The sequence below is a fragment of the Aotus nancymaae genome, unplaced genomic scaffold, assembly GCF_030222135.1.
Source record: "Aotus nancymaae isolate 86718 unplaced genomic scaffold, 86718_ANA_hifiasm-v0.15.2.pri h1tg000158l, whole genome shotgun sequence".
NCBI classification, from domain to species: domain Eukaryota; kingdom Metazoa; phylum Chordata; class Mammalia; order Primates; family Aotidae; genus Aotus; species Aotus nancymaae.
The window spans coordinates 1,516,419-1,647,938 of NW_026988573.1; the positions used below are offsets into that span (position 1 = coordinate 1,516,419).

At 55.8% G+C, this 131,520-nt stretch overlaps 2 protein-coding genes across 7 annotated transcripts; one reads left to right on the top strand and one right to left on the bottom strand.

Annotated features, from left to right (window-relative positions):
• Positions 1-15,262: 15,262 nt before the first annotated feature.
• On the top strand, positions 15,263-38,445 carry DBH (dopamine beta-hydroxylase). Its single transcript, XM_012445133.2, has 12 exons — positions 15,263-15,619; positions 18,454-18,600; positions 20,664-20,921; positions 21,826-22,002; positions 22,611-22,713; positions 26,237-26,403; positions 29,835-29,978; positions 30,442-30,480; positions 31,126-31,185; positions 35,614-35,741; positions 36,151-36,313; positions 37,465-38,445. Exons 1-12 carry the CDS (start codon positions 15,272-15,274, stop codon positions 37,594-37,596), a joined length of 1,866 nt encoding a protein of 621 aa, XP_012300556.2. The 5' UTR covers positions 15,263-15,271; the 3' UTR covers positions 37,597-38,445.
• Positions 38,446-42,230: 3,785 nt separating this feature from the next.
• Positions 42,231-120,193, bottom strand: SARDH (sarcosine dehydrogenase). 6 transcript variants are annotated; one of them, XM_064371764.1, is made up of 22 exons: positions 119,145-120,193; positions 115,660-115,709; positions 114,165-114,525; positions 112,806-112,984; positions 111,762-111,941; positions 110,839-110,962; positions 110,540-110,640; positions 100,128-100,232; positions 98,486-98,615; positions 94,301-94,387; positions 93,928-94,018; positions 89,304-89,445; positions 84,792-84,875; positions 82,785-82,898; positions 75,874-76,012; positions 73,927-74,040; positions 67,205-67,352; positions 62,145-62,238; positions 48,592-48,754; positions 47,693-47,861; positions 45,361-45,496; positions 42,231-42,679 (listed from the first exon to the last, which is right to left on the bottom strand). In XM_064371764.1, the coding sequence occupies exons 3-22, from the start codon at positions 114,514-114,516 to the stop codon at positions 42,554-42,556; spliced, it is 2,778 nt and encodes a 925-aa protein (XP_064227834.1). In that variant the 5' UTR covers positions 114,517-114,525; positions 115,660-115,709; positions 119,145-120,193; the 3' UTR covers positions 42,231-42,553. The 6 variants fall into 6 exon arrangements, with proteins under 6 accessions (XP_064227834.1, XP_012300673.3, XP_064227836.1 ...); XM_012445250.3 differs by lacking the exon at positions 119,145-120,193 and adding an exon at positions 116,459-116,543; XM_064371766.1 differs by lacking the exon at positions 119,145-120,193 and adding an exon at positions 116,255-116,279.
• Positions 120,194-131,520: the final 11,327 nt, after the last annotated feature.

Here is a 131,520-nt window from a genome sequence, read left to right on the forward strand (position 1 = left end):
TGACAAGCGTGGAGATGATGGACATGTCCAGGATGTAACAGAGAAGGACAGTGCAAGATTTCATCACGCCACTCAGAACGACACACAGTCTAAAACTTATGAATTGTTTATTTCTAGAATTTTCCATGTAATGTTTTTGGACCCCTGTTGACATCCAGTAACTGAAACCTCAGAAAGTGAAACTGTGGATAAGGGAGTCTACCATGAGAGTAACAAAATTAGACTTAACTCTACGTTTTAAAGGTTTTTTGTTTTGTTTTGTTCTATTTTTTTTTTCTCTCCCTTATTTCCTCTGTCCCTGGGCTTCCTCTTCCTTGGGTTAAGATTTTTGTTTTCTTAGAATATACCCTTGAGTAATTCTCTCAGAAAGGAAGATAGTGATAAAATTGCGAAGCCCTTGCATGTTTGAATGTTTCCTTTTGCTCTCAAGCTAGACTGCTGGGTTTGGAATGGCAGATTCCACAGCATTTCCTCTCACAACTTTGCATGAGGGATCCGTGGTCTCCTGTCACCTGATGCCACTGCTAAGAAGGCTGACATGGGTCTACTTCCTCCTCCTCCGTAGGGACCCTCTCTGCTCGCCTCACTCCCGCTTTAGCCATCGAGGCTCTTGCTCTCTCACTCTCTGGAAGCATCAGAGTCCTCTCCCTGTCTTCAGTTAACAGGAAACAGCCGCACTGTGTCTGTTGTGGGCCTGTTTGCATTTGCTCTGTGCAGCACCTGGTGGGTTCATTGACTGAAGACCAATGTCTTTCTGCAGCTCTGGGATGTCTGGCCGGTTTCTTTCTTCCTCTTGGCTGCTCCATGCTTTGAAGATGTCCACTCTCCAGGCAGGGGCAACCGAAGCTTCCCCAGATCTCCCACCTTTTCCCTCTCATTTCCTCCACTTTGCCCTTTAAGCTGAGTTCCTCGAGCAGCGCCTGCCTGATCTTCCTGCTTACTAATTTGCTCCTCATCTGTCTCTTTCTGCTTTTCAGCCCGTCTATTTTAAATTTCCACGATATCTAATTAGTTCTTTTATATAAAAGCCCATTCTTGCTTCATGAATAGATAACCCCTCTCATCTCTCTAAGGATAGTAATTATACTTATTTTTAAAAGTCTTCTTCTGTTGACTCAATCAATGCTGCTTCCCTGGGCATCAGAGTTTCTGTTTCTGAGATGATGTCTCTCTTTTGTGGGGTTATTTTTCCTACACGCCTGGACCTGTGGGCAGCGTGCCTATGTCTGTCTGTACTTACGAGCCCCTGTTTGTCTGCCACTGCTGTATCTGCTCCCGTGCCTCTGATGGAAGATGGGGCAGAATATGCAACCAGCTGAGCAGCAGGGAGTCACTCTCCTTGGGTTGCGAGTCCCTGTCTTTCATCGAGGTCTGTAGCCCTCTGGTCACTGCCCTGCTATGGTGACCACTCTGCTCAGCCTAAGGGCTCAGAGGCTCCCTGCTGCCCATCGTGGCAGGAAGGAGCAGATGTTCAAGTTGCTGATCCCAACGCAACAACTCAACCTATCACCCTGACTGTCGTCCACCCGCCCCGGCCGCAGGCCGCCTCTGCTGCCATCTTAGAACACCTTCTGGGGTGTGGTTTCCTCCAACGTTGTTTCTCTGCATTTTCCTGTGATTGTACATAAGTCTGATCCACTAAAAAGCCTTTTAGTGGATCTTGTTTTTTTACAATCAATCTTTTTATGATTTTTTTCTTTTAAAAATCTTTTTCTGACACTGTGAGATTTTGATGGGGGTTGGGGATTTGCTTTGTTTGCCATTTGACTGAAGCCCAAGAATATCATTGAACACACCCTGAAGGGCATTCACCTGGATGCCCAAGGGACCCTTCTTCAGGACAGGTGAGGCACTGGCAGGTCCTCTGGATGGAGCAGCCACCACCAAGATGCAGCATTGTTTCATTTGAAAGAGGCTTTTGGGTTGAGACTAAAACTTGGATCTGCTTGACATTCTGAGACCACACAACACAAGATACTCATGATGCTTGATACGGTTTGGCTCTGTGGCTCCACCCAAATCTCATCTCGAATCGTAATCCCCATAATCTCCGTGTGTTTGAGGGCGGGACTTGGTGGGAAGTGACTGGATCATGGGGGCAGTTCCTCCGTACTGTTCTTGTGATGGTGAGCGAGTTCTCATGAGATCTGATGGTTTTATAAGGGGCTCTTTCCGCTTCACTTTTTCACTGTCTCTCACCTGCCAGCATGTAAGATGTGCCTTTGCCTCACTCTTGCTTCCCAGTGTGATTGTGAGTTTCCCGAGGCCTCTCCAGCCATGTGAAACTGTGAGTCAACTAAACGTCTTTCTTTTAAAGTCACCCAGTCTCAGGTATGTCTTTATAGAAGCGTGAGAGTGGACTGATACAATGCTTAGGCTGCAAACATAGTAGACCACTCCCGGGCCTTTCTCTGAGCTGGGATGTGACATTTTCTCTCTGACTGGAGCCTGCAGTTTGCCCAGAGCTCCCCTTCTGCTCCTCAAAATGCTGGCCCTGTAGCTCCTATCTGTACAAATGTGGGAAAGGCTGGTTGATGTTTTGGTTAGGCTGGGCATGGTGGTTCACACCTGTCATCCCAGTGCTTTGGGAGGCTGAGGTGGGAGGAGCTGGGAGTTTGAGATCAGCCTGAGAAACATAGTGAGACCCCATCTCTACAAAAAATTTTGGAAAATTAGCCAGGCACAGTGGCTCACATCTGTCATCCCAGCTACTCGGGAGGCAGAGGCAGTAGGATTGCTTGAGCCCAGGAGGTTGAGGCTGCAGTGAGCTATGATTGCACCATTGCACTCCAGCCTGGACAATGGAGAAATACTTTCTTTTTGTTTCAATGAATCAATCAGTCAACGGACTCCCTCCTATTCCATATTAATGTAATGTTAATGGCAACAGATGATTTATGTCAAAGGGGTGACAACATCAACCAGACTAGACAAAGAGATTGGCACTAGGGATTCTGCAAGAGGTGACTATCTACAAGAACCTGGAATGGAACAAGAACCCTTAGCAATGCCCAGAGTGACCGTATTAGTCTGTTCTCACTACCTGGGACTGGGCAGTTTATAAATAATAGCGGTTTAATTGACTCACAGTTCCATAGGCTGTACAAGAGGCATGGGTGGGGAGGCCTTGGGAAACTTACAATTATGGTGGAAGGTGAATGGGAAGCAGGAACATATTCATATGGCAACAAGAGAGAGAAAGTAAAGGGGGTTAGTGCTACACACTTTTAAACAACCAGATCTCAGGAGAACTCACTATCATGAGAACAGCAAGGGGGAAATCCACCCCTATGATTCAATCACCTCCCACCAGGTCCCTCCACCAACACTGAGGATTATAATTCAACATGAGATTTGAGTGGGAGCATAGAGCAAAACCATCTAGTTCCACCGCTGGTCCCTGTCCAAAGTCTCATGTCCTTCTCACATTTCAAAGCCAATCACGCCTTCCTAACAGTCCCCCAAAGTCTTAACTCATTCCAGCATTAACTCAAAAGTTCAAGTCCAAAGTCTCATCTGAGACAAGGCAAGTCCCTCTTCCTATGAGCCTGTAAAATAAAAAAAACAAGCTAGTTACATCCATGATACAAGGGGGTACAGGCATTGGATAAATTCTCCCATTCCAAAGGAGAGAAATTGGCCAAAACAAAGGGGCTACAGGCCCCGATCAAGTCCAAAACCTAGCATGTCAGTCATTAAATCTTAAGGCTCCAAAATAATCTCCTCTGGCTCCATGTCTCACATCCAGGCAACACTGATGCAAGGAGTGGGTTCTCAAGGCTTTGGACAGTTCCATACCTGTGGTTCTGCAGGGCAAAGCCCCCGCAGCTGCTTTCACAGACTGGCATTGAGTGCCTGCAGCTTTTCCAGGTGCACGGTGCAAGCTGTCAGTGGATCTACCATTCTGGGGTCTGGAGAATGGTGGCCCTCCTCTCACAGCTCCACTAGGCAATACCCTGGTGGGAACACTGTGTGGGGCCTTCAACCCCACATTTCCCCTCCGTGCTGCCCTAGTAGAGCACCTCCATGAGGGCTCCACTTTTGCAGCAGACTTCTGCCTGGACATCCAGACATTTTCCTACATCCTCTGAAATCTAGGCAAAGATTTTTGCCTCTGAAATCTAGGCAAAGACATTTCCATACATCCTCTGAAATCTAGCCTTAATTCTTGCCTTCTGTGCACCCACAGGCCTAACACCACATGGAAGCCACCAAGACTTGGGGCTTGCACCCTCTGAAGCAATGGCCAAGCTATACCTTGACCCCTTTTGGCCACAGCTGGAGCTGGAGTAGCTAGGATGCAGGGCACCATGTCCAGAGGCTGCACAGAGCAGCAAGGCCCTGGGCCTGACCCACTGTGTTTCCCTCCTAGGCCTCCAGGCCCGTGATGGGAAGGGCTGCCTCCAGGCCCGTGATGGGAAGGGCTGCCTCCAGGCCCGTGATGGGAAGGGCTGCCTCAAAGGTCTCTGAAATGCCCTGGAGGCATTTTCCCCATAGTCTTGGCTATTAACATTTGGTTTCTCTTATGCAAATTTCTCCAACCTTGAATTCCTCCCCAGAAAATGGATTTTGCTTTTCTACCACATAGTTAGGCTGCAAATTTCCCAAACTTCTATGCTTTGCTTTCCTTTTAAATGTAAGCTCCAATTTCAGACCATCTCTTTGTGAATACATATAAGCACATGCTGTTAGAAGCAGCCAAGTTATGTCTTGGATGCTCTGCTGCTTAGAAATTTCTTCCACCAGATACACTAAATCGTCTCTTTCAAGTTTAAAGTTCAACAGAATTTTAGAGCAGGGGCACAGTGCCACCAGTCTCTTTGCTAAAGCATAGCAAGAGTGACCTTTACTCTAGTTCTCAATAAGTTCCTCATCTCCATTTGAGACCGCATCAGTCCGGCCATCTCTGTCCATATCGATATCATCAATATTTTGGTCAAAACCATTCAACAAGTCTCTAGGAAGTTCTAAACTTTCCCTCCTCTTCTTGCCTTCTTCTGAGCCCTCCAAGCTGTTTCAACTTCTTGCCCATTACCCAGTTCCAAAGTCACTTCCGCATTTTTAGATATCTTTATGGCAATGCTCCACTTCTCTGGTACCAATTTTTTATATTAGTTCATTCTCTCACTGCTATAAAGAACTACCTGAGACTGGGTAATTTATAAAGAAAAGAGGTTTAATTGACTCACAGTTCTGTAGGCTGTACAGAAAGCATGGTTGGGAAGGCCTCAGGAAAGTTACAATCATGGTGGAAGGTGAAAGGGAGGCAAGCATATCTTCACATGGTGGCAGCAGAGGGAGAGAGGAGGGAAGTGCTACACACTGTTAAACAACCAGATCTTATGAGAACTCACTCACTATCACAAGGACAGTGTAGTAGTCTGCTTCCACGCTGCTAACAAAGACATACCCAAGACTGGGTAATTTATCAAAAAAAAAAAGAGGTTTAATGGACTCAGAGTTCCACTTAGCTGGGGAGGCCTCAGAATCATGGCAGAAGGCGAAGGGGGAGCAAAGTCACATCTTACATGGCGGCAGGCAAGGGAGCGTGTGAAGGGGAACTCCCTTTGATAAAACCACCAGATCTCACAAGACTTATTCATTATCATGAGACAGCAGAGGAAAGACATGCCCCCATGATTCAATTACCTCCCACCGGTCCCTTCCCCAATACTGGGAATTATAATTCAACATGAGATTCGGGTAGGGACACAGACTCAGACCGTATCAGTGACCTTGGCCGTCTCACCATGCTGAGACACTTCAATCCCAGACCTGCTCTCCTGGGACCAAACAGGCCTTTGGAAATGCCAGCCCTTCCAAGACAGCCTGTCGCTCCAGATATTGACCAGTGCCACCCAGAAAGACATCCTCATCAGCACTGCAGCTCATGCCACCTCCTCACCTCCTACGTGACACAGACCATCTCTGTCCTGGTCATTTCAATTCGCCCTTTCCCCAGGGCCTTATGGGGCCAAGTCTCTCCATAACTTGATCAGCAGAGGGAAAATTGGATCAGGGTGTGCAGATCGCTGCCCGCTTCTTACTTTGTGAATGTCAGAGGCCCCCAGGCACAGAGACCTGCTCATTTCCAAAGTCTCGTCTTTGAAAAGCAGATGGCAAGGCTTAGGCTTGATTGAATTTGTGTTTATGTATGTGATGCATTCGATTGTAGCTGGAGGGAGCCTGCCTCATCCAATAGCTAATTTGGCCCATCAACAGGGTTTGAACCTACTCACCTGTTAGAAACTATTTGTTCCACAGCGGCAGTTGTGCCTTTGTTTGGTGGATAACAGCCAGCATCTGAGCAGCCCCCTTGACCAAGGCCGTTTGAACCTGGGGGTTGATTTTAATTAGGGAGCCCGATGCTTCTGGCTGCACAGCCCCAGCTCTAGGGACTGATCCTAAAGAACCGTGGATACAAGTGCATGGAGTTTGGCAGACAAGAGCGAGAGTCACACCACGGTCACTCATAGTTTAAGAAGCAAACAACCCACATATTTATCAACAAGGAGCTGGATAAATCAATCAGAGACCATGCACAGAGTAGGACACTTGAGAGCTGTCAAAGGGGGAGGCAGCTCTGAGCATGTGTACTCGAGACATATCCAACCTGCATGTGGAAAACACCAGGGGCAGGACTGTGTGTGCAAATGGTGATGGCTCCTCAAAATTAAAAGTAGAATTCTCACAGGGTGCATCCACGCCATTCTGGGGACACTCTCAAAGGAACTGACAGCACGATTCAAAGAGGCATCTGCACACCCACCAGCATGATTCACAACAGCTAAAAGATGGAAGCAACCCAACCGTCCATCTCCTGATGATGAACAAACGTAGCGTGGTCATTCATGCAACGGACTCCTCTCTAGCCTTAAAAGGCAAGGAAGCGCTGACACACGCTGCAACCCGGATGAACCTTGAGGGCAGTACGCTCAGTGAAACAGACCAGGCACAAAGGACGAATCCTGTATGATGCTATGTGTATGTGGTCTCAGAGTCATCAAAATCCTAGAGAAAGAAAGTAGAAGGGCAGGTGCCTGGGCTGGGGGAGGGGGATTAAGGAGCTGTTGGTTTCATGGGGACAGAACTTCAGTTTGGCAAGATGAGGTGTTCTGGAGACGGACGGTGCTGATGATTGCACAGCAATAGGAATGCACTTGACACCACTGAACCGTACACTTACAGTGGTCAAGACGGGACATTTTACATGATGTGATAAATAAATGATAAACAAGTAAAAATTTTCAGATAATGAAAAGCTGTTCTGAAAGATGACGTATCAGCTGTTAACGGTAGTCATGTTTGAGGAAGCGATCGTGCGCTGCGTTTTTCAGGCACGTCTGGATGTTTATAACCCCTTCTGGGATCAGTGACCCCTTGGTTTCGGCACAGAGCTTCAGGGCCAGTGGGTGCCTCTGGTCCAGTAGCCAGGAAGGCTTTCCGTGGTGCTCTGGGCACCTCTGTGACCTGCCCTGAGCCCAGCCCTCATGCTGATCCCACTGCAGCCACCCTGCTGGGTGCCCCCAGCCCTGGACATCTCGAGCCACGGGATGCCCCATGCATTCACACTGTCACAGCGCCCTACACTTCCGAGCAGATGAGGGGTGTGGTGCCACCTCTGCCTCCTCAGGCAGGACATGCTTTTTGTTTGCTTGTTGAGAGACAGGGTCATGCTCCATCATTCGGGCTGAAGTGGAGTGGAGCAGTCATGGCTCACTGCAGCCTCGAACTCCCGGGCTCAAGCGATCCTCCTGCCTCAGCCTCCTGAGCAGCTGGGACTAGAGTCTCGGCCCACAATGCCTGGCTAATAGAGCTTACCACCATGGAGGGAGCCCTTACTAAGCGCAGATGGTCCAGCCCTGGCCTGCACTGACTCGGGGAGCCCCCAGCCCCAGCACATGTGCGTGTGGTTCTGTCACTGTCCCCATCAGCCCAGGAAAGGAGGTACAGAGGTGGAGGAATATGCACCTCCCTCTGCCTTTGTCATGATTACTTCTCTGGGGCAAGGACCACGTCCCTCCCAGTGACACTCACCCAAACGTCAAGGGACAGCGCTCCCAAGCCTGAGCCTCCACATTGCCTGCCCCTGGGCGGGATCTCCGATGCCCCCCTCGGCCCTACATGGAGGCGGGTGGAAGCCCTGCTGAGCCTGCGAGGCGCTGCCCTTCAGCGTCTCTGGGATCAGGGTTCCAAGAACACCTGGCCCCGAAACGGGCATGGGGGGGTGGGACGAGGGCTGACTGACTGCTCAGACCTTGGAGCCCAAGTCCCATTCTCAGCTGAGGCCCAGGGAGTCAGGGCAGGTCCGGGGGTCCTGGGCTGGGTGGCACCGGCCTTAGCTGCACAGGGCCTGTCCGTGTCCCATGTGGTGTGGCAGTCCCACGCTCCAGGGGCTGGTGGTGAAGTGCCCATGAGACCTGACTGGGGGTCTGAGGGCGGGTCGCTGGCATTGCAGCCTTTGCCAGGCAGCTCACTCGACCCCTGCCCGTCCACTCCAACGCTGCCACAGCCCCCAACTTGAGAGTCAGCAGAGCCTGCATGGAACTGCCCAGGCCAGCCCTCCTCTCCAGACTCCACGGATGCCAGCTGCCACGCCTTTCTAGGCTTGCCACTCTGCAGCCACCACCTATGACCACGGAGCCCTGGCCAGTACTTGTCTCTAGGCCTCGGCATCCTGAGTTGTAAAATGGTGACAGTCAGGGCCTCCGTGGGACCTGGAAGGGCTGGGCGCTCTCACTCACGAGAACACGCGGTACCTGCATCCTCGTCTAGGGAAGAGGCAGGTGGGCTGCGGATGTGGTACCTATGAGCCTGTGGACACAGAGGGCATCTCGGGACTCGGGAGCACAAATCACAGCCTGGTGACAGCTGTCCCACACGGGGCTCCTGCTGCACACTGGCACGGTGAAAAGGGCATCACCCCTCAATCCTCACCACAGCCCCCATCTTCTGGGCCCGCCCAAGGCAACAGGTACCCCACAACTTCCTGCGTCTCTGCCCCCCGCTCCCTGGGGTGGGCTTGGCTGTGGGAGTGGGCCTGGCCCACCAGTGGGCAGCTCCCATGCTGGGCTCTGATGTCCCAGGAGCGTCCTTCTCTCAGTGAGGGGCAGGGGTGGGAAGGTGAGAGCCCCGGCTTCTTCACCCTTCGATGTGACAGTTTTGGGGTGTTCCGTGGTCTCTCCAGGGTCCCCTTGGGACTGAGTCCCCACTGCCCTTGGTGGAAACTGATCGTGAAGGTATGGTTCGCGAGTGTTCTCGCTCCCCTGCCCACCCCTCTCTGCACGCTCTGAGCTCCCCTTCCACACAACCTGCTCACATCCAGACCCTTGCCTCAGCGTCTGTACTTAGGGTACAGGACAAAAAAAGGGAACGCAGCCTCCGACCTAAAGGAGCTGAGCTGCTGCACTCGGGGGTCCCGCCAGAGCGTAATGGTGCCAGCGGAGGCCAGGAGAGGAGGCCGCTCGCCCTGTGCTCGCATTTCCTGTGGCCACTTAACAAATGACCAAACACTCTGCAGCTTAAAACTACGTGATCTTTTTATTTTACGGTTCCAGAGATCAGAAGCTCTAAAATCAAGGTGTCTGCAGGGCTGGCTCCTTCCGGGGGCTCTGGGGGGAATCTGTTTCCACCTTTTCCAGCTTCCAGAGGCCTCCACATCCCTTGGCTCACAGTCCCTGCTTCGTCTTGGAAGCAGCCTCCTCTCCTTGGACCCCACCTTTGCATCTTCTTCTCCCTTTCATACATAGCACCTTTGAGATGACATGGGGTCCACCCGGTCCATCCAGGCCCACCTCCCACCTCCCACCTCCCACCTCCCACCTCCAGGTCTTAACCTAATGACACTGAAAGTCCCTTCCCCAGGCAGCCTACCCGACTCGCAGGGATTTGGACGTGGCCATTGGGAGGCATCCCTCTGTCTACCGCACCATGTGCCGGAGGCTTGGCGAGATTCCGGGGAGGAAGGTGGATTCCCACGCTCTCCCAGAGCCCCGCGGGCCAGAGCCCTGCCTGTCAGACCCTGGGATGTCGGTGGGTGCAGCAGCCCCCGAGATGGATGCAGCTGAGGGCAAGCGGGGCTGTCTCTCAATCCCTCACTGTGTCGGTCCATTCTGGGTCAACAGTAGGTCAGCCTGTGGATCTCCGAGGTGACTGAGCTCACCGACAGACGAGCTGCAGCCTCAGGAAGCGGAGGCACGGCTGGTGGGAGCCAGCGGGGGGCAAGACCAGCAGCCCTGAGTGCTGAGGCCGGCCGTGCAGGGCCCAGCCTCTGCAGCCAGAGGTCGGCGCCAGGGCCGGTCCCGGGCAAGATGGCCATTAACAGATGAGGAAAGAAGGCTTGGGGTCATGGGGACTGTCCTGGTGGGTCACAGGGCCGGCAGGTTTCAGGGCCTCTCCGTCCATCTGGTGCCCACAGCTACCCTGTGGCTTGGGAGTGGTCTGGAGCTACTGCCTGAGGACCCACGACCGTCCTGGCAGTGTGGTGCCTTCAGAAAAGCCACAAATGCGAAAATCAGGCACTTGCACCTCCCCCTGAGCTGCTCAGAGAGAGGAGCAGTCACGCATCCTCAGAGAAAAGAAGCAGGACCCAGAAGTGGCTTCCCTGCAAGATGCCTCAGGGCCCTGCACGCCTCAGCCCCCAGATTGAGACCAACTTACTGGAGGTGGGTGGGGGCGTGTGTGTGTGTGTTTGCATGCGTGCGTGCGTAAAACTGTGAGTGTGTGAGCATGAGCCCAGAGCTGGGGGTGCAGGCCATGCTGGTGTGAGGGTCCGCCTCCCTGTCATCCCTCTCACTGACCCCTGTGTACAGAGGAGAGATGGAGGCCAGGGAGGCTGTGCCCTGCCCATGCCAATCGCCTGCCAGTGACAGAGTGGAGGCCTTGCTCCCAGTAGGGCTGCTCTGGGCACACAGGGGTGGCCTGACAGGCCTGGAAGCCCCGGCCCTGGAGCCAGCCAGGGACTCCCGGGTTCCACTCCCCTGAGAGCTTCTATGGGCACATCACTGGGGCCCACAATACAGACCCCTTCTGAGATCAGTGACCCCTTGGTTTCGGCACAGAGCTTCAGGGTCAGTGGGTGCCTCTTGTCCAGTAGCCAGGAAGGCTTTCCGTGGTGCTCTGGGCACCTCTGTGACCCGCCCCGAGCCCAGCCCTCATGCTGATCCCACTGCAGCCACCTGCTGGGTGCCACCAGCCCTGGACATCTCGAGTCATGGGATGCCCCGTGCATTCACACTGTCACAGCGCCCTACACTTCTGAGCAGACGAGGGGTATGGTGCCACCTCTGCCTCCTCAGGCAGGACATGCTTTTTGTTTGCTTGTTGAGAGACAGGGTCATGCTCCGTCATTCGGGCTGAAGTGGAGTGGAGCAGTCATGGCTCACTGCAGCCTCGAACTCCCAGGCTCAAGCGATCCTCCTGCCTCAGCCTCCTGAGCAGCTGGGACTACAGCCTTGCACCACCAAGCCTGACTAATTTGTTTTTATTTTTATTTTAGTAGAGACTGGTTCATGCTATGTTGCCCAGGTTGGTCTCGAACTCCTGGGTTCAAGCCATCCCCCCGGCTCTGCCTCCCAAAGTACTGGGATTATAAGTATGAGCCACCGGGTCCAGCCCAGAATGTGCTTCTTAACCTTCATACCACAGCCCCTATGCTCAGGACGAGTAGGGACGTAGGCCAGCAGCCCCATGTTCCCCAAGGGGACAGTGCCGCCCTAGAATGGCCTCCGTGGTGGACAGAGTCACCATCTCCCCACAACTCCCAATCCGTCCCATCACAAGCCGGGCCTAGGCACCGCCATCAGCTTGATAGTTTAATTTTTCCAGCCAACAGGAGGTCCCTAAGAGCCTGAGCCACAGGTGAAGGATAGTGCTGTCCCGTGGCCAGTCCCCGTTGTCGCTGGGGAGTGGCCTGGCCTGTTCACCCACCCAGCTCCAGTCTGCGCCCCAGTCGCTCCACTCAGGGCTCTCACTGCCCCAGGTGAGGACGTGAGCCAGCCTCACGTGGGAGCCAGCCTCACGTGGCAGGGGCGATGGGGAATTACAGCCTGCAAAGCCAATGGCATCAGAGAGATGCGGGAAAGCAAAGGGCTTATTAAAATGCTGAAATTGGTTCTAAATGAGGTCAGCCGTCGATGCGCCTTGGAGGGAAGCCAGGCGCTGAGTAGCAGGAATGTGGCTTATTTCCTGACACGGTGGCCGTGACACCCTGGGCCGCCCCAGCCTCCCCCACCCCCACCCACGCCTCTGGAGGGCAAGGTGTACCCAGACACCAGAGCAGGGCCAGCCAGGGTGGGAGTAGGGAGGAAGGCCCCCTTAAGGCATCACAGGGAGGCCTGTGCCCACCCGAGAGAGCACCTGGCAGGCAGGTGTCACCTCCCAGGAGGGTGAGGGCAGGAGGAGAGCTGACTGCTGCTTCCTTACCCTGGGGTCGGATTGCTCCCTTTTTAAAATCCATTAATGAAAGGAAGGGCACGGCCACAGGCCATCCGATTGGATCCGCTCCCTCCCGCCCGGCCCCAGCCTCCGCAGATTTTCTCTGTGGTTGCATTTCTCATCAGAGCGTCCCTTCCTCCTGACTCCAGTGGAATTTTTCTGACCTTGGCTGCCAATGTGTACAGCCCCCTCCAGCTCAGGGCATCCTCTTTGGGGTCCCTGACCCGGGCACTGACCTGTCCTGTGCCGCTGGGGGCTGCATGAGCTCAGGCGCCTGGCCTCTCTGAGGCTGCCTCTCCTGTGTCTGAGACAGGGATGATCGCACACCCAGCCACCCAATGCTGGCCAGGATGGAGCGGGCAAAGCAGGGCAAGCCCTGGTGCAGCCTGACTTGTGTCTCCTGCTCCTCCCTCGGGCTTGGTCATCATTATTTCAGAATCAGCTGAATCATTTCTGTCAAATGCGAGAGGAAAGCTGGTTTTGAGTTGGATAAAGAAAATATCTTTTGATTCCTGTTAAAAATAAACATGCGTGCATAACACTGCTGTGGACGAGACCGCACCTGCTGTCCCCGCCTGGAGCTCCCAGTGGCTGTGGGTCTCTCGCGTATCCAGGAGAGGAGCGAGGCTGGGAGGTGCGGTGAGCCGCTTGAAGGCTGGCAGCTTCGGGGGCTCTGGCTCCCAGGCCTCACTGCCTCTTACTCCCCAGAACCACTGGGTTGAAGGAAGCTGGAGGGATCAATTGTCCTTGTCATCCAACTTCCTCCATCTGCAGATGGGGAGGAGGCGCTGGGCTGGAAAGTGCTTCTCTGAGGACACCAGCTGCGTATTCAGGAGGGCGGAGCAGGATGTGACCCCAGAGCCCTGCAGGAGCAGGAGGAGCGCCTGGGGCCTCACTACTCCAGAGGGGAGAGAGGCATCCTCTCCCCACATCTCAGGCCCCAGCTGGTACTCGCTTAGCCTGTTGTCTAGCTGGAGCCACCTGGGTGGCCAGCAGGCCACTGGGAGGACTCACCCCTGAGCTGGGTGTGCTGTGGAGCCCCCGACCCCTACCTCCGCCTCTGCTGGCTTGTCATCCTGTGCCGGAAACACAGTGCCTGCTCACCCTCGAGGCTCTTCATGTCGCTGGCTGGCTGTGGCCGTCCCCGATCCCAGGAGTGAATGTCCAGAATGCGCTGTTGTCTCAATGCCAGACACCTGCTTATGTGGCACAGGAGAAGAGGTTTCGGAAATAATCTGAGTCATGGAGGGAAGTGGCACGTCCTGAAGGGAAAGCCAGGCCTTCAGAGGCTGAGACCCTTCCTGGGGCTCGGCAGAGAACTCCCAAGAGTGTCTTTCCCCTGCCCGGGGCCAGTTTCACGCCAGTGCACACTCTACTGCAGAGGTGCTCATGCACTGGTCCTCACCTGCCCGGGCTGCGGATGGGGGTGAACGGTGCCCCTCTGGGTGCAGTCAGCGGGGAGGGGCTTGTGGCCTGCACTTGCTTTGCAGGATGGCCTGGCCACTGTGGGGCAGAGAGGCACCGCCTGCCAGGGCCAGGGGAAGGCTGGCAATTTCTCAAAATTTCATGCTCATGCAAAGGCACAGTCATTCCTTTCCACGGCACAGAGCTCAGAGCTGAACCGGCCTCCGGACCTGCCGTCATGGATATTTGAGGGCTGAAATGTCAATGTCAGCCTATGACATTAATGTGCCCCTAAGGCTAGACTCTGGGTTTCTCTAAAGAGAGGAGAAACAAGAGGAGAAAAAAGGAAGGGAGGGAGGGAGGAGGGAAGGGAGGAGGCTTCTGGTTCAGCTGGAGAGGTCTGTCAACCCAGCCTGGCGGGGTGGAGCTGGGAGGATCAAACAGAATGTCCTAGAGGCGGCCAGTCGGCTGCAGGAGAGGACAGGAGGGAGTGGTGCCGCAGTGAGACTGGCCCTCGGGCCCATGGGTGGATGATGGCAAAGGTCCTGTGGCAGGTGTGGGAGAAGCAGTGCTGGGGCCAGCTGCCCTGAGAGGGTTCAGATTCAGAACAGATCTGCTCTGGGCAAGAAGAGGCTGTGGGTTTGGGAGCTTCAGAGACAGGGGAGCAGGCCCGTCACTCACCCTCTTTTCCTTCAAGGCAGTCACCCCCAGCAGCGCACCCAGAAGCCTGCCTATCCCCTGTGCACCTCCAGTTCCATCTGTCCCCAGCGATGCACCCCACGCCCATGTCCCCCGCCCCCTGCAATGCTCTCACGCCTTCTGGAGCAGCCGTGGTGCCAGCTGGAGACTGTGGGAAAATTGAGAGGAGACAAAAGTGGGAACAGCAGGCCGTGGAGAGTGTCTAAACACAGGGACTATTTGGAGATTGTCTTATTTTGGGTTTGAAATGGGCCCACCCGCTAGTATTGTACAAACGGCTCTGCTCGCTGGGCCAGGCCCGCAGTGGCTACAGGCCCATCCTTCACTGTCAGCCTGGAGCAGCCCCTTGGACCTCAGCCTGCTGGTCAGTGGGTGGAGGTGGCACAGACACCACCCCACTGGGGACTGGACCAGACGGCCAGGGAGGCAGTCAGCCGGCATCTGAAAGGCTTCTTGGCTGCAGGGGGGATCTGCTTTTGGGACATCTCTTCAGGGCCATCTCAGAAGGGACAGCATCTGCCTGTCTGCTTCAACTCCCGCTGACAACGTCCATGTATCATTAGTGCTAATTAGCGGAGGGCAGCAGGCAGAGTGCTTGGCCTGGGGCGCAGGCTTGTGGGAGGGACAATTGAATTCCCCACCAGACAAATGTGATTACCCTTGCTTCCTGGACCCACCCCATGCAGGACTGGGGCATAAATGGCCAAGTGGGACCGGAGAGCTCACCCTAGCCATGCAGGCCCCTGGCCGTTGCTGTCACTGGGCCAGCCTGCCCGGCCCCAGCGTGCGGGAGGTGGCCTCCATGTATGGCACAGCAGTGGCCGTCTTCCTGGTCATCCTGGTGGCCGCACTGCAGGGCTCTGCTCCCACCGAGAGCCGCCTGCCCTATCACATTCCCCTGGACCCCGAGGGGTCCCTGGAGCTCTCATGGAACGTCAGCTATGCCCAGGAGGCCATTGACTTCCAGCTCCTGGTGCGGCGGCTCGAGGCTGGGGTCCTGTTTGGGATGTCTGACCGTGGCAAGCCTGAGAACGCGGACCTGGTGGTGCTCTGGACCGACGGGGACACTGCCTATTTTGCGGTAAGTCTCTCCTCCCTGCTAGATCTCCAGAACTTTCCCGACCTGGCACCCCAGCTGGCCGTCTTTCTACACTCACCCTTCTTAGCCCAGAAAGTTTTCTGCCACCACTCAGTGTTTGAGTTGACTCTACTCTGAGCCAAGTCTGCACCCGAGTTTGGGCATCATGGCGATGTCAATTTGAGGATAAAATAGGAAAGACATGCTTTCCACGGTCCCTGACTGCCCACCCCAGATCACGGGACCCATCAATCCCAGGGAATGGAACTACATACAGAGGACGCACACACCACACAGACTCCTGCCACTCTGCCACTCCACACCCTACACGTGCGTGAGCACAGATCCCACGACCTCTGGTCCTATAAACAATGCCCAGTACAACATCCCCAGAGCACACATGCCCACCGATGCGAGCCAGGTGGTGGCTCATGGCCGGGCACAGCGTGACGCCTGAGCACCCATGGGATGCAGCCCGACCCACTGTGCTTGCACCCATGGACCCACTGAGCAGGGCAGACAGCCCGCCCCCACCCACAGGCGCGGAGCAAAGCCCACAGGGCTCAGCTGGAACTGTTGGGATGGGCTCTGACTCCCTTCCTTCCAAATTTACCTCTACTCTTGTCACACAGGGTGGAGAAAGGGGAAAAGTTTCCCTTCAAACTGGAGAGGACTTTAGGCCCTTCCACAAGCTGCAGGGGGTCCCCGAAGTGGGCGAGCCCACTGCCTACCATGTGTCCCGCTCCCTCCTTCCTTCCAATATGGGACTGGCCACCAGGGCCTCTTTGTGGATGAAACCCAACTCTCCCCACAGAAACAGACGATGGAGGGCCAACAGAGTTCTATTTCCCAAGTCAGGAGGCGCTTGCTTTATCTGTGAGCGCAGAGCTGGGGCCAGTGGAGCAGAGTCTGTGTGGGGCGACCGGCCCCAGCTCTGTGCCTTGGTGTCACCATGGGGTGGTAGGGCGGACAGTCCCTCTCTGCCTTTTTGGGTTTTGTGAGTTTATGAGGGCAGACAGTGGCTGCTATTTCTGGAGCTGAGCTTGTCCCTCCAATCCCCACGACTCAGCTGGGAGGCACTTGCCCATGGCTTGGAGCCACCCAGGTAGGGTGGGTGGAGCTGCCTGGGAAGGGCCCTGCTCTGACCCACGGGGTTGCATGGATTCCCATGCACAAAGACACTCTGTGGCTCAGGGCCAGCTGGGAAAGACCTGGGACAGCCCTGGTTCTGAGCCGTCAGCCGTCTGGAGGAGCAGCTGAGCCCCTTCGCTGGCAGTCTGGGTCCTTCGTTACTCTGCCCGAGGCACCCTGAATACAGGAGTATTTGCTCCTCTCTGGGGCAGCGTCCCCCTGCCTGCCTTGCCCGGCTGCTAGGGAAGCCAGAGGAAGCCAGGTGACTGCCTTTCCGTGCCCTGGCAAGGTTAATTTGCACAACAAATTCCTATGAAAACAAATGTCAGCCTTGTTATTCCTCCCTAAGCAATATGTTCAACTAATACCTGCTTGATTTCCAGCTGAAATATCACAGGCAAACTTTCTGCCTCTGTTGAAAACGAGTCTCTCGGCAAACCGGCAGTGTCCCCGGCAGGGCTACGTTGCATGGCTTTTTTCTCTAGGGAAAATTTGGCAACATCTTTTGCAGATTTCTTTTTTCTCAAGGAAATGAAGAGATGTTTTAGCCCTGAATGTAAGATTAAAGAAACACAACCCAAAGTCCTTACCGCCAAGGGCCCGTGGGATGCTTCAGTGTGAAGAGCAGCCTGTTCGTCTGGGAAGACTCTTCCCTGTCTCTCAGTGGGTCTCCCTGGTGGTCTTCTCCTCTGTGACCTGGCCTGGGGCCACCATGTCCCTGCCCCTTAGGGCCCAGTGCAAGGGGAGCAGATGGGGGCGGGGAGGGCAGAGGACGCCGATCCAGATCCCAGGAAGCATCCTGCGAGAATGCAGCAGGTTCGATTCCTCCCTGGGCCTCAGTTTACATTCTCCAAGCAGGGCTGGGGCTAGGGTGAGGGGAGCAGTGCCTAAGCACAGAGTTTAAAGTGGTGCTTTGGGCTGGGTGTGGTGGCTCACGCCTGTAATTCCAGCACTTTAGGAGGGCTAGGCAGGAGGATCGCTTGAGGCCAGGAATTCAAGACCAGCCTGGGCAACATAGCGAGACCGAGACCCTATCTCTACAAACAAAAATTACACACACACACATAAAGTACTAAAGCAGTGCTTGTTCGCAGGGTTGTGCCAGTGCAGGGTGGGCACCTGGGAGCAACCCCCACCTTACTGTGGCGCCCTGGTTTCTCTCTCCCTTCCAGTTCATGTCCCACCCTGTCCCCGACTCTCCCCTTTCTGAGGCTCGACACCCCTCCCACCTGCCTGATTGAGAGCAGCTGGCCTGAGTCCCTCGTTCCCAGTCCTGGTGAGGCCTTGGGAGCCTCGGGCACCTTCTTAAGGAGCTCAGTGTCCCGATCCCCAGGCCTGGGAACCCCCATGGCTCACAGAGCCTGTGACAGGCTGGTAAGCGAGAGCCCTGGTTCCTGGCTACAGAGGAGGGGAGCACCGTTGGGGCTCAACGCCACTGTCTCCAGGCAGAAAGGGACATAGAAGTTGCGAGTGGAGCCCCAACCCCAGGACACAGGGACTGAGGCCCGGACTCCCTAGCTCTGCGGGCAATGGACGCGGAGCTCTGCTGGCGAACGCCGAGCTCTGCCAGGGGACGCGGACCTCTGCCGGGGAACACCGAGCTCTGCCGGGGAACACCGAGCTCTGCCGGGGGACGCCCTCTTCGACCCTGTGGATCCGCCCGGCTTGGCTCCTGCATGCCTGAAGCCCAGTGCTTGTCTCTGCAGGATGCCTGGAGTGACCAGAATGGGCAGATCCACCTGGATCCCCAGCAGGACTACCAGCTGCTGCAGGTGCAGAGGACTCCGGAAGGCCTGGTCCTGCTTTTCAAGAGGCCCTTTGGCACCTGCGACCCCAAGGATTACCTCATTGAGGTAGGGGTGGCCCCGAGCACCCAGGAGAGCGTGGGCTGCGTGAGCATGCCACCTGCACCAATATCACAGTACCTTTCCTGTCCTGATAAGTCGGGCCTGGGCCTGGCCAGCTACGACAGAGAAAGCCTAGGAGGGTGGCCCAGAGGCAGTGGCGGGGCTGGGGCGCTCAGGATGGCATTTCCGGATGCGGGGCTTGTGCTGGAGCCTCTCCCTTTGGGTTAGACCTTGCTCCTGGGTGTCTCTCTCCTCCTGGTCCCTTCAACGTCAGGTGGGATTCACAACCCAGGAGACCTGGCTTTCCAACCCGGCTCTGTCGCCAGCTTGCTGTGAGGCTTGGGGTGGGTCCCTGCCTCCTCTGGACCTCACTTTGCCCATCTGTAAAATGGGGATGTGAGTCCTGACCAACTCTGTCTGGGAGCTCATGGCCACAAAACCTTGAAAAAACCCTGGGCTCCTCATGCTGCTTTAAGAGTCCCCGCACCTGTTAGGAAAAGCAACCTACCTTCCCCTTGAAGACGAAACCCTTTTAACTCTAGTTCACCTTGACTCCTTTTGTCTTGTGTAAGTAATGCTTTGGCATGGCAGTGGCAGGGGCTGGCAGTTAGGGCCAGGTCTTAATCCGTGCAGGGGGGCTGAGTGACCACACAGGAGGCCAGTGTCATTGAAAGATTTATTGCATTTCCCGGAAGGAGGGGCACCTGTGCCATGCAGGACCACCGGGGAGCCCTGAGTTTGGTCAGGAGGCAGACACAGGAGCCAGGGCAGAGCCCAGCCCTGAGGCTTTCTTGGGGGTTCCATGGGAAAGGCCAGGCAGGGCAGGCAAGCAACTTCATTTAGACAATTCTAGTGGGCTCTGGGTGGCCGCGGTGGTCTCTAGTTGCCTGGTTCCTGGCCCTAGGGTGATTTAGGGCCGGGGCAATATTGGCCTGGGGTGTGAGTCAGGTGGAGGGGGTGGCTAGGGATACGGGCTTGGGATGCGCTGAAGGGCTGGGAATATGATTCTCAAGCACACGTGAATGGTGGAGGGCAGGGCAGGTGCAGAAAACTCTGGCCATCTCTTTGACCCTACAACTAATTAATAGATGCCAAATAGACAAATATTGAATCTAAGAAAACAAAATGGCTGGCTGTTTGCCAGGTGAGGAAACAGAAGCCCAGAGAGGGGTGGAGCGGATGTCCCCGGGGGCCAGAGCTGGCGCCGGAGGAGGTTCTTCCGGTAGGTTGTTGCTTCCCGGTGTAGAGGCAAGGGTGAGCAGAGAACCCTCTAGAACCTCACAGGGGAGGCCAGTGCCTGTGTGTGCTCAGCCCAGAGGCTCCAGGCCAGGTATACGGGCCTCTGCTGGAGCTCTGGGCATCCTCTGCACTGGGCGGCTCACCAGCTTCCCACAAACTCAAAAAGCAAATTAGCCACCCACATAGGTCTGCACCCACGGTGCCCAGAGAGCTGCGAAAGGCACTTTCCACACCCGATCCCCGTGTCCACTCCCGATAGCCTGTAATGAAGCCAGCCCCAGCGTCCTGCCTCCTGAGTCTGCCCATGACCTTCAACACCACGTAGACCCGCGGAGCCTTCTCTGGCTGCTTGGTCCCCTCCTGCCGGGCTGGTGGTGACTATGTAACAGCGCGACTCCACAGCTCAGTGTGGCTGTCAGCAAACCCCGGGATATTTCCTTCCTCTTGAAGAGGGCACTGACTCCTCAGGCTGGGCTGCTGATCTGACCAATGACCCCCAAACCCAGTCCCCAGTGACCTTGGGGTTGGTGGAGGGAACCAATGTCCTGGCCGCACTAGCTCACAGCGAGCCCAGTAGTCACTGGTTGAATGTGGAATGTGTTTAGAAAGACAAAAGTATATGATGGCCCATAAAACTGGGGATCCTGGGGCTTGGTCAGCCGGGGACTTAGTCCCAGCTGGGCCCATGCCAGCCTCAAGGGTCCCTTATTCACAGACACCAGAGCGAGGTATATCATTTGGCAGGTGTGGGTGGACAGGGACATGGCATCCTGGAGCCCAATTCTGGGGGCTCTGAGTGGGTGACCCACTGAGCCCCATCTCGGCTGCAGGACGGCACCATCCACTTGGTATATGGGATCCTGGAGAAGCCGTTCCAGTCGCTGGAGGCCATCAACGCCTCAGGCCTGCGGATGGGGCTGCAGAGGGTGCAGCTCCTGAAGCCCGACATCCCCAACCCGAAATTGCCCTCAGACACGTACACCATGGAGATCCACGCCCCCAACATCCGCATCCCCAGCCGGGAGACCACGTACTGGTGCCATGTCAAAGAGCTCCCCAAGGGCTTCTCCCGGCACCACATCATCATGGTACGTGCGGGTCCAGGGCCTGGGTCCTCACCCAGCTCTGCCTCCCTGACACCCCCGCTCCCCGCCTCCCCTCCCCCTGCCTGGGTTGTCCCTCACCCTGGAGAGCTGTCCACGGTCCTGGTTGGACCAGAGGGCCTGTTATCACCAGCAGGTTTCAGGCACCTGCCTGAAGTCCTGCAGGAGCTGTGAGTGGCCTCTCTTCCCTGTCACCCTGCTCACTCCCCACCCTGAAGGGGCCTCTGAGCTCCCACTTCCCTGCCTGGACCAAAGCAACCAAGATCTTGGCTTGTGCATCTTTCCTTGGGACTGCAACTGCTGTCTGTCTGTCAGGCCACCTCCCCCTTCATGAAAAAGCAGCTCCAGTCAGAACTCACTTGCTCTAGAACACCCCCTCTTCCCCGAGGAAGACAGAATAGCAAAGGCAATAGCTGTCGAGTGTCCACTATGCTGCTAGCCCTGGGGGAGGGGCACGGTGAGCCCTCCTTCATCACAATAGCCCCCAGTTTCCAGCAGAGGAAGCAAAGCCCAGAGAGGTTATGTGAGCACCCAGAGTCACACAGTAGGAAAGGGCATGGCCTTGAAGGTATGCTCAGGGCCCAGGCTCCAACCTCGGGGCTACCCCGCCTCTCACTGGGGCTGCAGGAGCTGGCCAGCCATGGCCCCATATGAATGAGGACAGCTGCGTCTTGCCCCTGCCTTGGCAGGAAATGGCCTGTATGAACCTCATTTCCTTAACCCTGGAGGGCTTCTGGGCTGGTGGCTCCACCCTCACGGCCCTGAGCCCCAGAAGTGCCCCTGGAATTGCCCTGATCATCCCTCCCATTTTATAGATGGGCAGACGGAGGCCTGGGGAGGGGAGGGCAGGGGGCTAGTTCCCCGGGCTCAGGGGGCTGCCTCCTCGCAGTACGAGCCCATCGTCACCGAGGGCAACGAGGCACTCGTGCACCACATGGAGGTCTTCCAGTGCCCCCCCGAGATGGACAGCGTTCCCTACTTCAGCGGGCCCTGTGACTCTGAGACAAAGCCCGACAACCTCAACTATTGCCGCCGCGTGCTGGCCGCCTGGGCCCTGGGCGCCAAGGTGCGTGTCCCGCGACCCTAGGGTGGCGTCTCCTGCCTGGGCCTCTGGCGTCCCCCCAGCCCTGTTCCCCCAGCTTCACTGTCTTGGAGGCCCCAAGAAAGAGCTCCTAAGGGGACCCACGAGGCCACCAGAAGGGCCAGCCCTGAGGTGGCCTCCTCGCCTCTGTGAAGCCTGAAATTCCACCTGCTTCCAGCCTTTGTTATTTTCTATAGAAACGAGAGCGCCCCAGGAGTGCATGCCCCCAGTGGGTCCTGGAGTCAGGGTTTTGTGCACAGAGTGGTCACAGGGCTGGCTGGTGGTCGGGCCAGTGTTGAGGCCTCCACAGGCTGACACTGGGGATCTCGCCAGCCACCCATCTAGAGAAGGGGTTTCAGGGAAAGGCTCAGCCCTAGGCACCAGCTCCTCTCCCTGACTCCCTGACCCGCGTCTCATAGGCTGTCCCTTGGGGAGCGTAAATAGCTGCCTGTAGGAGGAAGCGTCCCTCTAATCCTGCTGCGCCCTCCACCACCCCTGCAGCTCAGGCCCCAACAGCTGGCTGGGTTTGCCCCCGTTCCCACCTGCGACCCTCTCAGGACACACCCATCTGTCTGACACCCTGCTCCACACAGGCATTTTACTACCCAGAGGAAGCTGGCCTTGCCTTCGGGGGCCCTGGGTCCTCCAGATATCTCCGCCTGGAAGTTCACTACCACAACCCGCTGGTGAAAGAAGGTAGGGGGCTCTGCCGCCATCCTCCCCTCAGAAGCCCCCAGGGAGAAAATCCCACCCTTTGTGTGCCCTGCATGGCGCCTCTGCTGTCCGGCTGTTCTTGGCACGTGGCCCTCGTGTCGGCCTCGTCTGCTCTCCATTGTCCATGGCTGTAGGGGGCTCCCAGGGACAGGGCCTTGTGGGGCTCACTCCTCATGGCGTCACCAGGGCCCAGCAGTGGCCCCACACCTCCCTCCTCGTCCCTATAATACTGGCTGCCATCAGCGCACCACTGCTCGTCTCGGGGACGCCCCACATAGGAAAGGACAATGGGAATTTTCATAAGGGAAGCTGCCAGATGCCAAGCTCCAGATAGAGGCAGTGGTGTGCGCATAGACAGGGAGTGGGTAAAACAGGGCACGTCTGGAGACACGGGACGTCCAGCCTGGCCGCAGACCAGGCACAGGAAGGGGAGCTGGGGCAGCAGCTGTTGGGTCACCCAGACCTGAGGGAGGAGGGAGCAGGGTCAGCCTTTAGCATGGCAAGGCCAGGCGACACTGTCTCAGAAACTGAAAATACTTCCCTCTCTCTGTTGCACCAGCATCTTCCACCATACATAGATACACACACACACGCACACACACACGCACACGTGCACACACGCATGCGCGCGCACACATGCACGCGCGCGCACACACACACGCACACGCGCACACACACGCTCTCTCTCTCTGAATGGCACTTACTTCCATTTGTACAAAGTGCAGAAGCGGCCTAAGAGGTAAGTGCTAGGCTGTGACTCCCCACCTCGGGGATGCCAGGGGGCGGGGTGGTGGTGACCTCACCCTCTGCCTGTTCTCCCACCTCCCACAGCTGCTGTGAAGCTGGGAGAGGCTCACGCGCAGAACTTGCTGTGTGTTGGCACGGGGCTGTGCCCGGCCAACAGTTGTGTGTGGTTTTTCCCTGGCAGCAAAAGTAATACCTTCCGCCGCCGTCGGGGTTCTCTCTACATGCACAGGGATGGGTGTCAGTCAGCTTGGGCCTTAGCACGATACAGGGTTTATTGCTCATTTAAGCCCTGAAAGCAAATGGATTTTTGAAAACTCCCTAAGCGTCAGGGAAGTCTGTCTGTTCATGATTATCTGGTTGTATTTATGGATCCTTTGCCAAATATAAGGACGCTCCTGTCACTTCACCAATCTCGAGACGGGCTGCTTTTCTATAAATATCAAAATCCCACAATTATTTCATGATTTAATCCCCATCTGAAGTTTAACCAATTGCAACACCCTTTTTATTATTATCCTCTGATGCAATCAGCCCGGAGATATAGGAGCCGTTTGAGTTTGGATGGTGCAGGGGCGTCCAGGGAAGAAGGCAGAGGCAAGAGGAGGTGCTTTGGCCTCACCTTAGGGGAAGCAAGCAGGGAGGTGGCTGGGCCCTGACGATGCCCTGAGCCCGGCCCACAGCCCTGGTTTGAATCCCAGCTTGGCCGCTTCCCAGCCCTGTGATCCCGAGCGGAGTCTTCGGTTCAGGCTCCGTCCTCGGTTCCCTCATCTGTGAAATGGGACTGATGATCCTTACTGTGCGAAACTCTTAGGAAAGGGATAGGTTACGTCTAGACAATTTCTGGCACCCAGGGAAGATGTTGGTATCTGCACCACCCTCTTATTTGTTTGATCAGAAAGGGCAATGCATGGACTACACTGCTGGAGAGCAAAAAAGCAGGAAGAAGATGGAACCATTCCCCAGCCCCCAGCTCCCAGCTCCCAGCTCCCGGTTTTGAAGCGAGCACTGGTCACTGGCTGCATGTCTTTCCTGACTGCTTTCCCGGCCCATTAATTTTTTTCTTGTGACCAGAACTTTATATCTGTTTTTTTTCCTCACTTCATCTTCATCAGAAGCCTTGTCCCTGTGAATTAAAACCCGTTGTCAGTTTCACACTCCTTGCCACCTGACGTCCCTTTGCTATACATAACCCAGGGGGCGGAGCCTCCTGCTGCACAGCCCCTCCTGACCATCCCGCCATGTCCACCATGCATCTAGGGGCATGGGGCTATGGCCAGGCCTTCAGATCCCCCCTACCCCTGTCCATGAGCTCAGCCTGTACTCAGAACCTGGCTGCTGACTCACCGGGCACGGAGTTTCAGGAACGGCAGGGCTCTCTGGAGGATGCCTGGTTTGAGGATGTTCCAGTGGGTGCCAGCATCCCTGAACCTCTGTTTTTTGTTTTTTGTTCTGAGACGAAGTCTCGCTCTGTCACCCAGACTGGAGTGTGGTGGCTCAGTCTCGGCTTACTACAATCTCTGCCTCCCAGGTTTAAGCAACTCTCCTGCCTCAGCCTCCCAAGTAGCTGGGATTATGGGCTTATGCTACCATGCCCAGCTAATTTTTGCATTTTTAGTAGGGACAGCGTTTTGTCTTGTTTGGCCAGGCTGGTCTCAAACTCTCTACCTCAGGTGATCTGCCTGCCTCGGCCTCCCAAAGTGCTAGGATTACACGTGTGAACTACCGTGTCCAGCCTCCTGGACCTCTGACCATCAGTTTTATGTGACTGCTGGGAGGCCTGCCCAGGAGCTTCAGGGACTCTCCAGTTAGCAAATCACAAGAAGAAGCAACAGGTGTAGCTAAACCACAATCAAGAGATACACAATCTCCGTGATAGGAAGCAGCAGCACGTTTTCCTCTGGAAGAGACCCTTGACTGCGGGCTGAGGCCCAGAGAGGGACAGCAAGTCATCTGAGAGCACACAGCACACTGTTTACCAAGCGGGACCTGGGGCCATGCATGGTCGGGAGCCGGACCTGCAACGCTGGCCCTCCTCCTGGGGCCACATTCTCGCTCACATTGTTCCTGAGACGTCAGCTGGGTAGGTGGATTCCTTGGGTCTGCAGGACAGAAATCAAAGTAGTGAAAGTGGGGGCTGAAGGGAAGATGTGCTCCTTGAAAGCTTCTTGTTAACCTCAACACAGAGATACACTCACACCTGCCAAGCTTTGATGCGGGGCCAGGGCTCTTCTGCGCCATCAGCAGACGGGAGTTCCATGCCCTCTTCTTCCCGCAGACCACACCCGGCAGGTGGTCACCGTCCTGCAGGCTGATTTCCAGCTAAGGCTCCTTTGAACGTGGAATAAGAACATCAAAGCACTTAGGAAACGATCTGAGCACAGAACGCAAGTTGTTCAGGAGTTCCCCAGTGTATCAGTAGCGTCTCACCCACACCTGATTCCGTGGCCAGCTTTAAGTGGCTCCCCTTGATCACATCTCTCCACAGCTTTCAACTAGTTTTCAGAGAAACAACAGCGCTTTCTTCTCAGGGAGTGTAGCCTGTTTGTGTTAATTGATCTTGCTCGCTGCCTGGCATCCACAGGTGTGGGAACAAAGGCAGCCGGCTCTTGGTCTGCCTAGCTGGTGGGAGCGGACCGGGGGGTGACCGGCCCTGCCTCCTGGCTGAGGGCGGCTGGGGTCATACGGATAATCTGTCAGCAGTGGGAGGTGAGAGGGCCTCCACTCCCCGCTCACCTCCATCCATCCCACCTTCTCCCAGGACAGCACGACTCCTCAGGCATCCGCCTGTACTACACCCCCACGCTGCGGCGCTTCGACGCCGGGATCATGGAGCTGGGGCTGGTGTACACGCCAGTGATGGCCATTCCGCCGCAGGAGACTGACTTCGTCCTCACTGGCTACTGCACGGACAATTGCACCCAGCTGGTGAGTGGGACTGGGCCCGGCACAGCACTCTCCCTCCTCCCTCGTCCCCCAGTGGAGGCCTGGCAGGTGGTGGCCCAAGAAGGCTGGCAGGCGCAGCGTTGGCTCCCCTGACCCTGAATCCCCCTGTGGTCCTCCCTCTCTTCTGTATGCAAGGGAGCCTTCTTGCTGAGAGGCCACGTGTGTGTGTGCACCTCCCGCTCCAGCAATAACCATGGCTCCCACTAGTCCACACCCACGTGCCAGGCTTCCACGCGCTGCATTTTAAAATATGCCATCGTTATGTAAGCAATACACACATGCACTTGCCACTCAAAAGCACACGCGCTGCAGCTAAAGAGAACGCTCTCCTCACCCGCTGCCGCTTCTCCCCGAGATAGCCACTTGTCGGCTCTTTGTGTCCTTCCAGACCTTTCTCCTGTGTATTTCAGGAAGCCCTTGCAGGTGCTGGAAACCTTTTGTGGTTTTTTTAGAGTCGTACTGAATAGTTTATGAATTTTTCAACAAATGGAGTCATTCGTCCTGTGATTTGCCTTTTTATTGCTGCATAGTATTCCACAGGATGGGGTTTTCACCATGTACCTGAACAGGGCAGGACTAGGTGAGGCAGTGAGGCGCCGGCTACAGGACCTCAGGGAGTGCCCATCCTCAGGGCTGTGCACGCTGCGTGGAGGCACAGGTTGGCGCTTAGGCTCTGGCGCCGACAGCAGGGCCTTGGCTTCTGGAGGGGTCCGGCAGTGGCTACTAAAATCTCCTCCTGTGCTTCCCCTGTCTCGGTCGGAGCCTGTGCTGAACCGTCTCCCTGTCAATCAGTGTCTAGGCTGTTGTCAACTTTTCACCAGTAGAAAGAAGCTTCCCGAAAATCCATGCAGGAAACCGTTTTCTCATGTAGATTTCTAGACGTGAAATTGCTGCTCAGAGACATGAGTGTTCCTTTGACTAAATCTTGCCAAATGCCCCTCAGAAAGCCCATCTGCTGCCTCCTCCCACACACAGGATGAGAGGGTCCCCGGTTTTACTGACCGGGTAAGTGCCAGACTTACCGACCCACTGGATCAATAATCATTGTAAATATTTTCTCAGTCATTTGGGAGGAAGACATGTCAGTGCTGTTTAACTCGAATTTTCTGTGCATGGACTTGAGGATCTTCTCATCTGCCTCTTGACCGTTTGCTCCTCTTTTGTGTTCATTCCTGTGCTCGCTTTTTCCAGCAGGTGGTTTGTTTTTCTTACTATTGGTTTCTAGGAGTTTTTCGTACGTGATGGATGCTATGTCCTAGTTTGCGTGTGTGTTACAAACATTTCTTCCTGTGTGGTAGCTTTACTTCTCATAAAGACCTAGAAGGTAAGTGTTGACGTGCCCATTTCACAGATGAGGAGGCTGAGGCTTGCTGGGATCACACTGCCAGCAGTCGTGCAGAGTGGAGATTCAGATACCAGCCTGTCTGACTTTGAAAGCTGTGTCCACGGCAGCAGATTGCGTCGTAATGAGGTTTATAGTGGATTTTCCTTCCCAGTAAATGAGTCGATTAGGACTTTTTCTTCTTGTGGGGAAGTCCCCAGACCATCCCAGTCTTCCAAGCAAAGGTTCCTTAAGGCTGATGGGAGACGGAGCTCTTGGCTGGCACGGGACGCATGGTCTCCCGCAGGAAATCAGTTCTCTTTGTCCGAGACTGGGGTGAGAAATCTTAAACCATGCTCGGCAGTGGACACTCTCTCCCACTTCCCGAAAGCCCCCACTGGTGAAGCGTAGGCCCATGTAAAAGGCTCCGTGGCCAGGGCTCACGGGGAAGAGCGGCCTCAGGCTGGCAGCACCCACTGCCCCTTGCAAGGCCTTGGGGCCTTTGACCCCACTGACCGCTGCCCGTGAGAACGCCTCTGTCCAGCCCCAGGAACGCAGAGCCGCCTCCCTTTGCCAGAGTCCTTTACTGCCTTACATGACAGAATGAGTGTTCAGTCTTGTCTCTCCTTTAGCAGATAACAGAGGGGCACAAATTCTGCAGCCAAAATCCGGCGTAGGCTGGATATCCCAGTGAAATAGACAGGCCAAAAAGAGTGCTACTTTGGACCAGAGTGCCCAGAAGAGCGTAGTCCTCCCTTCACCTGGCCGCGCCTGGCATCTCTAGGCCAGGGTCAGCCTCTGGGCAGCTTCCAGGCCTGGCACACCATGGCCCCTCAAGCCATTGCAAGGGACACAAAGCTATCAGTGACGGCGAGGTCAGGGGTGGCTGCTGCTTGGGAGGGAGAGGGAAGGAGCGAAAGCGATGGCAGATGAGTAGTAAGAGGCCTGGCCATCCTTGACCTTCAGGGATGGGGCTGATGGGACCTTGAGCTCTGGGACCTGCCGAAGGCACAAACGAGCTGGGCAGAGCCTGGCAGTGGGTGGGCAAGGAGACAACTCACTCACAAAGAAAATGCTCGATTTCAGGAAACACTTTCTGTTTGTTTGTTTTTGAGACAGAGTTTTGCTTGTGTTGTCCAGGCTGGAGCGTAGTGTTGCGACCTCCGCCTCCTGGGTTCAAGGGATTCTCCAGTCTCAGCCTCCTGAGTAGCTGAGATTACACGCACTGCCACCACACCTGGCTAATTTTTGTATTTTTAGTAGAGAAGGAGTTTCACCATGCTGGCCAGGCTGGTCTCAAACTCCTGACCTCAAGTGATCCGCCTGCCTCGGCCTCCCAAAGTGCTGGGATTACAGGCATGAGCCACCACGCCTGGCCATGGAAACGCATTTTCTATCTAAAAAAAGTTAGCATTAGGTTAGAGAAAACTTTTGCTTTCTGGAAGATTCTCTCATGCCCCAGTGATGGCTGGCGAGAGACCTCTTGGTGTGAAGGCCGCCGTCTTTTCTGTGAGGCCGGCCTGCAGCCTCAGAGCGCCCAGCTGCAGCACCTGTGGTCACATCCGTCTTGGTCCTGGACCACCACCTTCCAGTTGCAGCTGTAGCTCCCAGCTGTAGCAGGGATGATGCTGAGCACAGGGAGAACGTAGCCTTGGCTGCCTTGAACTGAAAGGAGGCCACACTGCGGGGCAGCTGAAAGGCCTGCCCGGCCCAGCACGTAGGGCACTGCCAGGTAAGGCCTACCGCCTCTTCTTGGCCCCCGGATGGCAAGGCCTTGAGCACAGAGGCCACGCGCTGCTCAGATTGGTGGCTTTGCCACTCCCTGTCCGCGGGGGACTCACCTTAAAGGTCTGTTGACTGAGTGAAGCTGGACCCGTCAGGCTTCGGGGGCTCAGGAGAGGACCAAGGACTCAGAAAGACAGTCTCTCCCAAGCGGGACTGGGGGCTGCTTCCTTGGGAGCTGGGGGCTGTTGCAGCCAAGTAACAGTACCCAGGGGACCGATCCCTGCCAGGTCTGGCCACGGACGGGAGGGTCCCCTCGGGGGTCGGGCCCAGATGCTGCAGCCCCCCAACCCCCACCCCCACCCTACAGGCACTGCCCCCCTCGGGGATCCACATTTTCGCCTCTCAGCTCCACACACACCTGGCCGGGAGAAAAGTGGTCACGGTGCTGGTCCGGGACGGCCGAGAGTGGGAGATCGTGAACCAGGACAACCACTACAGCCCTCACTTCCAGGTAGGGACCTGTGCCCCACTCCCGACCCATATCCCCAGCCCTGCCCCCAAGCCGCCTGCTGGCCCTACTGCCACTGATGCCATAGGGACAGCCCCAGGCTGGCCTCTTTCTCCTGGGCCAGGCCCCCCATGTGGCCTGTGCTCCCCGCTTGGGTGTCTGATTGTAAGGAGGGCCTCTGGGATGGGGGTCTGGCACACGGCAGATGGTGGTGGGATTCAGGAGACCCAGGCAGCCCTCTGGTCACATCGGTCTCGGTCTTAGATAACCACCGTCTAGTTTGCATCTAATGCCCTCCCGGGCCAGAAGCCGTAGCCAGCCCTGGCTTCCACTGTAGAGGCTGGGGCAAAAGGGACAACCCCAGAGGTCGGGGGAGGCCTGAGGGAGGATGCGGTGGGAGGTTGGGTCCAGTCTGCAGCTCTCTGAGGTCTCCTGTCCCCCCACCGCTCGGCTCCGCCTACCCCAGGAGATCCGCATGCTGAAGAAGATCGTGTCGGTCCATCGGGTGAGTGCCCAGCAGGAAGGCCGTTCCCATCACTGACACCAGCTGGGGTGACTGGGAGGGCTGGGGTTGCCTCCAGAAGGAGAGGGACAGAGAAAGTGAGGCGGGGAGGGGAGAGATGCCCAGGGCAGGGGGAGGGTTCCTGTGGGTGGCTCAGGGCTGGGCTGCCTGATGGGGAGACTCACAGAGTTCAAAGAGGGACATGGGAAGGGAGGGACCAGACAGGACACTCCCAGGGGACACGTGTCCTCAGCCCAATCGGCTGAACCACAAACCTGAGAGTGTCTGGGAGGAGATGAGGGCGCTGAGGCCGGCATTGGAGCCCTGATCCCACAGAAGGGAAAGCCCAGGCCTTCGTGGGGACTTGCCCAAGTCCCCTGAGATGTATCCTGCCCCAGCAGCCTGCATGCCCACTGGCCTGGGCCCTACGTGACCCACTGGGCCACAGGAGCTGATGGTATATAACTTCCTGGGGACACTCAGCCTGTGACCCTCACACATGAACCTGCTGCACTCCTCATAGTGGACAACAGCAGCCGTACCCCAGAGGTGCCCTGGCACACACAGTGGCGTGGTCCCATGGGGACAGGGCCTCGAGCACCTGCCAACAGGCGGCAGGTGCTAATGGTCATGTTGGCTTTTCCCCAGGGAGATGTGCTTATCACGTCCTGCACGTACAACACGGAAGACCGGGAGCAGGCCACCGTGGTGAGTCACCCCCACTTCCCTCTGCACCTGTCCAGGGAGTGTTTAGCCTGGGCCATCTGAGGAAGGAGGACAGGTCTGATTCCTCACCTAGGGCATGGGCTGCCAGAGGGCAGGGCTGTCCCCTCATCCCCTCAATAAGCCGATTGTCCTCGGCGCCCACTCCCTGAACCCACAGTGGCGGCATCACCAGAAGCCTGGGATAAATGTAGCTCCTGGGTGCCGCCCCAGGCCCACTGAGTCAGAGATATGGGCAGTGGCACGGAGCCACCATGTTTTAACAAGCTCCCAGCTGATGTTGACCCCAGCTCATGATTAAGAACCACTCACACCGAGAAGCATTTCTTAGCACGGGGGCTGGTGTGGGGAGAAGCCGCAGGACAAGAGGTTGACCTTTGCCCCGTGGAGCTCAAGGTGCACCAGGGAGACAGGCCTGGAGCATCTGCTGCTAACGACAAGCCAAGTTACAAAAACACTTTAAAAACCAGGTTGTGGAGCCATAGGTGCAGGGGCCTGGGAGGGCCTCATCAGAGATGTGTTTGTCCATGGAGCCCAGAGGAGAGGGGAGGAGGTGGAGGAAGGCTCCGTGCAGGGGCAGCGTGCAGGAAGCCCCAGAGGGCAGAGAACATTCTCAGGATGGAAAGGAGGGGAAGGGACGGTGGAGACATGGGTAGGCATCAGGCGGGGTGAGCGTCACTGAGGATGATAGTCCTGGGAGAAGCTGCACTGGGGACATGTGCTTTCAAGGCTGGGTATCCAGGCAGCACCAGGACACGGGCAGCCACAGGATGCATCACCCCACAGGCTGCTTCTGGGAGTGACAGGGGATGCTGGTCACAATTACCTGGGTCCCAGGCACAAGCCAGGACCTCCCTGCCACTGGATCTGTGCCAGCTGTCTCCATAACAATGGTGGTCTCCAGTGGTCATCCTGTGAATTGTGTGGCTCAGAGTGGAGCAGACCTGGTCACACCTGCCCTGACACCCCTGAGTGCCAGGAACTCGGGTGGATGTCACAGCCCTGTTCTTTGTGTTTTAATCCAATGTGGATTCACCTGATGTTTACTGAGCCCGGACTGCCAGTCTCATTTATGTTTTTCTTTTTTTTGGGACAGAGTCTCGCTCTGTTGCCCAGGCTGGAGTGCAGTGGCGTGATCTCAGTTCCCTGCAACCTCTGACTCCTGAGTTCAAGCAATTCTCCTGCCTCAGCCTCCTAAGTAGCTGGGATTACAGGCACCCATCACCATGTGTGGCTAATTTTCGTATTTTTAGTAGAGATGGGGTTTCACCGTATTGGCCAGGCTGGTCTCAAACTCCTGACCTTGTGATCTACCCACCTCAGCCTGCCAAAGTGCTGGGATTACAGGCATGAGCCACCGCACCCGGCCACATTTATGTTTCTTAAACAGCCTGACTGAGATGTAATTCACAGGCTGTAGCATTCGCTCATTTAAAGCATGCAATTCTATGATTTTTTGTATGTTCACAGATACAGGCAGCCCATCCCCATGGTCAATTTTAGAACATTTTCATTACCCCCAAAGGAAAGCCCATATCCATGAAGCAGTCGGTCCTCATTCCCCTCCCCCCTCAGCCTGGCAACTGATCTATTTTCTGTCTCTGTGGATCCTCCTGTTCTGGACACTTCACGTGAATAGAATCACACAATACGTGGCCTTTCGTGTCTGGCTTTTTCCATAGTGTGATGACTTGGAGGTTTCTCCACATTGTAGCGGGGCTCAGTGCCTCATTCCTTTTCATGGATGAGTAACAGCCCATTGTACGGATGGACCACGTTTTGTGTATCCATTCATTCATTGATGGACATCTGAATTGTCTCCACCTCTCATTTAGTTTTCACACCAGTCTCCAAGGTAGGAGTGTTTGTATTTTCTTTTTCTTTCTTTCTGAGTCTCACTCTGTCAGCCAGGCTGGAGTGCAGTGGCACGATCTCGGCTCACTGCAATCTCTGCCTCCCAGGTTCAAGCGATTCTCCTACCTCAGCCTCCCGAGTAGCTGGGATTATAGGCATGTACCACCACACTCAGCTAATTTTTATATATATATTTTTTTGAGACGGAGTCTTGCTCTGTCGCCCAGGCTGGAGTGCAGTGGCACAATCTCAGCTCACTGTAACCCTCCCAGGTTCAAGCGATTCTCCTGTCTCAGCCTCCTGAGTAACTGGAATTACCAGCATGTGACACCACACCCAGCTAATTTTCATATTTTAAGTAGAGACAGGGTTTCACCATGTTGACCAGGCTGGTCTCGAACTCCCGACCTCAAGTGATCCACCTGCCTCAGTTTCCCAAAGTGGTGGGATTACAGGCATGAGCCACGGCACCCAGCCAGTTTGTATTTTCACAGGTGAGACAAGAAGGCTCAGAGAGGGCAGGCATTTGACCAGGGTCACACAGCTAATAGATGGCTGAGCTGGGATCTGACCCAGGGCCATGTGCCTCACAGCTTCTGCCACACACTTCCTGTCTCCCTCGGATTTCAGGTGACAACTGCCCTGGGTCCCTGATCACAAAGTCAGGGTCGGGGGGCAGGAGAGCTTTGCCAGCCCTTTATTCTCTCTAGAGGAGGCGCTCAGGAGATCACGGCAGTGGCTGATGTCAGGTGCTTGCCACGGCCCAGCACTGCTCCAATAACTCATCCTAACCACACCCAGCCTTGCTGGGACCTCTGAGCATATCCCACCAGGAGACCCAGTGAGATCCAGCCACACAGTGAACTGGAGGCGGGGCTGGTATGGGTGGAGGTGCCAACCCCGACCGTGCCGCCTCTCGGCTGAGCACCTGTGCTGTGCTGAGCTTGCAGACAGCAGGCTCTGCAGGTGGAGCACCCCAGGCGGGACCGCAGCACCGGCCCCATTCTGCAGGCGCAGGCCCAGGGCCATGGATGGGAGGTCTCCAGCGAGGAGACTTCCTGTTCCCTGCCCAATCTGGCTTTGCGGCAGCAGAATTGATGCCATGTCCCAGAGCGTCCGGGGCTGCCAGGCCTGGTGAGCACCACTGACGTCTCAGATGCCCTTTCTTCAGGTCGAGGCCCTCAGTGCCGGTGTCCCAGTGGGCGGGCAGTTCTGTGGCTTCCCTGGCCCGTGCCCTCCTCGGCAGTGGCTACATCACAGCAGCAGGCGGGATCAAAGGGGAGGGCAGCTCTCCAGGCGGATCTGAGCTTCTCATGCTCTGACAACCCCTCGCCTGCTGATCCAAGAGACAGCGGCCTTTGAAATTCCATTTCCTTCCCCAGGTGAGAGAGGAGGACAGATCCTGCACAGGGTCGGACCCAGTTCCCTTTTGATGTCGGCAGCGGCAGAGGGCGGGGAGGGACGGGAACTCACACAGGACGGCTATCGCCCCGATCTGACGCGGGCAGGATGGATGATAAAAGCCAGGAAAGGAGGAATCCGGCCCAGAGAACAACGCAGGCAGAAACCCTCCTGGCCAACAGGTGCCGGGTTTGGTCTCTGGACAGAACTGCCCCGTGCTCTTTGTCTACACAGGAGGAGTGGCGGCAGCTGGTTTAAGCGCCACGCTGAGCTTTTCCCAGTCCTGTTCTGCCATAGAGCAGCGATGGCCTTTCTTCCTCACTGGCCACATGAAATCCCCAGGCCCACAGCTGCTTCACGAAGAGCAGGGAGCCTGGAGGACACCAGGGCGTCCTGTCCCGGCCCCTGCCCTGCTGGGGTCTGAGCTGCTGTCGGGGGAGCTCTGCTGTCTCCAGCCCCGGCTCCTCCAAGCTGCCAGCATTCTTCTTCCTCCTCTGCTGAGGCTCCACAGTCACCAGCAACCCAGCTAGGGGCTTCAAGCCAGCAGTGGAGACAGGGGGTGCCTGCCCTGCCCCCCCTCCATTATGGCAGGCCGTAGGGTTGCCCTGGGAAGCTGGAGGTTGTTGTCACAGCCTCTAGTCACAGTCCTGTCTTCTGGAGCCCTTGCTCCCCTCAGAGCCGAGTTTAGAAGTGGCTGGTGGGGCTGCAGTGGAGAGGGCCTCCCTTGCCGTCCTCGGCTCCAGGCTCTTGCTGGAGGTCACGGGGACAGCTTCTAGCCAACAGCTGGGAGGCTGTGTCACTCAGGCTGTGCCACTGATGCTGTGGCTACCACGGGGCATCCCCTTGCCTGCTCTGAGACTCAGTGTCTGTACCCATAAAACGGGCACGATGCCACCCCATCCACTTGTGCCATTTCGTTTTCCTTCACAGCACCATTGGCGTCTGATAGGAATTTCCTGGTTAACTCACTTGCTGCCTGTCTCTCCTGCCCTCGGTGGAAATTCCGTGAGGGCAGGGACTTTGTTCCTCAGAGCACGCCTGGCACAGTGCCATGAACAGAAAAAAGGACACAGTGAGCACGTGGGCGCGGCGAAAGCTGCTGGACGGCAGCGTCTGTGTGGCAAGGGCCAGGGCTGACGGGTCTTCTCCACCTTGCAGGGGGGCTTTGGGATCATGGAGGAGATGTGCGTCAATTACGTGCACTACTACCCCCAGACGGAGCTGGAGCTCTGCAAGAGCGCGGTGGACGCCGGCTTCCTGCAGGAGTACTTCCACCTTATCAACAGGTGACAGCTCCCCGCCAAGCTCCCTGGCCCGGGGAACCCCGACCCAGACCCTCTGGGCCTGTTAGGCCGCTGGGCAGATTTGAGGGGCCCAGGCTGAGCTAGAAGCCTCTGGTGGATCGCTCATCCCTCCCCTCACTCACTTCCTGCCGAGTCTGGATTTGACCTGAGAGCCTCCTCAACCCAGCCCTGAGCAGCCGTTTCCCACCTGCCAAGGTGACCGGAGAGGTGAAGGCATTGCCGGTGAAGGCAGCATCTGGGGCGGCCTGGCAGAGGCGGCGGGGCTGGGGAGGAGGCCTCGGGAGCGTCACCCCAGGGACAGGACCCCACCTGCAGGGAGGTGTTGTCGGTATCCCCTGGGCTCCCTGCCCCTCCACCGCTCCCCAGCCTGGCTGTTCCTTGTCCTCGCCAGGTTCAACGGCGGCAAGGAGGTGTGCACCTGCCCTCAGCTATCCGTCCCTCAGCAGTTCGCCTCTGTTCCCTGGAACTCCTTCAGCCGCAAGGTGCTGCAGGCCCTGTATGGCTTCGCGCCCATCTCCATGCACTGCAACAAGTCCTGGGCCATCCGTTTCCAGGTGTGCCACCATGGGCGTAGGTGGGGCACGCAGCCAGGGCAGGCCTCGTGGAGGGCCCAGCGAGGGGTGACGGGGCTGTGCACCAGACTGCTGGCAAAAGTGCTCACACCAGGCAGTTAGAACACGTGCCAGGTGGTGACAGACCCAGAAAGACAGACGGCCAGCAGAGAGAGGGGAGAGAGAGAGAGAGAGAGAGAGAGACAGTAGGAGAGAGAGAGAGAGAGAGAGAAACACAGAGGGGAGAGAGAGAGAGACGGGGGGGAGAGAGAGACAGATGGGGAGGGAGGGGGGGAGAGAGAGGAGAGGGGAGAGAGAGAAGAGACAGAGACAGAGGGGAGAGAGAGACAGGGGAGAGAGAGAGGAGTGGGGAGAGAGAAGAGACAGAGACAGAGGAGAGAGAGAGGAGAGAAAGAGAGAGAGAGAGCCAATAGCAAGGCCAGGAAGGGCAGCACCCTCTCCGGGAGACACCTCCACACCAGTGCCGAATGTCAGATGCCAGTGTGAGCAGGTGCACCAACCTCTCCCTGCACCTAAAAATAAATTGCCAGGGGAGGAGAAGGTGAGAAATGAACCAGCCTGAAGCCACGAGCTGGCTTTTCCCTCCTTCCCTGAGACCCACTGGTATTGGAAGGCAGCTCATTTACCCCAGCCCAGCGGGCTGCAGTCAGGAGCTCAGGCCTTTTGTGGAATTAGTCACATAAGGTGCTGAAGATCCTTCCTGGAAGCCTTGGGGAGTTGGATTAATTGCTAAGTCAAACATCCTCAGCACCAAGGGAAGGAAGGGCTAATACTGGCTGGCAGAGAATAGTGTGGGCTGGACGCTGAGGGGGTGAAATGGCTAAAAAAATTCAGAGCCTGCAACCAGGCGCTCTGGTTGCTACATTAGTGAAAGATGACACTGGGTGGGGCCGGAGGTGGGGAGGGGCCTGGGCGACTCCCGGCTGCCTGACTAGGGAGTGGAAAGCCAGGGGAGGGGGCATTGACTGAGGTCAATGGACCCCCAAAAAGCAGCTTGGGGGAGAAGGGTGAGTTCGGTTTGGGACTAGTCGAGTGTGAGGGCAAGAACCCCAGAGGCGTCTGGGAAGTGGCTGGGAGGTAGCCACCCATCTTGCCCTCCAGCCTCAGTTTACCTCCTGCTGCCTTCCCTGCAGGGTGAATGGAACCTGCAGCCGCTGCCCAAGGTCATCTCCTCCCTGGGAGCGCCCACCCCACAGTGCCCCCCCCGACGGTGCCCAACCCCTGCCGGCCCCACCATTATCAGCATTGTTGGGGACAGAGGCTGAGGGGGGGACCTGCTCCTCCTCCTCCTCCGTGCTGTCCCTGTGGGCTCATACTGGCTCTGTGACGGCCCCCATGGAACAGCTCTGCATGCCCAGGATGAAGGGGCCATACCACGCCCTGCCTAAGACCACAGTCCAATCCAGCCTTCTTCCCCGGGGTCCCCTGAATGGCTGAGAGGGTGCGGGGGCCCTGCTGACCTGTCCTGGACCAAGTGTGCCAGGACCTTGTCCATCCACACCCGCTGGCTCAGTGCAGGGACAGCCTGCACAGTGGTGCAGGGTCCGGCCCTCCACCTGCCCTGTCCCGCCCCTGGGACAGGCGCCATGCTGGGCCGGGGCACAGACTCACCCCAGACGCTCCCGCCCCCGCCCTGCTGCTCCTGGTGATGGTGATTTGTGTCAGTGCGCGGCGGATGCTGCTTAGACATTTCCCCACTGAGTGGCTGCTGTTTCACAGTGGGCGGCTTCCCTGCGACGGAGGCAGGACCAGGCACTTAGCTAGTTAGAGACTCGTCGGGGAAATTGCTCCATTGCTGAGTAAATAGACATTTTCGCCCACCTAAAGGGAAGCCCTGACAACAACTATCACCACCACCAAAAGACGAGGTGGCGAAGCTCCAGCGGGGCTTCTGGGCGCTGGTTCCATGGGGGGTGGAATGGTTCGCACCAGCTTGCTCCTGTGGGTGCGGCCGGGGCCGGACAGACCGGGCTGGAGTCAGGGCTGTGCCTTCAGTGCGGTTCTGCCACTCCGTGGAGGTGTGCCTTGGGCGGGCCATGTCACATTCCTGACCCTCGCTTTTCTCATCTGTAAAACGGGCTGATGAGCCAATAAAGTTCACACTCGGGCTGGCACCCACTGGAGGTGGATAGGTTTGCACTCGGCGGCCGTCACTCCAGGAGAGAGAAGCTTGCCCCAAGCCAGGCGTCATACCAAGTGCTTCCCCCGAGCGTGCTGAAGTCGCCTCAGCCGGCCTGCGTGGGTCTTCCCTTCCTGCCCTCTGAGCTGTCTCTCAGTTAGGGACAAGTCCAGCTCTTTGATGGTTTCTGGAGAGAGTAACATGCGGCTCTGTTCAGCCAGTTCAGCAAAATGCTGCCCAGCCTCCAGGGGAGAGCGGGAGACGGATGGACTCGGAGTCCCCCGGCACCAGCTACATGGCTGCTTCTCCTTCTGTGAGGCCCTTCATCAAGAAGGGAACTCATGAGCCCAGGCGCTCTGCCCCACGTTGTATAAATCACAGCTTCTCGTGGCCCATAAGTCACAGGGCGCTAGTGCTGTGGAGTGCTGAGCCCCAGCCTGGAGAGCCGCTCCGGCCCTCCGTCATCTTTTGAGTCTTGGAGGCAGTGGACGCAGAGCAGGCCAAGGAGCCCCTTCCCTCTGATCATGCCCAATTGCCAGCCCAGAGAAGGGTCCTGCCCAAACACCCGAGGGGCACTAGTGGCCTGCGGATCTCACAGGCAGGGAAGCAGACTCCCCGATACGTACCTCACCTGGGGCCCAAGAGCACCGGTGACTGGGAACCCCGGCCAGCTCTGGAAACTCCCACAGCGACAGCCCCACCCCCACCTCAGCCCCCACTCACTCTTGTTCTCAGGCTGGTTATCCTCTTCCTCTTGCAGAGACAGCAGCCATGTTGCCCCCGCCACCCCACTCCAGCAGCACCCACACCTCCCACACCCACAGGAGTATGACCCTGTGGTTGCTGAGAGCTGCCACTGTCACACACAGGCTATGCACAGCCCTAGCGATCCCATGAGACACGTGGTTTTGTTTCCATGGATGGAGGAGGAGACTGAGGCGCAGAGACCCAAAGTGAGGTGTCAAGGTCGCCCAGAGTGAGCCGGGGAGCTCGGAGTGTCCTCATGTCTGACTCCAGTGTCTGAATGCTCAACCTGTTTCCTTACTTATGAAACAGGGATTTCCCCAGAACCCCTGTGGGAGATTTTATCTAAAATAAGTTCTCTATTTGGAGGCTTAGGGGAAGAGCTTTATTACCTGAAAATGACCTACATGCTCCAGGCCAAAGGGACTCTCTGGGCTCACCCACCTTCTGAATTATTGGGGTGTGAGTCCAGCAGCCCAAGTCACTGTTCCTACCCCTGCTCTGTGACCCTGAGTTAATTACTTTCCCACTCTGGGCTTGGGTCTCCCCATCTGCCCACTGAGGAGAGGGTTCTCCAGCCTCCCAGGGGGTGGGGGCTGCTAGGGTAGCACAACCCACCATCTGTGAGGTGTCCAAGCCATGGGGTGAAGAATGCTCACATCCATCGGCGTTGAGAGGTGGGGCGGCCCTGGACCCCAGGTTCCAGTCAGCACACGGGTGCCTGCCCAAGCAGGTCCCAGAGCGCTCCAGGGCTGTGCTGTCTGCTGGCTGCTAGCCTCATGTGGCTACTTTCGATTGCGATTAATTTTAAATTGATTATGATACACGGTCGGGTGCTGTGCTTCATGCCTGTAATCCCAGCACTTTGGGAGGCAGAGGCAGGAGGATCACTTGAGCCCAGGAGTTCAAAACCCGCCTGGCCAACACAGCAAAACCCTGTCTCTACAAAAAAATACAAAATTAGGGCTGGGCGCAGTGGCTCATGCCTGTAATCCCAGCATTTTGGGAGGCCAAGGCAGGCGGATGACCTGAGGTCAGTAGTTCCAGACCAGCCTGGCCAATATGGTAAAACTCGTCTCTACTAAAAATATAAAAATTAGCCAGGCTGTGGTGGTGGGCACCTGTAATCTCAGCTACTTGGGAGGCTGAGGCAGGAGAACCACTTGAACCTGGGAGGTGGAGGTTATAGTGAGCTGAGATGGCACCACTGCACTCCAGCCTGGGCAACAGAGTAACCGTGTCTCAAAAAAAAAAAAAAAAAATGCCAGAACGTTCTGTGTCCCGGTCACACGCCCCACCTTTCACATGCCTGAGGCTGTTTCACTGCACAGTGCGGTACAGAGCTCTGCCCGCCACAGCGCAGGCATGTTTAAAACAGTTTGCTGGGAGTTCCTGAGAGGCAGTACTCAGCCACAGTGAGCATCATGGCATCAATATTTCCAGAAAAAAATCTTTAAAAATAGCTATGAAACAGGGTGTTTTAGAGTTGAGGTCAGGAAGACCCGGCCTGGGGTCCAGGGAGGCGAGTCTTCTGATGTGGACCCTGGGTGGCGCATTTGGGAGTCATGGCACAGCCGGAACCTCTTGCAACCCACAGATGGAGCCCGCAGGTGGTGAGCTTGGGAGGCGAGTTGTGGAGGCTGTGCTCACATCAATGCCCAGTGCCCCACCGAGGCGCCGGGCTCTCTCTCCTCGGGGGTGGAGGAAGCACACACAGGAAGGGAGGGGTGCCGTCGCACGCGTCCGCCAGTTGCAGCCATGAGATACGATCTGGAGTGGGACCTGCGCTCTGACCTCCTCTCATCCTTAGCCTTCCCCCAAGGACAGGCCGTGAGACGGATGTGGTCACCGGCCCAATCCAGGGGTCTGTGGCCAAACCACAGACAGGGAGGAAGCAGGCCAGGCCATCTGGGGAGCCGGCTCCCCTCCTCTCCAAGAAGTCATCTCATCCAGGAGCCAGGCCCGCCTGTGAGCGAGGGGAGGCTGCAGGTGTTCCTTCGGCCTGAAGCGTGTGAAAGCCAGAGGCCCCCACTCTGCTCTCCAGCCGCAACCCCCTCCCCAGACTCAGGGGGCCAAACCCGCCTTTCGCAGCCATCTGTCACCCGAACGTCTGCCCCAAGCTTTGTTCGAGCTCGGTCCACAGTGGGCCACGTGGTGTGGGAGCGTCCAAAGGCGGCTGGGGCCTGCCGGGGCTGCTGCACCCAGATCACCACTTGCTGCCTGTGTGGCTCTGTCGGACGCCGGCTCAACGATGCCCCTGAGCATCTGCCACCCGCTCTTCCCAGACTGCAGGGCACACCAGGCAAGACTGCACAGGGCAGCTCTGACGGGCCTGATCTGAACCCAGGCTCGGGGGGATGAGGGAGGGGACTGAGTACGTGCGACGGGCAGCGATGGACACCCCTCCCAGGCAGGAGAGGCAGCGCTACTTCTGACACACAGGCAGTTACGGGGTGAAGAGAGGGCGGGCAGAGGAACCACCCCCTCTCAAGGCAGTGTGCAGGACAGAGCCGAAGGCAGGGTCCTCCCACAGGGGCTGGGTGAGGAGGAAGGTGTGGGCAGGACCTGCTTCCAAATCAACAGCAAAGACAAAGGTCACCTAGAAACGGGGACTCCACCAGGCTCTTACCCTGCAGCACGCCCCTCCTGCCTGGGCCTGGTGAGTGAGGGGCTCAAGGGGAAACCGAGGCGGGAGCTGGCACTTCTGCGTGGGTGAGGAGGGCACCATTCTGAGGCCCCACCCACTCCCTGCTTTGGCTCCTCTGTTCCCAGGCTGCCGACTCTCAGGAGGCTTTGGCCCCTGAAGAACAGGGAGGTCAAACAAGGTAAGGAGCTTCCCAGCTCCCATTCCGACCTGTGATCCGAGAGGCACCATCCTGCAGAGCCACCTTGGTCCCAGGTCTCCAAGTGCGCCATGGCAGACAGTGCCAGCTATCACCGCTCTTTCCCGGCCCAGACACGGCCTCACGCTCTCTAGCCAAGGGAAGCCCACCGAGGCTCAGTCGAGCTTGCAGTAAAAGATGAAGCCTGTTTGCCTCCCTGTTCTCACGTGGGGCTTATCAAGTATTTACTGAGCACCTTCTAGAAGCCTGAAGAGGGTCATAAGCCGTGGTCCCTGAGCCCAAGCCAGTTTTAGGCTTGATTTCTGGGAGGATTGGGGGGGATTGGCACCTTCTGCTCAGTGACCCCAGGATGGGCCCTCTTGGTCTCTGTCCATATCTGGTGTGGGGGTTTTAGCAGGACTAGGCCTAGACTAGGGACAGGGAGGGCCCAAGTTCTGGCCAGGTCCAGGGTCCAGGGCCATTTGGGACCTGTGGGCATGGATGGAGGACACGGGATGGGGCATGGGGGATGGGCCCTCAGTAGATTCCCTTCACCCTCTTGTTGTCGGGGTCGAAGGGAGACTTCAGGTGAGCCCGGGCAGCGTAGGTCACCCCCATTCTCTCCAGCATGTAGTCCCCGCTCTTCACAAAGTCCAGTGAGACCTAAAAGCAGAGGTGGGGATGAGGGTCACTGGTGCTCGGGTGGATGCGTGGGGGTGAGGGTCACTCGTGGTGGGGTGGGCGCGTGGCTCACGCCTGCCTGCTTCTCTGGAGGAGGGCGTCTTGGCCTGGCTGCCTGCCCCACCAGCAAACTCATTCCTGAGCCAGAGGCTCCTTCCTGAACCCGGCCATTGCCCCAGAGCATGTGCAGCTCCTGTCCACGTGACCTTGAGCTGGAAATGGGCATCTGGGGTCCAGCAGAGCCCAGGTCTGGCAGCCAACACGACTTACACGGGACAGCACACCTCCTGCCCCAGCGATTCCAGATGCCTGGGAAATAGCCGAAACACAGCGGCTCTCCCGGACTCGGGCAAGCACAGCGGCTGGAGCAGCGCCGCGGCTGGCAGCCAATCCGGCTCGTATCCCTGGGGGCAGGCGGCGGCTGGAACTGCCTTCTAGACAGCTTGGCCTCTGTGTGCTCCCCATCCCACACCCTGGCTTGGCCCCCCTGCAAGCCCATGGGAGACAATCAGCCCCAGGTGCAGGTAATCTTAGGCACAAGGAGGGAGTGATGTCCAGCCTGGCGCAGCTGGTGACACCGGGCTGGATATCACCGCACCAGCCCGGCCTGCCCTCCTCTTTGCCACGGCCGCTATGAGGAGGGCAGGCCGGGCTGCTCAGAGATGCTGTTCTCCCTGTACAGCAATTAAAGCCAAGGCCGGGGCCACAGGAAGGAGTCTCAGGCTCTGCTCTGGGAGTCAGAGGGCTCCTTCTTGTTCCTGGCAGCTCAGGACTGGATGAAAATAAAAAACAAACTGAGCTGTTTCTGTGACAGGAGCTTGAGGAGCGGCGGTCCCGAGCCGTGTGTGTACCTGCAGGACGGGAAGCTCTGAGCTGCCCACCGCAGGCAGGCAGCACGGGGAGCTGGTGGCCTTCAAACGTCCACAGGCAGGCACAACTCACAGCGGGCACCTGGCCTTGCTAACAAATACCCACGAGGCTGGAGCTCCTTCCCCACCTCGAGCCTTTCCCACCAATGAGCAGGTTTCCCTGTCTTAGGAAGAAACCTGTTACCCCCTGGGGTGCTAGAAAACGTTTACCAGCCAGCTCTGGGGTGGGGCGGGCGTGACTGTGGCATCTGCCTGTTTCCATAGTGCAAACGCTCTGGACAGCCCTGACAGAGGTGGGGGGAGAGGTGCACTGGCGGCTCTGGCCTCATCGACTGGTTCCCCCCAGGCCCCCGGCTGTCCGTCTGGATGCCGTGTAACCTGGGCTGCCCTGGTCACGTTGGTGAGGGGCCCATCCCTGACTCGGGAGAGAGGCGAACATCACCGTTCCTTGAAGAACGGGGCTGCACTCCCCAGCCCACCCTGGCATGGAGCCCACAAACTCCACTTTGGCTGGGCCCCAGGACCGTGTCAGGAGGTCCTGCCTGCCGTCGAGCCACGCCATCACAATCCCCGCTTATGAAGAAGACCCCACTCTGGGCAGTGGGCTGTACGGTGACCCTGCATGGTAGGTGGGTGTCTGTCCACATTTTATAGATGAGAAAACCAGGGCCCCAAGAGAGGATCCTCATCAAGGTCACAGCAAGTAAAAAGCAGGTCCCAATGGCTGGTGGCATCGACTGTGTCCTGAGCCTCCCAGCTCCACCGCGGGACTCAATCCCATAGGCTGCCACTTCTCCACGGCTCCACAGGACCATGGCCTTGCCCAATGTCTGGCAGTGCCCCCTTGGGCCTGTGAGCTGGGCCTGCACATCCCTGCAGCTCCTGCTAAGGCCGGTCTGTCTCCAGGCTGCCCCTCCTCCTGGCTTCTCCCAAGTGCTCCCTCCCTCCCTGACTCCCTCCACGTGTCCGTCAGGGGCTCAGGCTGGAAGGCTCTGGAGCCAGGCCAGCACCTCCTCGCCTCACTGGGGCTTGGGCCAAATGTCACATCATCTCCTGTGAAGAGACGTGACCCTGCTCACTGGCACCTCCACTTCCAAGGGTCAGAAAGATGGGAGAGGAGGTAGAGACCACCCTTCCCCTCCTCAGAAGGCTGCCCATTGCCTGCCCTGCCACTCCTGGCCACCCTGTTCTTTCCAGCCTGCTCCTGCCTCCTGCAGCCAGGGGCCAGGGGCCAGGTTCACCTGGTGGGTGTGGGGTCGCCTGGGGTCAGAGGTGTCTGCGTGAGAAAAGAGAGGAGGGTAGGAACATGGGTCTCCGAGTCTCTGGTCACCCTGGGGGCCACCCCTGCACCCCAGGCAAAAGGTGAGCCATGGGTGGCTTAAGGTTTGGGTCTCTGGTGTCAGGAGCCAACCTGGCCAGCCGGCACCTCCTTCTAACCAAGGAAAGCCTGGAACCACCAAGTCAGATTCTTCCAGAAAAAAAAATAGAGCTGGGGAGTCCTCCACCTGCTGAGGCCTCTTCCTCCCCTTCTCCTTCCCCCTCCTCCTCCTCCCTCGCCCTCTTCTTTCTCCTCCTCTCTCTCCCTTTTCCCTCCCCCTCCTTCCTCCTTCTTCTCCCTCCATCTTCCTCCCCTCCCTCCTCCCTCCATTCTTCTTTCTCTTCCCTCCTCCTCCTCTGGGCCCCACCTGTGCCTCCTCCCTGTGCCCGGCACACTTAGGCCGTGGTGCAGGGAGCTGGTTTGGAGCTGGGGAGGGATCAGCGCTAGCCTCAGCAGGGCCAGAGAAGGGGACTCACCGGCCCGCCACTGGGGTCACGGATGTAACCATAGGCAATGGTCTTGTCGATGGCGAACCCAAAGTCGGCCCTCCGGACGTGGCCCACCACTTGGCCATTCCTCCAGATGGCCTCCAGGCCGAACATGGGTACTTTGCTGGAAGAAGCAGTAGAGAAAGCTGGGACCCAGAAACCACAGGGTGGGGACACGTCCACAGTGGCCTGGAGGAGAACAGGGGGCTGCAGGGTGCCCACCCATCCGTGGCTCCACACAGATAGGGCTGGCCTGCTAGGACCCTGCTGGTCCCCAGAGCCAGCCCAGCACCTGGCTGGACACCCGGGCTCAGGCTTCGAGTGAGTAAAATGAATGAATAGAAAACATCAAAACCAGGAGTGGACTTTGCTGTTTCCAGAAGCGAGCCCCGTATATTTGGGAGATGCCCTGCTTCCGATTTCCTTCCGCTGATCTTCTGAATGGTTCAAATGTGAAACACGATCGTGGCTTGCTCTACTCTGGTTCTTTTTTTTTTTTTTTTTTTTGGTGCAGTGGTGTGATCTAGGCTCACTGCAACCTCCACCTCCCAGGTTCAAGTGATTCTCCCGCCTCAGCCTCTGGAGTAGCTGGGACTACAGGCACCCACCACCATGCCCAGCTAATCTTTGCATTTTTAGTAGAGACAGGGTTTCATCATGTTGGCCAGGCTGGTTTTGAACTCCTGACCTCAAGTGATCTGCCCATCTTGGCATCCCAAAGGGCCGGGATTACAGGCGTGGGCCAGTGCGCCCAGCTGGGTTTGTTTTTTTTCACAGCACATACTTTATTCACATGACTTTACTGCCTGTGATATATGAATGCTCACTGTACAATTTTTAAAAATTGAAAGCAGGAAGACAGATTAAAAAGTAAGCTAAAATCACAGAAAGGCCAGCACCCAGGGCTAACTGGTAACACTCTGTGGCCAGTCTGCAGACTTCTGGGTGACGGGCTATCGTGGCTGCAGCTGTGCAAACGGGTCACCGCGTAGAAGGGCCGGGTTGAGACTGAGGCCGCCTCCTGCATCCACAGGCTGGAGTCGCTGTTTGGGTCCCACTTGTCAATCGGATTAGGGTGAGGCTGGAGGGAGGTTTTGTAAATATCTTTGGTTTCCCCCTAGTTCTCGTCCTCCATGTGAGGTCACCGAGTCCTCACGTGCTTCATGGAGGGTCAGAAGGTCGGGGCCAAGCAGGCAGAAAGGACCCAGGGACGCTGCCCTGTGCAAGGGGCCTCCTCTCCCGGAGCTGAGCCGATCCTGGGCGCTGGACGCGTTGTCACGAGAGAGGCGTAGCCCACAGGCACCCGGGAGAAGCCGCAGCACAGTGACAACGGGGCTCTGCTCATCCTCCCTCCCCCTCCCCTCATCACTCTGACACTCCTTATGAAGGCTCCAGGAATCTGGGAGAAGTGGCAGTGTTTGCGGCTGGCTATCAGCTCCATGTCCACAGAGCCTAAAGCTGCCCACTTCCCCAGAGACCTGCACCTCGGACCCCCGCTGGCGCCACAGGAGGGACTGGGAGCAGGGCCCGATCTCAGACCACCCTGCAACTCAGCTGGGACTCAGGTTCCTGGAATCCAAACTCTCCCAGGAGCCCAGGGAGCACGTGCGCCAGGCTACCAGCAGTGTGCTCAAAGCCACTCTCCGTGGGGAGAGCAGGGGGTCAGGGTGTCCCCAGGCGGGGTCTCCCCTTCCGCCTCTGCCAGGTGACTGGGCATGAGTCCCTGCCCCTTGGCACTGCGTGGTATCCATTTGTAAGTGGGGACGGCGGCCCCAGCCAAGCCGCTCTCTCCGCATCGAAGGGCTGTGGGGAGGACTGAACCGGAAGAGGATGGGAGGTGGTGGCAGAGTGACTGGGAGGCCAGGTTCCCTAGGTTCACCCTCCCAAGGCCCTCGGCCTAGACCCACCACAGAGGGGTGGGCTGGGCTGGGCTGCACCTTCCTCTCTTGAGACCTTTGTTTGAAGAGCGTGGAGCCTTCCCTGCGTCCCCACATGCCCTGATGGCCTGGGAGGGGTCCCCACCATGTGCAATTTTACGCTTCTCCCTGTCGGGCTCTGCCTCTCACCCGACAGCCTGTCCAGCGCCCAGGATCAGCTCAGCTCTGCCTTTAACAGCATGGGAGCAGCTGGCAAGATGGCCTCTCTCTTTGGCCTTGATTTTCTTGTCTGCACTGGGCTGTCGGGGGCATTCTGGAAGAGCATGGCTGACACGTGGGAAGTGTCGGTACCAGGGGCCTTAGACTGGGGGACCGAGCGGCTCCTGCCTGCCCTGGCTATGGGCAGTTGCTTCCGGGCGGGCGTGGGGCAGCGGGATACTCACTCCTCCACGGTGAAGCACACCAGGCGTTGGCGGAGGCCCGCGGCCCGCTGCTGCTCCAGCGCCTCCCGCCCCAGGAAGGGCACAGGTGACTTCAGCCTGCAGGTGAAGGCGAGGCCTGCCTCCAGGGGGCTGTCGTCCGGCCGCAGGTCCGCGTGCCAGTGGCGGTAGCCTGTGGGAAGGGAAACCATGGGGTCGGTGCCACCTTGAGGGGGATAAGCCCTTTGGGAGATGCATGAGGATGCCGCCCAAGCCCGCCCCTGCAGCCCCCCACCCATACCCTCAGAGCTGCTTAGTCACCCAGGCAACCCAGGAGGAGGCAGGGGCGTACCCACCCCAGAAGCTTCCCTGGGGCAAGCCCCCCAGCAGACTGCCCGTCAGCACTGCAGCCCTCTGCACCCTCAGGTGGGGGCTTCAGGGAGGGGCTCGCGAAGGGGGAGCTGCCTGACACCCAAGCTGGGTGCCCAATGCCCGAGGGAGCTGCCTGATGCCCACTCTGAGCCTCCATCCTTGCCCTGGGCAAGAGTCTGGGCTTCCTCCAGAGGCCAAAGCACCTGCTCCCCTGGGCCATTCTTCACAGCTCTCAGGAAAACCAAGGTGCCCAATTTCTCCCCAGCCTGGCCCTGCCCCCCAGGTGCCAGGCAGTGCCTCGGCTCTGAGTCCAGGTGTGTGCAGGTGTCACTGATCCCAACACCATCCCTGGAGCCCTGCATGAAGACCCTGGGCAGCAAGAGGGTTTGGGAAATGGGGGATGCCAGGTGCTGCGGTGTGGGGAGAAAATCATGGTGTGGAAAGAAGGAAGCCACGTGACGACACAGGGAAGGTAAACAGCTTCTCGGCCTGCAGGTGTCTTGAGCGTCACCCCCGCCTGCCCCGCTGTGCTGTCCAGACCCTGCACTCACCTTTCTCGATGCTCAGGGAGTCGATGGCACGGTACCCTGCATTGATGAGGCCATGCTTGGCACCGGCAGCCATCACAGCCCGGTACACAGGCACACAGGATGCCTTTGGAACGTGCAGCTCCCAGCCCAGCTCCCCAACGAAGGACAGCCGCATGGCCCGGACCTGGGGGACGAGGTCATGGCTTAGATGTGGCCAGGCCCTGGCCACCGCCTCCTGGTGGACAGCTCCTGCTTCACCGTGACTATCAGCTGGCCTGGGGCCACAGCTGGACTGCCACCAATAAATGGGGTCTTCCAAGGAGAGCTCCCTCCAGCTGCTCTGGAATTCTTTAAGGAGAAGGAAGGGGTCACCTTTGGGAGTGGGAGATGGCAGGTTTGCTGTCTGCAGACCTCAGCTCTTCCACGGGACTGGGTTAGCCTCCTGTCTGTCATAACCAATGACCACAGCTGCTGGCTGAAAACGATAGCAGGAAACTCGGTTCTGGAGGCTCAAACTCCAGAATCACCGTGCGGGCGAGCCCCGCTCAATCTGCAGGTGCCAGAGAGGGCCCTTCCACTTCCCGGGCCCCTCCGGTTGTCCTTGACCCGTGGCTGCACCGCTGCCGTCTCTGCCTCAGCCCTCACGGCCTTCCCTCTGTGTCTCTATGTCTTCTAAGGACACTTGCCACTGGATTTAGGACCCTCCCTATCCCTTGATAATGTCATCTGGAGACCCTGACGTTAACTACACCTGCAAAGGTCCCATTTCCAAATAAGGCCACATTCACGGGTTCTGGCAAGTTAGGATATAGACCTATGTTTTGGGGTTCGCCATTTAGTCCACAACAGGGACCTGGGGCCAGCGTCTCACCCTCCTTATGGCCCTGATCCTTGTCTGTAAGATGGGGTTGGAAGCCTGGCTGTATCAGTTTCAGAAGCTCTGAGACAGGTCTGCGAGGGGCAGGGGGAAGGCAGCAGCATGGTGCCGGGGACACCACCCTGGCTGCGCTTGGTGGGGACAGAGGAATCGGGGAAGGGGCAGCCAGGGGCCAAGCTCATTGTCCAAGGAGCCCATCACCACCATCTGGTCAGCCCCAGCCCGGCACAGGACTCTGAAGATAGCCATAGCCTCTTCCCATCAGGACTTGGCTTGGCTGTAAGCGCAACCATGTTCTGGGTGGGAAAGGTGGCAGAAAGCAAGACCCCTGCCTGGGATGCCAGACCAGCCTGGCAGGCAGAGAGGGACGGGCCTCCCAGGTGAGGGTGAAAGGCTCAGCACTGGGCAGCAGATGTGGTGGGAGGCAGGAGAGAAAGGCCTGTGGGGCTGTGGATATCTGACTGTGAAAGACACAGTGACCCCAGACCCTGCAGAAATGAGTGCCGATTATCACGTGCTTGTGGGCCAAGTTTCATCTCATCCCTCCACGGCCCATGCAATGGTGGAAATACTATCTATAAAGTCTGCGGACTGAGCAGACACAGAGGCTCCCAGAGGCACTGAGCGGACCTGGGCACACGAGGCTCTGCAGAGGACAGCTGGTGTCTTTCGGAGGGTGTGTCCCGCACACCTGCACACCAGGCTAGCACTCGGCCACATGGAGGCCACAGGAGCATGGGAGGCTCCTTGTACAGGAGACGTGATTTTCCTGGCACACTTGGTTCAGGTGCACGCCGTGTCCTCACCCAGCATCTGGAGTCTGTGTCCTCACCTTCAGGCAAACCCTTGAACCCACTGGCTCCCAAGGGAAGGCCCGAGTGTTCAGCCCTGAACCACAGAGCTCACAAAAGGAATGGGGCGAGCTCAGCGGATTGCAGGACCCCAGACAGCAGACAGGCCCGCTCTGTCCAGCTCCCACGGGGATGCGTCTGTAGGAAGGAGGGCAGAGGCCGCTCTCCCAATCACAGGAGCAGCTCCTTATAAACCTGACACTGTAATCACATGGCCGCCGAGGGGCTAGATTCTTAAAGCTTTGGAAACGGCGCAAATTTGCTCTAAGTTACCATTTGCCCAGTCCTCTTAAAAAACTCAAAATTGACACAGAAAATGTACTGTTGACATTTCCCTGCTTCCCTGGTGCAAGCCGTAGGCCCCTGACAAAGATTGCCTTGCCAACGGGGTTCTAATTTTAGACAGCCTATGGAGGAGCTCGGGGCTCAAAGCCAATCTCATTTTCAAACAGCAAAAATGATTTTTAAAGTGCACCTATCTGCAGCCCTCCAATTGTGGATCCCTGTTCAGACAAATACCTGTCACCCAGCTCAGTGACAGGGTCGGTGTTTATGGGTGGAGGGGAGGAAGTGGTCCCATCCTTCCTGGCTCCAGCAGCTCAGCGAGGACACAGCCAGCTGGGTCTGGGTCTCCACCGTAACCCGTGCACAGTCCAGCCCAAGAAACAGTCCCTGAACAAAGGAGGAAAACAGGGACCGCACCTACTTCCCAACAAAGCAAGGGGGGTCTGGGTAAACCCAGGGGCCTCTCTAAGTCCACAGAATCACTGGTTGTTGAGGCATCTCCCGTTTTCCTCCACTGAAGCAGTGGAGCAAGGCCAGTCCTCAGTTTTTTCCGAGTGGGGACCCATAAGGAGAGCGACAGGATGAGTGAGGACATCCAGAACATGGCCTTCCAGTCAGCCAGGCTTGGGTGGGAATGGCATCTCCCAGTGCCCCCGGGGTCAGCACACTTGGCCTCAGTGCCATCCTCTGACCAGTCGGCCAGGGACCGCGCATGTGCACCACACAGACGGAAGCACAGGGCCCGGCATGTGGCCTTCAGCCACCCTGGCTCCAATGAGCTGTGAAAGCCCCAGATGCAAGATGGAACTCCTGGCTGTGGATGGAGTCACAGAATTGTGGAAGATCAACAGGAAGGGCCCTAGGTCAGGTTTTGTTTAAAACCTTTCCACATCCTGAGGATTCCATGCAAAAAATCTGCTCAAATTATTAAAGTCAGCAAAGTTGCAGGAAATGAAGTCAAATGACCCTCACGTATGTGGTCACATGATCTCAAGGGCGCTGGGACCACTCACGTGGAAACAGTTTCCAACAAGTGGTGCTGGGAAGATTCGGTAGCCACGTGCAGAAGAGGGAAGCTGGCCGCTTACCTTCCGTCATGTCCAAAAATTAACGAGACATGGAACAAAGTCGTAAGGTACGATCTATTGCTGCAGAAGCTCTAGAAGAAAGTCCGGGGAATTGGAAATGGCAAGGGTTTCCTGGACAGAACACCGACAGCACAGGTCACAGAAGCAAACCCAGATGGAAGCACGTGAATCACAAGCACGTTTGCGCATCAAAGGACAGTAATAGTGAAAAGGCAACCCTCCTGCCTCGGCCTCCCCAAGTAATGGAGAGAATATTTGCAAAGCTTACATATGATAAGGGCCTTCTACCCGGACAGAATAAAGAACTCTTACAACTTAACAATAAAAAGTCAAACACCACCATTAAAAATGGGCAATGGGGCGGGTGTGGTGGCTCACACCTGTAATCTCAGTACTCTGGGAGGCCAAGGCAGGAGGACCACCTGAGAGGTCAGGAGTTCAAGACCATCCTGGCCAACATAATGAAACCCTATTTCCACTAAAAATACAAAAAAAAAAAAAAAAGTTGGGCATGGTGGTGGGCACCTGTAGTCCCAGCTACTCGGGAGGCTGAGGCATGAGAATCACTTGAATCCAGGAGGCAGAGGCTGCAGTGAGCCGAGAATGCGCCATTACACTCCAGCTTGGGTGACAGAGCAAGATTGTCTCAAAAAAAAAAAAAAGGAAAAAAAATGGGCAAAGGACTTGAATGGGCAATTCTCAGAAACAAATGCAAATGGCCAAGAAGCTGAGGAAAAGATGCCCCACACCACTGCCCACCACAGGCATGCAAACCCAAATCACAGGGAGCCATCACTACGCCCATGAGGGTGACAATGGCACAAACAAGAAAAAGAGTCACGAGTGCTGCTGAGCATGTGGGGAAACTGGACGCTTGTGCTCCGTTGGTGGGAGTGAAAAGCAGGGTGAGCGCTGTGGAAAACAGTGTGGCGGGTCTTTAAAAAATTAAAGACAGAACTTCCACGTGACCCAGAACCCCACTTCTGGGCACACACCCAAAGGAACTGAAAGGAGGGATTTGAAGAGGGATTTGCACACTCATGTGCACAGGGTTATTCACAATAGCCAAGGGGTAGACACAACCCAAGTGTCTATCAACAGAGGATGAAAAAGCCAGCCATGGTGGCTCACACCTGTAATCCCAGTACTCGGGGAGGCCGAGGCAGGAGGACTGCTTGAGCCCAGGAGTCTGAGGTCAGCCTGGGCAACATAACTTTAAAAAAAAAATTTAAAGTTAGCTGAGTGTGGTGGTGTGTGCCCGTAGTCCCAGCTACTTGGGAGGCTGAAGGGGGAGGGTCACGTGAGCCCAGGAGGTTAAGGCAGTCCTGAGATCGTAGCACTGCACTCCAGCCTGGGTGACAGAGTAAGATCCTGTCTCAGAAAAAACAAAAACAACAAAACCCACCAAAAAACAGATGATGTACAGACAAAATGTGTTCTATGCACACCACGGAATGTTATTCAGCCCTAAAACGGGAGGAAATTCGGACGCATACCAGAACGTGGATGGACACGTTAAAAACACATCATCCTGAGTGACGGGAGCCGGTTGCAAAAGGACAAATCCTGTCTGAGTCCACTCACACGAGGTCCCTAGTCACCAGATTCATGGACATCGAGAGCAGAATGCAGGCGCGGGCGCTGGGGACAGGGGAGGGAGTCAGTCCTTCAATGGGACAGAGCTTCCGTTTCGCTAAACGAGGACATTCTGGAGATTCGTTTCACAACAACATGAACATGCTTAACACTTAAACTAACACACCAACCAACAAACCAACTCCTTTTCTTCCTGGGAAACTGAGGCTAGGGACTAAGTGACCGGCACTTTGACATCCTGGGCCCCAGGAACAGAGGAGCCAGGGGAGGCAGGGTCTGCAGAGACAGAGACAGGAATTCGGGGAATGTGAGGGAATGGCCCAGGCCAGACCAACAGAAGGTCAGGGAGATACCAGAGACCTGGGAAAGGCGGTATTTAAAAAGGTAACAGCAGAGAATTTCCAGAAGTGAAGATGGTCAGGCATGAGCTGTCAGACTGCAGAAAGCACAATGGTACCAAATGGGATAAATACCAGTGAATCCCTGGGTGGGAAACACTGGGGTCTGGGCAGGCATCAGAGTGGGCAGGGCGCAGAGCGGGTGGGTGGGGAGGACAGGAGGGAGAAATGAAAGAGAAAGACGGAGAGAAAGAGGCAGAGAGAGGCCGGGCACAGTGGCTCACTCCTGTAATCCCAGCACTTTGGGAGGCCGAGGCAGGCAGATCACTTGAGGCCAGGAGTTTGAGACCAGCCTGGCCAGCATGGCAAAACCCTGTCTCTACTAAAAATACAAAACTTAGCCGGGCATGGTGGTGGGCGCCTGTAATCCCAGCTACTCGGGAGGCTGAGGCAGGAGAACTGCTTGAACCTGAGAGTTAGAGGCTGTAGTGAGCCAAGACTGCCCCACTGCACTCCAGCCTGGGCAACAAAGTATAAAAACATACATAAATAGACAGAGAGAGAGAGAGGCCTGAAATCCCGAAACCACCCCTTGGTGTGGCACTGGTCAATGCTATTCTACTACAGAACAGTATCTTTGAAGCACAGAGCTTTGGACATAACTGTCAGCCTAGAAACCCACCTCCTCTGGGGGTGAGAGGGGCGAGGTGGACCTACAGTGTCCTCAGATGCAGACAGAGCTTACTATGCACGATTCTTGTTGGAAGCATCTGTAGAGGATGCACTTCACCGTCCAGCACCTTCAAGCCCGGACCCCTGACCTCACCTGGCTGTGGCTTGAGGGTCAGACCGAGCAGATACCTGGCCAGGTGGGGGTCGAGCTGGAGGAAGACCAAGGCGAGGCGAACTCTGCCTCCTGGTCAGGAATAGGCGCTTTGGAATCAAACCCATGAAGGGTGGCGCTAAAGAGGACCCCTCCACCCATGGAACTAATCAGTCCCCTGGAGTCTGTCATCAGCAGACTGAGTTCTGCAAATCAAGGATTGGAGCAGGGGTCCTTCGTGGCAGAGTGGACCCCGCTGGGAAACGAGTCCCTTTCTGCTTGGTCCTGGCTGGGGGCGAGGACTCGGGACCCACAGGGCTGCCTGGTGCCCGCCTTCCCAGTGGCCAGGCGCTGTTCCAGCCAGTCATCCTGGAGAGGAGGAGAACGACTCCTAAAGCCAGCAGAGCCACCTGCCAGTGGTGGCCTCTGCTGAGGCTCAGACTCCTGGGCTGTAGGTTGTGGCAAGAGAGGACCCTTCTGTGGAAAGAGATCACTCGGGCTGAGGCTGAGGCCCGCCAAGTCCCCCACGCTTAGGCAGACGTCGCTACTATGACCGTGGCTCTCACTTCAAATTGGCCTGAGGGCGCTCTCTTTTTGGAGGGTTCTGGATGTCAGACCCCTCCAGGCCCGGGAGGGGCTTCTGCAGGATGCCACTGGTCCCCGGGGGTGAGAGACCCCTGCCCTGACTGTCCTGTTCCTTTCAGGCCACTCAGGTGGCACACCCGGTCCGCAGGCAGGTGCAGAGGCCTCCCGCCCTGGCCCACACGGCACTGGCACCCATTCCCACCAGCGTCCACCACCGTGGCCAGCAGGCTCGAGGTTCACCTGCTGCAAGGGTGCTAGGGCTCAGACCACGATCCCCCAAGCAGGGCGCCTGGCATGAGAACTAGGACTAAAGGAGACCAGAAGGCCTCTGGGGCAGCCCAAGCTTCTCTCCGACCTCCTCCGCCCCTCCCGTCTTCCCCGGGCCTCTGGGTCTCTGTTTTCAACCACTCCCGAGCTAATCAAGCGTTGATTAAATACATCTGGTGTGCTTTCCTCTTGTTAACCTGCCTTTTGTTACAGGGCTGTCGCCCGCGCCCCTGATGATGGGTGAGGAGAAGGATCACACCTTTTTCTTTCCCTACGAGGGCAAGGTGAGAACCTGGAACAGATCACGCCTCCAAGGCCCCCACTCAGGGCCCTATGCACTGGTTCTGCAGGAGGTCACTTGCCCCAGACAGAAGCAGCAAACCCAGAGCAGGACAAAGCTTCCAACCAACCACTACACAAACAACCTCGATCCAACCTCCCCTAGGGCAGCAGGCACTCCACGCTTTCTTCCCTCCCTCCCTCCCTTCCTTCTTTTTCTTTCTTTCTTTTTTCTTTTTTTGAGATTGAGTTTCGCTCCTATTACCCACTGCTGGAGTGCAGTGGTGCCATCCCAGCTCACTGCAACCTCCACCTCCCGGGTCCAAGCAATTCTCCTGCCTCAGCCTCCCGAGTAGCTGGGATTACAGGCATGCACCACCATGCCCGGCTAATTTTATTTTTAATAGAGATGGAGTTTTGCAGTGTTGGTCAGGCTGGTCTCAAACTCCCAACCTCAGGTGATCCACCCGCCTCAGCCTCCCAAAGTGCTGGGATTACAGGCATGAGCCACCATGCCCTTCACACTTTGACGGCAGCAGCTTGACCCTCGACCAGGAACACTGTGCCCCCGCCTGCGGGTCTCTCTGGGCTGCACTGGGGAACCTGCCCATGGCACCGGGTATCTGTCTAAGACCTCAGCCAATTTGCACAGGTTCTATAAATCAAGTTTTCAGGCAGAGGCTGGCCCCCAGTTGGTCTCTGAGTGGCATGTCATGGTTATCTAATGCGTGCGGGTGCAGCACGGCTCCATCCTGAACGAATCGAATCCTAACAGCGCCTTGACGAGGACTTCTTACTGTCAGGAAAAGAGATTCAATTTCCTTCTGAACTGAAATTAATTTTCAGAGAAAATCACTTTATCACCGTGCACCAAGGAGTGCTCCCAGCCCAGCACTGCCGCTTTGCAGCGGGGCCTGGCCTCGGCGGGGGCTCTGGGAACGCTGTGTCCGGCTGAGCAGAGCTCAGGGAGACACACCGGGAGAGCACTGCCCCCGGGGAATCTCGCTGGCCTGGAGGCAGATATTTGGGGAGCAAGGACAGCTGGTCTGCTGGCTGCCGAGTGAACAATAACTTCTCCCCACCCTGCTTGTTCCTCTAGCAGTCCAGGGATCGTGGCGGCCTGGGTCAGATCCCAGCCTCTCAGAGAAGAATCACGGCAGAGCAGCAGCAGCGCTCAGCTGGGAATCACGCCCAAGGAGTCTGGTGGCGAGGAGGGTCTTTGGGCAGCAGCAGGCGCCCCCTCTCATGCCCAGGGCCCGGATCTGCAGCTCTGGCCCTCGCCCTCATCGGCCCTCACGTCTGCTTTCCACCCAGAGGTTCCGCTGACTGCGCAGCACACGCATTCCTCTCCTGCATCTGCTTGGCTGGAATCCAATCGATCGCCTATACATACTTGGCTCAGCCCCACGCTCCAGCCCAGCGTTTCTTCACGTTGAGGGATATGTCATCAACACATTTTTAAGCCAGCACAAGATATTATTTAGGAGAATGAAATTCTCCCGGGATTCAGAGACTCCAGAATGTCTGGATAGACTTATGGAATGACCCGGAAAGAATTTTAGACATCGTGCTAGACTTCATGCTATAGGTGGGGACACTGAGGCCCAGAGAGGCGCCCCACAGACGGACAGGGCAGGACGGGAAGCCAGGTGTCTGGCCTGAGCTCCACGGAGCCTTCAGGGTCACAAGGAAGCTTCGGTCCCAAACCCCCCAGTGTCTGTGGCTGACCCAACTCCCATCGCCCGCCTGCCTGTGAGGCCCCACAGGGGGAGCTGGCTGTGGCCAATGGCTGAAGCCCCACTCATCTTGACGGCCAGGAAATGGGGAAGCCACTGTGTCCCAGGCTGGGGCCACCTGGGAATGTGTGGCCTGGCCGCTTTGAAGGACAGCTCCCAGGTCAGCAAAAACTGTAATATTGACACCAAGGACCCAACACCTCTGCTCTCCTGGCCCCACCTCCCCAGGGCTCTCGAGTGAAGGCGGCAGTCCCTGAGGACACGATCTGCCGCTGCTCCGTCTTCCACACCCTCAGTGGTGCCCACTCCTCAAGTCCTGACCCCTTCTCATGGGAGCTGGACCCACTGGCCACCCAACAACTTCAAGCCCCGAGAGCCCTGACCGCCGAGCCCACCCTGGCCACTCCGGAGAGCCGCAGGGAGGACAAGGAGGGAGATGGCCAAGGAGGAGCCAGTGGGCTGCAGTCAGTGCTGGGCACCAGGGTCTCTAGGTGAAGACGGTTAGCCCCAGCTCACCCCCAGCCTGCCCCCAACGGGCCCCATGGACTCCAAGCACATGAGCATGGGAGGGACCCCACAGAACCAGCCACTTAGCCCAGGTGACAGTAAATCTGTGTGCTCTAACGCCATGTGTCCTCCCAAGGAGAGTGACCCTGGGGCACCGGCTGTCCCCGGCCAGAAGCTTGTCCATGCAGACAGCCAGTGCCGTGGGGAGACAGAAGCCTGCCCTCAGCATCGGGGGCATCTGCTGCCCTGGTCTTGCCACAGGGCTGGGAGGTGTTGGCATGGGGACCGCAGGGACTGGAAGAATGCTGGAGGGTGGCGGGTGGAGTGGGGACAGTCGATGTGGGCTCCTGGCTCATCCACAGGCCCCTGGGGTCAGTCCCAGGGCAGAGCCCCTCCAACACGGCCCACACTTTGTCCCCAGCCGAAAGGCAAGACCCAGGTGTCCGTCTCTTGCCAGCAGGGACACCTGGGCCTCGCCCCACCCTGTCTCTTGCCAGCACAGGACACCTGGGCCTCACCCCACTCTGTCTCTTGCCAACATGGGACACCTGGGTCTCATCCCACCCTGTCTCCTGCCAGCACGGGACACCTGGGCCTCACCCCACTCTGTCTCTTGCCAACACGGGACACCTGGGTCTCATCCCACCCTGTCTCCTGCCAGCACAGGACACCTGGGCCTCGCCCCACCCTCTGTCTCTTGCCAACATGGGACACCTGGGTCTCGCCCCACCCTGTCTCCTGCCAGCACGGGACACCTGGGCCTCACCCCACCCTGTCTCCTGCCAGCACTCAGTTCTCTGTGGCCACCTTTGTGGGATTCTCGGTTCCCTGAGAACTCCTTGGCCTGTGGTCATCACTCACCCTGCCCAGGACCTCTCTCCAGTATAGGCTGGGCTGTGGCTGCAGGTCCCTTCCTGAGCCCCAACCTCACTTGGGGTCTGAGCCCACCAAGGGCAGAAGCTGCATCTTCCATCCCGGGACCCCCATCCAGCAGCCAGCAGGCTCCCAGGCAGCATGCCCAGAGTCCACTCCAGAGCCCCCGAGCGCCGGCAGAGGGACCGGGCGAGCAGCACAGCACTCGGAACGCGTCCTTCAGTTTGGTGAAACGCTAGTGCCTGGCTGAGAGTCCCAAGTGGCCCATCGTGAGCCAACGGTGCCGGGAGGTATGCCACGGAGACCCCCCACGGCCAGCGGGCAGCCTGTTTCCAGGCAGCTGGGCCTCCTTATGCACGCGAAGTACCTCCCCACCACCTGTTTCCCTGGGTCCCCACGATCCGCACGCCAGCTGACACTCACGTCCCGCCTCCCCTGCTTCCCCTCCCACCCATCCCACAGGCAGGGACCCCGGCCTCGAAAGCTCTGTGCTGCTCTCCCACGCCACCTGAGACCTAAGACAACACTGGGCAAGCAAGGGGCGCAGAAATGCCCAAGAACAGAGAAGAACACGGCACACAGCGGCCCTTGAGGCGGGGCCACCAGCCACACACACCCCTGGCCTGGGGGCCCAGCTCTCCTCTCAGCCCCACAGTCTGGGTCTATTGGGAGGATGGTGTTCAAGGCAAAGCAAAGAGGGGGACCCGGCGTGAAATCCATGCTCAGGGCGCGGGCGACGCAGCTGAGGGCGTTCCAAGTGGTGCTTGGGGAACGTTCAAAGGACAGAACAGCCACAACACTGGGGGAATAAAGCCATGTGTACAATGGCACGGGACGCCCGGAGTACGTTTTAAAATCCACAGCTAGACACAGACGACGGAAAGAAGATGGCAGGTGACACACTCCACTGTCAGCCGCCGTTTCTCTGGGGATGGGATTAGAGGGTTTTTGTTAACTCGTTGGCAGGCTATGAACGTCCCCAACAGTCTCTGAGATGCTGCTGACCACCGTGTCCCAGCCAGATGAGCTTCGTGCAGCAGCCCAGAGACCTACAGACCCAACATCCTTGTTCTGAGGGGCCAAGGGCCGTGCCCGAGGTGGGCTTGCTAGAAGCGAGGCCGGCACTCTGGCCCTGGAACCCATGCGCAGTTACGGTGGGAAACTGAGCCATGAGCAGTATTTATACATACAGCTGTCACGTGCTTTTTACACCAGTAAGCAGGAGACTGTGGGGACAAGCGGCCCCTGTGTCCGTCCCTGCACCCCTGAACCTCCACGCTGTGTCTGGCCTGGCCTGTTCCTCCAGGGAATGTCATCCTGGAAGCAGGGTCTTTCTTTGTGTCATCTCAGCAAACACCTGGCCTGGCCTGGTTTCGAGGCCACAGAGATGGAGGTGACTCCAGGCAGCCATTGCCCAGGCCTGGGGAAGCCACCAGGGCCAGGAAAGGTCTAGCCCCAGAGGAGGGAAGGGGAGGGGAGGCAGCAGGAGCCGCCTGTCCGTCTGTCTGAGAACAAGCCCCGGCCGCTTGCTGCAGTGGCTCTGCGGGTGGGAGGCGAGGCTCCTGGGCCTCAGATGGCAGGGGACGTGTTCCCACCTGGTGGTCTCCCCCTCCTGCAGCCAAACCACACAGAAGCGGCACCTATGCCAAGCCTCAGCAAGAGGGGAGAACGTGCAGCTCCCTCCCCTTCTGCAAACCAGGACCCAGCCCCAGACAAAGCTGGATGCTGCGTGGGCCCCACAGCCGGCCTGCTGGAGCTGGAGTCGAGCCGTCTGGAGGCCATGTGGCCTAGCTGCAGCTGTGCTTCTCTCTCTAAGCACCCACCCTCTCTGGTCCCAGTAGGCAGCTTTGCACCACAGAGGCAGGAAGCGAGCTAGACACAGCCGGCCCTGCTTCCTGGCCCCGTGCAGCCTCTGGAGGGGGAGGTGGGCGCAGAGCCGCCGGGATGTCCCTGGTCTCAGGCCGTCTCCTCCCTGACAGTCATTGCCACGTTGTTTATCTGCTAACAGAACACAGATTTGTCCCCCAGGACCTCCAGTCCTTCTGCAGGCCAGGATCTCGCTCCTCCCCAACCTTCCTCAGCAATTTCCCCACCCAAACCCCAGATGAGCATACAGGAAGGAGAGACGGAGAGCTGTCTCCAAATGCGGCCATGCACCCGCCCACCCTTCCTGAAGGCCACATCAGTGTCACCGACACATTTCGGGGGCTTTCTGGGTTTCTTTAGCCAGGTGGCCCTGTGCAGCCTGGCCCATCCAGCCCCTCTGAGCTCCATCTGGGCAACAACCACCACGCGGGGCAACGTCTCCTCAGCCCGAACCGTGGAGGGCTCTGCAGGCCCGGCCCCCTGCTGCCCCGTGGCTTACACCCCTGCAAATAAGCAGGGTGGTCATGCACTGAGGTTCTCAACGGGTAATCCTGCCCCCAGCAGACACTTGACCACATCTGGACACACTTACGGCTGTCACAACGGCACGTGCCACTGGCGCTAAGCGGGCAGCAGCCAGGAGGCTGCCACACACCTGCGTCGCACAGGAGGGCCCCACAGCAGAAAGGATCTGTTCCAAAATGCCAGGTGTGCTGAGGTCAGGAGACCCTGTAACAGAGCCTTCCACGCTGCAGTGGGGATTACATGGGGAAATGCGCTGTGATGTTCTCGGAACAGCGTCTGGCACACAGGAGGTCCCCGGCAAACGGGCTGCTATGTGTACCAACAACACCTCACCTCAGCCTCGAGAAGTCAAAGCAGATGCCGAGATGCCTGTTTTCCAACAAGGAAATGAAGCCCAGAAGAGGGACGTGCTGGCCCAGAATAGAACCTGGGCCCCAACCCTGGTCTCTGAGGGAGCCTCCTGCCTAGGGCTGGGTCCCACAGAGTCCTGGCACCTGACACCGCCACCATCTCAGAAGGCACGGGCCCTGGCCCCCTGGATAGGGACTTTCTCACGCTGGCGGGGGTCGAGTGGGGTGCTCCTTAGTGTATGGGGTGCCCTTCATGAACTGGCTGTGCTCCCACCTGAGCAGCCCCTCCTCCACACCCACGAGGGCAGCTGGGGGGCTGCCACACAGAGCGCTCTGGAGTCAGGTACTGCTCAGCTGAGCCGGGCCCTCCTGTTTCCAGGGGATCACTCCACCTCAGGAGGGCTGCCCCGTGCCTTTCAGAAGGGGATACATTAAGTGATGATGCAGGCAGTGAGGCAAGGCCGCCTTCCCTGGGACTGGGTCCCTGGCATGCACCAGGCACGGGGAGGAATGGAAGATGCTGTGACTTTGGTCCCCATGACCTCTCCATGCTCCCAACAGCCTGTGGGAGGGTCACCTCGTCCCACTGTCCCCCCTTCACAGTTGGGGACCGAGGCCCAGGGGAGTAAAGAACCTGCCTGAGATCCCCCGGCCCCCAGATCCCCCGGCGTGCCCCTCACAGCATGCTGCCACCCACAACTCAGAGGACGTGGCCAGCTGGAACCTACCAGGTGCCCGGCGGCTGTCACCAGCTTGTGGGTGGAGAAAGGGAAGGCCTCGTCGCTCAGGTCTGTATCCAGCACCTCCTGCAGAATGGCCCGGCTGCAGGCAAGAGCAAAGTCAGTCCGTCAGCAAGCGCTCACAGGTGGGGCCTGGGCAGGAAAGGCCCCGGAAACCCACCATGAATGGGACAAGTCTCTGTCCTCACCGGGCAGACGACAATATACGTGGATTAATAAAAAATACACCAAGACAGATGTACACTCCAAATACACAGTCACCTTCCAGCAGGGTAACACCGGGGCCAGCAGACCCGCTGGGGGAGGGGGACCAGACCCGGAGACAGCCCCTGTGGGACTCTTGAGTCTTAGGTGGGGAGCTGAGACTGGAGCGGGTATCTAACCAGAGAATGCCCCTGAAGCCCACAGGCCGGGAGGAGCAGAGCGTCTGGGCCAGGTCCGCAATCCACATCCCCAGGCCCCTCCAGGTTCCCAACTCTTCAGAGGCCAGAGGGCCCCAGCTCTGCTTCAGTAACCACAGCCGAGAGGGGGGCTGGCTCTGGAGGCCTCAGGGCTGCACAGAAGAGCAGAGTAACCTGCCCACGGCACAGGCGGACAGGAGCAGATTCCGGCCTCCTCCCAGGCCCCTGCAGAAGGTGCTCTTCCCGGACACCACCATGCTCTGTTCCCTGACCTAACCCTCCAACCAGGCACCTCGGCCCCCAAGTCCTGTCTGACGTGGGTATGAGACGCTGAGGCTGCAGACTTGGAGGGGCAGAGAGCTGGGCTTGGCACCCAGCAGGTGCTAAGAGCTATTTTGACCTCTTGGGGACCTACCAAGGGCAGGGCCGCACCCAAGGGCTGTGGGGGCCCGGGAATGTTCCTGAGCGCTGGATGCTCGGTCCATACGTGACAGTTTGCACAGACTTGCTGGGTCTCCCCTAGTTTATAAGCTCTGCGAGGGCGGGGGTTCGCTCCCCACTTCCCCTGCTCCACGGTGCCCGGCACCACATCCACCCTCACACTTGCCCAAGTACCGGAGACCTCACTGGGGCTGGCACCCACAGTCTTCAAGGAAGCCCTCACCTCCTGGGCACTGTGCCCATTTGACTCCTCCAGCTCTAGCCCTCTTCTGCCCTTCCGCATTCTCAACCCTTCCCCTGTCCCCATTTAACCCTTCATCATCCTTCAGCTCTTGGCTCAGATGTCACCTCCTCCAGGAAGCCCTCCCTGACTCCCTAGGTCTTGGTCAGGTACTCCTTGTCCAAGGTCCCACAGTCTCCTGCCAGGGTGTCTCTCACATTGGTTGTACCCTCCCCAATGCACCCACCCCCAGGAGCTCCTTGCCAACAGAGTCCCCCATCCCAATGTGCCTAGCACGGAGAAGGCTCTCGGTAAATAGGACTGACTGTGAACATCCTGGCCTGGCACAGCAGGGTGAGGCCCCTATTGCTAGGAGATGGTCCCCCACTTCTGCCCCTCTGGGGTCCCAGCAGGTGTTGAGACTGCAGGGTGGGCTACCCAGAAGTGCTGCTGACCCTAATCCCGATCGTCACCGTGCTGGGAGCCGCCACCCATGTCAGCCTGAGGTGCTGAGCTGTGGTACAGTTGGCCAAAACCCTTATGTAACCACCCAGCACCCACGCGGTGCCAAGCCCTGGAGAGCGACAGCAGCGCCTCCAGACCTGAGGAGCATCTGCTGTCTGCAGCCTTGAGCGGCAGCCACCCAGAAGGGGCCTGGGCCAGAAGCCTGGAGCTGCCACCCAGCCCAAGGCTTTGAAGGGCTCTGACCCAGGCTGTGGGCTCAGCAACCTCAGGGGAAGCCCAGCTCCAGGGGTCCATGAGCTTCCCAGTCAGAGGCCCTGGTTCTAGTCCCAGGCTCCATACTCACCCCTCACGCCTTCCAAGCCCCAGTCCCTCATCTGTGGGGCCACGGGCCGCTGTGAGGAGCCAGCAAGAAAGCCACGCAAAGCCCCTGGTGTGAACCATGGCCACGGCGAGGGCCACTTCTGGACGGCACGACACCGTCTCTCCCAGTCACGCAAGGATATTGGTTTCGGTTTGTTTTGTTTCATTTGGTTTGAGACAAGGTCATGCTCTGTCACCCGGGCTTGAGTGCAGTGGCAGAATCACAGCTCACTGCAGCCTTGACCTCCTGGGCTCAAGCGATCGTCCTGCCGTGGGCTCCCGAGTAGCCGGAACTACAGGTATACACCACCATGCCCAGCTAATTGAAAAAAACGTTGTTTTTAAGACAGGGTCTTGCTATGTTGCTCAGGCTGGTCTCGAACTCCTGGACTCCAGTGATCTTACCGCCTTGGCCTCCGAAAGTGCTGGGGTTGCAGGCGTGAGCCACCGTGCCCAGCCTCCACTACCATGTGAGGCTATTTGAGTTCACATTCACTAGTCTTAAAAATGCAGTCCCACTAGCCACATTTCAAAGGCTCAGCCACACAGGGCTCAGTGGCTGCCTGTTGGACCGCTCAGTTATGGAACATTTCCAGAAAGTTCCATGGGGCAGCAGCTCGCACAGGCCCTGCTCCCTGGTGCAGCAGGCATGCTGAGCATGCCCCGAATAACAACTCGTCGGCAGCACCGGTATTATTATTCGTCTAAGAAAACTTGGGGTTATATTTGAAAGCTAGAGGACATTTTGGAGGAGAAAGTTAAGAACTTACCAGGAGGCAGTGAGCTCCTCTCCCGCCCTGGCTGCCTCCTCTGCTGCCGCCTGGAGCATCTTATAATGAGGCTGGGTGCCCCCGGCCGTACCTTGATCTGTCTGTCTGTCCCCGCTCCCTAACAGCCCACCTGCCTCCCCCACACTAAAAATAGCCCACTCCCTGTACAAGGCTGGCGTGGCGATGAAGCCGGAGGATTCCAAGGGCCGGGACTTGACACCCCTCCCTCCACCCCAGCGATGCAGAGGTTGGGGTCACCCAGGCGAGGAATGAAAAGCACCAAGCATCGCGGCTGCCTGTGGGCCGGTGGGGGCTGCATGATTCTGCCACATCCCAGCCCCTCCCCATCACGGCACCGGCACTGTCCACTCCTCCTCAGGCACATGGAAGCTGTCTCTGTCCCCTCCCCTCCCCCTGAGGCTCCCAGCACACCCCATCTGCTGTCTGGCACCATGAGCCTTGCCCAGTCCATGGGAACTACCGCAATGCCAAACCCTCGCCCGTGAGCCATACGAACTCAGGTCATTCTCCCTCCCGGACATCCCTGCCTCGCCTGGCCTGAGGCTCCTCACAGGCCTGTCGGGCCCCTGCCTGCTGGCCCAGCAGCAGAGACCCCCCACCAAAGCCCAAGGCTGATCATGCTCCCCGTCTGCTCAGCACCCGTCCCTCAGAGGGGCGGCCGCCGGGCCTCCGGGATCTCACCCTGCTGCCTCTGAGACGGCTCTTGCTGGGCTCCATCCCAGCCTCGATGCGTGCCTCAGACAAACAGGCACTTGCCTGCCAAGGGACCTTTGCACCTGCTGTTGCCACTGCCGGGAGCAGTCCCCCGAGAGAGCGCCAAGGCTGGGTCCCTCATTTCTTGCAGGGTTCTGCCCAAATGTCTCCTGAATGCACGCTGCTTGCTATGGGCAGCCTCAAGTGAAACCCTTGGCAGAAGCTGGCTCCACCTCTCCCGTTCCGTCCCTTCGTTCAGCACTCTCGCGTCTACCGTGTGCCTCTGAGCACCGCAGCACACACGCACGGACAGCCACAGCGCAGTCACTCACAGCCCGAGAGGCAGCCACTGGCCCAGGACTCAGCAGGGGGTGCCAGGGAAAGCGGACCCCGTGGTGGGGTCTGGGCACTCCAGCCAGAGGTCTCGGCAGAACCTGAGGCTGACAGTCTATCACCTGGACACAGCCATGCTACCTCAAAGTGCTCACCTCGGTGACCTTCAGGCAGAAGACGCATCTCCCCCACCCCAGCCCTCCCCACCTCTCCTCTTCTTTCCCGTGCTCTCCCCGAAGCTGCCCTCATCATTTTCCAGAGATCGATCACCCCTGTGACACCGTCCACGTCCCCAGAAGTAGTGCCCTCATCTCATGCCTCTTCCTCCTGCTGGGTCCAGCAGAGCCACTCCGTCCAGCCCCAAGGCAGATATGACGGCAGGAAGTGCCCTGAGGTAAGTGTCCTGGACCCTGAGCCCCGGGGTATCAACAGTGGAAGTCCTAGACTAGGTCATCTTCTCACAGAGGGTTTTTAACTCTTGAAAGAGGGTAGCAGTGAGCAGCGTGTGCAGGCTTCAGAGCCCAAGGGGCCGCATCCCCATCAGCCCTGGCACTGACCAGCTGTGTGACCATGGGCAAGTGTCTCTACCTCTCTGTTCCTCAGTTTCTGCATCAGTAAAAATAAGAACAATTATGACCACCTCAAAGGGCTACTGTGGGGACAGGAGATGTCGGCTCAGGCTTGGCAGGTCACAGGAGCTCCCTCGGTGGCTGCTGACACAACTGCCCTTCCCCTGTGTCCCCCACCCCAGTCCCTTCTCCGAAACACAGCCAGAGGGCTCTTTCCGAGGTGCACACCTGCTCAGCCGTCCTTTTGCCCAAGACCCTTCAGTGGCTGCGTGCATGCGCCAGCATCTGAGGGTCTTCCCAGCTCCTGCTTTCTCATAGGTGGGAACACAGCCAGCAAGTGTTTGAAGGAATGAATGCATGCATGGATAAGCCACACGGAGACCTCGTCATGGGAGGTGTTTAGGAAGGAGTCAGGGACCCATCAGTGAAGGAAATGATTCTGCCCAGGTAGCAGGGCGAAGCCTGGCCTCGTTCTGCCCACTCCGGGAGGGAGGACGCTAATTCCTCAACTGCACTGGCAATGAGACCGTCCTCCTGTCTGGGATCCTGGGGTCCCCAGTGACTGAACAGCTGGCAAGTTCAGTCTGACTCGTGTTATGGGCTTATCTGCATTTCGGGGCCTTGTAGATTATTCAGAGTGGCATCTCTGGGTTTACCAGAGCGGTTAACTATTCAGAATGCCCCATTCTGGACAAGCAGTTCTGCCCAAGGGCCCGTGGGAGGGCCTGGGTCCAGGGAGCAGGTGCGCCCAGGCGCGGGCTCCCTGTCCTCTCACCTGGCTGGGCCCTGGATGCTGATCATGCCCAGGTCCTCGGAGCTGTCGATGAGCTGGCACCGGAACTTCCGGTCCTGCAGCACCGTGGTGATGTGGGACCAGTTGTGCTGGGCCACAGCCCCGCCGACGGCCAGGTAGTAACCGTCCCCTGGAAGAGAAGAACTGGCCTTAGATCAGGATTTCAGGGCGAGGCGAGGACAGTGAGGGTGGCCCAAGGGTCTCCCGGCTGAGAAAACCAGTGCCCTTTCAGGGGCCTGTGCCTTCACAGAGCCCAGGGACCAATCTGCCCCTCCCTTGGGCCCCCGGGGCCACACCCTGCACAGAATGTCCTCTGAGCCATGTGGGTTGGAAGAAGGACCTGCTTCCCAACCCCGACCACCCACACGCCTGCGGACACCTCGCAGAGACGCTCCCACCCCAGGGAGGACACTGTCTTGGGAACCACAGGCCTAGGCCAGCCTGGCCCAGATGCGGCTCTGTGGCTCACCAGCCTCACTTCTCCCCTCTCTGAGACTCCATTTTCTCCGTCAAAGGGGCAGACCTACAACATCCGGCCCCAAGGGCTGCTGGGAGCATCCCTTGGACGAGAGACCTTTCAGGGCCCCAGCCAGGCTGTTCCCTCCCTCCCTCCTCTTACATAACGGAGCAGAAGGCAGACAAAAGCCAGTCCTCAAGGGGCTCCCCGACCCCTGGGCTGGGGCCATTTCTGGACAGTGTCCTCAGCCCCATGACAGACAGACACCCCACCTCACCCCCCAACACACACACACACACACACACACACACACACTGACTCTCAGGCCCCTGGCTCCTCGCTGGCCCCCTGGTCTGCAGCCATCCCCGGCCTCTTCTAGGAGGGCATCAGAGCTACCAAGGCCGATAGGTACCCAGGGAGATGGCAGCGGTGGGCCTGGCTCCTATGGGCCTGGCCATCCATGACCAACTTCCCTGAAAACAAAATGCCAGTCCTGAGGCCACGGGTCAGGCCAGGTCCAGACCCGGTCTGTGAAGCCGACGTGGCAGAGAGGGGTGGGAAGGAGGGTGGCCGGGGGCTTGTGCCACCCACACTGGGTGAGGGGAGCTGAGGGCTGTGCACCTCATCTGGTGCTTTTCAGTATCATTGGAACGGCTCCCAGGAGCATGTATCCGCTTGTAATCTTACAAAAAAGATCAATAAAGATCATTTAAAATTACTTTTAAGATTGACAGCTGCTTTGTCCGCCACTTTGATCACATGTGAATCATCACATTCTCTTGACTTCGCGGTGATCTGATGCGTAATTGGCACACGTATTAAACGCCTGCATGCTGAATGCCCATGCATATTCATAACTCAGACAGGGCAGTTTTGAAACCCGAAAGTGAACAAAGCCCACATGGTGTCTTCTCCTGTTGAGTGGTCCCCGGGACCCACAGAGCCCTGGGGGATGTGACTCATGGCACTGACTCCTTCACACCCGCCAAGTGCAACCTTCCCAGCTTAACCAGCTCCGCCGATCCCCAGCACTCAGCTCCAGGAATCCACCAGAATCCTCTGGAAAGCTAACTGTGCACCACTGGGAGATGGCTCAGCGTTCAAAGCACTTTCCTGACAGCTCCTCCTTATGAGGGGGGACTAGCAAGGTCCTCATTCTCCAGCCAGGGAAACTGAGGCTCAGGGAGGCTGCTCCCCAGCCTCCCAGCACCTCCAGTCTCTGACCCAATTCTCTGTAGCTCAGGGAGGTGGGTCCTCCTCACTCCATTTCACAGATGGGGAAAACTGAGGCTCAGGGAGGGACGTCACTGAGCCAGGCAGTGGCAGGGCCTGGGCCAGGATTTTGGTGACCTGTGTCCTCATTTTGGCCCCCTACGGTCTCCCAGCTAGACTCACTGAGTCTACGGCTCTGGGCTGGGCCGGGACCTCTGCTCTCCTGGGGGCTGACGCCCAGCTCCTCACAGGCACCTTTCCTCTCAGCTCACGGATTCCATTTCACTTGAATGAGCTAGAAAGGACCAGCGATGGGCAGGTCACACTGGTTCTCACCTCACCCTTCTAGCCAGCAGTTCCTACCCAACCTTCAAAGCTCAGGCCGCCCACCTCCTCCAGGACGCCTTGCTCATCCCGGCGCAGCGGCTTTACACGGCCTTCCCTAACACCTCGCCCTTTCCCATCCCCTTGCACGCCCCCCGCCAGGTTTTACAGGGCCTTTCCTGCAACCATCCATATAGAGCTCACTGGGGTGACCCTGAAGCCCCACCGGCCTCCTTCACCTCCTCCTGGCTCTGGCTGCCCTGGCACTGCCACATAGTAAAGGCGCCACAATGACTGTTGAGGGAATGAGGATGAGCTCACAGATACATGAAGCACATGTGATCTGGCTCACCCCGGGGCTCGCTCAGAATCCACATCACCAACGGCAACAGGGAAGAGCGGACCGGCTCTGTGCACCCCATAGGAGCCCCCACTCACACTCACAGCCTCATCCTCACCACAGGACTGTCACTCACACTCACAGCCTCATCCTCATCACAGGATCCATCACTCACACTCACAGCCTCATCCTCACCATAGGAGCCCCCACTCACACTCACAGCCTCATCCTCACCACAGGACTGTCACTCACACTCACAGCCTCATCCTCACCACAGGATCCCTCACTCACACTCACAGCCTCATCCTCATCACAGGATCCCTCACTCACACTCACAGCCTCATCCTCACCACAGGAGCCCCCACTCACACTCACAGCCTCATCCTCACCACAGGATCCCTCACTCACACTCACAGCCTCATCCTCACCACAGGATCCCTCACTCACACTCACAGCCTCATCCTCACCACAGGACCGTCACTCACACTCACAGCCTCATCCTCACCATAGGAGCCCTCACTCACACTCACAGCCTCATCCTCACCACAGGAGCCCCCACTCACACTCACAGCCTCATCCTCACCACAGGATCCCTCACTCACACTCACAGCCTCATCCTCACCACAGGATCCCTCACTCACACTCACAGCCTCATCCTCACCACAGGACCGTCACTCACACTCACAGCCTCATCCTCACCACAGGATCCCTCACTCACACTCACAGCCTCATCCTCACCACAGGATCCCTCACTCACACTCACAGCCTCATCCTCACCACAGGACTGTCACTCACACTCACAGCCTCATCCTCACCATAGGAGCCCTCACTCACACTCACAGCCTCATCCTCACCACAGGATCCCTCACTCACACTCACAGCCTCATCCTCACCATAGGAGCCCTCACTCACACTCACAGCCTCATCCTCATCACAGGATCCCTCACTCACACTCACAGCCTCATCTTCACCACAGGACCCTCACTCACACTCACAGCCTCATCCTCACCACAGGACTGTCACTCACACTCACAGCCTCATCCTCATCACAGGATCCCTCACTCACACTCACAGCCTCATCCTCATCACAGGATCCCTCACTCACACTCACAGCCTCATCCTCACCACAGGACCGTCACTCACACTCACAGCCTCATCCTCATCACAGGACCGTCACTCACACTCACAGCCTCATCCTCACCACAGGACCGTCACTCACACTCACAGCCTCATCCTCATCACAGGATCCCTCACTCACACTCACAGCCTCATCCTCACCACAGGACCGTCACTCACACTCACAGCCTCATCCTCACCACAGGACTGTCACTCACACTCACAGCCTCATCCTCACCATAGGAGCCCTCACTCACACTCACAGCCTCATCCTCACCACAGGACCGTCACTCACACTCACAGCCTCATCCTCACCACAGGACTGTCACTCACACTCACAGCCTCATCCTCACCACAGGACTGTCACTCACACTCACAGCCTCATCCTCACCACAGGACTGTCACTCACACTCACAGCCTCATCCTCACCACAGGACTGTCACACTCACAGCCTCATCCTCACCATAGGAGCCCTCACTCACACTCACAGCCTCATCCTCATCACAGGACCGTCACTCACACTCACAGCCTCATCCTCACCACAGGATCCCTCACTCACAATCACAGCCTCATCCTCACCACAGGACTGTCACTCACACGCACAGCCTCATCCTCACCATAGGAGCCCTCACTCACACTCACAGCCTCATCTTCACCACAGGACCCTCACTCACACTCACAGCCTCATCTTCACCACAGGACCCTCACTCACACTCACAGTCTCATCCTCACCACAGGACCTCACTCACACTCACAGTCTCATCCTCATCACAGGACCGTCACTCACACTCACAGCCTCATCCTCACCATAGGAGCCCTCACTCACACTCACAGCCTCATCCTCAGCACAGGATCCCTCACTCACACTCACAGCCTCATCCTCACCACAGGACCATCACTCACACTCACAGATTCATCCTCACCACAGGACCGTCACTCACACTCACAGCCTCATCCTCATCACAGGATCCCTCACTCACACTCACAGCCTCATCCTCACCACAGGACCCTCACTCACACTCACAACCTCATCCTCACCACAGGACCATCACTCACACTCACAGACTCATCCTCAACACAGGACCGTCACTCACACTCACAGACTCATCCTCATCACAGGATCCCTCACTCACACTCACAGCCTCATCCTAAACACAGGATCCCTCACTCACACTCACAGCCTCATCCTAAACACTGGAGCCCTACACTCACACTCACACCCTCATCCTCAACATAGGAGACTCACTCACACTCACAGTCTCATCCTCACCATAGGACCCTCACTCACACTCACAGTCTCATCCTCACCACAGGACCCTCAGTCACACTCACAGCCTCATCCTAAACAGAGGATCCCTCACTCACACTCACAGCCTCATCCTAAACACAGGATCCCTCACTCACACTCACAGCCTCATCCTAAACACAGGAGCCCTCACTCACACTCACAGTCTCATCCTCACCATAGGACTCTCACTCACACTCACAGGCTCATCCTCATCACAGGACCCTCACTCACACTCACAGCCTCATCCTCATCACAGGACCCTCACTCACTCTCACAGCATCATCCTCACCATAGAACCCCTCACTCACACTCACAGCATCATCCTCACCATAGGACCCCTCACTCACACTCACAGCCTCATCGTCACCATAGGAGACCTCATTCACACTCACAGCCTCATCCTCACCATAGGAGACCTCACGCACACAGCCTCATCCTCACCATATTCACAGCCTCATCCTCACCATAGGAGCCCTCACTCACACTCACAGCCTCATCCTCACCACAGGACCGTCACTCACACTCACAGCCTCATCCTAAACACAGGAGCCCTCACTCACACTCACACCCTCATCCTCATCATAGGAGCCTCACTCACACTCACAGTCTCATCCTAACGACAGGACCCTGACTCACACTCGCAGCCTCATCCTCACCACAGGACACCTCACTCACACTCACAGCATCACCCTCACCATTGGACCCATCACTCACACTCACAGCCTCATCCTCACCACAGGACCGTCACTCACACTCACAGCCTCATCCTAAACACAGGAGCCCTCACTCACACTCACACCCTCATCCTCATCATAGGAGCCTCACTCACACTCACAGTCTCATCCTAACGACAGGACCCTGACTCACACTCACAGCCTCATCCTCACCACAGGACACCTCACTCACACTCACAGCATCACCCTCACCATTGGACCCATCACTCACACTCACAGCCTCGTGCTGAGCCTGACACACAGTCGGAGCTCTAGGACTGCTGCTGCAGGTGCAGGTTCTGAGTGGATCATGAATGAGCCCCTTTGTCCCCTTCCCTATCTCCCCCAGTGCCCGAGCTGGACGCCTGGGGGACAGTGACCGAGTCAGGAAACAACTACCTCTGCCAGCCTCACGGAGTCAGGCAAAGAGCCAGGAGGTGCTAGGTTTTCTGAATGGGCTAAGCCCTCGCCACTGGCTGCGCCCCTGCCCCTGGGGGCAGCCCAGAAAGCTGCACGGCCAGCACCTTCCCCTGTGCAAGCCCCGTCCCAGAGGCAGCAATGCCCCTTCCCGGAGAAAGAGAACGCTTCCGTCTCTGCTCCTTCATCCCCGGGGGGATGGGTTACAGGAGTAGAGATTAGACGGCTCCTGTGTGAACCCAGGGACAGGACCAGGCCGAAGGGACAGGAGGCAGGTCCCAGCTCTGTGTAGCAGTCAGCACTGAGCAAACAAGGCATGAGGGTACTGAGCTACCTGTCGCTGAGGGCATGCAAGCATTCACAGAGGGACTGCGAGGGCAATCAGGCGTCAGCGTGGGCCCTGAGCCGCACATCTTCTAAGGGCCAGCCCAGGCCTCAGACTGGGGGTCACGCGGGCCTGAGACTCCAACCCAGCCAGGATGTGAGTGGCAGAAGGGAGCTGACTGCTCTGAGTGGGAGGCACAGCCTGTCGTTGGCACGCTCTGTTCCGGGCAGCCGAGCTGAGCACGCCCACGCCGCGGCCACTCTGAAACGCAGCAGTGTGGACAGGTTCAAAGACGCGATCACAGTGCTGGGGCTCCAGAAGTGCCGCCTGAGCAAAGCCCGAATTTAGCTTGAAACAAGACCTCTAATCTCCCAGCCCTGACCACAGCGGGCACAACAGCTGATGACAGAGCTGCTGTCGGCAGCCCATCCCATCCGTCCTGCCCTGTCCTCAACCTCCGGTGCACTGAGCAGGCCGTGGTCACAGCACCGTACGCACAGAGGCATCCATACCTTCAAAGGCAGGGGCCAGCAGCGAGGCCTGGGGGCCGGGTGCCAGGCGGCTGACGGTCAGGTCACTCTCTGTGCCCCCACGCTGGTTGAGCATGCACGTGTACACGGTGGAGCCTGTGGGACGGGGAGGAAGCCGGGTCTGTGCTGCCCCAGGGCCTGGGGGCCGCTCACACAGGCAGCTCCTCCACAGAGGCTGGATAACCCCCAGTCAGGACGCCCTCCTGGGAGAGGACCTGGAGAGCCCCTCAGCCCAGGGATGCCATTTCAGCTGAACGACCCAGAAAGGACTAGCCACAGGCAGGCCGTCCCATCACCGCAACCCTTGCGGGAGGGAAGCTTCTTTCTTCCTGAAATGCCTTGGCACTGGCCCCTCCCATTCCATCCCTCCCGCCCACCCACCACCATGCTGAGAAATTTCTAGAGACAGGATTCATGCCCCCCCATTCATTTTGGGGCTCCCAGCACTGTGCCTGGGACAAGAGAAGACTCCAGAAATGTCTGTGGCATAGATTACTTAGTGGATGGAGGATGGCTGGACAGATGGGAAGGTGGGCAGATGGATGGGAGGATGGGAGTGGGTGAGCTGAAGGGGGAACAGATGTATGGAGAAACAGGGATGTGTGGGCTGGTGGATGGGTGGATGGAAGACGGAGTGGGCAGTGGGATTAATAGGAGGTGAGCAGCAGGTGCCTGGGAGTCTGGAGAGTGGGTTTGCTGGTTGGCTGGCTGGAGAGATGACGTCAGGGGTTGAATTGTGACCCCCAAAAAGATACGTGAAAGTCCTCACCCCAGGACTGGGACTGTGATCTATTTGGAAATGGATCTTTGCAGATGTGATCGGGTTAGAGTGAGGCCATTAGCGTGGGCCCCCATCTAATCTCACTGCTGTCCTTATAAGAGGATAACACGGCTGAGCGTGGTGGGCATGGTGGCTCGCGCCTGTAATCCCAGCACTTTGGAAGGCCAAGGTGGGAGGATCACTTGAGGTCAGGAGTTTGAGACCAGCCTGGCCAACAAGGTGAAACCCCGTCTCTACTAAAAATATAAACATTAGCTGGGCGTGGTGGCGTGCGCCTGTAATCCCAGCTACTCAGGAGGCTGAGGCAGGAGAATCACCTGGACCCAGGAGGCAGAGTTTGTGGTGAGCCGAGATCGCACCACTGCACTCCAGCCTGACCGACAGTGAGACTCTGACTTAAAAAAAACAAAAGAAGAGAGAGAACACCTGGGGAAAGCCATGTGACAACAAGCAGAGACTGCGGTGACGCAGCTGCATGCCAAGGAAGGCTGAGGCTCCGACCGCCGCCAGCAGCGGGAAGAGCAACGGTGGGTCCTCTGCAGAGCATCCGCGGAAGGCACCCACGTTTTGACCTCCCGCTTCCAGAACCTGACAATAAATTGCTGTTGTTTAAGCCACCAGGTTTGTGATACTCTGTTCTGGCAGCCCGGGGCACTCATGAAGATGGTGATGCCTGCGCTTTTGGGTGAGTGAGTGACAAAAAAGCAGATGAAGATCCCAAGTATGTCCCAAGCCGTATTTGGCTTGGGACATACTCATGTTAAAAATGAGCCATTATGTATCCAAAACTCAAATGTAGCCGAGCATCCTAGGTTTCTATTTAATTCTGGCAATCCCACCTGTGAGAGTATGAGGGGGACTGGGCCCCCCAGTCCCAGGAGAGAGGTGGCTGAGGGCCAGGGCCACACATTCTTTCTGGAATAGAGAAGAAGGAAGAGGTGGGGAGGAGAAGGAAGGCAGCGGGGAGAGGAGGAGGAAAGCGGCGAGGTCCTAGAGCCTGGGTCCAGGGATGGGGCAAAGGGGGCCGGACAGAGAGGCCCGAGGCCAGGTTAGGGCAAGGAGCAGTGTGCTCAGGGTGCCCGAGGGGACGCGATGGTGCCAGCTCATCTCAGTGCCTGAGAACATGCCCCCCACCCCAGGCCCCATACCTGGGGGTCGGCTGATGTCTGCGGTGAAGAGCCAGTTGGCAGCCTCCCTTGCATCCAGCCCCACCAGGTAGAACTTCCCGAAGTAGGACATGTCAAACACAGCAGCGGCCCCTCTGCAGGTCAGACACTCCTTCTTGATCTGAAAAGTTCCAGGGAGGAGGTGGGAATGCCACGGGGGCCTTTGGGGTGTGCTTCCCCCTCGAGAACGTGGAGAACGGGGGCTCTTTCCAACACACCTGTACTGAGCCTCCCCTCCCTCCCTTCCAGCCCGCACCAAGCCCTTCCTAGCTCAGGTGCACACTGTAACACATGCTTCTCAAGCACAGGGAATGTTCCCCAGGACAGATGATGTGCCAGGCCACAATACAAGGGTCAATATATTCAAAAAGGGTGAGATCATATAAAGCGTGTTCTTTGACCACAATGTAATTAAATCAGAGATCAGTAGCAGAAGAAAAATTGGAAAATTCACAAATAACTGGAAATTAAACCATACATGGCTAAAGAACCACTGGATCAAAGAACAGAATCACAAAGGGAATTGAAAGCTACTGAATTAAATGAAAATGAAAGCCCCACATACAGCCACTCACGGGATGCAGCCAAAGCAGGGCTCACGAGGAAATTCATGCTTGTACGTGCTTGTATTATGAAAGAAGGTCTCAAATCAATAGCCCCATCTTCCACTTTGAGAAACCAGAAAAAGAGCAAATTAAACCCAAAGCAGGCAGAAGGAAGGAAGTAATAAATATTAGAACAGAAATAAATAAGAATAAGGAAATAGAAAAAAACCCAGCAAAACGAAAAGTTGATTTTTTGAAAAGATCAACAAAATTGACAAACTTTTAGCTAGACAGAGAAAAATGAGAGAACTCAAAGTGCTACAGTGAGGAATGAAAGAGGGGATATCATGCCTACCCCACAGAAATAAGAGGGATTGCGAGGGAACTCTATGAACGACTGTGTGCCAATAGACTCGACATGAAATGGACAAATTCCTAGAAACACACAAATTGCTGAAACAGAATGAAGACATGGCAAATCTTAACAGAACTAAACAAAAAAGAGATTGAATTTGTAATCGAAAAATTGTCCACGATCTCAAGTCCAGATGGCTTCCCTGATGAATTTTACCAAACAGTCAAAGAAGAGCTAATATCAATTTTTCCCAGACTCTTGCAAAAAATATGAATCGGAAATACCTGCCAATTCTCTCTAGGAGGCCAGCATTGCCCTGATGCCAAAAGCAGAAAAAGATATAAGAAAACTACAGACCAGTATTTCTTACAAATATAGATACAAAAAAACGCTCAACAAAATACTAGCAGATCAAATCCAGCAACATAAGAAAGAGATCACACACCACGGTCAATGGGATTTACCCCAGGAACGTGAGGTTGGTTTAACATTCAAACATCAGTTGCTGTAATGCAACATTTTAAGAGAACAAAGGACAAAAACCATCTGATCCTCCAATAGATACAGGAAAGTATTGGACAAAATCCACCTGTTCATGATAAAAACACACAACAAACTAGGAATAGAAGGGAACTGACCCCACCTGATGACGGACACCTACAAAAATCACATAGCAAGCATTATATTTCATGATGAAAGACCAGGAACAAGACGGAGGGGTCCATTCTTGCCACTCTGTTCAACACTGTGCTGGAGGCCCTGGCCAGGGCAGTTAGGCAGGAAAAGAAAAATAAATGGCATCCCGATCAGAAAAGAAGTAAAGACATCCCTATTCGCCAATAGCAGGACCTTGTATATAGGAAATCCTAAGGAATCCACTAAAAAAAAAAAACCTGTTAGAACCAATAGTTCAACAAGGTTACAGGATACAAGGTCATGTATGAAAACACAAACAGAAAAAACTATTTAGCAATGAACAATCTCAAAAGGAAATTTTTTAAAATTATATTTATAGTATCATCAAGATAACAAAATGCTGAGGAGTAAATTTAATTAAAATTAAGACCTTATATTCTAAAACCTATATTTTTTTGAAAGAAATGAAAGAAGACCAAAATACGTGGAAAGACATCCCATGTTCATGAAACAAAAGACGTACTATTGTTGAAATGACAGTATACCCCACACTGATCTACAGACCTAACACAGTTCCTTTCAAAATTCTCAGCTGGCTTCTTTGCAGAAGTTGACTAGCTGATCCTAAAATTCGTATGGAGATTCAAAGGGCCCAAACAATATTGAAAAGGGAAAACAGAGTTGCAGAATTCACACTTCTTGATTCCAAACTTGCTATTAAAATTCAAAGACAGTGAGGTAGACATAATCAAGACAGTGAGGTAGAAAACAAGAACAGACCTGCAGATCAACGGAATAGAACTGAAAAGCCCAGAAACAAGCCCTCATCTGTACAGTCAACTGATTTTCAACAAGGGTGCCAAGGCAATTCCACGGGGAAAGCAATCTTCTCAACAAATGGTGCCAGGCCAACTGGGTAGTCACGTGCAGAAGAATGTGGCTGGACCCAACCTCATGCCATTCACAAAAATTAATTTTCATGGATACTAGACCTAAGTGTAAGAGCGAAGACTGTAAAACTCTTAGAAGGAAACATAAATGTTTTGTTTTTTTTACCTTGGGTTAGGTTCTTAGACATGACACCAAAAACACAAGTGACAAAAGAAAAATATAGAGATGAATTGGGAAGCATCAAAATTTTAAAAGCTGGGCTGCAAACAATACCATCAAGGAGGTAAAATGACAACCACAGGACAGGGAAACGCGTGTGCAGACTGCGGATCTGATAAGGGACTTGTATCAAAACTATATTTAAAAACTTTATCCCAACACTTTTGGAGGCCGAGGCGGGTGGATCATGAGGTCAAGAGATCGAGACCATCCTGGCCAACATGGTGAAACCCCATCTCTACTAAAAATACAAAAAAAATTAGCTGGGCACGGTGGCGCGTGCCTGTAGTCCCAGCTACTCAGGAGGCTGAGGCACGAGAATTGCCTGAACCCAGGAGGCGGAGGTTGCGGTGAGTCGAGATTGCGCCATTACACTCCAGCCAGCCTGGGTAACAAGAAACTCCATCTCAAAAAAAAAAAAAAGAAACTTTTACAACTCAATAATAAAAAGACAAATAACCCAGTTTTAAAAGGGACAAAGGATCTGAACAGACATTTCCCCCACAGAATATATGCAAGTGGACGACAGGCACATGAAAATGTGCTCAACACCATCAGTTGTTACAGAAATGCAAATCCGAACCACAATGAGATGCCACTTCACACCCACTTGGAAGGCTGGAATCAAAAAGTCAGATAGTGATGGGGCACGGTGGTCACGCCTGTAATCCCAGCACTTTGAGAGGCCGAGGTGGGAGGATTACGAGGTCAGGAGATTGAGACCATCCTGGCCAACATGATGAAACCCTGTCTCTGCTAAAAATACAAAAACTAGCTGGGCGTGGTGGTGTATGCTTGTAGTCCCAGCTACTTGGGAGGCTGAGGCAGGAGAATTGCCTGAACCTGGGAGGCGGAGGTTGCAGTGAGCCCAGATTGCGCCACTGCACTCCGGCCTGGGTGACAAAAAAAAAATTCAGATAATAAGAAGTGTTGGTGAGGATGTGGAGACACTGGAACCCTCCAGCACTGTGGTGGGGAATGTCACACAGTACAGTTACTTTGGAGGACAGTTGACATTCCCTCAAACTGTGAAACAGAGCTACCACTGACCCAAGCCTAATTACACACACATGAGGAATGAAAACATTCATGCATACAACACCTGGTACGTGGATGTTCACAGCAGCACTGTTCATAAGAGTTCAAAAGTGAAAACAACTCCAATGTCCACCAACTGATCAACGGGTAAGTAAAATATGGTGGGTCCCTACGATGGAATACGATTGAGATAGAAACTTAGAGGCCGGGCGCGGTGGCTCACGCCTGTAATCCCAGCACTTTGGGAGGCTGAGGTGGGTGGATCACCTGAGGTCGGGAGTTCAAGACCAGCTTAGCCAATATGGCAAAACCCCGACTCTACTAAAAATATAAAAATTGGCTGGGCGTGCTGGCGTGTGCCTGTAATCCCAGCTACTCAGGAGGCTGAGACAGGAGAATCGCTTTAACCTGGGAGGCAGAGGGTGCAGTGAGCCAAGATGGTGCCCCTGCACTCTGGCCTGGGTGACAGAGTGAGACTCTGTCTCAAAAAAAAAAAAAAAACAGGAATGAAGTGTTGACACATGACCCACGCTACCACATGGATGCGCCTTGAGAATAGCACGCTAAGTGAAAGAAGTTAATCCCAAAAGGACACCTAGTTTTATGATTCTACTTATGTGAAATGTCCAAACTAGATACATCTTCAGAGAGAGAAGGCACAGTAGGGGTGCCGTGGGCTGGGGACAGGGCGGGGCCTGGGGTGACAGCTAATGGGTATGGGGTGTCTTTCGCTGGGAGATGAAAACATTCTAAAATTGGATCATGCACAACCCTGTGAACTCACTAAAAAACATTGAGTTGTACCCTTTAAGTGAATAATTATATATTATATGAATTAGATCTCAATAAAGCTGTTTTTAAAAAAAATCCAACCCCGTCTCTACTAAAAATACAAAAAATTAGCTGGGCATGGTGGTGCGTGCCTGTATAATCCCAGCTACTCAGGAGGCTGAGGCAGGAGAATTGCCTGAACCCGGGAGGCGGAGGTTGCGGTGAGCCGAGATTGCGCCATTGCACTCCAGCCTGGGTAACAAGAGTGAAACTCTGTTTCAAAAAAAAAAAAAAAAATCCCTCCCTATTTCCTTCCCTACAGTTTACAAATGCCTGGGCGAGGTTTCCAGGGTCTCATATTCTTCACTGTATTTTCGAGTTGATCTCCTCCTTCAGGTCCCACCATGCCGCCCACTGCTGAGCAGATGTGCCCACCTCATCATCATTACAGGAAAAATGTAATCACGGCAGCAGCAACAGCCGCTTCCGGAACAGTTGCCGCGTGTCGGGAAGCTGTTTCATCTCCTCCCAAACGCCCTCTGAGTTTCCACGAGGGAACTCATATCACCCCTCATGTACTCAGGGAGGCCGGGGATGGTGGCACACGCGGGCAGTGGCAGAGCTACGGTCCAGCCAGGCTGTGCAGGGGTGCACCAACCCTGGGAGCTGGTCACGCAGCTCCCTGCCCAGCTCCACATTCGGTGATGCCTCATCGGCGGACTGGATTGAAATCGGCCGTGGAGAAAGGATTTACATCAGAGAAATTGGCCAGTGCTGCACAGCCAGCTTCCTCCCCTCCTCCCCAGAGAGCTGGTTGTTGGGCTGTTACCAGCACACCACCGGGGCCGTCCCCCTCCTGAGCCCTCTGCGGCTTCTCCAGCCCTGCCAGGCAGCAGGACAGGGCACCCCTTTGTCGGTTTCTGCTGGACCTTTGCTGACGCCACCGGGGCTGCCGACCAAAACCCTCAGCAGCCTCCCGCACTGGGCTCCTCTAGCTGGGCCCGGGAAGCTGCCAGCGCCGGGAACGAGCACGTGTTTTGTGCTTTAGGATGGCTTCAGGCGCGTTTGCGGAGGCCGGATGAAGCCACAAAGCCAAGTTGGCATCTCCCCCGAGCTCCCACATCCTCGAGGGCCAGAGTCCCACCGGCTTTAGAAGCTGTGGGTGCGGAGGTGCCAGACAGAGCCCCGAGCTCTCCCCGGGAGGCAGCCACGAGGGACTCAGGCACCACGCCGGCTCTGCTGCTCAGGCGCTGCGTGGCACACACGCCTCCTCCTTCCTGCAGGAGCCCCTCTTCCGACGCCTCCGACAGATGCTCTGCCACCAGAGCGAGCTTTGGGGGAGAGGGTGGAAAGGAACGGTTTCCTCCCTTCAGGACCTGCTACAGAACCCAGTGCGGGACCCAGGGGGGCCCTTGTTCAAAGACCATGAGGAGGTTCAAGGCGGTGAGAGCAGAGCAGGAACCCAAGCCAGGTCCTTTGAGGCAAGGGGCCCTGGGTGGCCTCAGGGTCAGACCCCACTGAAGCCGGGCTTGAGACTGTCCCAGAGGCCCCAGGAAGGAACCCCCGCGTGGATGCTTCCTAAGCTGTCCCTGGGCTCTGAGACCCCGGGCTCAGGCCTCAGCTCTGCTCTGCTGCTATGTCAGATTCGTAGTGAGATGTCACGCATCTCCCTGGGGTGGCAACAGCTGTGCTCCACCTGTGAGCGCTTTACAACACGGCTGGGCAGGCCGGGGCAGACGCTGGCCTCACTCCCTCCAGGACAGCTGCCTGGGGCACGCCCCTGTGTGGAACAGGCCTCTGCTGGGGAGGAGGCCCACAAGACTCCTCACCTCTACCCCCTGCACGTGGGAGCCAGGTCCTTGGGCTGCCAGATGTCCCATGTGACCAGCCTCACCTGCCCACTTTGGAGCAAGAGGAACAGCAGGCAGGCTCCAGGCCACGGCCCTCCCGGCTCTGGTTCCCTCTGCTTATCCCTTGGAGGGGCCCATACAGGGCCTGATGCCCGGGAGCCTCCGGCCACCTTGTCCTGGATCTGCTCTGCCATGGCTTCCAGAAGGAGGAGCCCCTTCCCCCAGCATGTGTCATGCCAGCCTCGGAGCAGCTCCAGAGAGCAGGAGGGGGAGGCTGAGAGCGGTGCAGCCCTGCCAGGCCCCAGCCCATCGCCTCAGCCCCCACCTCGCCCCATCCCCAGCAGCACCACTTCCGCTTATGCCCGGCTGCTGGTACAATCTCAGTACAGAGGGAGGAGGGGGGAGAGGAAAACTCATGATTCCTCCTCAAAACGGAGTCCGCCAAAAAAAGAGCACGAATGCAGAGCCCGAAGAGACTCCTGGGGGAGGGGAGCCCCTGCAGGACCCGCCGAGGCCCGACCAATGGGAGGCTCATCCGAGGGACAGGGAGAGGGACACGCCCCACCGCACTGGGGAGCAGCTACGGACCGAGTCATGGTGGGGCGGGAAGTCGAAGGTGTGCTCGGCCCCCAGCAGCCGGCGGTAGGCGTAGTCCTCGTGCGCGCGGCTCCCGTAAGCCCCATAGTAGTCGTACTCGAGGACCTGGGAAGAAAAGACGTGGTCCTCAGCCTCCCTCCCTCGTCCCTCCCCGCTTCCCTCCCCAGAGCAGGGTCCCGCTGAGGCTGTGATGCAGGAGTCAGGCCTGGCTCTGCCCTCGGGAAGCCCTAGCCGTGAGTGTGAGTGTGTTGTGCACACGGGCAGGGGCTCCCGAGAGGTCCAGGCAAACAGCGGCACAGAGCAGGCAACAGCATCGCCTGGTGGGTCTCAGAGCCCGGCCAGGGCCCGGGAGGCTGGAGGAGTAGCCAGATGCACCCAAGGTGGGGAACGGCAGGGCGAGGCAGCTGCCCAGGACCTCAGCCAGGCTGCACCCAGTGCCCAGGTAACCCCAGACCCTGCTCCTGCTCTGGGCCAGGCCCTGTGGGAAGTGCCTTACGCTCCTAACAGGGGTGCCCTTTCTACAGATGAGGAAACTGAGGCACAGAGAAGTTCCATGTCGCCCAAGGGCACAGACCAGTCCCGGGCAGGGCAGTGGCACAGAGCCAGGCAGGCGTGTGGGATCCAGAGTCTAGCTTCTCTGCCATCGCCTTGGCCTCCCTGGGATCTGCCCCCCATTTCAGACACCCCACACACAGTCCCATGCCCCTCCCTGGCCTCTGCTCCTGCAGACAATCCCCCACCTGCCCTCCTAACTGCTGGCACGGCACAGCTGCAAATGAAGGTGCGCAATTCTCACCTCCCAGAGCCGCCAGCCCCACCTGGCAAGCCTCACCTCCTCTTCACACACAGGTGGGAGCCAAGTGTGAGGTTATAATGGAGTCAGGCTTCGCTGGCATCTCCATGTGGAGTCCCCTCCCTCCCCAGCAGGGACATCGCACCTGCTGCAGCCCTGCCAAGGTGTCCTGGACTCCCGGGTGGGCTCCCGGGTGGGGTGCAAAATCTGCCCGTCTTGGGACCGGGGGTGTGTTCCTGACTCTCGCTCTTGTCTCCTCTCCTAGGGGCAGGGGAGAGGGGCTTCCACAGCCAGATGTGACTGGAACACAGTGGGCTGTGCTTTAAGGCAGGGTCTGTGGGACCCCTCCTCCCTGCAGGGTTCATGAGGACTGCATGTCCCTAGGGCCCAGCAGGAGAAGAGACGATGACCGGCGAGGCTTGGAGGATGCTGACCCCACAGCCAAGGCCCATCAGCCAGCTCTGGCCCCCGTCTCTACCCCCGATGCCCTGGAGCTCCGGAGCCTGTCCTGGGCTGTGGGTTGCCATGAGGAGGGAAGGTGGGTGGACCGGAGAGGACTGGTGAGACGCAGCCCCAAGAAAGGGATTTCGATTTCTGTAAATCTGGATCAAATGCTACCCCTCAGCTGGCCTTAAAGCCTTGAGTCGCCTGCTCCTGAGGGCCTGGGTCCCAGGTTTCACAGCAGGACGGCCTCTGCTCCTCTCTCTGAGAACCCAGGTCCCCAGGAAGCCCCAGAGGACACCCACAGTCCAGGACACTATGAAACCTCCACCGGGAAACCGAGCACCCTGGGTGCACAGACCCTCCCACTCCTGCCCTCCTACGGACAGAAACCAACAGTCAGAGTGGTCAGAAATAGATGCACAGAATTAGGAGAAGATGCTCCATTCCTCCTGCAGCCTGGGGGAGTCTTCTTTCGGTCTCCCCACCACGGGACACCCCTTCTGCTCTGCCCACAGCCCTTCCCACTTGGGCCATGGAAGGCCTGGCCAAGGCGGATAGGGAGTGGGGCCTGCGTGAACCTCATAAAGGAAGCGCCAAGCCTTGGGGGCAGGTCGGCAGGCTCGGCTTCGCGTGTGCAAAAGAACTAACCTGGTTCCCTGGGCCTGATCACAACAGTGGAGCCACGTGGGGAGGCAGGACACATGGAGGAGGGTTGACGGGGCAGGGCCTCCCAGCAGCACAGCCCGGCAGGCGCTACTCACCGGAGCTGGGCCTCGGGAATGAAACCATCCCGGTCGCTCCCAGCCGTGCCGCTCCTGGAACACACAGCCTTGTCCAAGGAGTTCCTGCGCAGGAATGGGGAATGATCACCTGTCACACGCAGCCCAATAACCCTGCGCAGGGCAGAGTGCCACATCCGCCACTTTCACCCAAGGGCACAGAGGATTAGGAGGCTCCAAATCTTGGAACCAGGCCCCCAGCCCAGTGTTCGCAGCTACCCCCACTGCCTTACCCCATCTAATAGAATTACCAGCTGCCCGGATCTGCCTTCACCCTGAGAGCCCATCTATGGAATTACCACCTGCCCCTATCCGCCCCTACCATGAGACTCCCCATCTACAGAATTATCATCTGCCAACTGCCCGATCTTCCCTCATCGGATAAACCCCATCTATAGAGTTTCCACCTGTCCTGATCTGCCCTCACCCTGAGAACCCCCATCTATAATTACCACTTGCCCCATCTGCCCTCACCCGGAGAACCCCCATCTATAGAATTACCACCTGCCCCATCTGCCCGCACCCCGAGAGCCCCCATCTATAGAATTACCACCTGCCCCATCTGCCCTCGCCCTGAGAACCCCCATCTATAGAATTACCACCTGCCCCATCTGCCCTCACCCGGAGAACCCCCATCTATAGAATTACCACCTGCCCCATCTGCCCTCACCCGGAGAACCCCCATCTATAGAATTACCACCTGCCCCATCTGCCCTCACCCGGAGAACCCCCATCTATAGAATTACCACCTGCCTCATCTGCCCTCACCCTGAGAATCCCCATCTATAGAATTACCACCTGCCCCATCTGCCATTGCCTCAAGAACCCCCATCTATAGAATTACCACCTGCCCCATCTGCCCTCGCCCCGAGAACCCCCATCTATAGAATTACCACCTGCCCCATCTGCCATTGCCCCGAGAACACTCATCTATAGAATTACCACCTGCCCCATCTGCCCTCACCCTGAGAACCCCCATCTATAGAACTACCACCTGCCCCATCTGCCCTCGCCCCGAGAACACTCATCTATAGAATTACCACCTGCCCCATCTGCCCTCACCCTGAGAACCCCCATCTATAGAATGACCACCTGCCTCATCTGCCCTCGCCCCGAGAACCCCCATCTATAGAATTACCACCTGCCCCATCTGCTCTCGCCCCGAGAACCCCCATCTATAGAATTACCACCTGCCCCATCTGCCCTCACCCTGAGAACCCCCATCTATAGAACTACCACCTGCCCCATCTGCCCTCACCCTGAGAACCCCCATCTATAGAATTACCACCTGCACCATCTGCCATTGCCCCGAGAACACTCATCTATAGAATTACCACCTGCCTCATCTGCCCTCACCCTGAGAACCCCCATCTATAGAATGACCACCTGCCTCATCTGCCATTGCCCCGAGAACACTCATCTATAGAATACCACCTGCCCCATCTGCCCTCACCCTGAGAACCCCCATCTATAGAATTACCACCTGCCCCATCTGCCCTCACCCTGAGAACCCCCATCTATAGAATTACCACCTGCCCCATCTGCCATTGCCCCGAGAACCCTCATCTATAGAATACCACCTGCCCCATCTGCCCTCACCCTGAGAACCCCCATCTATAGAACTACCACCTGCCCCATCTGCCCTCACCCTGAGAACCCCCATCTATAGAATTACCACCTGCCCCATCTGCCATTGCCCCGAGAACCTTCATCTATAGAATGCCACCTGCCCCATCTGCCCTCACCCTGAGAACCCCCATCTATAGAATTACCACCTGCTTCGATCTGCCCTTGCCCCAAGAACCCCCATCTATAGAATACCACCTGCCCCATCTGCCCTTGCCCTGAGAACCCTCATCTATAGAATTACCACCTGCCCTGTTCTGCCCTTGCCCTGAGAACCCCCATCTGTAGAATTACCATCTACTACGGACTGAATCACATTGCCCCTAAATTCACAAGTTAAAGCCCTAACCCCAACGTGACTGCATTTGGAGATGGGATCTTCAGGTTAAGGTTAAGTGAGGTCATCAGGTGGGTCCTAATCCCATAGGACTAAGGCCCTTATTGAAGGAGGAGGTGACACCGAGCCCTCTCCCCGCTGCAGGAGGTCAGTGGGAAGGTGTCCGCCTACGAGCCAGGAGAACCCTCTCCAGAAACCCATCTAGCTGACACCTTGATCTTGGACCTCCCAGTCTCCAGAAGTGTGAGAAAAAAAGGTCTGTGTAAGCCTCCCCACCTGTGGCCTTTTGCTGTGGCTGCCCTAGCAGACAGATGCACCATAAGACCCAGCAGTTCCACCCTGAGTATCCACAGGAGAACCGAGAGCAGGTTGCAAACAAATTCTGTTCACACGTGTTCTTAGCGCTCCGTCCACGACCACCCAGTGGGGAAGAACCCACGGCCCTCAGCTCATGAGCGGATCAACAAATGTGTGGTCTGCCTACACTGCAGAATATTATTCCGCCATAAAAAGGAATGAAATTTGGACATATTTTATGACATGCATGAACCTTGAAAACATGCTACAGGAATGAAGCCAGACACAAAACACCACGTATTGGGTGATTCCCTGGGTTGAAGCGACCTGAACAGGCAAATCTGTAGAGACGGAGAGCAGTTTCATGGTTGTCAGGGCTAGTGGGGGGAGGATGAGGAGGGCCGTTGGCTGGGGCAGTGTTTCCCTGTGGGGTGGTGAGAATGTTCCGGAACTGGGTGTTGGGAATGGCTGCGCAGCACTTAACGCCGCTGAACTGTGCAGTTGAAAGTGGTTAAAACGGCTCATTTTAAGATCTGCCTACTTAATCACAACAACGAATGTAATGCACACTCCAGAGAAACAGAGTGGGAGCTTTCTGTAAAAATAAATGTGGTTTGGGAAAAAGAAAAAAAGAATCATCACTCTCAGGTTTGGAAGGGCCTACCCAGGGGCCACCCCACCCGGTGGGAAGGAGGCCCCAAGCCCAGGACTGAGAGGGCCTCGGGGGCTGCACCTGGTTCTGGGTGGGCAGTCAAGGGCCTGTCCCAGCCACACCTGCCCTCCCCTCCACCCCCGAGAGCCCGAGAAGGATGAGGCACCCCAAGGCCACAGCAATCATCAATGACACGGCCTGTCCTCCCTGCACGTCTGGGATTCCGAGGGGCGGCAATCGAGGGCACAAAATCCACCCACCCCTCTGTGAACAACAGGGACATGCCACGGGCCACTTTTCCAAGGAGGGAGAGTGTCCATCTCAATGGCCCATTAAAAGAGGGCAGGGTCCCCTCTTCATAAAGGAAAGAAAGAAAGCAAACGGAAGCGCTGTCAAGCCCGGCGAGAAGGCTGCCGGCGCGGGAAGGAGTCGCGGCAGGCGGGGGTGAACGAGGTTTCCCTGCGGGGCAGCGGCGCGCTTCAGACCTTGCCAAATCTCTTTGGCAGAGCTGCTCAGTTCTGAGGTACACGTCTGAGCTGACTGCGAGGGGAGCAAACCCCGCGTTCACCCGGGGAGGCTTCTGAGCTGTCAGGACTGGCAAGGGGGTGACTACAGGCCTGGGGTGATGCTGGGGATCCCCAGGGCCATGTGTGGCCTGAGATCATAGCTGGCCCACCAAGCCCGGCCAGAGGCCCAGGGCAGCCTGGGAGCCAGCCCTCTGACCACTCCTGTCTCTGAGCCTCTCCCCGGGAGGTGCAGCTAATATCAGGTCTCTCTTGGGGCACTGGAGTCTCAGGTGAGGGGGGCGCCTTCTCCAGTTTCAATGCCACCTGCTCTCTGGGCCTGCCCTCTTGCCTCCCTGCCCAGCCATCTGTTCAACAAACACCCCTCAAGCACCTCAGTGCTCAGGAGCCAGAGTGCCTAGGACATAGCCCCCTTTCCCAGCAAGCAAAGCGTCCAGCACGAGATGGCCAGGAAGAGGGGGAAGGAATGCAGACAGGGGCTGGGAATGCAGGGGAGGAGCTCCTGGGTCTTTGGGGATGCAGGGGAGGGCACAGGGGGGCAGACCTGAAAAAGGGCACCTGACGCTGGGTTTCACTGAAGGGGGGAGTAGAAGCTCGCCAGGGTACAGGAGCCTCCGCAGCAGGCTCTATGAGCCGCAGCCCCTCTCCTGGGCACGCCGTGATCTGGCTGCTACCCGACACGTGGCTGCCTGCACGCACCCACCAAGCCCCCGTCCCCAGCACCCCTGCCCTGTTGGCGCTGCAGCAATGGTTGTCGGGGGGTGGGGGACGATTCCTGGGTGCGTGTTCTTGCCCCTCCACTAGAACGGAAGCTCCCCTGGGGGAGGGAGCCATTCGCACTTTATTCCCTAATGTCCTGGCCCTAAGCCCTGAACCCAACACTCGGGGGTGCCGGGTTACTACCTGGGGATCGACAGAAGCCTCGCCACCTCGCCTGACCTGCAGCTGGGGTACGTCTTGCATTTCCGTCCCCCCACCCACCGCCCCGGTGCCCTGAGGACTTCCCAGAGCCTCGCCGCCTGCCCCGGGCGAGGTTACAGCAGCTGCAGGGGGGTCACCTCGTGCAGCGGGTCTCTCCTCATGTTGCGCCCGGCCAGCGGCTCATCGTGGGGGAAGACCACGGAGTAGTTCTTGGCGTAGGACTCGTGGCTGCGCTCTCGGATCCAGCGGGGGTGGTCCGTGAGCGAGTGGTGGAAGCGCCTGCCGCAGATGTGGGGGGAAAGGGGGATGACAGGTCTCTGCTTTGGGGATGGCCCATCAGGGAAGGGCTGCCCTGGGCAAGCCTGGACCCTGGTCCCCTCCACCAGAGGCCCCTTTGTGGCTCAGCATTGAGCAGGCTCCTGACTCTCCATTTGCCCCACAACTAGATGAGCGCAGCTTTCTCCCCAGGAGCACCCCACCACCCGGCGGCCCTCGGGGAGTCAGCACTGCCGACAGAGGGCTCAGCCGAGGCTCTCACCTCCCACAGGGCACGGGGCTCTGGCCTCGCTCTCCACACATTGCCGTCTGCTGCCCAGGTTCCAGTGCTGGGGAGTCCTGGCACCCCCTGCATGCCTGGGGAGGGGGCAGCCCTGGGGACGGGTGGGCTCGGATCCCCAGAATGCTCTGGGGAGGGTCTATGGGAAGGGTGTTTAAAGTTTAGCCTCGCAATGCATCAGAACGCCAGTCCTTCTCGGCAAGGGAACCCACTTTCCATCCACCAGCAGGGCAGTGGGGGCAAGGGTGGCCGCCTGTCCCGTCAGCAACCCCCCTCCGCGCCAAGTCTGTGATTGCAAAGCTGGGCCGCGTCAGGACTGGCAAGGTCCAGGTCCTGACCTGGTCCGACATGGTCGGACCAGGACCCGAGAGGTACAGTCTCCGGGGAAAATCCCAGCTGTGTCTGGGAGCAGCTGCAGACTCCAGCCCCCGGGACCAGAGATGACATGGCTGCGAGAGTTTTGGGTTTGTTCCTTCAAGGCTGGGAACACAGTATGCGGCCACGGCAGCCCCTGGTGGTGTCCAGCCAGCCTGGTGGTCCCCACGCTATTTCTAATGCAGCTCCGAAGCTCTGGCTGCACCTGTGGCCTAGGCCTCTGCTACCTCTGGGTGGGCAGCGCGGCCAGTGCCCCACGGCTTGTTCCCTGGTCTCCCCAGACCAGCCACAGCTCCCCAGTCAGACAGCGCAGAGCTGCTGGCTGGAGTTAGACCTGGGCCCAGCGGCGTGGGGGCCCTGCAGCCGCCTCCCACGGACACTCCCTCTCAGCCCCCGGCTCGCCCAGCGCCCGCCTCCCCCTCACGCTCCACCTGCTGGAACCTCGCTCAGCACCCCCGACCTGCCTCAGCAGCCACATCAGAGGCATTTCTGTCCTTAGTGACACGGGTCAGGGCTAACTGACTCTTAGTCTGCACGGAATTCTAGCAAGCAGGAATTTCTGATCTGGATGGGCGGGGAGTGGAGGTACAGACGTGCGGATTTTTATTCATGATATTATCATTAATCACTGTCGCTCACGGCACCCGCTCTGGTGCAGGCCCACGGCGGAGTGCCGCTGCGGGAGGAAATCCCTCCTTGTCTGTCCCCAGAGCTGCCTTCTGCATGGGACCCAGGTTTAATTCTTTCACGTGAGAGGAAACCGAGGCTCAGAAGGATCTCACGTGTTCCCGGTCACAAACGAGGCCACGGCAGAGCCGGCCCACACCTGCGCTGCGCTACGCTGACCGGGAGCTGAAGGAGGGAGAGATGGAGCCTGTGAGGGTGTGGGAGGATTCCCGGGGGCAGCAGTCAGGTGCATGTCGGGCGGGCAGGAGCAGTGAGTGACCTGCAGAAGCCCAGCTGCCAATTCTGCCTGTGAGCCAGTGGGCAGAGGGACCAGGTTGGCCCAGGCTACGCTCCTCACTTAAATAAAGAGCAACTCTTAGGCCAGGCGCAGTGGCTCAGGCCTGTAATCCCAGCACTTTGGGAGGCTGAGGCAGGCAGATCACCTGGGGTCAGGAGTTCGAGACCAGCCTGACCAATATGATGAAACCCTGTCTCTACTAAAAATACAAAAATTAGCTGGGCGTGGTGGCGGGTGCCTGTAATCTCAGCTACCCAAGAGGCCGAGACAAGAATCACTTGAACCCGGGAGACAGAGGTTGCAGTGAGCCAATATCACGCCACTGCACTCCAGCCTGGGCAACAAGAGCAAAACATCTCAAAAAAAAGAGAAAAAAAAAGAAAAGCAAGTCTTCCCTGGCTCACGCAGACCCTAAGGAATTTCCCTGAAAAGGGCCCAGGCTGCACTCTGGCTCCGGCTCTGGCTCTGCCTTTGTTGGGTACTGGGCCAAGCATCCACACACATGAGCCTCAAGTGCACTCCGAGGGGGTGGGACATTGTTCCCATTATCCAGATGGGGAAACTGAGGCTCAGAGAACCGGAGGGACTGGCCACGGGCCATGCAGCTAACAGATGTGGGGCTGGGGTGACTGCCTCTCATCTGATTTCACAAGGGAGTCACCTGCAGGGCAGCTGCCACGGCCTAGAAGCTGCCTGGTGCCCAGCCAGCCCTGGGACCCTCACGCAAAGCCTGGAGTCTAGATGCGCCCCAGACCCAGGGAGGGCTCTGGCTGCCTGGCCTCACTGCGTGCGTCTCCCGCGTGTAAGATGAAGGACGTCACAGGCGTGTTCTCTGGCCTGCAGGAAGCAATCAGGAGTCCCTGGGTGGGGGACGCTCCGTTCTAGGGCAGGTGCTCTCTGTTCACTTTCTTTTCTGGGTCTTTCAACGACTCTGTCAGGCACCTCCCTGCTCTCCTGGCTCTGTCTCTCTCCTGCAGGGTCTGTATCTTGTCTCTGTCCCCAGACAGGCGGCAGAGCATCACATTAGTGCTAAACCCCTGGGGGCCGGCGGCTGGTCCCATGGGCGGTGGCGCCCACACTGGCACACTGAAGGGATTCGGGAGCCCCACGTCAGTGACAGCTGGGCTGAGGTGTGTCCCGGGTGCTACCACCCAGGTGGCTTGGCAGGGGTCTGGGGCCAACAGGGTGGGTGCTCCTGCTGCTGTACCCCAGCTCTCAGGGGCTCCCCACCTGTGCCCTTGGCTTCCAGCCCCAGAGCAGCCCACTGCATGCTCCCACCAGAGTCACAGTGATGGAAGGAGGACGGCTGAGCCGGGGAGGCCCAGGCCTGTCCCCAGCTTGCCAGGGGCCGCCTCAGGGCCTCTGGCAGCCCATGAGCAAACATCCTGCCTGCTGAGTATGGGACTAGGCCCCAGTCAGGAGCTGGGCAGGCTGGGCAGCCCCATTTTGCAGCCGAGGACACAGAGGCACAGAGATGCCACACAGTGCCACTGGGTGGGATCCTGGCTGGTCAGGTTCCAGAGCTGGCATCCCCAAGAGAGGCCAGGGCACAAGGACTGTCCTGCATGGGGCGGGAGCTGGGTCCCTAACTGGCTCTGGTTCAAAAACTGGGGGCCTTCAGGCAAGTCACTTCCATTTCGCTGTTTGTAGCAGGAAGGGCCTGACCTGGCCCTTCCTTATTCCTTTGGAACTTTATCTATTCTGGAACATTCCTCTCTTGGGAGAGTGCAGGGGCACAGGCCCAGATGGGTTCCACGTCAGCCAGAGGAGGCCTCACTGCGCCAGGCGCCATGCAGGGGTGGCAGCTGGGGGACCTCAGTGTCATCGTCTGTCTCCATGAGGTCAGACATTTTCCCCACAGTGGGCGTAATGTCCTCATCAGGCCAGGAAAGGACGAGGTCAGCAGGCGAGGGGCACCTGAGCTGATCGGGCCCTCTCCCTTGGGAGCCCACCCTGCCTGCCACCTGAAGGAGCAGCTGGGGCCTCCCCAGGGTGGCCATCCACCAGCAGCAGCTGGGAGCAGAGCAGGCTGGATAGGCCCAGGGGCCGGCCTCCCTCCAAGCGGCCCTGCCTCGACAGCCACCCCGCAATGCACAGGGTGCAGCCTGGGCCACAGGCCCTGCTGTGCAGCTCAGAGTGGCCACCGCTGTGGGGACAAGACACAGGAGGAGCCTCCCTCCTTGCTGGGGAGCGCCTGCACCCCGTCCTGTGCTCTGCAAGAGATGGCCCTGACTGGCAGAAGGCCATTGGGACAGGCTGCCGTCACCGGCTCTGGCCATCAGCACCCCGGTCCGTGCCTCGGCTGGGGATGACTTAGCGTTTCCATGTGCAGACCCCACGCTGGGCACCTCACCAGCACAGATGCACTCTCTGCTCCCAAAACATGGCAGCACCTCCCCATCACCCTGCGTTATAGATAAGGAAGTGGGTCTCACTCCTGGCCACTGTGTCAGTATATGACAGAACGGGACGGCCGGGGCTGCCTGGCTGCAAGCCGCAGCCCACACACCCAGCACAATTATCCTAGTTCAGCCAGCCCCCTCCTGCCCCCAGGCCTCAGTCTCCCCGTCTGTGAGGTGGGACAATGCGATCCCACTGATGACTCCCGAGCTGTCCAGGAGCTCAGTTAGGACCCTGGGACAAGAGATCCTGGAAGCTGTAAAGGGCCGTGGACCTGCCCCCCGGCCGCCCCTCAGCACCGCCCACCTCCTGCTAGTGGCCTTCCTCCCTTCCTCCCTCACTGCTGCCTCTTCCAGGAAGCCACCTGGATTTCACGGAAGACTACTTCTAAGTAGCCCTCGATGTTTACTGTGCCCCACCTCTCCTGAGTGGCGGGCCCTGCCTGCAGGTCCCAGTGGGAGCTTGCCTGATGTCATAGCCATGCATGTCCTTCTCCGGGCGCCCATGGATGATCCAGTGGGCCAGCTCCTGCCCACAGCCACCACCCAGCATCATTCCTGGCAGGAAGAGAAGTGCAGGACTGTGGTCTGCCCCCTGGGCCCTCTACCCATGTCCAATCCCGTGCCCCCATCTTCATGGACAGCACAGACACCCAAGCCGGCTCTGACATCTGGGGTGCTGCATGCCTCCCGACTGGACTGCACCCCTCCCTGCTGGACTCCCCAGCCTCTCCTGTCCCCGCTGCTGTCAAGGGCCACAGTGCTCCTGGGCCCACCTCCCCGAGAGCTCTGGGAATGGAAGGACTTATGGGGGCCAGGTGGGCTGCTGCCCAAACTCACCTGCGCTATTGAAGCCACAGCCCAGGAAGAACCCTCGCAGCTCAGGTGCCTCCCCCATCAGAGGCTTGTGGTCAGGTGTGAAGGATTCTGAAAGGGATATGGAGGCCTGAATCCCTTGCAGTGCACACACTCATGGGGTGGGGTCTTCTAAGCGAGCATTGATCAGGCAGGGGCTGCAGGCGCCCCTCCCCTCAAGCCCTCTCCCTCCTCCAGGCCCTGCTCAGCACCACTTCCTCAAGGGAGCCTCCCCGCTGGCTCCTGCCCTTGCCCTCCAAGCCTCTCAGCACGTGCTGCCAGAACCAGCTGACGGCGACCTGCCCAGGTTCTGCCTGGTGGGGTCCGTCTGTCTTGTGGCCACTGTCCTGCCGACAAGGAGCCCTTTTCCTCTGACCCTGGAGAGCAAGCCTCGGCCCCTCTGCTGCACCAGCATCCTGCTGTGTCCCTGCCAGAGACCTGTCACTCTTGCCCACTGGACCTCGAGAGGGCAGGGACTGTTTTTCTCACTCCACGGCCCCCGGCCTAGCACAGGGGCAGAGCCCCGCAAGGGCAGGTGCTTGGTGGTTTGTTGAGCCAACCAAGAATCCCAAGTTCTGTCAGGGAGGAGACCAATCTCCTGCTCCGGAGGCCACTGGTGAGCCTCAGACAGAGGCCAGGACCCAGTGGGAGGGGAACCCTGGCTCTCTGCAGCCACAGACCCGGATTCAAACCCTGCTTCACCCCTTCCAAGCTGTGTGACGTTGGGCGAGTCACTTTGCCTCTCTGAGCAAGGCTTAGTGTCCTCATCTATAAAACTGGGATAGCAGAACTTCCTTCCCAGGGCTGTGTGCTCGCCAGCCTACACGCATTCATCACCCGCCTGTCCTGTGCTTGGCCCTGGGAGGCCACGCTGAGCAGGACACGTCCCATCCCTCGGGGAGCTAACGGAGGGAGGGAGCAAATACTTAAACAAGCAAAAAAGAGATGGTCTGGTAAAGAAAATACGACGAGCTGAGGACCACGCGTCACTGAGGTGCCGCTGCCCCGCCCCAGCACCACCCTGCGTTAGATTCTAGTCCGGGTCTGAGGGACTCCAGGGCACCGAGTTTGTGAACGAAGAAACGGGGGTGGCTCCAGGTCTGGGCGGTCACTCTCTGCATACAGACCAGGAGGAAGCACCGGCTGCTCCCAGGAGGGCGATCAGGGCCCCACCCTCGGAACTGAGGAGGCAGCGAGCCTCGGGGAATGTGGGCTGAGAGCCTGGCTGGAAGAGGTGGGGCTCCTCGGAGGGGCAGGAGGTGGCAGGGCCACTGCAGGACAGCGGGGAGGAGGCAGGCTAGAGGGGCAGGGCCCTGCGTGGAGGGCCTGGGCTGTCAGGGCAGAGGGCAGAGGCCGGAGCAGCCCTCTGGGTGAGAGATGAGGAAGGCTCCAGAGAAGGTGATGGTGGGGCGGAAAGAGTGAGCCTGCGGCTGGGTGCAGTGGTTCACACCTGCCATCCCAGTACTTTGGGAGGCCCAGGCAGACAGATCTCTGGAGCCCAGGAGTTCATGACCAGCCTGAGCAACATAGTGAGACGACATCTCTACAAAAAAATCAAAAAAGTAGCCAGATATGGTGGTGTCAGCCTGTGGTCCCAGCTACTCAGGAGGTGGAGGAGGGAGGATGGCTTGACCCCAGGAGGTCGAGGCTGCAGGAGCCAAGATCGCACCACTGCATTCCAGCCTGGGTTACACAGAGAGCTCCTGTCTCTTTAAAAAAAAAAAAAAAAAAAAAAAGGGAGGCGTCAGAGAGGTAACCTGGGCTGGCTTTGGGGATGGCCCAGGGAGCTTTCTGGGAGGGCTGGAACTATTTCCAGGCCCAGGGCCGGCGGGAAAGACGCTCTGAAGAACCTCGCACGGAATCTGCCGGGAGTGCTAACGAGAGCTAGAGGAGGGGCAGCTGCAGGAACAGGGTCTCCTGGATGTTTCACAAATGACTCAGGCGGGTTGAGCAACCCGAGGACACATGGGAGCTCCGGGCAGCATGGCCAGGTGCCAGGCCTGCGGCTCCCACCCTGACCTTGGTGAGCTCCACCGTCTTGGAATGAGACCTCAGACCTCCGAGGCGCTCCTAAGTCATGGGGCCTGGGACTTCCCTGCCCTTTTCTGGAGGCCAAAGGCCATTGGCCGAGCCTGGCAAGGAGAAATGCTGATTCCCACGAGCCTCCCAGCACAGCCGACAGACCAGACCCGAGACAGCCTTGCCTGGACATCTTCCCCAAAACAAGGCTTTGCAGGGAGCACAGGCTCCCAGGCTAATTAAAACAAGAAGGGAAGAGAGAGAGAGAGAGACGCCTGGGGTTATCTGTGCCCCTGGGATTCTTCCAGGCCCGTGTTTCTCGCTGCCAGGCCCAAGCAAGCTGGGAGGTCTCGGGGGTGGGGGCGGTGAGTCACAGCCCCCCATGTGCTCCCACCCTGCATGCTGCCCTGGTCCCTGGGGCTCCATCTGCTTCTCCCTGGGGCTGCATCTCCCACCAAAGGCTCTATTAGGAGGCGAACTATTAACATAGCCCCTGCCGGCAGCGGAGCAGATGCTGAGCGTGCCGGGACAGAGGGGGCTGGACGCCCCTGTGGGCCACAGCTCTTCACCCCTCTCTCGTCTCCAGGGCCTTCGTCTGCTCCCTGCATGGCCCGTGGAATTCCCCAGGGTCCCCACTTGGTGCCGCCCACCTCTACTCAGATGCTCTCTGCAGCTGCTGGGGCCTGGACCGTGCCCTGCACCCCGTGTGGCGTCTCGTCCCTGGGGCACCCTGCCAAGTCGGTGCTCCGTCCGTCACCACCTCACAGACACACCTACTCTGGAGGGCACCTGCTCCAGCGCCTTCAGAAAGGCTTCCCTGGGGGCAACCCCATGTCTTTCTAAACCTCTCTCCTAGCCCTGAAGTGGGGCCAAGCTCCCCACCAGGAAGCAGCGGGGAACACCGGTGTGAGTCTGCTGGAACCGACGTGGAGGAGCCTCCTCCCTGCTCTGTGCCCACCCGGTGCTCCCCTGCCCAGATCACTTATCCGCGGTGGGCCCAGCACCTCCAGAGCCCGACTGGGCTGGCCCTCTTCCCGGCCGCCTGCCTATGTCCCCAGGCCATGACCACCCAGCTACCCCACGCCTCCTGCAGAGCACCCACCCACGGGCTCTGGTCAGTGACTCGCCCTGGGTCTCCCCTGCCAGAAGGAGGGTGCTGGCCCGAGCATGCCTGCCTCTGGCACAGACGAGGTGCCATTGAATGTGGAATGGATGCCCTTATGAAGGAACGTTGGGACTCCAGGCTCACTGGTAGCTCCTGGGCCGCCCCACACTCAACTCGGGGACGTCTGGCTCAGAGTCCCTCGGCTGTAAATGCCTCGGTGCCAAGGTCAGCTCCAGTCCCTCCTGCTTCGCAGAGAGTGCCCCTTTGCCAGGGCCCAGGCCGGCAGCCTCAGCCCCACACCCGCACCCTGGGGCAGAACCTTCCGAGCTCCCCAGGCCAGCAGGGCGGGGCGGGACTGCACTGTGGCCCACGTGGGGCATCTGGGAGCTGAGCCCACCTTTTTGCTCCTGCCTCCTCCTGCTCAGCTCTCCTGGGGCCAGCGAGGAGGGCCAGAGTTAGGGGAATCTTGGCACAAGAGCCTTCCCCTGCTGAGCTGGCCTCCGGGTGCAGGCCGCCAAGGCCAAGAACGGGGAAGGCCAGCAGAGTGGGGTCCTGGCCAGGGCAGTGCTCTCTGGGAGCAGTGGAGCTGGGGGCTGGAGGCAGAACTGGGGCTCACAACTGTGTGGGCCTCGTGTCAGGGAAGGTCTCAGCGCTTCCATTCCTTGCTCAGCCTCTCAGGGCGCTGGGATGCAGCCCACTTTTCCCATTTTACAGACAAAAACACAGAGTTCCCGGGATAAGTTGAATCTAGGGATGAAGAATCCCAGGTAGAAAATCCAGGATGAGCCACACTTGAGGCAGAAGGAGGCCCTGGCCGCGTACAGGGGCAGGTGACTACCCTCGCTAAGCCCAGGCCTCTCGCCCGTGGAGAGGAGTAAATGCCACACCTGGCACCCAGGGCTGCTGGAACCAGGCAGCGAGAGAGCCCGGGGACAGCCTTGGGTCCCCTGCCCAGCACAGACTGGCCTCACGGGGCATCACTACGAAAAGTCACCAGCCCAAAGGACCCACGGACGCCCACCCCGGCTCCAGGGCTTCCCACTCACCGGGGCCACAGACGGTGGACTTGATCCCCGTCTTCTCCAGCACGGGGACCCGGTTGATGGCGCCTTCAATGTGCTGTGTGAACACTCCCCAGTCCAGGTCAAAGAGGCCGAAGGCAAACTTGTCTGACACCTGCCAAGGCAGGGCAGGGTGATGTCTCTTTTGTCCCCAAGCAGGGCATGCGCCCCCATGCCACACCTGCCTTGTGATGGCTGCCAGGCCAGCCTCCGCTGAATCGGATGCGTTAGGGGCTGGCGGTCACCCACAGGTCCCGAACTTTGTCTCCCCCACCCCCCAACCTATCAGGGAGGCCTGTCTGCTCCCCTCCGCACCCCAGCCCAAACCTCCACCCACTCAGCGCTTGATGGCTGCAGTGGCCTCTGGCTGGTCACCCTGCTTCCCCGCCCTCCTTCAGCCCACTCCCCTAGATCCCACCATGCCCCCTCCCTGCTCACAAGCCTCTTCTGGCCCCCTGCGGCTCGCAAAGGCCCCAAAGCCCTGCCTGTGCCGGCCTGCCTACCTCTACCACTGGGCCCACCACCCAGACCTTCCTGCAGCTCTTTGGGAAGAGGAAGCTCGGTTTGAGCTCAAGGCCTTCACCACTCACTGGGGCAGTTCCTCGCCCAGACCTGGCACACTGGTTTGTTCTCTCAATGCAAGGCTCTGTTTGGATGTCCCCTCCCTAAAAAATCCTGTCCTGCCCGCCCATCTAATTTTTTCTGCTCCAGGCTCTCCAGGCGGATCCTGAACTGCTCATTTTACTCAGTGTCCAATCACCTTCCAGAATTGCATTCCTTATTTATTTGTTTGAAACAAAGTCTCACACTGTCACCCAGGCTGGAGTGTGGACTGGCTCACTGCAAACTCCACCTCCCGGGTCCAAGCAATTCTCCTGCTTCAGCCTCCCAAATAGCTGAGATTACAGATGGCCACCACCACACCCGACTAATTTTTCTATTTTTAGTAGACATGGGATTTCACCATGTTGGGCAGGCTGGTCTCGAACTCCTGACCCCAGGTGATCCAGCCACCTCAGCCTCCCAAAGTGCTGGGATGACAGGTGTGAGCCACCACGCCCAGCCATTTGTCTGTTTACTGTATGTCTCCCTACCAAAATACAGGCATCCAGAGGCAGGGACTTTTATCTTAGTTTTCCTCTTTCTCCAGAAATTAAAGCAGTTTTTAACCCAAAGTAGCCGCCTAATCATTCCATGTGTGGACTCCATGCATATACACATAGAACGAGGCTGCAGGGCTGTCCTGACCCCGGAAGCTGCCCGGGGAGCAGCCTAGGCTGGCACACACGCCACTGCAGCAGCTGGCGGGGAGGGCAGTGTCATTTGCTGAAGGACACGGGACTTGTGTGCTCTCATGCCCTTCTGAGGTCATCACTCCACGGTATGTAGCCCTTCACTGTTGTTTTGAGGCAAAGCCCTCCAGCTGCCCTGGTTCTGGATTTGACTGCATGCCAGGACTGTCAGGGTCAGAGCAAAATGGCTTTGAGCTTGGTGGGGCCAGGGGACCTGCAGTTCTCGGGTGTGTCTCTGAGGGGCTTCAGGAGGGTGGGCTTCCTGGAAGAGGCCCTCTTCATGTGGAGATGCAGCCCCAATTCCCTCCCATTACCCCAGGGCCCTGGCATCTTACCTCCTCCCAAAAGATGGGGTTGGTCTCATAGCCACCCACAGACAAGGCGTCCCCTTGGAGGCGGAGGTAGACAGAGGCGTCGTGATCACGGACGTTGGGCATGTTCTGGAAGGCAGAGAGAGAGGCCTTGCCATCAGCCAGGGCTGGGTGGGGACTTGGTTCCCCATGCCCCGTGGAGGGCCAGCACCTCCACCCAGGGTCACCAGCCCAAGGTGGTCCTCCTTGTTGTAGGACCCGGAGGACTGAGTGGACATGGGGTCTCGAGCTGCACACAGTGAACAGGTCACTGCCATTCAAGCCTGTCCTTCCCCAAATCCCATAAAATAACAGTCAAAGAGTAAGAAAGAAGAAGGAATGGATGAAGGAAGAGAGAGGGGGAGGGAGGGAAGCAAAACACTTCACCCACAAAGACCAGAGAACGGGCAGAGGCAACGGCAGAGCATGGGAGGCTCCAACCGACACTGGAGGATGCAGAGTGGATGGAGGAGGGGGGCGCCTTAGCTGGCGTTGGAGGAGAGGGAGACTGAACTCGGCAAGCAGGTGTGTCCCCTCCTGCGTCCTCTTGAATCTCCAGAGCCAACCCAGGTCCCTCTGCAGGGACTGATGTTCTCACTCGTGTATAGAAGGATCTGCCTGTGGAGAGGTGGGTCCTGAGAGGCTCCGGACATGGGGAGTGGAGTGAGGAGAGTGGACTGCCATCTCCCACCCCCAGCAACAGATAGAAGACTCTTCTCTGAGACACTGAGAGGTCCAGAGGAGGCTTGAGATCCTGACACCAGGGTCCTGCTAAAAGAGAAGGGCTTGCTGCCTAACCTTCCTGAGAGGCTCTTCAGTCCTCCTTTCCCAGCCTCCCATCAGACTGCTGCTCACTCTCTCTTAAAAATAAAACCATGACAAGAACATCAGGGATACAAGAAAATGGTGTATGAGTGTGTTCTCAAGCTGCTAATAAAGACGTTCCCGAGACTGGGTAATTTATACAGGAAAGAGGTTGAATGGACTCACAGCTCCACATGGCTGGGGAGGCCTCACAATCATGGCAGAAGGTAAATGAGGAGAAAAGTCACATCTTCCATGGCGGCAGGCAAGGGAGACAGCTTGTGCAGGGGAACTCCCCTTTATAAAACTGTCAGATCTTATGACATTGATTCACTACCACAAGAACAGTATGGGGGAAACCACCCCCATGATTCAATTATCTCCACCTGGCCCTACCCTTGACACATGGGGATTATTACAATTCAAGGTGAGATTTGGGGACACAGCCAAGCCATATCAGATGAGCCCCTGAAACGCAGTGCTATGCAAAAGGAATCTAAGATGAAGAAAGAAGTCTTTAAATGAGATATAATAGTCAAAATGTAAAATTCAACAGAAGGGCCAGATAAGGCTGGGATCATCATCTAGCTGTTAGGCTAAAAGAAAAAGACAACAAAACAGAAATCAGGAGTGGAAAGAAATAAGAAAACCAGAAGGTCAATCTTGAAAGTCCAGCATCCTTTTTACAGGGGTTCCAGAAAGAGAAGACAGAGAAAAATGGGGTCAAGGAAAAAGTCAAAGAAACAATCCCAGAGGGGTCCTCAGATTGAAAACCACGCATTCGGCCAGGTGCGGTGGCTCATGCCTGCAACTCCAGCACTTTGGGAGGCCAAGGCGGGCAGATTGCCTAAGCTCAGGAGTTCACAGCCAGCCTGGGGAACATGGTGAAACCCCATCTCTACTAAAATATGAAAAATTAGCCAGGAATGGTGGCATGCACCTGTAGTCCCAGCTACACAGGAGGCTGAAGCAGGAAACTAGCTTGAACCTCGAGATGGCAGTGAGCTGAGATGGCACCACTGCACTCCAGCCTGGGCAACAGAATGAGACTCCGTTTCAAAAAAAAAAGAAAAAAAAGGAGAGAAAATCACACATTCATGTTGAAGGGCCCAAGAGTGCCTGCCAAGCCCTGGGTGTGGACAGAGGACTGCGCCAAGGCCCCAATGTGGGAAACATCACACCACCAGGTGGCCAGGAGGGCCATAAAAAATGGACCGCATCGCTGGAGGCTGGGATACACGAAGCGAAATCTTCAAACGTCTGATGGATGATTTTAAACACAGAAGCCAGCAGTCAAGTGTAAGAAAAGAATAAAGACTTTTTTAGACATTCATGGACACAAAACATGTACTTCTCACGTATTCCTTCGTGGTAAATGGCCAGAGAACACGCGGTGACAAAAGGAGGAAAATAAACCCACAAAGAGTGAGCCATGGATCAGGGAGGAGGCACGAAGGAGGACCTGGAGTGACAGCTTAGACCATACAGCAGTCAGTCGGGAAGGGGGCGGAAGCTCTGAAGGAAGCAGGAAGTCCTTCCGGGGAAGGAAATGGGACTTAGAGAAGTTAGGTGGTTTATCTGATGTGTATACATATTCAGGAAATAGTAGTATCAATAGGTGTTTGACAGATCCCTTGAAAGAACTGGGGGAAAATAGTGACAGTTATGTATGCACATGCAAATACCCCCAACAAAACAATAGCAAACTGAATCCAGCAACAGATAAAAGGGATGCTACACCATGGCCAGACTGGATGCGGTGGCTCACGCCTGTAATCCCAGCACTTTGGGAGGCCGAGGTGGGCAGATCACTGGAGGTCAGGAGTTCGAGACCAGCCTGGCCAACATAGTGAAACCCCATCTCTACTAAAAATACAAACATCAGCTGGGCGTGGTGGCACATGCCTGTAATCCCAGCTACCCGGGAGGCTGAGGCAGGATAATTTTCTTAAGCCCAGGAGGCGGAGGTCGCAGTTAGCGGAGATCACACCACTGCACTCCAGCCTTGGCAACAGAGTCTCACTCTGTCTCAAAAACACAAAACAAAACAACAACAACAACAACAAAAACCCACCATGGTCAAGTGCAATTTATCCTAGGAATGCAAGGTTGGTTTAATGTGTGAAACCCAGTCAGTAGAATACATTGCATCAATATAGTATAGGACAAAAACCACATCATCCTTCCAGTAGATGCATAAGAAACATTTGACAGATTTCAATGTCTTTCGAGATTAAAAAAAAAAAAAAGTCTCAACAAACACTTAACAAACTTGGAAGACGGAAACTTCCTCAAACTGCTGAAGGGTATCTGCAGAAACCCACAGCTAATGTCATACTTCAAGGAAGAAGACTGGCTGATTTGCCCTCGAGATCAGGAATAAGAGGAGGATTCCGTTCTTAACCACTTTTACCCAATATTACATTGGAGGTTCTAGCCAGGGCGGCAATTAGGTAGCAAAAGTAATAAAAAGCATCCAGTGGAAAAGAAGAAGTAAAAAATTCCTATTTGCAGATAACAAGGTCTTGTATATATAAAATCCTAAGAAATCCATTAAGAAAATTCTGGAACTAATAATACAACAAGGTAGCGGGATACAAGGTCAGCATATAAAAAACCACCAACCAACCAAGGAAAAAAACTACTGTATTTCTTTTTCTTTTTCTTTTCTTTTTTTTTTTTCTTTGAGACAGAGTCTCACCGTATCACCCAGGCTGGGCTGGAGTGCAGTGGCGCCATCTCAACTCACTACAACCTCTGCCTCCTAGGTTCAAGCAATTCTCCTGCCTCAGCCTCCCGAGTAGCTGGGATTACAGGCGCCCACCACCACACCTAGTTAATTTTTGCATTTTTAGTAGAGACGAAGTTTCACTATGTTGGCCAGGCTGGTCTTGAACTCCTGACCTCAAGTGATCTGCTCAGCTCAGCCTGTCAAAGTGCTGGGATTATAGGCGTGAGCCACTGCGCTGAGCAAAAAAAACCATTGTATTTCTATACACTACCATTTATAATCTGAAAAGGAAATTAAGAAATAATTTCATTTACAGTATCATCAAAAATAATTAATATGCTTAGGAACAAATTTGACAAAAGAATTGCAAAACATGCAGGGCCGGGTGTGGTGGCTCACGCCTGCAATCCAAGCACTTTGGAGGCCAAGGCAGGTGGATCACCTGAGGTCGGGAGTTCAAGACCAGCCTGACCAACACGGTGAAACCCTGCTTTAAAAAAAAAAAAAAAAAAAGAATTGCAAAACATGTACGCTAAAAACTAGAAAACTCTTTTGAAAGAATTTAAAGAAGACCTAAATAAGGCCAGGCATGGTGGCTCATGCCTGTAATCCCAGCACTCTGGGAGGCCAAGGGAGGTGGATCACGAGGTCAGGAGATCGATATCATCCTGGCCAACACAGTGAAACCCCTTCTCTACTAAAATACAAAAAAATTAGCCGGGCGTCGTGGTGTATGCCTGTAGTTCCAGCTATTGGGAGGCTGAGGCAGGAGAATAGCTTGAACCTGGAGGCGGAGATTCCAGTGAGCCAAGATCACGCCACTGCACTCCAGCCTGTCAACAGATCGAGACTCCATTAGAAAAAAAAAAAAAGGGGGACCTAAATAAATAGAAAGACATCTCGTGTTCATAAAATGAAAGACTAATTTTTGTTAAGGTGACAACACACCACAAATTGATCTATAGATTCAACACAATCCCTGTCAGAATCTCAGCTGGTTTCTTTGAAGAAATTAAATAGCTGACCCTAAATTCATACGGAGATGCAAGGGACCAAGAATACTCAAAACAATTTCAAAAAGGAAAAATAAAGTTGGAAGATTCACACTTCTTGATTGCAAACTTACTGCAAAGCTACATAATCCAGACAGAGAGGTACTAAATAAAGATAGACCTACAGATCAATGGATTACAACTGAAAGTCTAGAAATAAACCTTCTTCTTCACGGTCAATTGATTTTCAACAAGGGTGCCAAGACAATTCCTTGAGGGAAAGCAAACTTTTCAAAAAATGTTGTTGGGCCAACTAGATAGCCACTTGCAAAAGAATGTGAGGTAGGGGTGGACCCCTACCTCACACCATGCACAAAATTTAACTTGAGATGGACTACAGATGTAAGTATAAGAGCTAAAGCTATAAAAGCTTTAGAAGAAAATATTAGGAGTAAATTTTTGTACTCTTGGGTTGGAAAATGTCTTCTTAAATAGGACACCAAAAGCACAAATGACAAAAGGGGCAAAAAGAGATGAATTGGACGTTATTAAAAGTTAAAAGTTGTGCTACAAACTATACCATAAAGAAAATGAAAAGGCTTTGTAATGACTTCTAGATTTGGGGAGAAAAAAAGAAAGTAAAAAGAGAACCACTGAATAGAAGAAAATGTTCATAAATCATATATGTAATAAAGGACCTGTATCCAGAATATTTAAAGAACTCCTACAACTCAGTAAAAAGATAAGCAACCCTATTTTTAAATGCACAAAGTGTCTGCGTAAAGATTTCTCCAAAGAAGATACACAAATGGTAAGCACATGAAAAGACACCCCGCATTATTTATCACTAGGAAAATGCAAATCAAAGCCACAGTGAGACACCACCTCACGCCTTCTAGGATGACTGGCATAAAACAAAGACAAAAAAATAAGAGTTGGTGAGGACGGAGGGAAACCGGAACCCCTCCGAATACCTCACTGGTGGGAATGTAAAATGGTGCAGCCTCCTTGGAAAGTCGTCCGATAGTTCGTTTAAATGTTAAACACAGAGTTACCGTATGACTCAGTAATTGCACTCCAATGTACAGACTGACTACTCCTTATCTGAAATGCTGGGGACCAGAAGCGTTTCTGATTTTTTGTTTTTGGATTTTCGATATTTGCATGATACTTACCTGTTGAGCATTCCACACCCAAAAATCAAAATCGAAAATACGCCAGGGAGTCCTTCCTTTGTGTGTCGTGTTGCTGTTCAAAAAGTTTTGGATTTTGGAGCACTTTGGATTTTCGGATTTGGGGTGCTCAACTTGTACATACCCAAGAGAAATGACAACGTGAGTCCACACGAAAACGTGGACACGGGTGTTCACAGCAGCACTATTAAAAAAACCAAAAGGTAGGAACACCAAATGCCCATCCGTGGGTGAACGGATACATAAAATGCATCCTATCCAAATAATGGAGTATGATTCAGCTGCAAAAAAGAATGAAATACTGATGGACAGCTACGAAAGCACAGCAAGCGGAAGAAGCCAGACAGCACATGATTCCGTTTATACTAAATGTCCAGAACAGGAAACCCATCGAGACAGAAGTCAGATTCCTGATTGCCGAAGTGTGGGGATAGTGTGGGAAATGAGGAGTGACTGATCACGGGTATGGGTTTTGCGGGAGGAAGATAATGTTGCAGACACACGTAACAGTTACGGAAGAAACTGAGCAGCTGGGATGAAAATGATTAATAACTCTAAGAAACACAAAAAGCTGGATGCTCCTTGCTCAGGCATTAACAATGTTACATCATCATAACATTGCAGACAGGAACTACTGATTTAACCAGTAAACAAACAAAACTAAAGTAAGCAAGACCATTTAGCGAGCAAGCAGGCACGGCGCCCACCTCCACCGCGGCTCCTCCGCATACGGCGATGCACACGGGAGACGGGACCCCTGTCCTATCTCTGAGAACAGGAAAGGGGAGGTGCAGAGACCAGAAGGGACACTCTGGCAGATGCTCCCTCCCTCCTCCGCCAGGATCCCAGGAGTCCTGTTCATTGGAATGAGAATATTTGCACCAGGGGGTTGTTGTCAGGGGGCACATGGAAATCCCCAGTAACTGTTTAAAAGAGCACTTTTAAGCAGAGCACTGTAAAACAGAGCACTGTTTAAAAATGACAGTAACCGGGTGAGATGGCTCACACCTGTAATCCCGGGACTTTAGGAGGCTGAGGCAGGAGGATCGCTTGAGCAGTTTGAGACCAGCCTGGGCAACACAGCAAAACCCCACCTCTATAAAAAATACAAAAATTAGCCAGGAGTGTTGGCCCGTGCCTGTAGTCCCAGCTACTCAGGAGGCAGAGGTGCCCAGGAGGATCACTTGAGCCCAGAAGTGCCCAGAGGTGCCCAGGAGGATTTCTTGAGGTCGAGGCTGCAGTGAGCTATGATTGTGCCACTGCACTCCAGCCTGGGAAATAGGCTCAAATAATAATGATAATAATCACCATCATAGTTATATCCTTACCTCTACCAGCACCACTACTCTAAAAACAAAGCCAGCCCCAGAGCTCCATAGAGCAGAACAATGGGGACACCTGGTGGCCGGGGAAGCCCCTGATATTTGTTCCAACGGGATCCACCTCTGGACCTTCCTGCATTTCGCACGGACCCTGCTGCCTCTGAGTACCCAGCAACTGCTCAGCTCAGCATCAGTGTCCAGCGGGGACCTGGCCTTTCTCTCCATGCAGCAGCCACCTGCTCTGGCTGTCCCCAGTCTGGCCCTGGTGCCACTGACTCCCTGCCTCTTGACCTCAGCCCGTGCCTTCCATCTGCCTCTTTCTTTCATCCGAGCCCTGCCTGATTGTTCCTGCCCTCCGTGGCTCTTCCTCCGAAGCACCAGCTGGTGTCAACGCTGTCCTTGCCCTTGCCATCACACAGCTGCCACCTCACGAGCACCTGCTGTATGCCAGGCACCACACCCAGCTGCATCGCTCTGTTCTTGCTTTGGCACAGCCTGAGGCAATAGGGGGTTATTACCCATTTTGCAGAAAAGGAAACCAAGGCTCAGAGCAGTGACAAACTTGCCCAGCCTGGGTAACGGAGGAAGCAATATTTAAACCCAGCATCTGGCTCTTACCCACGGCTCTCTCCTGGATGGAGCAGCCGCTCCTTGCTGTTGTAAAAGGTCACGGGAGAACGAAGGTGAGACCACCAAAGAGCGCCCGAGCCACCTGCTTTAACGGGTAGCTTAGAAGGAAGAGATGACCCCGGCCACAAAGGATGCTGTGGGCAGAGCTCTCTAGGACCCAGGTCTGGGACAGATCCTCAGAAAAGGGAGGTCCCTGGGGCCACACAGCCCTCTGGCCACCCAAGAAGAAAGATGAACCTCACGTGAGACCTGAGCCCTCACCTGCCAGCCGGAGCCCCCAGCCCCTGTGTGCGGCCGTGTCTGATCAGGCTGGACAGCGTCCTGCTACACAAGGCTGCCGTGCTGGGGGAGTTTCCCAAGCAGGCGGAAATGGGCTGCACAGGTGGCATGCACCCAGGACAGGGCCCTGTGGCTTGTTCTATGGCCCGCTCAGGGGTCAGACCACAGCAGGTGGGCAGCTCAGGGCCAGTGGCCTGGCTCCTTCCTCAGATTCAAACCAACTGCCCAGCTGCAGCCTCTGGAAGGGCCAACTTCCAGACACCTGCACATGGCCAGCTGTCAGAGGAACATGAGGGACTTTGTGAAAAGCCCCAAATCTCCACTTTTCTCCTACCAGGTCTCGGAGCTGCTGAGGCTGGTGGCCCGTTCCCTATGCTCTGGTACCCAGAGGCACGCTGGGATCCGGACTGGCTTTGTAAGTAACACCCCCAGCTTAGCGAGAACCTTGGCGTTCACAGGAGGGGCACCTGCTGTGTGTGGTGCCTGGCATACGGCAGGGGCCTAGGCCAAGCCTGCCTCGCCTCTTCTCTGGAAGGGCGCCTCAAAGGCAGACCTTGAGGGATTAGGGAATGGAAGATGGAGCCACAGTCCTGGGCTCAGGGGACACCCTGTGGTCACCTTCCCTGAAGCCCCAAGGACACAGCACTGCCTGCCCCCTGGGAGCCCACTGTGGCCTGAGTGCAACCCCTGGCGGCCACCTAGGGGAGGAGGCTTTCCCCAGGGACCCGGAGGCAGGGAAGAGGCCTCAGCACTCAGCTCCAACACCCACTGTGTGATTGCTCTTAGCCCCTAACCGGCACGTGGCACCAGCCGCCCGCAGTGAGCGTTTGCTGGACGTTAGACTCATTCTGTGAACGAGGGGTCATGTGTCCAGTGGGGGTGGCCTGCTCAGCACACTGGAGTCAGAGGCAGGAGCCCACCGGGACCCAGGTTCTGGCCCCATTTCCACCCTCTTCACCACTCTGGTCTATGCAGCAGCCACACCTGGCACCTCCCCGGTGACCACGGGGAAGCCAGACTGGCACAGGGTGGTGATGGGCAGCCCCCGGGGATAAGGCTCCCAGCTCAGGGGCCCAGGAGTCCCTCTCACTGGCCCTGACCCTAAACAAGGGCAGTCTCTTCTCACACTGACCCCACCCCACAGCGTCTGGCCCTGGCTCTCTGAACAGCCTGCAGGTTCTGACTGCCATGCTCTGTGCACGCTCCTTCTCCACCACGCCACCCTTGAGAGTCTTGCCTAGATGCAGCCACCTCCTCCAGGGAGCCTCCCCTGGTCCATTAGGGCTGGGAATCCCCGTAACCCCTAAGACCCCATCAAAGCCCTCATCAACATGTTCTGGAATTGCCTGTGTACTTGTCTGTACCATCCCCCCAGCTCTATGTGGAAGAACCATGTCTCTGTCTTCTCTTTCTCTGTTATGGCCCCGGCTTCTAGAATAGGGCCGGAAACACCCAGCTCACCCCATCAATGTCTGATGCAGGGAGGGTTTGTTGGAATGTGGATGGTTGGATTAATATATGGGTGGATGCTGGAGGAAGGGCGGAGGGAGCGATGAGTGGGCAGAGGGAGGGGTTGGTGGGTGGGTGAGTGGAACGCTAGGTGGGTGGGTGGGTGGAAGGATATAAAAAGAAGGGATGGACAGATGAACAAGCAGATAAATAGATGGAGGGAGGGAAGAACAGATGGAGAGATGGCAGGATGAATAGAGGGAGGGAATGAGTGGAGGGAGGAATGGATGAAGGGAAGGGGGATGGGTGAAGGGATAAGTGAACAAATGGGAGGGGGATGGATACAGGAGTAGATGGATGGAGAGATGGGGGGCTGGACGGAGAGGAATGAGGAAGGGAGGACTGTGTGATGAACGGATGGAGAGGGCAGTCGGTGACAAGGTGGCAGGAAGCTCGCAGCTACCAGCACAGGAGAGAGGAGTTGAGGACAGTAGAGAAGAGAGGGCGGGAGGCGCCCAGCGGCAGGTGCCAGCAGGTGCACCCAGGCCCCCAACCTCCCTTGGCTGAGGGCTCTCAGAGAGGTTCTTTGTGCTAGGAACCAGCACCCTCAGAGACAGGAGTCCCAGGCACACTGGGAGCGTACAAACATTTGGGGCTTCCCTGAAACTCCTGGGCACAGAAGACGGCAAAAAGCCAGGCTGGCTCCACCACGTGGGACAGGCTAGACTGTGTTCTGGGCATCGAGGAGAGGCCAGGCCCTGAGGGTCAAGGCGGGGCCAGCCCCATCAGGGCCACACCTGTGCTACCTAATCTAATCCTCACGCCACCTGGAAACACCCTGTGTTACAATTCCCATTTCACAGATGAGGTGACTGAGGCTTGGGCCAGTGAGGGAACCCACAAGGGTTGCACCACCTGGGTTCAAGCTGGGGTTCAGAGCCAGGTCTCTGTGCCCCCCACCAACACATTGACACAGAACCAGGGGCTGTCCACCTACCTGAATCCCCTCGATGCGCTCAGTGACGACATAGGCGTGGTGTATGGCCACCAGCGGGACCTTGACTCCAGCCATCCGGCCCACGGCACTTGCCCACACTCCTGCGGGCAGAGCACAGATGACTCAGCTCTGCTGACACCCGGTGGGGGCTGCCCCTCAAGTGTGCACAGGCTGCCTCTGCAGACCTGTCTGCCCTAACAGTGACTCCCCACCCCAGAAAGAGGCCCGGCAGAGATGGGAGCAGGTTTAGGGAGCAGCCAGCATGGCCACACAGGAGTCAGGAGAGACGCCATTCCCACCTGCACAGTTGACCACGCAGGGTGTCTGGATGGAGCCGTGCTGTGTCTCCACGCCCGCGACCCGCCGCACCCCAAAATCATCCGTCCGCACACGAATACCGGTCACTGGGCAGTTCTCAATGACCTGGGATGGAGAGGAATTGCTTCTAAAACTCCACGGGACTCCCTGGGGGTGCTTACCACCCTCAACCAACCCCTCCTCCCAGAGGGGAGCTGTGGACACTATTTCTGCGAGCAGCTGGCCTCCTGTGATACGGTCAGGGAGACAGGATGAGTACAGCACCAGAGCGTCAGACCCACCCATGCCTCGACTCCGAGAGCTTGAAAGTCGGGCAAGTTCTTCCACTTGACTTGTGCGGGGAGCCCTCTTTTCATCACGTGAAAAAGTAGCTGACTTATTTTTTAAAAGCAAGACATTTGATTAATAAAAAGATGTTTGCAGTCTACTGCCTGATTTAAAAAAAGTCACAATAAGAGCTTGGTTCTATTTTGCATACATATATATTTTCATAGAAAAATATTTGGAGTGAAACATACTAAAATGTCAATGCTAGTTACTGCTGGGTGATTCTGACTTCTTTTTGGCTTATTTGTCTTCTTAAAATTGTTCTACAATGATGTGCAGAGTTGAGATAAATGCAGATACAAATTGCAGGAACGGCTTTTGAGAGGATTTGCTTGTGCAGCAGAGGAAGCCGGATAGGAGATGCGTGCACCCAGGGCATGACCTGACGTCTGTGAACAGACCGAAGCCATAGCCTCCCCTTGGCAGGAGTGGACCAGAAGACTCAGCGAGGTCCTCACTGGCCCAACGCCACTCAGCAGGCAGAGAATGGTCCCTGTCTCTTGCCTTCTGCTCTCGCGGTTCTAAGGAAGGAGGAGTGGGCTGGGGGCAGGGACCCAGAGCTGGGCGGCCATCAGACCTGTGCTCCTCGGGCAGCAGCCGCCCTGGTGAGGGTGGTACAGGTGCCAGCGGGGTCCATGGTACCATCATGTGGCACATACAGGGTCCCGTAGAGGTCGTCCACGTTCAGCAGCGGGTACAGAGTCTTGGTCTCCGCGGGGCTCAGCACATGGGATTCCACACCATACGCCTTGCCCAGCTAGGGGGACCCAGAGGAAATTAACTGAGTCCGTGGGGAGCAGACCCCAGGCCAACCCCTCCCCAGCTGGGCATCCACTGCAAACCCCAACCCCACCGTCTCCCAGCAGCCTCAACCGGTGCCCACACCCCCGAAGCCTGTCCCTTGAATCCGCTTCAGCATAACAGTTTAGGAGCAGGGGATACTGCATTGAGGCAAGCTCCGGGGCCAGGCTGCCTGTGCCAACCCGACCCTCGCCAGCTGTGTGAGCAACCTGCAGCAAAGCCGCCTCAGGCTCACTCAAGAAAAGTGGGGGTGATAATAGTGTGTGCCATTGACAAAGAAGTTAGACCAGTGCCTGGTACAAAGTGTCTATTATATAAAATAAAGAACCCACAGGACTAATATTTTGGGCCTGAGAGGTTTCCCAGGCAGACCAGCTGCCAAGAGAGACCGAAGTCCTCAGTTTCAGAGTCAGATAGACCACGCCCCCACATTTGATTGGCCCAAGAATAGCCAATCAGTGTCCTCAGGCATGGCCCACTGGGGACAGGGAAGAGCTGAGCCAATCAGATCCTCTGTCTGGGAATTCTCAATGAAGCCTGGCAAAGTCACTTTCTCCAGGTGGCCCAGCCAGCAAGGGGTTAGTGCTGGAACCCAGATCTGTCACCTGCCGGGGCTCCTTCCTTGTGACATTTCCTCTTCCCTCTTGGCAAGAGGGGTGCCCACCGACATGAGCCTTACCCCACACCCCACAGGGGCTGCACACAAGGACATGAGCCCCCCACGTGCCTCCACACTCACAGGGAGCCCACCCGATCCCCCCCAGGGAGTGCACCCACTGACACGAGTCCCCCACCTTGCCCCCCGCAGGGGCGCACACACCGACATAAGCCTCTTGTACTCGTCCAGGCGCTGCCGGTTGGACGCGATGAACAGGCCCCCGTTCTGGATCCAGCCCGTGTGCAGCCCCGTCTCCTGCTCCAGCTCCTGGCTCACCACGCGCCGAGTGTGGGCCAGAAGCTCCACCTCCACGTCACTGGGGCGCAGCTGCCACAGCAGGCCTTCCAGGGAGGGTGGGGGCCGTCACTCTCCAGGAAGGGGCTGCACCTCCTTCCCCCAGGCGAATATCAGGGGACACCCAGGGTCTTTCTCTGCAGAACCCATGGGGCCTGGAGAGTTTGTTGAGAGGAAATGACTGGACCAAGATGAATGTGAGGGCGGTCCCGCCCGCGGGCAGCTCAGGGAGTGACACAGCAAAGGCCCCCATCTTGGAGCACCTACTGTGTGCCAAGCCTGCCGTGCCCAATGAGGAGGGTGTGATTCTCTTATAGATCAAGTTAAGGTGGCATCGACAGTCCTGTGGCCAAGGTCACAGAGCAGGTGAGTGGGGGTCTGGGGTACTACAGAATGAAGCCTATATCTGCACTCTCCCCAAAAAAGGCTGCCCTCTAGCAGCTGAGTCTGAGAGGTGGCAGGCCAGGGATGTGGCTGGTGACACATCAGGAAAGAGGCTATGACAGCCCAGCTAGGAGGGCCAGCGAGACAGGAAGAGCAGGGGTTGGAGCAGTGGCATGGGGGAGCCGGCTGGCATCGGCTCTCAGGAGCCCGCAGGTAAACCTCTTCCCAGCTCCACAGTCAGTGATCTCACACTGGTGGCTTGCTGTTGGCCACGTTGGGAGTGTTTATACCACAGGAATTGGTCAACACTGCAAGTCAGGAGAGCTGGTTTACAGGACACTCGTGGTTGAAGGGTGAAGGCAGAAGGTTGGCTGTCCTAGGGCATGCACACCATAGGTGCTTAATATATGCACACTGGCTGGTTAGGAGAATGGGAACTGTGCAAGCCTCTGGTGCTCATGGAGGACACAGGTCTGCTTCACCCCCAATGGTCCCCATCAGTCCTCTACTCCCTGGGACGCCTTCAACTCTGGTGGCTCTGTCTGGGAAAGGGGCTTCTGCTCTCTGGACCGCTGCCTGGGGTTTCCAGCCCTGGCTCCAGCTTCACTCTCCGGGCCACACAAGCAGCATCTGCTCCTTCCTCCCACCACAGCTCTTCAGAGACTCGGAGGGCAAGTGGTGCCCCTGGGTCCGCCCACCTGCAGACTAGCCACGCACCCTTCTCCAGGGTCTCTCCCCTCCAGCTCAGCTGCCTCTAGCAGGCTGGTGGTTGTGAACCCAGAACTGGCCCAGCTAGCAAGGGGCTGTGGCCCCTCACTGCCCTACCTGGCCCCTGGTCCCTACCTGCCGTGTGCCAGGTAGTCCCGGAGGTCAGCTGCTCCCGCTCCAGCAGCACTGCTCCACTCACGCCCAGCTTGGCCAGGTGGTACAGGGTCTGGCAGCCCAAGCTACCTCCACCAATGACCACCACATTGGCTGTGCTGGGCAGGGGCCGGCTTGGGCCTTGAGCCACTGCCGAGGTGCCCTGTCCCTCCTTTAGGGTCCGCTGATATGGCACGCTCTTCTCGGCTGTGGGGCCAGCTGCGCTGGACAGGTTACGTGGTCCCAGGCCCCAGGTAGGGCTCTGGCAAGGGCGGGCAGCGGCCACACGTAGGGCTCGGCTCAGTGAGGCCATGGGGACTCCAGGTCTCAGCATGGCAGGGAGCTGGGGAAAGAGTTGGAGCTCAGTAGGATGCAGAGGGGACAGGGTGGGGGCTGTGCTGAGCACCCAGGGGAATAAGGGCCCTATGGTGCTGCCTCCTAGGGCCTTTCTCCTGCCACCTCCCCATGCCATTCATTCATTCATTCATCCATTCAGTATGTATGTATGTATGTATGTGTGTATGTATGTATGTATGTATGTATTAAGGGCCTGGTATGCATAAGGCTCTGTCAGGGCTCAGGGGCAAGCGTGGTGAGAGTGGGCCTCTGCCAGCCCACGGAAAAGACAGGCAGTGCCAAGCTCTGTGTAGGAGTGGGGGTTGGGGCCACAAGGGGAGGCAGAGAAGAGTGGCTGCATGGCTGGCAGAGGTTCAAAGTGTGACCTGAGGAAAGTGGGGCTGCCCATGAGGCCGGGGAGGGAGACCAGGGAGGGAAGCCGGGCAGGGAGGCCGGGGAGGGGACTGAGGACAGAGGACCAAGAGCTGGAAAGGAGGCGCTCCGGTCTCAGGGTCACTCAGCCCAGACCACAGACAGAGAGAGGCTGAGGGGGACGGGGCTGGAGGGGCGGGGCTGGGAGGGGCTGGGGGAGGGGGGCCGGGAGGGGCCCTATTGCAGCTCTTTCAGAGCTCAAGAGGCTCCTGAGGGGCCAAGCAGCCATGGGACCCCACAAGTCTGTGCTGGGCAGACCGCAGGTGCTGCGGTGTGGGGATGGGACCTGGGAGGCAGGAGCACCCAGAGAAGGCTGTGGTGGTAGCACAGCAGGGTGGGGCGGAGCGGGAGCTGTGGCGAGGGATGGAGTCACTTGCACTCCCAGACAGGGAGCCAGGAGGAGGGAGAGGCAGTGTGGATGCTACAGTAGTGGCCGCAGGGTGTCAGCAGGCAGCCCTGAGATGGGACACCCAGCCCCTGCCCCACTGCTCCATTCCAAGGGACGGAGCAGGGAGTCTGGTTGGAGCAGTGTAGGGGAGTGCAGGGGGGTTGGAGCTTGTCCTCAGCCTCTCAGCCCTCAGGGTGTCAGCCCCCCTGTGCCCGGCCTCAATTCTTTAAGAATTGAGTTTAATTCAATTAAACTCAATTTACTGTCTGCAGAGGTGGCCCTGGACAGAGAGGCATGCCCCCTGCACGTGTCTGTACATACCTTCAGTCCTTGAAGGTCCACAGTCTTCCAGGAGCCCCAGAAGTGGTGCCCTACCAGGGGAAAGCCAGCTTGAGTGGCATGGAGACAGGCTGTCCAAGGCCAAACGCCCCCGCCCACCCCCCACCACCGTACCGTGCTGTCCACGGCACAGCACACCTGGTCAGCTCTGGGCAAAAGCCTCCCTCCTCCTTCTGACTGTGCCCAAAGCGAAGGCTGCTGGCGCCGGAGGCTGCCACGTGCCCCTTCACCACCTGCCTGGCCAGTCAGGGCTCTCCTGACTGCCAGACTGGGGGCTGGGTACTGGCAGCCCCGAGCCCTTCCTGACTGCCACCTCCCTGGAACAGCTGCCTCCACATTAACCTGCTGTCCTGCCCCCTCCAACTCTCTCCTGCCCCTGAGTCAGCTTTCCAGCAGTGAGGGCTTAGGACAGCCCCCGGCTTGGGATCAGACAGATGGGTGGGGATTTTGTCACAGCACTGGGGCCTTGAGCAACAATTTAGCCTCACTGCAAAGCTGGGGGCCCAGGAACGCCCTCCTCCTCCCAGCCTGAGAGGGTGGCAGGGGTCGAGCCCAGGAGAGCGCCTGGCACCTTCACCTGGTGGGGGAGGGCAGACTGTTGGAGGGAGAAGCAGCAGCAGCGGGGGCAGCTGCCCATATGATGAGCCCTGGTCCTGCCCACCCAGCTGGATGGTCCCTGCAGCCAGAGGCAGGAGGTCCCAGCCAGCTCAGGCCAGGCCCCGCCCCGCCCACGTAGGGGCGGCCCCAGCCCTGTCCCTCCCTGGGGTGTACCTCCGAGTACCTCTTGACAGTTGCAGCGCCCGTCGGCCCTAAGTGTGCCTGACCCAGCGGCGGTGCCTTCACCTTCTTCCTTCCCAAGCAGTGGCCCGGCCGGAACCCCAGGCCGTCCCTGCCCCCCGGCCTCGCTGCCCGCGCCCTGTCACCGCCCAGGATCTGGGCGGGGCGTACCGCCCACCACCGCAGCTTCTCGGCCAGCCCAGTGGGCAGCTCCCTCTGAGGGTGGCAGAGAACGGCTGTGAGCCCCAAGCCCCATTACCCGTGGGTGACCTGGCAGTCAGCCTCCCCCTCCGATCCTCATTTCCTCATCTCTGAAACAGGCGCCTCAGGGGTGCTGCAGTGAACCCAGGCACCCCTGCCTGCTGGAGCCTGCCGGAGCTCCCCACGCCCAAAAGGAGCTATGCACAGGCCTGGTGGGCAGGAAATGTGGGGTCAGCAGCAGCCTGGGCCAGGGGCCACGGGCCTGTCCAATGTAGGGAGGCTCCTTTGATGAGGGCATCTCAGCACATGCCCCAGTTTGCTCACCCCATGCCCCAGTTTGCTCACCCCCAGGGACGGGGCGCTCATTGCCTTCAGAGGCGGGTGAAAAGGCCTGGGCCAGCTTCCCAGGGACGGGGGCTCCTGATCTGTGTGCTCCTGCTCTCCCGGGCTCCCAGACCCCTCCCGTGTTTGGGGAGATGCCCCCAAGCCACCCGCTCTTTTACTGCCACAGCATGTAGGCCCCAGGGCAGGGATTCCCAGTTCATTGACTGTTGGGTACAGCAGGGCCACACAGCAAGCTGGTGGGAAAGGCAGATGGAACGCTGCAGCCTGACTCTGGGCTGGGGCAAGTTACCCATCCCCAGGCAGAAGGAGACTCCCAGAGGAGGGGCGCGGAGCAAACCTAGAAAGAACACACCTCTGGATGCCCAGAGAATCGGAACAGGTGCTGATGTAATGTAGGAATGCCTCTCGTGCTGAATGGAAGGGGTATTTCAGTGGCAGTCTGTTAATAAAGCAGTGGTGCCAGCTCCGATACCGGAAGTGATCATATAGTAAGCTGCTGTCATTAATACCAAGCAAACAAATCGTTGTGTTCTTATTTGCACCAAGGATGTCCGACTGTCCTGCTGCCAGTGTGTCTATCCTCTACATTTACAGAACGCCTGATGTACAGGAAGCACTGCTGGGAAACATAGCAACATCTAAGACCCAGTCCCTGCCCTCGAGCGGCTCAGGCTCCACGAAGCAGACAGGTCCAGGGAGCGGCAAGACACCACGAGGCTGGCTTCCTTCCAGCAAGGAATCCAGGAGGACTTCTTAGAGGAGGGGGCCTGGGTTCTGGGCCTGACCATGTGCTGCCAGTCCCTGCCTCAAGGGCAAAGGGACCATTGGCTTAGGCCCCTGGCTGCCTAGTGGAAAGCTGGCCCCACCAGTTTGAGGCTTGCCTGGGGTGGTGTGGGGGTCCTGGGGCAGATGGTGTGGGCTGTCCAGCGGCCTGAGCTAGGGCTGTGCTCACCCAGCAGGGTGACGAATGAGCTCAAGAGGGTGAAGAAGGAGCGTGGCCCAAGTTCCCCCAGGAGTCCTGGGACATGCAGGTGCATGCCAGAGAGACACAGCCGTCACCACAGCCCCAGGGCAGTGGCTGGGTAGCCCACACCTCTCCTGTCACCACACTCAAAGACAAGTGGCAGCTGTTGCAAAACTGTCAGAAGCCAAGAGGGCAGCACAATGACCCTGTACTTTGAACAAGGGGTGGTGGCTGGGGGCCGGTCCTGGCTGGCTGTTAGCCTCATAGGATTTTCATCCCGCAGGGCCTGTTAGCTCCCAGCTGGTGTCTGGGAGAGGCGGAAAGGCTGTCTCCACTGGGGACTAGTAGTCACAGCTCTGGAGGAGTCAGGCTCCAGACAAGGAGGCCAAGACAGGGTCCTGCACCATCTCCAGCTGGTCTCACCACTTCTCCCTTTGCTGAGACTTAGTTTTCTCATCTTGGAATGGGAGACTAGCAGCCTTGCCTTATCAGTTTCCCTTGTAAATTTCCCTGAGTAAATTTCCTTCGGTCTGGCTCTAGACCACACCAACAGAGGGACTGCCACCTCAAAGAAGTCACCTCCACCAGGAATAAACCCACTTGATCACAGTGCATGATCTTTTTAAAGTGCTGTTGAATTTGGTTTGCTAATATTTTTATGAGGATTTTTCTATCTATGCTCGTCAAGGATATCGGTCTATAATTTTCTTTTCTTGTAATGTTCTTATCTGGCTTTGGTATCAGGGTAATGCTGGCTTCGTAAAATGAGTATTACTCTACTTTTAGTGCCCTCTGAAGAAAACTGTGGTGCAAATCAGTCACAGTTGACTTGACATTCAGGAGTGAGGGGCTGCCTCCAGGCCCACCGCCCTCCCCAGCCTCCCCACTACTGCTCCAGTGGGGTGGACTTGCTCCTCTGCCTGGACATACCTGGGCCAACCCCAAGACTCTTCCTCTGGCTCAGGCTTGCCCTCTCTGCAGCCCTGGGCCCCCACTTGCTGGCCAGGCTTCCAGGACAGGGAGGTGCCTGCAGGCTGCCCTTTGACCGGGGAGAAGTCCGGGGAGAAACAAGTGCAGGCGCTGGGGGAGGAGGCTCCTCCACTGAGTTCTGCGTACCGCCCTGTGAAAGAGGACATGAACAACAGCACCCCAAACTGTAACAGCCACCATCGCCACTGACCGGGAGGAAGGCAGTGTCCCCGTCACCTCTGAGGGCCTCCTGGGAGTCAGGCGGTGTGCTGAAGGCTTTGCAGGCATCATCTCAAATGAAACAGCAACAACTGCTACCCATTGTGGAGATGGGAAAACTGAGGTAGAACACAGCTGTAGAGAGTAAAAAGTTCCTTTTCAAAGTTTCCTTTCTCGTTAAAGAATAAATCCTGTGTTAGAAATAATGGTTTGCTTTAAAGACTTTCTTCACCAGCTACTCAGGGGGCTGAGGCAGGAGAATTGCCTGAACCCAGGAGACGGAGGTTGCGGTGAGCCGAGATCGCGCCATTGCACTCCAGCCTGGGTATCAAGAGTGAAACTCCGTCTCAAAAAAAAAAAAAAAAAAAAAAAAAGACTTTCTTCAAAGCCTCCTTGCTCTTTGTTAAGCCCTGTCCTATGTAGCTGTCAGACGAGCTCACAGGCACGTAGTACCTTTTACGTCCTGGTACTTTAACCAAGATATTGATGCTATTACTTCTCTAAGTCCTTTCACAAGCAACTTCCTGTCCCTTCCTTATTTAGACTTCCTCTTTTCCTTTTGTTCTCCATTGCCTTCACCTACGCAAGAGAGTTTGAAGTTATTAGCCAATCAAATTCAGTTTTAGATTGTGAAGTCTGGCTCCAACCAACGTAGATCAGACACAGCAGTAAGGAGGACCCACAATGCATGAAGGATAAATATGTCTGCTTTTCCTTTGTTCGTTGTACTGTCTTGTCAAGATAGCTAGCGAGAGTACCCTTCCTACAGGAAGTAAAAATTGCTTGCTGAGAGATCCTTTCTTTGTCTCCGTGCCGATTTTTCTTTGCAGCACCAAGCATCTGTTTCCAACAACAGCCAACAGGTGCCAGACCCAGGTGATTCATGGGCCAGGAAAATTTCCAGAACAATTTTCAAGGGCTGAATTTACACTGCCAAGTGTAAAGCCGGTTGCCTCGCTGGGAGCTCAGACGCAAACCCCCCCCACCCTGCTTTTTTCTGAAAGCTTGGACAAGCCCGGATGAGCTCGGGCAAGCTCAGACATGCTTGGGCATGTTCCCTTCTCCCATGCTCGCACAGCCTGGCCTTCCCTTAAAGAGCCCAGTATGCAAACAAGGTCTTGTAACACTAGCCTCTTGCTAACCAATAGCAGTCAAGTCTTATTGACCAATAGCAGTTGAGTCTTAATAGCCAATAGCAGTTGAGTTTTAATAGCCAATAGCAGTCGAGTCTTACTAGCCAATAGCAGCCAAGTCCTGTATGCAAACAAAGCCCTGTAACCATACCCAATAGTAGTCCTGCTTTACCCACACCCTGCTCTCCCAAACCAATTGAGCTATTTCACTCCCTATAAAGCCCCATGACTGAGAGGAGTCCATGTGACTTCTCCGGTCCCTCCTGTCGGACCACAGAACCTCACCTGGGAGCCTGAATAAACCCTTCTCATTGGATCTTCTTGTGCTGGCCTCAGTTTCTTCATTTTAAACTCGGCGAGAACAAATCTTACACCAAGATTTTATTTTTTCAATAAGAACCTCAAAAAGAAAACTACCACCGAATATTCCCATGATTTCATGAAGACAGAATGTTTTCTATCCTCAGCCAAAGTAGAAGGGATACCCTCCCAGGGTAAGGGTGGTCCTTCCTAAGAAGCAGGTGGCTGCCCCCATCTGCCTGACACTGATGCACAGGGGCAGGTGGAAAAGGCTCCAGGCCTGAGGCCATCTGGACACAGGCATTCCCAGGAATGAGCTGCTGAAGTGACCCCCACCTAGCCAAGTGGGGCTGGGCAGTTGTGGGCTGGTTTCAGGCCAGGGCTTCTGAGGCTCTGAATGCAGACCCTCATTCCCCAGACCACCCTCTCCACTCCGTGGCCTAATATTATTTGTGAGTGAAAGCAACACGCTGGATGGAATCCGTGGTGGAATTCCATGGAGACATGGTGGATCCCGGTGACAGCCTGTGCCAGGCAGCTGCCAGGAGTGCTTCAAAACTCATCTCAGGGCACTGTGTCCACAGCCGCAGGCACCGCCACCGTCTGATGGGGACACAGGACGTGGAGCTTCAGAGGGACTTCCTGCCCACAGTGGGGAGCTGACCTCAGCCCCTGTGTAGGGCCCCAGTCTGCACTGGGGGTTTGGAGGGAAGGATGGAGAAGCAACAGCGAGGGCAGAAGCTGGAGGCCTGGGCTCAGCCGGGGTCTGGGACCCACAAACACCACCCGAACCCCTCAGCCAGTCAGCCAAACCCTCCAGGGCTCTCATGCCGCCTGCCCAGGGGCCAGGAGCATGACCCATGCTGTGCTTTGCATCTTTGTGTGTGTTGCCCTGGAAACTTCCTGTAAAAATCCAGATTTCCAAGCTTCAGTCTTGAAAAGCTGGCCATACAGGGCCCAAAACTCATTGGACATATTTAGGTGGGTCACTCCTAGTCCAGCTGGCCACAGTTCTTACCCTGCATTTTGCCCACTAGCATCTGGGAGCTTTGCCTTTCCAGCACTGACCAGGACTCCCAGCACTGACCAGGACTCTCTACCTGGCTGCAGGAGCAAGAGTAACCTTCAAAGGAGATCCTGGTGCTGGCTGGGGTCTTGCAGAGAACGGAGGGTGGGAGGGTGCAGTGCTCTCTTTGGGCCCCAGTATCTGAGTGCCCTTCTAGATACTCAGGTGAGGGCAGCAGCCTGCCATGGATGAAAGTCACTGGTTACCTCCAGGCTGCCTGCCCTGGAAGAGTAGCCTTGGCAGGAAACATCACCCCTGGTGGCCATATGTGGGTATTACAACCTGGGGGAGCTGGACCCCAGGCTCAGAAGGGGACCCGCACGTCCATGGGGGCTGATCTCACACTGGCTGGGACTGACAGCCTAGGCTCCGTCTGGCTCTTATCTTGTCTTCCAGACCACACCAACAGAGGGGCTGTCACCTCCACTAAGGACAAATCCACCTTATCACGGTGCATGATCTTTTTAATGTGCTGTTGAATTTGGTTTGCTAACATTTTGGTGAGGATTTTTGCATCTCTGTGCATCAAGGATATTGGCGTATAATTTTGTTTTCTTGCAATGTCCTTGTCTGGCTTTGGTATCAGGGTAATTCTGGCTTTACCAAGTGTTCCTTCCTCTTGAATTCTTTTGGAAGAGTTTGAGAAGAATCAGCATTAACTCTTCCTTAAATGTTCGGCAGAATTCACCGGCGAAGGCATCAGATATCCTGGGCTATTCTTTGTTGGGAGGTGTTTGATCACCGATTCAGTCTCCTTACTCATTGGTCTGTTCAGATTTGCTCGTCGTTCTGTGCTTCAGTCTTGCTCGGCTGTCTGCTTTCAGCAGTTTATTCACGTCTTCCAGGTTATCCCGTCTGCTGCCATAGTGTCTATTATAATCTCGTATGTTGCTTCGATATCAGTTGTAATCTTTCCTCTTTCACTTATAATTTTGTTATTTATTTGAATATTCTATTTTTCTTAGCCTAACCTAAGGTTTGTGGGTTTTATTAACCTTTTCAAAAAGACTCAACCCTTAGTTTTGTTGATCCGTTCTGTTGTTAAGTCTGTATTTCATTCATGTTTGCTCTGATCTTCCTTTCTTTCCTTCTGCTAACTTTGGGCTTAATCTGTTCCTCATTTTGTAGTTCCTTGAGGCATAAACTTAGGTTGTTTATTTGAGGTCGTTCTTAACATAGGCATTTATTGCTCTAAACTTCCCACCTAGAACCACTTTTGCTGCATCCTGTGAGCTTTGGTATGTTGCATTTCCGTTTTCATTTGCCTCAAGATATTATTTTATTTCCTTTTTGATTTCTTATTGCACTCACTGGTTGTTCAGGAGCGTGTTGTTAAATGTCCACCTATATGTAAAATTCCAATTTTGCTCCTGCTATTCATTTCTAGTTTTATACCATTGTGATTGGAAAAGATACTTGTGTTCAGACTTGTTTTGTGAGCTAGCATGTGATCTTGCCTGGAGAATGCTCCATGTGCACTTGACAGGAGTGTGTGCTCTGCTGCCATTGGATGCAATGGTCTGTATCTATCTGTCAGATGCATTTCGTCTGCGGTGTTGCTCGAGTCCCCTGTCTTCTTATTGATTTTCCAGCTGGATAATCTGTCCACTGTTTAGAGTGTTAAAGTCTTCTACTGTTATTGTATTGTTATCTATTTTTATCTATTTTCCCTTCAGTTATGTTAATATTTGCTTTACACAGTTAGGTGCTCCCATGTTGGAGAGAGATATATATATACACACATATATATATATATATATTTTTTTTTTTTTTTTTGAGGCAAAGTCTCTTTTACTCCTGTTGCCCAGGCTGGAGTGCAGTGGTGCAATCTCAGCTCACAGCAACCTCCACCTCTCAGATTCAAGCTGGGATTACAGGCACCTGCCATCTTTTAGTAAAGATGGGGTTTCACCAAGTTGGCCAGTATGATTTCAATCTCTTGACCTTGTGATCCATCTGTCTCGGCCTCCCAAAGTGCTGGGATTACAGGCATGAGCCACCGCACCCAGCTTGCTGTAATTACTTTTTAAACTTTTGTCTTTTAATTTCATATTAGAGTTAAAAATAACTTATGTGTCACCATTACAATATGCTATGCTTTGGATGTTTTTGCCTCCTACAAATCTCATATTAAAATTTAATCCCCAATGCAGCAGTATTGGGAAGCACGTCCTTTGGTGTAAGTGTTCAGGTCACGATGGCTCTGCCGTTGTAAAAGGGCTTGGTGGAAGAAGTTTGCCCCCTTTTGCTCCTCCGCCCTCTGCCTCTGCCGTGTGAGAATGTAGCAAGAAGGCCCTCATCAGACACCAGATGCTGGTGCCTTGATCTTGGACTTCCCAGCTTCCAAAACTGTGAGAAATACATTTTTGTCCTTTATAAATTACCCAGCCTGGGTCGTTCTGTTACCGCAGTACAAAATGGACTAACACATAGCATCAGAGTACTCCCAATTTGACTATTTTCATCTTCACGGTGAGTTTTAATACTTTTGTGTCTTCATGTTGCTACTGGCCTTGCATTTCAACTTGAAAAACTCCCTTTAGCCTTTCTTGTAAGGCAGTGATAATGAACTCCCACAGCTGCTCTTTGGGAAAGCCTTTTTCTCTCCTTCATTTCTGGACATCTTTCCCAAGGTGGACAGTTTTGTCCTTTCAGCCCTGCGAATATATGTTCCCACTCTCTCCTGGCCTGCGAGATTTCTTCTGAGAAATTAACTGATAATCTTCTTGGGGTTTCCTTGTATGTGATGAATTGCATTTCTCTCACTGTTTTCAAATGTATCTCTTTGTCTTTGACTTTTGAGAATTTCTGGTTTCTTGAAGATTTCTTTTATTTTTATTTTTTGTGGGTGTAAGGTATATTGCCGAGTTAAAATGAGGAAACTGAGGCCAGTGTGAGAAAATGAGAATCCAATTTATTCAGCTCCCGGGCGAGGTTCTGTGGTCTGGGAAGGGGCCAGAGAAGTCACACTGGGCTTCTCAGGGTGTGGGGTTTCATAGGGAGTGGAGGTAATTGATTGGTCTTTAGGGAAACAAAAAGCAGACAGTTTTATTGGTGAGGAGGGTTGATTGATTATTAGGGAAACAAAGAGCAGACAGTTTTATTGGTAAGTTTCATTGGTGAGGGGGTTTGATTGATTACTAGGGAAACAAAGAGCAGAGAGTTTCATTGGTGAGGGGAAGTCAAGGTGCTGATGGGGCGAGCTGCCATTGGTTGCCAGGCGGGACTACTGGTGGGCTGACCGGCTGGGAAGGTCAATGTTAAGCTGCCATTGGACAAATCTTTGGTGGGCTTTTTAAATTTTGAAGGGGTCAAGTGAGGAATGCAGGAGTGGGTGTGTGGAGCCTGCATAGAGAGAACAGATAGGAGTGGGTGTGGGGAGCCAGCATAGAGAGGCCAGCATGGGGAGAGATAAGTGTGTCAGTATGGAGAGGCCGGCACGGGAAGAGATAAGTGTGTCCATTTAACTCCCGGTGAGGCAGCCGGCCTTACAGTGGGTTCACAGTAGGTATATATATTTATGGGGTACATGAGAAGCTTTGATACAGATATGCAATATGAAATAAGCACATTGGGGAGAATGGGTACAAATCCTCTCAAGTATTTATCCTTTGAGTTACAAACAATCCAATTACACTAAGTTATTTTAAAGTATACAGTTAAGTTAGTTTGACTTATTCCTTTCCAACGTGGGTGCCCTTGATATCTTTCTCTCGTCTGACTGCTCTAGCCAGGACTTCTAGTACCATGCTGAATAACAGTGGTGACAGAGGCATCCGTGTCACGTTCCGGATTTTAGAGGAACGGCTTGCAGTTTTGTCCTGTTCAGTACAATACTAGCTGTGGGTCTTTTGTAATGGCTTTTATTATGTTGAGGTATGTTCCTTCTATCCCCAGTTTTTTTAGTTTTTTTTTTTTAATTATGAAGGGATGTTGAATTTTATTAAATGCTTTTTCAGCAGCAATTGAAACAATCACATGGTTTACAGTCTTCATTCCACCGATATGATGTATCACATTGATTGGTTTGCAAATGTTGAACCATTTGCATATGATGTGTCCCACTTGGTCATGATGAATGACCTTTCTAATGTATTGTTGAATATGGTTTTTTGGTGTTCTACTGAGGACTGTTGTTACATCAATATTTAACAGAGATACTGGCCTGTGGTTTTCTTTTTATGATGTGTCTTTGTCTGGTTTCGGTATCAGGTAACCCTCGTAGAATGACTTTGAAAGTCTTCCCTCCTCTTCTACTCTTTGGAGTAGTTTGAGTAGCCCTGGTGTTATTCTTTAAATGTCTGATAGAATTAAGCAGTGAAGCCATCAGGTCGCAGGCTCTTCTTTACCGTGGGACTTTTCAGCTCCAGTCTTGTTACTTGTTACTGGTTTGTTTAGGTTTTGGGTTTCTTCCTGGTTCAATCTCAGCAGGTTCTGTGTGTCTAGGAATTTGTCCATTTCTTCTAGATTTTCCAATTTATTGGCATGTATCTGCTTATAGTAACCACTAATGATCCTTTGAATCTCCGCAGTATCAGTGGTAATGTTTCCTTTTTTCATTTCTGATTTTATTTATTTGAGTCTTCTCTCTTTTTTCTTAGTCTGACTAAAAGTTTGTCCATTTCTCTTAACTTTTCAAAAAACTTTATGTTTCACTGATCTTTGGTATTGTTATTTTTCATTTCGGTTTCATTTATTTCTGCTCTGATCTTTATTATTTCTTTTCTTCTAATTTTGGGTTTGGTTTGCTCTTGCTTTTCAAGTTCTTTAAGATGCATTGTTATATTGTTTATTTGAAGGTTTTCCTCCTTTTTGACGTAGGCACTTACAGCAATAAACTTCCCTCTTAGTACTGCTTTTGCTGTATCCCATAGGTTTGGGTGTGTTGTGTTTCCATGATAATTTTTGTTCCAGGAAAAACTTCGATTTCCTTCTTAATTTATTCTGAATGACTCACTGGTCATTCAGGAGCATATTGTTTAATTTCCATGTATTTGTATAGTTTTCAAAATTCCTCTTAATAATTTCTATTTGTAATCCATTGTGATCAAAAAAGGTGGTTGATATTATTTCAAATTTTTTGAATATTTTAAGGCCTGTTTTGTGACATCACATATGGCCTATCCTTGAGAATGATCCCGAGGAAAAGAATGTGTATTCTGTAGCTCTTGGATGAAATGTTCAGTAAATATCTATTAGATCCATTTGGTCTATAGTGCAGATTAAGTCTGATGTTTCTTTGCTGATTTTGTCTGGAAGATCTGTCCAATGCTTGAAAGTAGAATGTGGAAGTCTCCAGCTGTCATTGCACTGGGGCCTATCTCTCTCTTTAGCTATAATATATCCTTTATATATCTGGGTGCTCCAGTGTTGGGTGCATATATATGTAAAATTGTTGTATCCTCTTACTGAATTGACCCCTTTATCATTATATAGTGACCTTGTCTCTTATTACAGTTTTTGTCTTGAATTCTATTTTGTCTGATATAAGTATAGCAACTCCTGCTTTTTGGTTTCATGGAATATCTTTTTCCATCCATTTATTTTAAATCTATGTGTCTTTATAGGTGAAGTGTGTTTCTTGTAGGCAACAGATCAATTGGTCTTGTTTCTTTCATCCATTCGGCCAGTCTATGTCTTTTGATTGGAGAGTTTAGTCCATTTACATTCATTGTTATTATTGATAAGTAAAGACTTAATCCTGCCATTTTGTTATTTGTTTTCTGGTTGTTTTGTGGTCTTCTCCTTCTTTTATCTTTCCTTCCTGTCTTCCTCCAGTGAAGGTGATTTTCTCTAATGATATGATTTAGTTTCTTGCTTTTTATATTTTGTGTATCCACTGTATGTTTTTTGGTTTGAGGTTACCATGAGATTTGCAAATACCATCTTATAACCAATGATTTTAAACTGATAACAACTTAACACTATCTGCATAAATGAATAAGCAAAAAGAAAACAAATAAAAACTCTATCCCTTAACTTCATCCCCGTTTTTAAAATTTTTGTTGTTTCTATTTATATCTTATTATACTGAGTATGTCCTAAAAAGTTGTAGTTATTCTTTTTGAATTGATTCATTGTTTCATCTTTCTACTTAGCATAAGAGTAGTTTACACACCACAGTTACAGTGTTATATTCTGTGTTCTGTGTACTTACTATTTCCAGTGAGTTTTGTACCTTTGGCTGATCATTTATTGCTCATTAATGTCCTTTTCCTTCTGATCGAATTACTCCCTTTAGCATTTCTTGTAGGACAGGCCTGGTATTGGTGAAATCCTTAAGCTTTGGTTTGTCTGGGAAAGTCTTTATTTCTCCTTGATGTTTGAAGGATATTTTCACTGGATATACTATTCTAGGGTAAAAGGTTGTGTTTTTCTTTCCTTCAGCACTTTAAATATGTCATGCCACTGTCTTCTGGCCTGTAAGGTTTCTACTGAAAAGTCTGCTGCCAGATATATTGGAGCTCTGATGCCTACAAGAAACACACTTCACCTATAAAGACGCACATAGATTTAAAACAAATGGATGGAAAAAGATATTCCATGGAAACCAAAAAGCAGGAGTTGCTATACTTATATCAGACAAAATAGAATTCAAGACAAAAACTATTATTTGCTTCTTTTCTCTTGCTGCTTTTAGGATCTTTATCCTTGACCTTTGGGAGTTTGATTATTAAATGTGTTGAGGTCTTCTTTGGGTTAAATCTGCTTGGTGTTCTAGAACCTTCTTGTGCTTGGATATTGACACCTTTCTCTAGGTTTGGGACGTTCTCTATTATCCCTTTGAATAACTTTCTACCTCTGTTTCTCTACCACCTCTTTAAGGCTAATAACTCTTAAATTTTCCCCCTTTGAGGCTATTTTCTAGATCCTAGAACTGTGCTTCACTGCTTTTATTATTTTTTGTCTCCTCTGTGTATTTTCAAATAGTCTGTATTCAAGCTCACTAATGCTTTTTTCTGCTTGATCAATTCTGATGTTAAAGGACCCTGTTGCGTTCTTTAGTATACCAGTTGCATTTTTCCACTTCAGAAATTTGCTTGATTCTTTTAAATTATTTCAATATCTTCGTTAAATTTATCTGATGTAATTCTGAATTCCTTCTCTGTATTTATCTTGAATTTCTTTAAGTGTCCTCAACACGGCTATTTTGAATTCTCTGTCTGAAAGGTCACACATCTCTGTTTCTCAGAACTGGTTCCTGGTGCCTTATCTACTTCATTTGGTGAGTCATGCTTTCCTGGATGGGGTTGATGCTAGCAGATGTTTTTTGGTGTCTGGGCATTGAAGAGTTAGGTATTTCTTATAGTCTTCTCTGTCTGGGCTTCTTTGTAGCAGTCCTTCTTGGGAAGGCTTTCCAGACATGTGGATGCCATGATCTAAGCTGTGTCTGCTTTAGGGGGCACCCAAGCTTAGTAACTCTGTGATTCTTGCAGACTCATAGAGGTACTGCCTTGATGGTCTTGGAAAAGACACAGGAGAATTCTCTGGATTATCAGGCAGAGACTGTTGTTCTCTTTCCTTACTTTATCCTAAATAAACAGAGTCTCTCTCTCTCTGTTCTGAGTCACCTAAAGCTGGGGATGCAGTGACACAGGTACCCCATGACCACCGCCACTATGACTGCACTGGGTCAGACCTGAAGCCAGTGCAGCACTGGGTCTTGCCCAAGGTCTGCTAGAACCACTCCGTGGCTATTGCTTATGTTCACTCAAGGCCCTGGGGCTCTACAATCAGCAGGTGCAAAGCCAGCCAGGCCTGTGTCTTTCCCTTCAGGGCAGCAAGGTCTCCTAGGCCTCAGGTGGGTCCAAAGGTACCATCTGGGGATCAGGGACTAGCATCAAAAACTTCAGAAGCCTACCTGGTGTTCTGTTGTACTGTGGCTGAGCTGGCACTCAGATCACAAGAGGCAGTCTTTTCCACTCTCCCTCTCCTTTCCAAAGGCAGAAGAGCCTCACCCATAGCCACCCCCCTGCTCCAGGCCATGAGGAGTACTGCCAGACTGCCAACCACGGCCTCTTCAGTCAGCTTGTGGTGTATGCTGCCAGGCCTGGGACTTGCTGTTCAGGGCAGTAGACTCCCCTCTGGCCCAGGGTATGTCCAGAAATGCTGTCCAAGAGTCACGTCCTGGAATCGAGGACCCCAAGAGTCCACTTGGCACTCTACCTCGCTGTGGCCATGCTGGTACCTGAAGCCAGCAAGTCTCAGAGGCTCACCCAAGGCCCTCCACGTAGTACCTGGGTATCGCTGCTGCTTATTCAGGCCCAAGGGCTCCTCAGTTAGCAGGTGATTGAGAATGCTTCTAGGACTGAGTCCTTTCCTTCAAAGTAGCAGGTTCCCCTCTGACTCAGGGTGTGTCTAGAAGTGTCATCTGGGAGCTTGGGCCTGGAACAGGGGACTCACGACTGACCAGTGCCCTATCCTGCTGTGGCTGAGCTGGTATCCAAGATGCAGGACACAGTCCTCTCCACCCTTCCTTGTCCTCTCCTCAAGCGGAACAAAGGGGTCTCTTTTAGGGCCACGCTGTGAAGCCCTGGGGTTAGGGGAGGGCTGATGCCAGAGGCCTCTTGGCTGTCCCAGCTGGTGTCTCAGTACATTGCATGCTCCCCCAAGTGCACTGTCTCTGGGCCTAGTTCACTACTGGGACTCTCCCAAGAGTTGCAGTCCTTATGTTGAAGACCTGGATTACCTTTCAAGTTTACATGGAGACACAAGCCCAGTATCTCTTCAAATACTGCCTCTCATGCATCTACTTTCTCACCCATTTTACTTTCTTCTTCTGGAACTTGTCTGAATGAGATGTGCGTTGGAAATTCTTCCATCTCCGTCTTCATTAGTTTCATCTCTGCATCATCGGGGATGTCATCGGAACTGCTTTCCAGTTCACTAATTCTTTCTTGTGCCGAATCTGAGGTTAAACCCATACAGTGTGACATAAGTATCTGTGGTACAAAAGGGCTGTCTGACCCTGAGAGTTCACTGTGATGAACAGTGAGACACTGGGGGCATTTTCCTTCTCTCAGAGAGACTGCTCCAAAATCCAGCTTCCCCTGGGACCAAGAACTTCCTTCTGTTAGCAAAGGGAGCTAAAAATTCCTCCGCACACCAAGGTACTACAGGGCTGGGCAGCTGGCATTTTCTGAAAACTCCCAGAAGCCACTGAAACCCAAGTAGTTTCTATGCTTCCTCCATCAGACAAGCAATTTACTCGTGCTCCCACTCAAAGAAGGTAGAGTCACGGGGTGGGGCGACCGCGTCTTTCTCTGGAATGCAGACCCGCCCACTGTGCGTCCAGCAGTGGCACTGGCCTCCCTGCTTGCCTCACAAACGCCCCCCAACTGCACCTCCTTCTTGAGCCACATCATGGGATGTGGTGTCCATTCCAAATCCAACTTCCTGCTGGTTCCAACCAGTATTTGGCAGCACGAGAAGCTCTGCTTGGTCTTTTCCCAACTGACTAGGTTATTTTCAGAGTTCCTCACTCTTTACACAGATTTCCAATCCCTTCTATTCTGCATGACACACGACTATTTTGTATTCTGCGTCTGTGAATCTGATTCTGCACCCCGTGGTTTCTGCTGCCTCTGTGCAACGTATCTTGTTTCCCTGTGTGATCTACGCTTTTTGACAGTTAATGTGTATTTCTTAGAACCTTACCTCTGGGGATTATTTGAGGCTGAAATTGGAAGCAGATTTGCATTTCCTTTTTCCAGGCACCCCGGAGAGGCAAAATCCCAGCGTCCTACTTTAAACTCTCAGCTCCAGGCTTTTCAGACCCAAAGGAAGTGTAATTTCAGGCTGGAACATCCTTAGAGGGCAAATCAGAGTTGCACATCGTGTTACTGCTGTGCAAAGCACCACACACTCCA

What these genes read in the sequence shown, in the direction of transcription:
- DBH (XM_012445133.2), top strand. Translation starts at nt 15,272, where the DNA reads ATGCAGGCCCCTGGCCGTTGCTGTCACTGGGCCAGCCTGCCCGGCCCC. An exon ending in CCTGGGCCCTGGGCGCCAAG is followed by an intron (nt 22,003 to 22,610) that starts GTGCGTGTCCCG and finishes TGCTCCACACAG; the next exon opens with GCATTTTACTACCCAGAGGA. An exon ending in AGATCGTGTCGGTCCATCGG is followed by an intron (nt 30,481 to 31,125) that starts GTGAGTGCCCAG and finishes GCTTTTCCCCAG; the next exon opens with GGAGATGTGCTTATCACGTC.
- SARDH (XM_064371764.1), bottom strand. Translation starts at nt 114,516, where the DNA reads ATGCTGAGACCTGGAGTCCCCATGGCCTCACTGAGCCGAGCCCTACGT. An exon ending in GACTACCTGGCACACGGCAG is followed by an intron (nt 112,985 to 114,164) that starts GTAGGGACCAGG and finishes CCTCCCTGGAAG; the next exon opens with GCCTGCTGTGGCAGCTGCGC. An exon ending in TGACAGCCGCCGGGCACCTG is followed by an intron (nt 48,755 to 62,144) that starts GTAGGTTCCAGC and finishes CTCGTCCCCCAG; the next exon opens with GTCCGGGCCATGCGGCTGTC.